This window comes from Jaculus jaculus, chromosome 2 (genome assembly GCF_020740685.1).
Source record: "Jaculus jaculus isolate mJacJac1 chromosome 2, mJacJac1.mat.Y.cur, whole genome shotgun sequence".
In the NCBI taxonomy this organism is placed as follows: domain Eukaryota; kingdom Metazoa; phylum Chordata; class Mammalia; order Rodentia; family Dipodidae; genus Jaculus; species Jaculus jaculus.
This window is the reverse complement of record NC_059103.1, coordinates 142,228,950-142,365,938: the sequence shown is the minus strand read 5'-3', so window position 1 is coordinate 142,365,938 and position 136,989 is coordinate 142,228,950. Positions and strand designations below refer to the sequence as shown.

The window sequence follows — 136,989 nt, the reverse complement described above, 5'->3', positions numbered from 1 at the left end:
ATATATAAATAAATAAATCTTTTCTGTTAGTTACTATGTATTGAAAATATCCTAGCTGATATGTTTAAGTTATACAGTAATATGGGATAATATATTTGCTACACCATACAATACATTAGGAAGGATTAGAAGTAATAAGGCTTAATAATTATATAGCATGATGGGCTGGAGTTATGGCTTAGTGAATGAGGCACTTGATTGCAGAGCCTAATGACCCAGGTTCAATTGCCCAGTCCCACATAAAGCCAGATGTACAAAGTGATAGATGCATTTGGAGTTTGTTTGCAGCAGCTGGAGGACCTGAAATGCCTATTCTCTCTGTCTCTGTTGGAAAATAAATAAATATAAAAAATAATTATATAGCATGAGGTGCCATAGACAATAGTCCTAATTATCATGTGGAAAGCTTTCCTGTGTCAGAAGAAGCTGTGGGTAGGAGTCAGTGCGCTCTGTCTCCACTGCGATAAACAATCACATCCGTTTTGCTGGTCCCAGTACATCTGATGTCACTTTGAGGCATATAACTGAAGTACTCATGGATAGATTTATGATACATATGAATTTTACAGCAGGTAATGCATGTTACCTCTGTATTTTTGCTTGTCAATAATCAATAAATATACATCTACAGAGTGACTCCTCAGCAACTGTGGTGTGTGAACTGAGAACTTCTTGTTACATTTAGCATTTTGAGATTTGCAAACATGCCTATGTCATATCTTTCGTATTTTCGCATGATATCTAATAAAAGTATGAATGTGTCATATATCTCATCATTGATCTTCAGAGGCCTTGCTTGTGCTTTATTTTATTCTTCATCATGTCTCATGTCTCATGTCTCATGTTTATTCCCTCCCCCACTCCAGAAGACATTTACTGCAAAGACTATATCTTTTCTATGGGCATGTCTTTGTGTTATGTGGTCATAGTATAGTTTTATTAAATATATACATATTTTTTAATTGACAACTTCTATACTTACAGGCAACAAACCATGCTATTTCCCTCCCCTCCCCCACTTTCAGCTTCATAAGTCTACTTTCCATCATATCCCCTCCCTCTCTCCATTAGTCTCTCTTTTAATTTGATAATCATCTTTTTCTCCTATTATGAGAGTTTTGGTAGGCACTGAGAGGTCTTGGATATTGAGGCCAAGTTCTGTCCAGACAGTTGTATGTAAGAAGTACTACCCTTCCTTTGGCTCTTACATTCTTTCCACCACCTCTTCCGCAATGGACCCTGAGCCTTGGAGGGTGTGAGATGTTTCAGTGACGGACACTCCTCTGTTCCTTCTTCTCAGCACTATGTTGCCTTTTGGATGATCCCAGTGGTCACCACTATCTGAAAAGAGAAGCTTTCTCTAACCAGAAGTGAGATTAGCATTAATATATGAATATGAACATTAAGTGTAGTACATTCAGGGCAATTTGGTGAGAGTAGTTTATGCATTTATCTAGACAAGAGCAGACTTTATACCCCTAAGGCTCATGACTGGCCCTGCCATAATCTTTTGATTAGGTTTTTAGTACCAGGCATGTATTCCCTCCCATACAGTGGGCCTTCGGTCCAATTAGAGAGCAGTTGGTTTCCCCCAGAGCAGATGTGCCACGATTGTACTAGTTCTGTCATTTGACCTGACAGGCCAAACTTGTCCACTGTTTTTACTGCTGATGACTTCGGTCTACCATAAGACTTCATACAGTGCAGCTTTTTCCAGCTTTCAGTTGGCTGGGCTATAGGGAGAAGGTTTCTTGCTTAGGGTCAGCTTGATTTCTCAGTCACTGAGCCACTTAGGCATATGAAGTCTTCAGCAATAGGGTTTTATATAGCTCATCAGTTGGAGGGGGTCCTTGTCTACAAAGCCTGGTGACTTGGTTTAATTACCCAGTGCCCATGTGCAGACATATGCACAAAGTGGTACATGTACCTGCAGTTTGTTTGCAGTGGCTAGAGGTCCTGGTGCACCCATACTCTCTGTCAATCTCATTTCTCTCTGATTGTAAATAAAGATCTCTGAAGTTTCCTATGTCTTAGGCAGTGCTATAAAAGCAATGTATTAACTCCTATGATCCTCAGAACTATGTGGTAGTTGCTAAGATGATCATTCTCATGTTTGAAAGGAATCGTCACATACTAGGCTGAATGCCATGTTCAACGTCACATTACTGAGATAACACAGCCAATCTACTTCTAGATTTTGTGTCCTTATCATGAACCTATATTCTCTCTTTAAAATAAAGATAAAACATAGAAAATGGCATTATTTCATTAGTTGTTTTCTATATAGGTTGTTCAGTGGATGTCTGCAATTGATCACTCGTAAGTGTTGGTGTTTGGCAGATAAAAGATAAAGGAATGTACAGAAGTGAAAGCATGTGTGCAGGATGTCCAGCCACAGAGAGCCTAACTCATTTGGCTCTGAAGTATAATAATAGCATACATCTCAAAGAGGTATTCAGGTTATTAAATGAGTTAATATAGGTACCATGTTTGTAATAGCTCCTTGGCTTACAGCACACACTTGAAACTACCCAACAATGAAGACAATATCACTTGCAAATGTCTGGAAGAAACAAAATTTATGTAAAGTGTTTTCTCCCTTTTTGTTCCAGATTTGAAAAAAAAAAAAAAAGAACCATGAAAGCCTGTCTTAAAAATTTAAAGATCATATCATAGTTCACATTTTTCCTAGTTTGGTTTCAAAATTTCTGATACATAATTTGATTTATGTACTAGCATAACTTCACTATCCTACTAGACCATAAGTGAGACATTGTAAGTTTTAAAAACTCATGTAACAGGCAAGTGGCTTCTTTTAATATACCTAAAATAGGCTCTATAATCCTAGATATCTGAATTCAAATGAGCATGATTTATAAGGAAGTAGTAACAATTACCCATGGCTCTGCTCATCCTTATATTATGCCTCTGGAACCTGTCAACTCAAAAGAAAATAGTGGTCTGGCTTCAATGTCCACAGGAGCAAAACAATACAAAGACTAACCATGAATAAGGTTGGATAGATAAACTGCTTGTCATGCCCATGTGAGGACCACATACAATATCATAAGCCTCAGTAATCTTAGTGGTTTTATGGCAGCATGGACAAGAATCCTTGGCCAGCCTGATGAACACAGTACAAACAACAAAAGTGTCTGTTTTATTTACTTTTAAAATATTTATGTACAAGGGGCCACAAGGCAGTTATTTTTTCTGTCTACATGTCACCTCAGCAATGCCAAAGACTCCATATCTGTGTAGATACAAGAGCATTACTATACAGACCACAGGGGACCAAAGCTGCCACAGTCACCGTGGGAACAAGCTAGCGGTTGGGGGTGAAGACTGAAGATATCTTTCCATTCAGAATAGCATAGCCAGATACAAAATCTGTAATCACGCAACATTGCTATGTCCAGTTTTTGGTAATGCTATATATGGGGGGGGGGCAAGCTCTTGAGGCAGGTCCTGTGAAGGTATGAAACCAAGTAAGCCAAACTGGCGTCTCTCACAAGCAATTCAACAGCTCTTACAGTCCTGCAAGAAACCTGCTGACTCATGCTTACCGTTCACATGCTGGGTGTGATTCCTGAAACAGAACATTTCTAGAAAGGTTTAATTCTGAATTGTAGATGTGTGTTCACTTTACCACCATCCTGTACCACTAAGAAAACTTTCCCACTTATAATTTTGCTAAAGGACATTTCATCCTTATTTAAATAGGATGGAAAAATTAGCCCGAGAGCTCTTTATTCTCAGAATGAGAATCCCACTTTGCCTCTAAACCATCAGACAGAGAATCACAGTGTGTAATGGGATCTGCTTTCCATCTCAGTTTGAAAGGGAAGACAATGGCCCTTCTGCCATCCATACACTTAATGCTCAGGGTGCAGGATCTGACCTTATGCTGTTTCAATATCCCAGAATCACCATACTATTCACACCATGCCTTCAAATGGGTTTGAATTCACCAAGGTAGTCAGTGGTATTACCTACAATGAGCCAACAGATCAAGATTTTGTAAGATCACATGGACAGGTTGTTAATTTGAAAAGTATTCTAATATAGTGAAAATATAGGCAAGCCTTGATGCTTGGGTAAAGTGCTGATTCAGGTCCTTGTTTGCATAGGTGAGGGAAAATCAGACCTGGAAGAGGTGTTTTCATTTAAGTGTTTAGAATAACAACTGCAAAAATAAGTACAATTTATAACAGTCATTTATTATTGATATTTAATTTTAACACAAAATAAGAATCAGTTGCTAAATGAAAGCTTACAGAATTTATATGTCAAATTTCACATTCCAAACAATATAGTAGAAATTATTTACAAGTGAACATAGTGAAAACTACTACTGAAAATAATTTGTAAGTTAAAAAAATCTGATTTAAACAGTGCACTCCAAATGACAGAATGTCTGAACTATAGATGAGTTACAAACTCGAACCATTGTTAACTTACAGAGCTTTATGTTTGCATTTAAAAACTTTGATTAAGATGGGAACTGGCAAATCCTTTCAAATTGAACAAAGGTTGTATCATTCATAAAATACAACTGCTTAGACTCTAAGTAGCTACCAGTCTTCTATGGTGACTGAGGCACTTCTATCAGAAACATACTACCAACTTAACCTTTCTTATAAATATTTTCCTGCAGACAGGGGTTTTGGAGATGCTTGGCTAATAACCCTGCTGGTCAAAGAATTCCCATCTGGGCTTAGTCTGCCTTTAACTGCACTTAGAAAATGGCGAGCACCATGTTCCCTGTGGTGACTTGTGTATTTATTTTGGCTATTTCAGGATATAAAGCAATGGATAAATATACCTTTTGTTTCATTTTCACCTTAGTGAGAAGAAGCGTTTGACACACGTGACAATCACATTAGATAAGAAAGAGCAATGGAACACAGGACCAAAACATGAAGAAAGGAATCTGCTCTGTGTTCTACTGGGCACCAGGGAGCTTTTTGGCTTTTTGAGGTAGGGTCTCATTCTAGTTCAGGCTGACCTGGAATTCAAATTCACTATGTAGTCCTCAAACTCACAGTGATCCTCCTACCTCTGGCTCCTGAGTACACCACAATGCCCAGCTCAGTCAATTGTTTTACATATTTTTTAATTTTTTTTGTTTATTTGTATTTATTTATTTGAGAGTGACAGAGAAAGAGGCAGAGAGAGAGAGAGAGGAGAGTGGGCGCACCAGGACCTCGAGCTACTGCAAACGAACTCCAGACACGTGTGCCCCCTTGTGCATCTGGCCCACGTAGGTCCTGGGGAATCAAGGCATGAACCGGGGTCCTTAGGCTTCATAGGCAAGCGTTTAACCACTAAGCCATCTCTCCAGCCCAGTTGTTTTATGTTTGAAACCTATGTTTAACTGACCATGCCTAAATCTGAACTCTGGATCAGGAAGCATTTATGAAGATTTACTAATGAGCACATTTGTCAAAGGTCAAATATGCATTTATATTTAACTGTGGTATGACATAAAACAAGGGTAAGTATTTAAGGAAAATGACTCATCTATCCACAAATTACCATCATTTAAGCTCAAATTTCAAAGACCAAGGCAGAACTATAGATTACATCATCCAAACTGATTACTAGTGACTATTTCAGTCAAACTGTTTGCATTTTACAGTTATAGGTGATGAACAAAGGAAAGTAATGACTACAATATCCATTTTTCTTACCAAAGGAATCAATTTCACTAAAATCAAAGTTAAGTACATAAAGAAATACCAAGTAAAGAAGTTATTTCAAAAATTATTAGAAAACAATAAATATAATTTACACATGCACACACAATAAAAACAAAAGGCAATAATAATAAAAACTGAAAAATAAATAATAAATAAACCAATGCCCACAAAAGTTCAAAAACATAAAAAGACTGCAGTGTTGATTAATTCTCAACAACAAATCTAAATTTCTATAAAAAGCAAAATATCCTCTAATTTCTAGAAGATAATTTAAATAATTATAGCAAGATAAGTAAATAGGCTTCTTTATCCTCTAATATAAACTGCTATCTATATCATTATAGAAAGATCACAGTACCCAGTTTTAATGTAGAGGTTTCAATGTCTGATCAATAGATGAATATCAATGTATGCTGAAAGCTTTAAAGAATACCAAGAAATAGCTAGCATCTCTGTATTGATGGTGTGCCAATGAGGAGGAGTCATTATTTGGCCTTTCAACTTGATTATACATAACAGTTTTAAAGTACTATGGACTTTTGAAATAATAGCAACATTAAAACTCACCATAAGAAAAAAAAAATCATTGTTGGTACATGCCATACTGCCCAGGATAGAGACAGTTTCCACATATCAGGTAACAAGGCCATGTAAGAAAGCATCAAGTGAAAGCCTTCCCAACATGTAGAGAAAGATGGAATTATCTCCAGATTGGATCTTGTCCCAAGGTTATACCCTGTAAGAGCAATTTCTGAAATAGAATAAAAATATTTACTATAGATAGAAAAGTTTGATACTCTATTTTTTTAATGTTTTATTTATTTTAGAGAGAGAAAGAGTCAGATATATATAGAAAGAGAATGGGCATGCCAGGGCCTCCAGCCACTGAAAGCAAACTCCAGACACGTGAGCCACCTTGTGTATCTACTTTACGTGGGTACTTGGGGAATTGAACTTGGTTCCTTAGGCTTTTCAGAAAAGTGCCTTAACTACTAAGCCATTTCTACAGCCCTGATACTCTAAATCTTACCATTTTTAATTTGCAAATAACTCTTAGTAATTAGATCACTCCAGATTGTCTCCTTCCTTCAAATTCTTCAAAATTAATAGGGATGATTAAGATGAAATGAATTAATGAAACAAAAGCAAAAAAAAAAAAAAAACAAGAGTCAGGACAAAGCAGACATTACATTCTAACTGTAAACTCTTTCTTTCATGCTATATTCTCCCTGAAGTAACCACATGGCCTTGGTAAGAGGAGAAAAACAGGCAAAGTATTGATTCAGATTTGTTATTTTCTCGTTCTACTAGCAAACCCAAATTCTGTGGATTATGAATTTTAAAAGTTCTTCATTCTAAATGGGAAACAAATGATAAATATGTAAGGGCAGAATGTAGACAGAGATAAAAAGCAGGGTTAGATGAGTAGGTGATATTTACCTAGGAATGGAAGCAGTTTATTGAGGCTCTATAAACTCTCCTATCTTATAGAGATCCATCTTCCTGGCCAGGCCTGTTATACTTTGGAACTTCATTTTTGTACCTGTGTCACTTTAGCAGCTGGCATCCTCTACTGATTCCCTGGGCTCAGCAAGCTCTTCTGGTTGCTTGACAACTGTGTTTTAATAACCTTTGTGGGTTGTATGGTTTGTAAGCATAGAGCTGGTGTTAGACTAATGGTGATGTGATAAGACCCGCAGTACTCTACCAATGATTCACCTCTACCCAGGATAACTTGATGTTTGTTTGATGATTTATTTAAAATAAAAAGGCTAATAACATGATGCCCTTGTGGAGAAAACCTTCATCATTGTAAACAATAAGTTTGCCATACTTTTCATTTTTTTCTGTCATTCTTATTGTTCATATTTTCTTAAAGGTCTACAAACTGAGTTTGCACACCAATTAATATGTGGTGGTGTTTTAGCACCTAGTAAAACCGGATTAACTCATTCCTATAACTAAGTTTCAGCATTTGTTCCCTTTCCATGGTTTGGCTAGTTGCATAGAACAGGAAAATGTCTCCTTCTTGTCTTCCAGACTTCCATGTAATTACTGAGTAACACAGGGTAGAAAGAAGATATTATGACTAAGTGTTGAATAAAGCACTGGCTGTGATCTTGTCCCATGATCTTGAATAATGCATTTTAAGTTTTTGCTTTTAAATGCTAGAGATTAAAGTTTTAGATTATTTTGATGCAAAATGTAATACTTAAAAGATATTATAGCTTGGATCATTCCACAAAGTAAACTAAACCAGTTTTCAGATTCTTCAAAATCCTTGCTTCCTTTAGAACATTTAATTTCATATAGTGAGTAGCATAAAATTAACTATTTTAAAATGAACATTGTCACTGGTAGTTAATATATTTACAATGTCAATCAGGTGTTTTAAAACAGAAACAGTTGCCAGGAATAATAACTCATGCCTGTAATTATAGTCTCCAAGAGACAGGAAGCCAGATTTTAAAATCCTATCAACTCTGGAAGTTAGCAGAATACATGGATGGCCATGTACTTTGCTAGGATTGGGAAAAGTACATTTCCATGTTTAATGCAAAAAAAAATTGTAAAAACAATTTGCTTTCAGTAGTTGCTTTTCAGCAACTATGGTTGGGCTATTATTGCCCAGCCACACCGCTTCCACCGGCAGAGCTAAGGCAGTAGAAAGAAGTAGATGCATGAGCTGCTTTCTCAGCGAACCTGGTATCAGCACAAGGGTAAAGAAGATAAACACAGAGAACACTCAACTCCTACCAAATCAGACATCCAGAGACCCAGAGACTCCCAAGACCTTGTCACTGAAATAGACCTAAAATGAACCCAGCATGGCTCACAGAAATTCATGGAAGAGGGGGCAGAAAGATTGTTAGAGCCATAAGTTGGGTCATTATGCACAGAGACATTGTCTCTCCCCTATAACTGATGGCCACCCCCACAATGCAACACCCACAATCCTCATGGAGGGATGACAGGGAGAAGACTAACAACGGTACTGTCATGGCTGTGTACACACTATATACATGACTAATAAAAAAGAGAAATAATAAAAAAAAATGAAGAGGATGACTCAAATGGAGAACAGCCAGTATGAAAAGCATAAAATCATGATTGTTTTTTTTTTTCAGTGTGAAAAGGACAATTTAACTAAAATTCTATCCATCTGGCTATACAATTTTATATACTATGGTAATGTAAAACTCTGGTATGATGAAGAGATCCTAGCTCCTTTGACAATCTTAAAACATCTGTATATCTCTCTCCTGGTTTGGGCATAATTTTCTGGGTTATTCAGATTCTCTTATGCTCTCATTGTCTCTACTTTTAGAACAGCTGCATACAAAAGCATTAAGTAAATCACCTGTGTTTGAGAAAAGGACTAAATGAATTAAATATGGCCTTAATGTAATGTGCTATAATTAATGTTCATGGAGAATGTGAAAGTTTTTCAGCCTATAAAACACTTGTGTTGGCAGGGTGGGAGAAAGAGCTCAGTGGGTAAAGTGCTTGGGTTGCATGCAGAAGACCTGAGTTTGTCCTTAGCACCCACCTAATAATATAAGGTGTGGTGGCGCATGTCGTAATCCCTGCAATGGGAACACAGACTCACGAGTATCCCTGGGCTCTCTGGCCAGCCAGTATTGCCTAATTGATGAATAGAAGACCAATGAGAGACCCTGACTCATAAAAGATAGATCATGTGCTTGAAGAATGACACTTGAAGTCCCCTAAACTATAGACAGATATGCACACATATGCATGTGCATCTACAAACACACATGGACATGCACAGGTACACACACACACGGATCTCTGCAGACTATGTATTTTTCTGATCAGTTTGAATAGCACTTTTCATCTGCGACCTAAGTGTAGAAGATTTCATTATTTTAGTTTTAAGATGAAAAGAACAGCATACATGGAAAGATTTTAAAGAAATATATTTGGTTCATGGCCTTCCTGATAGGCTAGTTTCACTGACTTCCTAGCTGACTTCTTTTCTTCATAGTTTTATGTGAGGAGTCAAATAAAAATTCAGGCCAAGGTATTGATTTTACCAGCACCAGTACTAAAATCAATTTATACAGCTGGGTGTGGTGGCACATGCCTTTAATCCCAGCACTTGGGAGGCAGAAGTAGGAGGATCTCTGAGTTTGACGCCACCCTGAGACTATGTAGTGAATTCCAGGTCAGCCAGGGCTAGAGCAAAACCCTACCTTGAAAAAAAAAAAAAAATCAACTTATATCTAATTGATATGGTCTTTCAGTTCAATGAGAGTAAGTGGGCAATTTGTTAAAAGCAAGAAGTGAAGGTACTTGTCAATCCATTACTATTTTAATTAATTCCTTTGATATTTACTCCCAAGTAGGAGGATTGCTTTTCACTAAGGATAAATTATAAATCGTGTTTACTAGTTACCTCTTGGCCCTCTAGAGTCTTCTAGACTCAGTTTTCTGTGTTTTTTAAATTTTTATTTATTTATTTATTTGAAAGTGACAGACAGAGAGAGAAAGAGGCAGAGAGAGAAAGAGGGAGAGGGAGAGGGAGAGGGAGAGGGAGAGAGAGAGAGAGAGAGAGAGAGAGAGAGAGAGAGAGAGAGAGAGAGAGAGAGAGAGAGAGAGAGATTAAGAGAATGGGTGCACCAGGGCCTTCAGCCACTGCAAATGAACTCCAGACATGTGCACCCCCTTGTGCATCTGGCTAATGTGATTTCTGAAGAATTGAGCCTCAAATCAGGGTCCTTAGGCCTCACAGGCAAGCACTTAACTGCTAAGCCATCTCTCCAGCCCATGTTCTGTGATTTAGTAAGGAAGGAAAAAGCACATAAAGCAGGAAAAAGTTAGACACAGTTTTACTTATCATCCTGTGCTGTTACCTTTATGTTTGTAAAGGATATTGCTTTAATGTAAACATTTATGCTCATAAAAATTTACATTCAAGTTGTTTACCTAGGAAAGAAGGTTATCTTATGCCTTGACTACCATTCTAGGAAGGTACAAGAGGAAAGAAATAAACACACCCAGGCTACGGGAGAAATTTACATTGGACTTGGGTTGTTATGTTGACTGTGTAGGACAATGTATCTTCAATATTCTCACAGGTTTGTTGCGATGTCAAGAAATCTATGAGAGCAAATCAATAGGAGAAAATATGTGACTTGCTTGAAAAAGAAAGCATAAACACTTGAATTTGACCATCACAAGTTTTTAATCCATTCATTTTAGTATTATTTTGTTTGCTGAGGAAAAGTTAGTTTAACACAATGAAAGGTATTCATTCATTCATTCTCTCAGTCAATAATATGAAATTCCTTATATGTGCTAGTTAATTCCATACAAGATAAAGGCAGTAGTGATAAGCCAACATATATGAGTTTTTGCAAATCAATCTAAAATGTGCTTTAGGGAAAGAGTGGGGTATAATCACTCCAATTAATATATGTAGTATATGGTAAAAGCATATGACTGATGAGAAGATGAGAAGATTAGAGAATGTACTGAGGAAATGTTTGGACATATATGTTTAGAAGCTAACTGAGCCATTAATTTCTCATTTAAAATTGGCTTCCTTATCTGTAAACTGGGAATAAGAGTATATAACCTCATAGCAATCTTATAGGTTTCTAAACAGTATATGCATATAAATTATAGAAAAACTATTTTATTTTGAAATTGATAGTTTGAGGAAAAAGTTTAATGTAACTGTGTATTAGTCAGGGATCTCTAGAGGAACAGAACTGCTAGAATGAATTATATTAAAAAGGGAATTTATTGGATTATCTTACAGTAGTCTAATAGCAGTTACAGGCCTGAGAATCAAGGGACCTTGTAACTATTCAGTCCACGTGGCCAGATGTCTCAGCAGTCCTGATCTGCCACTGAAGGCCTGGAGGCTTCCTGAGGAGCCACTGGTTTTTGATCCATGAGGGTCTTCAGTTGACTCTGGTCTTCAGTCTGTGATGGTCTTCAGTCCAAGATGGAAGGCAGCAAGCAGCTCCGGCAGCCAAGTGGAAGGAACTAAGGGGCTCTTTTCACCCAGAGATTCGTTATATAAAGTCCCTCTCTGAGAGGGGCCACCAGCTCTGGGGCTCATTCTGTGGGAAGGACTTCCTCCTTCAGTTAATCCTTCCTGGAAGCAACCTCAGAGTCCTACCCAGAAAAGGATTTCTGTGGATTACTAAACAGATCAAAGTGACAACATCTTAACTGTCCCAAACTGTGTTACATCATTTATTGTGTTACTACTTGGTCAGTCTTTTTGATTTCTCATTCAGTGAACTCATCCATATTAAGCTCTTGTGTTCCTTTGCATGAAGTTCATTCTGTTGAAAGTACATTCATTGGGAACCTACTATGCATGCTAGTTTTTATGTTTGTGGCTTCTTAACAGTAGTTTATTCCAAGATATATCAAAGTATAGCTAAAAAAACCCCTGATTTTATAAGATGTTATGTTTATTATGATTTATTATGATTCCCTAAAAGAATTTCAAATGGCAACCAAAAATTGTTTCTGACTTCTTGGTCTTTTTATCTTTTGTTATTTTTACATGAAGCTATTCTTTTCATGAACAACTATTATGTGGTTGAAATAGGTGGCATTTGGTTGAAGAGATAAGTTCATGTTATAAATTGAAATCAGTGTGTATACTGGATATTGGGTATGTTGTAATGCTAAGCAACTACATTTTTAAAATAGTTTATTATTAATTAATTAATTAATTTATTTATTTATTTATCTGATAGAGAAGGAGAGGAAGAGGCAGAAAGAATGGGTATGCCAGGGCCTCCAGCCACTGCAATGAACTCCAGAGGGATGTGTCCCCATGGACATCTAGCATATATGGGTCCTGAGGAATCAAACCGGGGTCCTGAAGCTTCACAGGCAAATGCTTTAACCACTAAGCCATTTCCGCAGCCCTGCAACTACATTTTGATGACCACATTGTAGCTTAGATTACAACTAGATTTTAGCTTATTAATGTTTTTAATGTTTATGTGTGCATGTGCTTGTGTGTGTGTGTGTGTGTGTGTGTGTGTGTATGTGTGTATACACATGTATGTGGAAGCCAAAGGTTGACACTGTGTATTTTCTTGAATTATTCTCCACCTTATTTTTTAATTTAAAAAATATATTTATAGAGAGGGAGAATCGGCACGCCAGGGCCTCTAGCCACTGCAATCAAATTTCAGACACATGTGCCATCTTGTGCATATGTGAGACCTTGTGCACAAGAGTCATCTTGTCCATCTAGCTTACTTGGGTTCCTGGGAGCTTATCCTGGGTCCTTAGGCTTTGCAGGAAAGCATTTTAACCACTAAGTCATCTCTCCAGTCCTCTCCACCTTATTTTTGAGACAGTGTCTCTCACTGAACCTTGAGTATATAAATTCTGTTAGAATAGCTAGCCAGTAAGCTCTTGCAATCACTTGTCTCCATTTCCCCAGCACTGGGGTCACAGGTGTCTGCCACTATGCCTGGCTTCTGCATGGATGCTGGAGATGTGAATTTAGGTCTGGAAAGCATTTTACAGGCTGAGCAATATCTCAGCCCCCAACTTGTGGATACGTTCAGCACTTAAAATATTTCAGAAAACTCTCTGTGTTCTAAAATAACAAAGGTGGGCTGGAGAGATGGCGTAGCGGTTAAGCGCTTGCCTGTGAAGCCTAAGGACCCCAGTTCGAGGCTCAATTCCCCAGGACCCACGTTAGCCAGATGCACAAGGGGGCGCACGCGTCTGGAGTTCGTTTGCAGTGGCTGGAAGCCCTGGCGCGCCCATTCTCTCTCTCACTCTATATCTGCTTCTTTCTCTCTGTCACTCTCAAATAAAAATAAATAAAAATCTTTTAAAAAATAAATAAAATAAAATAACAAAGGCTCTGATGGTCAGTGGTAAGCCAGATATGATTCTAATTTTCTTTCCAGTGTGTTTGTTTCTAGCCTACCTTACATGTTCCTCCCAGAAGCTTCCCATCCCCCACTCTTCCTGTCCCAGTTCTCATCCCTTTGTGTCTGTTTTCATATCAGTGAAAGGCTCAGGGTGAGCCTGCAGTATCTCACTGAGAAATAATTAGTGGTGGGAAAGTACTTTGTAAAAACTGAGTGAATGCAGTCCTTCTGAATGAAAATGACTTAGTTCCTTGTTCCATATAACTAAGATCCAAATCCCAATTTTTCAGTTTGAGCACTATGGGGAGTGATCCATTAGAGTGTTTTATGATCCTTGTCTTTCAATTAAGTGGAATACTGGGTGGATGTAAAGGTTCTTCTGTTATTTCCATTGTTAGTCACCTCTCCTCCCTTTTCCCAGGCTATCTTGTTTTCTCTTTCTTCCTGTGTTCTGCCAACTCTGTTCTTATTCCAGTTATGAGTGAAAACCTGAGTTCATTTCCTCTACTAGCTCTTCTGTGCTGGTCTGAATGTAAAATGCCCCACCATAGGCTGGTATGTTTGAATACTTGATCCCTAACAGGTGGCACAGGTAGGAAACATGGAACCTTCAGGAAAGTAGAACCTTGCTGGAGAAAGTGGGTTACTTAACTAATATATAATTATGATATTGATTTGAATTCCCATCCTCATTAATGATGCTGAATATTACATTTTTGATGTTTACAGAATGTATTTGCAGGTTCCAGCAGAGCAGTGCAGGAGAGAGAACTGGACACCTGTTTAACCCACCTATTCAGTAGAATTAACCCTCATGATCAGTGGAGTCAGAGGCGTTGTAGCCTAGCAGTCCTTACATGACACGTCCTTTCCCCGGCCACCTCCCGCCTATCTTTGTTTCATTTGCTTTTCCTGTGTATCCTAGTTTAGACTGGTGCTGTATATCATCTTGGATTACCCTGCCAAGTCCTGGGATTATAGGTTACAGAACCACAACCACTGTTGAACATTTTTGTCCTTTGAGACTTGGTGGACCTATATTAGCCAGGCTAGTATGGAACTTGACATGTGTCCCCACCTGACCTAAACTTATTATTGTCCTGCTCCTGCCTCTTGAATGATATGGGTGTAAGGTTCAGGAGTGACCAAGGACCACAGAAAGCACTCTGAGGCAAAGATGGAAGTTTTATTCGGGGAAAAAACCCTAGCTGCCAGGACTGACTTTCAAATGTAGGAGCAGGGGCTGGAGAGATGGTTTAGCAGCTAAGGACTCCTGTTAGCCAGATGCACAAGAGGGCGCTTGTGTCTGGAATTCGTTTGCAGTGGCTAGAAGCCCTGGCGTGCCCACTCTCCTCTATCTCTCTCTGCCTCTTTATTTCTCTGTCTGTTGATCTCAAATAAATAAACAAAAATAAACAAAAAACAATTTAAAAAAAAAGTAGGAGCAGTCAGCTTGGGGTTACTTTATAGGCCACAATTGCGGGAAGGTGAGAAAGGGAAGGAATTTCTTTGTTGGGGTAGTTAAATTTTACATTAGCCATAGGGTGAGACCAGAAGTGACAGAGTGAGAGATAAGGGGACAGTAAATCTAGACCTTGTTAGGCAGGAGGGGGATAATGGCTGGGCAATTTCTTGAGGAAGGTGGACGATTCACTTTGCCCTTCAGCTGTAACTCCACCTTGTCCTGACCTAACAATGGGCACTAGTGAATCAATTTCTGTATTTTGTTTGTTGTGTCCCCCTTTTCAATTTTATTTTATTTTACTTTCATGGCAGATGGTCCTATTTTGCATCCTGTCAACAAAATTACGGTAGTGTGTGGGGGCTGTCTGACCTTGCACGAGTGCTGAGTCTTCAAGAGCTCAGCCTCTCCCATCTTTGGACTACAAATATGTGTCACCACATTAGAAATGGAAAACTCTTTTTCCTATATTTTTCTTTTTCTTCTTTCCTTCCCAACTATTTAGAATTGTGTCTGTGGAAAACATATTGGCATCCCTGTCTTTATTTAACAAAGATTAGGTTCAGTGGGCTAGTTATGTGTTTGCTTTGTCAGATGTGATATGATCTTATCTCACTATGACACCCAATCAATCAGGCCTCAAGGGCTGGATTTAGAGCCTCTTTCCTTGCTCTATGGTCTTCATTTATGTCTTGATTTTTAGGTTGCAGTACTTGCTTTCATTGGGGGAGAGTAAGACCTGGAATCACTCAAGTACCTTTTAGACAGTTTCCTGAGGATATCTGAAAATAGTTCAGCCAGACCAATGAGGGGCTCAATTTCTGAGGGCAAATTTCTACTGAGTCAGAAACAGAAACAGAAACTAGATTGCAGATTCTTGATAGGAGAGCCAGATGCTGAAACAGTCACAGAGAAGTTGTGGTTTTGAAGTGTAGCTATGAAACTGGACAACTATGAAATATGGATATAGTCGGGATCTGATATTAGATTAACACATTTCATTTTATACATGCTTACTACAAAAATTAGGAGGGAAGTTCCACTTCTAGTGCTTCGGAACTTCCTTCTGCATCTCCTACCTTACTGCCCATTTTTGCTAAATTCTAGAAAATAAATTCTTCTGATGTCTACTGTAGCCAAAAAGTCGAAGTTCATGTGTGGCTTCCAAACTCGCCCTTTCTCTTTGGAATAGTGCAGCTTGCCTCTGGAAACACTCCTTTTCTCCTTGAGTAGTTGGTTGTGTACCCCTTCTGCACCAATAAGGGGTGCAGAAGATTTATTTTTTTTCTTTCAGGATAATAACTAATAAGCTTCACTGAATTGTTATTGACGTCAGTGCCCTGGAGTTCTTGAAGTGTTCATGGCATTACCAGCTTTCGTGCACAGTGCTTATTTGAGTGTTGTTTCATTATTAGCCATCTTTATTCATCTTGCTTGGTGTGGTGGTTTGAGTTAGGTGCCCCCCCCCCATAAACTTAGGTGTTCTGAATGCTAGCTCCCCAGCTGATGGATATTTGGGAATTAATGCCTCCTAGAGGGAGTGTATTGTTGGGGGTGGGCTTATGGGCTTTATAGCTAGTTTCCCCATGCCAGTGTTGGGTGCACCCTCCTGTTGCTGTGGTCCATCTTATGTTGGCCAGGGGGTGATGTCCACTCTCTGCTCATGCCATCATTTTCCCCTGCCATCGTGGAATTTCCCCTTGAGCTAGTAAGCCAAAATAAATCTCTTTTTCCCAGAAGCTGCTCTTGGTTGGGTAATTTCTACCAGTAATGTGAACTGGACTGCAACAGTAAAGTGGTACCGAGGAGTGGGATTGCTGCTAGACACCAGACTGTGTGGCTTTGGCCTTTTGGAGCTCATTTTCAAGAGGACTGTGGGAGGATTTGAAACCTTGGCCTAAGAGATGCCTTGCAGTCCTGTAAGTACAGCTTGATGGACTATTATGGTCAGAGCTGCAAGACCTGAATGCAGTAAGAACTATGGACTGTGAGGTTTGGCTTATGAGGGTGAGAAAGAGCTTTGCTTGGACTGGGCTAGCAGTCTTTGTGAGAAGCTTGCTCTTGTGCCCATGTCCTGAGAAGTTGTGCAGGGTTGCTTTGCGTAGAAATTAACTGGTGTGAGCAGAGGAATATGGCACAGAAAGAAAAATCTTTGGGTGAACTGCTGCCCGTTCAGCTGCAACTGAGAGATTACAACCTTTGAGACTGGGCTAGCTGACCTGTGCTGGGGCAATAGAAAGAATGTGGACTCTTTTGAAGGGGCCTGAGTGGTCAAGGAGTGTCCTGTTATTCAAAGTCTGCTTTATTCCCCCCTGGATTAACAAATTGGCACCCTACCTGGTATTGTGGAGTATAAGAAATGCTGGAAAGCGGGTCATTTTGTTTGCAACACGGTCTTGTGTTTTGGAAATGGCCATGGGCAATGTGAAGCGGGTTTGCTGGTTGCCTGCATAGAGACCCCATGGGACCATGAGGATGAACCGTGGCTTGCAGTGGAGACCCAGTGGAGATGCTGGGACCATGAGATGGCTGCCAAGGAGCTGCCAGCATGGATGAAGTTTCCCAGGACTGTGAGTAGCCTAGCTGGAGGGGCGGAATTGGAATGCCAGAGACTTGTTGCTAGTTAGAATTATCAGACTTGAAGATTTGTCATTGGTTAGAGTTGCCAGACTTGAAGCTACAGAGTTTGATATTTGCCCTGCTTGTTTTAAATCTGGTATTGGTTGAATGTTTCTTTGCTATGCCCAATGCCATCTTTTCCAGTGTGAATATTTATTTTGTGCCATTATGGGTTTTTTGAGGTTGTTTTGGTATTATGGCTCAGTTAAAAGATCTTGGACTATGGGGATGTATGAACATCATTGGGATTGATAAAAACTATGGAGACTTTTAAAATGAGATGAATGTATTGCATTTTACATCATGTATGATTATCAGTTTATGGGGGCCAGGGGCGGAATGTGGTGGTTTGAGTCAGGTGTCCCCCATAATCTTAGGTGTTGTGAATGCTAGCTCCCCAGCTGATGGATATTTGGGAATTAATGCCTCCTGGAGGGAGTGTATTGTTGGGGGTGGGCTTATGGGCTTTATAGCCAGTTTCCCCATGCCAGTGTTTGGCACACCCTCCTGTTGCTGTGGTCCACCTTATGTTGGTCAGGGGGTGATGTCCACCCTCTGCTCATGCCATTGTTTTCCCCTGCCATCGTGGAGCTTCCCCTCGAGCCTGTAAGCCAAAATAAATCTCTTTTTCCCAGAAGCTGCTCTTGGTTGGGTGATTTTAACAGCAATGCGAACCGGACTGCAACACTTGGCTAGCAGAATCCTGGGAGTTAAAGAACAAGACAACGTAGTACCATGCCCACCAGAGATCTCCAGCTACCGTAATAAGTATTTGGAAAATTTGTTCCTATACTGGCCATCTTTCAAAAGGGAAAGTCTTCATTTAATTTTGATCTAATTTGCATGCAGTTTTGAGCCTGCTTGACTTAAAACAATCATAGTATCTCCCGTTTCTAGCTGTCCCAGGAGTGCATTCGTAACATCTTTCGGTTGGCTCCCTTGATTACCCTACTCAAACTCCTGGTGTTTGTGTTTTCTCTTTGTTTCCTCCATCCTCCACCCACTTCTCCATCTGCTCTGCAAACAACAACAGGATGTAGGCGTGGGGCCTTCTGCTAACCACTTTCCTTACCCTGCATCATTTTATCCTGCTGCAGCCCACTGCGGAAGCCAGGTTTAGCCACCTATCTTCATTGTCCATAAGAGACCAAGAAGTGTTACCAGATTTGGTCAAGTAAGCAGGTTTATCCATTACTGTCCCCATGAGGGGACAGGAAACCACAGAGCTATTTCAACAGGGAAAGTTTAAAGAATTGATAATCATAATAGGATTGTCAGTGAAGAGGTTAAAAGTGCTCAAGTGAATACCTTGCCCCATTGCTGAGGGAAAACACTCCAAAAATATACAAATTGAGAACCAAGACCCCTCCATAGAGTGAGGAGAGACATGGGCTCTGGCTGAGAGCCATTGCAGCAATTCTCGCCAAGCAGTCATAGTCTCTGCTGGCCAAATAGAAACAGCTGTTGTGTCTGAAAAGACAAAAACACTTCCATGAGCTGTTACCGGGCTCCTGTTAAAAATCAGACCGATGAGGTACCTGCATATGTCACTGGGAATCTGGACTTCCTGGGATGAATGCTAGGTCAAAACCAGGACTATCCACGGAGAAAACCAGGAAGAAATGCCTGTACTGTGTTCCTCAGGCGCCCTCTCCTGACAACAGTTCACACCAATTCAATACACCTCTTCTATTGGAATGCAGGCAGGACAGCACACCCAGCGGTGGACAGTAAACTTGCCCTCCTCAGAACCCCAGCCTGTGTTTCGAACCGAACCATTAAGCTACTCTGCAAGGGTGGAATCAGCCGCATCCATAAACCAAGGAAAAGAATGATATGGGGGTAGGGTAGGCTGCATGCAGGAACAGCAGAGAACCCAGCTGAAGCGAGTGGGAAGTCCACGTACTGAGTGGTGGAGTGCTGGAGCCACCCACACAGACCCAGGCGCGGTCTGTGGAGGGAGACAGTGTCAGCTTGGTAAAAGTTGCACTTGGCATGAGGTTTGGGGGCTTACTGAACCCGGTGTGTATGGTAGTGAATCTCCTCAGAGGCAGAGGAGGCCACAAGCGGCAGAAAAGAGTGGGCACATTCTGGGGTCCAGTGAGCAGGTCTCTGAGGGCAGGGACTAAGGGTATTGGGTAGGACGTAAGGCATGCCATGGAGAACAAGAGGCCCCTTTCTGGGGAGAGAGGGAGAGGATGCTACGTGCTGGCTGGGAGAGCGGGTGGGCGCGCGCGGGCTGCAGAGAAGGGCGTGAGCTGGTTGGGGCCCAGGATGGGGCTGGCCCGCTGCCCTCGTGGGAGCCCCTACCGGCTCCTCACCGTCTTCTGCAGGCTCGTGCCTGTGCGTCTGACTCTCTTCTCTGGCCTCCAGGGTTGTTCACCCGTGAGTATTAGGGAACCTGCGCAGGAAAAAACGCTTGGTGAGCTCACCCCAGCCAGTACTCCTGCCCCCTCTTCCACCTGCTCCGCTTGCTGTCCCCCCACTCAGCCTGTCCCTTATGATCCCCCCAGCAGGAGCCTCCGCGCCACTCCAGCTCAGGCAGCGGGCTCCCTGCCCTGCTCACAGCCCTGGGTTGTCCGTGAGGAGTCTTTAGTTGGCTGCCACCTGACCCAGGCACAGTCTTGCCAGGGTCGGTTGGCTGGGGCGTTGGGAGGAGGTGGAGGCACGGAGCTGGGTGGCACGCGGCATTCCGTGGCAAAGACAGTAGCGGTTGCGAGGCCTGGAGGCCTGAGCAGTGAGAGTCCAGGGACTTCCTTGGCTCTCCCTCGCCCTACTGCCCACGTCCCCTGCTCTGAAGCTGCTCCGGATGGATGCCCCACAAGCCCAGTCTAAGACATGCACAGCACCCTCCACAGCTTTCAGCACCCTCCCTTTCAAAGCTAAAACTATGGGAGGTATGAATTACATTCACAGTTGTGGCTACATTTCAATGAGAGAAAGGGGAGTTTTGGTGAAGCTTAGTAAACATTGGTGTTGTTCCTATTTCTGATGAACAGTGTGGGGATAAGGATGGCACCCATCTTATAGGGTCTAATGTTGCAGTTACGCAAGATTAAAGGTAAAATAACAAAATGCTCCACTAATTAGTACTCAGCCTGAAAGATGAAAACTGTTTCTTAGGATTGGGGGGGGGGGGAACAGAACTGTACACACCTTCAAATGTCTCAGCTTCAAGGGATTTAATTAGTATGGGCTATGTGCTTTATCCCAAAGTCTTCAGAAACCTAAAGACACACAGCTCTAGGGACACTAGAGACTTACCCTTAACAGTCCCTCAACCCCTCATATACAGAGGATATCAAAGCAGACTCTAGAATTTGAATGGGGTGCCTTTCTCCTCCCTTCTGCTAACCTTGGAGCTTTGTTTCCCTCTTGTCACTCTAGCTCCATCAGCAAGCAATGTTAGATTGCTTATTTTAGATCTCTTCTGCCACAAACTTTCCTGTTAGAGTGCTTCTTCTTCTCCTTCTTCTCCTTCTTCTCCTTCTTCTTCTCCTCTTCCTCCTCCTCCTTCTTTTTTTCCTGCATCTTGTCCTTATTGTGGTATTGTTTCTACTTTCATTTGAAGAAATTGGTGATAGCTGAGCGTAGTGGTACAAGCCTTTAATCTCAGTGCTCGGAAAGCAGAGGTAGGAGAATTGCTGTGAGTTCGAGGACACCGTGAGACTACATAGTGCATTACAGGTCAGCCTGGGCTAGAGCAAGACCCTGGCTTGGTAGGGTGGGGGGAAGAAAGAAAGAAAGAAGTTGGTCATGTTTTTCTTTGAATGACTTTATCGATCCAATTTTTCATAGTGTGTTATTTAATTTCCATGTTTATGAATTTTCCAGAACCCTTCCTATTGTCAGTGTTTTATAACATAGTGGCCAGAAAAGGTATGTGATAAGATTTCAGTTTTCTTGAATTTGTTATGACTTGTTTTGTGGCAAATATTTCTGTCCTTGAAAATGACAGCATGAGCTTGAGGAGAACATACATTCCTCCGTTGTGGGATAGAATAATTTTCTATATTTGTCATCTCTTTTTAGTCTAACTAATATTTTAGTCCAAAATATTTTTCTTATTGCTAGTTCTCCCCTTAGATTTCTCAGTATTTGTTCTGTATTCTTGATGCCCCATGATATCAGGCATAAATATGAACATGTGTATATACACACACATATACATATACAGATAACAATATATTTTGAACCTTAAGTGTACAGCAAATGTCAGTGTATTTTTAAGGCTTGGTCCCAGCCTGTGATGCAAACGGAAGATCATGGAACTTGTAGGTAAGGTCTAAGGGAAGAAGGATTAGGTCATTAGGGATATTTCTTTTAAGGGCATTTTGGGACTATAGTCCTCTCCTATCTCTCTTTTGCTTCCTGGCTCTCTAAGTTAAGAAACTTCTCTGCCACGTGCTTCCAGTATGATCACCATGTTGGCCCAGGCCCAAGGTGGTGACACCAACCAACCATGGACTGAAACCATGGGAAAAAATAAACTTTTCCTTCTTAGGGTTGTTTACATTAGATTTTAACTCAACAGTGAATAGATCACACATGGGGGGAGGGGTTGGGAAGAAAGAGTTTTGTCCTCTTGGATGAGTTAACCCTTCTTCACTTTAAACCCTGTCTTATTTTTCAGTTTTTGTCTTAGACCTTCTCTGTACCCTCTTTTACTTAGTGTCAGAGATTTAACCCAGGGCCTCCCACATGCTAGGCAAGTGGTTTCCAACACACTTTTTGCTTTCTTGTTGTGAGATGAAGTCTCATGCGAAAACCTAGGATGGCTTTGACTACCCAGGCAGGCCTTGATCCTCCTGCCTCAGCTTCCTGAGTAGCCGCAATTATAAGCCTGTTCCACTAGAAAAGCCTGATTTTAAAATCAGTTTATAGTAATGAAAGTCTTCTTGTGTTCTTTTGGTTTCCATTTGCCTAGGATATCTTTTTTCATCTCTTCATTTCTTTGGATCCCTTTACAACACTTAGTTATGCGTACCTCTGTAGGCAAATTTAGTCTCTTGTAAGCAGAATGCTGTTAGCATGTGTTCTTAATCTATTTGGTCACTCGATGTTGTAATATTGTCATCTGTTTGATAGTGAGATCTTTTGTTCCTTTCGTTGCTGTCTGCATTTTTGAATTCCTATAGTAGTGTTCATTTAATTTATCTTTTATCTACTATAGGATGTTGTTTTGTGGTTACCATGAAATGTCCAAAATGTGCCTTTTTCAGATACTGTGTCTCAGTGATGCAAAGCTGGCTAACCCAGACTCTAATGATGCCATATCATAAACTATATATGCTATATATGCTACCTCATTGCATTTTCTCTTAATTTTTTTCCTACATTGAATTGTAGTTATCAGCCTATCTTTGGGTTCCCAGATCCTTTTGTTTGGTCAATTGATTCCTCGTTGGGTTCTTTTCCATCTTCGATTTTATTCATCACATGTTCCAACTCTAGAATTTCTTCTTCTTTAAAATGTAATTTCAACCCTTTTGCTAAAGTTTTCATTTTAGACATTTATTGTCTTCCTTGATGTTATTGAATTATTTTCTTACTGGTGTTTTGAACATTTGTCATACTATTATTTTGAATTCCTTGTCAGGAAGTTCTTTTACTTTTACCTCTGTGGGGATCAACAGAGTATGTTGTTCCTTTGGTGATATCTCTTTTTTTTTTTGCATGTATATGTATGTATGCATGTTGTATTTGTGCATGTATGTTTGCATGTCTGTATGTATGTGCAAATAAACAAGCATGTGTATGTGTGAGTGCATATATACATGTGCACATGTGTGTGGAGATGAAAGGACAATCTCATAAATAGCATCCACCTGTTTTTGAGTTTTTGAGATACAGCCTCTCATTGGTTTATATTTCACTGATTAGGTTAAGTTAGGCCAATATGATCTAAGAATCTACCATTTTGTGCCTCCTAGGATTATTGACATGTGCCATCATGCCCAAATTCTCGTTTTATTATTTTTTTTTTTGGTGATAGTGTTTGTTTTGTTTTTTAAGAGAGAGAGTGTGTGTACCGGGGCTTCAGCCACTGCATTCAAACTCCAAACGTTTGAGCCACCTAATGAGCATGTGCAACCTTGCACTTCCCTCATCTTTGTGCATCTGGCTTCTGTGGGATCTAGAGAGAGATTGAACATGGGTCCTTAGGCTTCACAGGCAAGTGCAGTCTGGTAATTATATCAGTGGAGTTTGGCTTGAAGCAGAAATCAAGGAGTTTGAGGCTGAAAACTATATTCTATGGTTTCATCTTGAAGCTTAGTTTCACAGTGTTGACCTTCTGCCAGGATGGGCTTCTAGCACGAGATAATGGGTGCACTAGAGTATACAGGATGAATCTGGACCCTGTGTTTTAGATCATGCCTTGACCATCTTTGTCCTGGGGTGATAGGAAGTGTCTTGAAGGCTGAAGCTGCCTGGTCATGGGGCTTATTTGGAACATGGAGATAAAGTGACTAATTCAAGCCTATGTCTAGAGACAGTTCCTTGGTACGTGAAGCCACTGGAGATTATCTGTTGTCTGGAGCTGTGGGAATCACCTTGACGTCTACATTGGTTGCTTTAAGGTTATATTGCAGTTTCTGGCCTGTATGTAGGGTCAGTGAAGACGGATCTGGACTCTGGGGTGTCATAAGCCAGCCTGGCCCCTGGGCAGAAGATGATTACAATATTTTGTGCATTCTGTAGGTCATCTCTTCACTTTGCTGATTATTCCTTTTGCAGTGTAGATTTAACATGTGATGCAGTCCTGCTTGTCTATTGAGGATTTTGTTGCCTGTGTTTTAGGTTCTTGTTCTAAATTATATTTGCCTATTTCAATGTCCAAAAGCATTTTCTGTATCTTTTCTTCTAGTACTTTCAGGTATTAGATTTAAGTCTTTAATCTACTTTGAGTCAATCTTTGTAACTTGCAAGGGATTGGGAATTTAGTCTTTTTAAATTTTTTTTATTAATTAGTTTTGTATTCAGCAAATACAGTCAGTTTGGTACCATTATTAGACTTCTCTGTGACCTACCCCCTCCCTATTGGCCCCTCCTTGTTGAGGTATATGGGTCGTGCATTGTGGAGTTAGCCCACATTTATGGGTAAGATAAATGTCTTTGCATATCATGACCCAACATGTGGCTCTGACATTCTTTCCACTCCCTCTTCTGCAAAATTTCCCTGAGCCATGTTAGGTTCATTTTTTTGTCTGCTTCAGTGATGAGGTGTTGGGGGCCTCTGAGGCTCTGGTTCTCTGATTGCGTAGGAGTTGATATTTCTCTGAATATGAATATCCAACTTAACACTATTGAAATGACCATGCCTTTCCCTAGGTTTTGTTCATGGTTATTGATGCATGAATTTATTTCTTAATTCTTTATTATGCTACATTGGGCTATTTATCTGTGATTATGCTAATTTCACATTATTTTAGTTACTATAACTTTGTAATATATATGCTTTTAGATTAGGTGATATAATGCCTGCTTGGTTTATTCCTTCTGCTCAAGGTGTCTTTGACTCATTAGGATTTCTGTGGTTCTATATATATAAATTTTGGAATTGATTTTATAGTTCTTTAAAGATTGCCATTGGTGTTTTTCTAGAGATTTCATTGAATCTGTATATCACTGTGTGGGAGCCATATTTGCTTTCTCTTTTCTTTGCATGAGTGTGTAGCTAATATGTATTGTGTGGTATATGAGTATTGTATGCATGTGTGTGTGTAGATGTGCATGTACTCTGTACATGTATGCAGCAGACAGAAGAGTATGTCAGGTATCCTTCCTCTGTCACTGAATCTACATATTTCCATGAAAGAGGGTTGGTTTCTGAACCTGGTTTCTCTCTAAACATGAAACTGCTACTTTCAATTAGACTGGCTGAGCCCCAAGCCCCAGAGATTCCCTGGATTCCTGTTCTCATAGGGTTGGGATTACAGGTTCATGTGGTCATACCCATCTGTTTATGTGAGTGCTGATGAGTTGAAATCAGGCAGTCTCACGCTGTCTCAAGCCCTCCTACTTGAATAGCAAGTACTCTTATCTACTGAGCTATCTTCTCAGCCCCTACATAATATATTAGTTTTAGATTTTAATGGGTAGAAATTTTATATTTTGGTAAACCTATTTTATGATGTATGCCCCAAGTATATAATATTAGAAGGTGAGCATGGTACCATATATCTGCAATCCCATCCCTCAGGAGACTGAGGCAAGAAGATTGTCATGAGTTCAAGGCCAGCCTAACTACATAGTGAGTATCAGGCCAATAAGAGTTATAAAGCAAGACCCTGTCTCAAAACCAAAACTTTCTAGTAATTTATGGTTATGTTATCATATCATGTCATATGAAAGATTACAGGAATAGTTTATTCCAGCATCAATTTATTTTTGTTCAGAGAACATGCATTTCTTATATAGCTAGGTGCATTAAGACTTAATTTTTGTGTCTGTAGGTAAATTGACATCTCTGTAAGGGCCAGGTTCACTGACTTATAAAGTCTTATCTGGCTATCTCTCTGTCCTGGTCCCAAACACTAGCGTTCCTCTTCATAGTCCCAAGAATTTAAGGGTAAATGTCCAATGTCATAGTGTTGGGCACAGATATGGTATTTTCACTTAGGAATTCTGACTTCAGTGTGGGATAATTAATAAATCTATAATGTCATATACACCATGAGGATTTATTTATTTCATTTACCTTAAAAGAACTATGCCCAGTATATGCATGTAGAAGGTTTAATCTCCATTAAATGCAAGAAGCAATCTCATCTTCATTTATTTTGGATGTTATAATAAAATACCATCGGCAACATGGCTTAGATATAGCAGGGATTTTTTTTTTTTTTCTGTGTTGAAGGTATAAGAAGGCCTAGTTTAAAGTGCTAACAGATTCAGTGTCTAGTGAGGTTTTTTCCTGACTCACAAATGGCCATATTTTCTCATATGATGGGAGGGATGGGATGAGAGACTCTGGGGTCACTGATAATGGTACTAATTGTATTCATATCACCACCCACCCAAAGTCTCCACTTCCAAATAACATCAACTAGTTAGGATTTAACTATGAGTTTGGTAGGGAAATAAACATTATAAATCTGTTCTTCTTAGCACAGTTGTTTGTGGAAGTTACTACTGTATTTGGACACTTGTAAAAGACCAATTATTCTTTGTTCATATTAGGATGTCCACAGATACATTAAGTGAACTAATTATACAAATAATTACAAAATTATAACTTAGCAAAAATAATTATAATTTTTAAAAATCTCAGTCTCAAATACATACTCTTGTCATCTTTTAAGTGTTATCAGAAAATTAATTGAATTAAATGAATTTCTGTATCTAAAATATGCATACTGATAGATACTATTAATATTTTTGAAACTATCTTTAATACCTTCATAGAGTTGAACTTATACTCCTCATTTCAGAAGAATGGCTTTTTTGGGACTCAGTAAACTTTGGTATCTCCTATGGAAGAACTTTACTTTAAAGGTAAATTGAACTTGTTGTGTTATTGTTACACAGCTCCAAAGTCACCAGGATGAGATTTTTATAACATGATCACAGCCTTTTAAGTTATATTGTTTTATTTCTTTCAGTCCCAAGGCTGGGACTATCTGTACCAAACATAGAATCTTCACAGATTGCAATAATAGCAGAATATTAAATAAGAGAGAAGAATAAGTCTATGAAACTGCTATTGTCCCAGAGTGAAGCTGTGCTTGCTAATCATCTATGTATACTTTGTGAAGTTTCTTACTAATGTCATGCATAAGAATTAGCCATTTGCTATGTTAAGGTTATCTTACAACAATTAACATGATCTTGTTTTCTGTTGCTCTCCTAGAAGCGGCAGTTTTATACTTTACTTATAGAAATAGCCCTGACAATTTTATGTGGCATTACACTTTTGGAAGCACGCCACTTCATCGTCAAACAGAAGATCAAAAATTTGACTTTTTCTTCTTATTCGGTCAGTGATGTGCCTATGTTCATCCAGTACCCCATGATGTTCACTTATCCTTTGGAACTGGCTTATGTGCCTTCCAATGTTGATGTGGTGAAGAGTATTGTTGAACATGTGAAAGATGATTTATCTTCCTATATAAATGGTAAGTGACATCACAATGAAGGCATGTTTGATGGACAGAGCTCACAAGGAGGAGCAGGTTCAAGCTTGCACTTTCCATAACAACCCTTTCTCACAGGAATTAAATGAGGTCCTGCAACCCCCAGTGACTTGAGAAGTGTATGTATTTTGCAGTGTTTGGAGGGATATTTGTATGAAATGCCTTTTAGGTCCATTTGATCTACAGTGTCTTTTTAAATACCTTGTTCCTCTGTTTATTTTCTGTCTAGATAACCTGTGTATTGATGGTAGTGCATATGTCTACTATGTTTGTTTTGTGATTTGAGTCTGATGTTATATCTAGTAGATGTTGTTTTATCAAGTTGGTACATACGTGTTTAATACATGTATGTTTAGAGTTGTAATCAACTCCTTGTAACTTTTTCAGTTAATTAATATGAAGTATATTTCTTTGTCTCTTCTGATTAATTTTGGTTTGAAATCTATTTTGTTAGATATTAGAAAAGCTTCTAGTTCCATATCTGCTTGTTTCCTAATTCCTTTTGTTTGAACATCCTTCTACTCTTAAGTGGTGCCTGACTTTGACTGTGATGTGAGTTTCTTAAAGACAGAAAAAGTGATAGATCCTGTTTTCTAATCCAGGCTATTGATCTCTTGGTCTTTGTTATCTTAACTAGTTTTCTAGCTTTGGAGATGATTTTTTTTTCCTGTAGATTATTGAATATGTTTATTCTTATATTTTGTATGCATTGTCTCATTTAATATCCTTCGTGAGGCTGGCTTTGTGTGCAAAATTTTCTTTAACTTATTTTTATTATGGAATATTTTTCTTTCTCCTTCTTTTATAAGAGACAATTTCTTGGTTGTAGTGATTTGAGTTTGACAGCTGTGGTTCTTTAGCACTTAAAATATAATATCCCATGCCCTTCTGGCTTTTAATATTTCCATTAAGAAAATTGCTGTCATATTGATGGGTTTGCCATTGTATTTGAATAGTTTTCAGTACCTTTTCTTTGTTCATTGTATTTTGACTATAATACGATGTGGAAAATTTCTTTCCTGGTTTAGTCTATTTAGTATTATTGATGCCTCTGATACCATGTAGGCCTCTCTTTCCCTAGGTTTGGGAAATTTTCTTCTATGACTTTATTAACAATATTTTCTATGCTACTGGACTAAAGTTCTTCTCCTTGTTGAACTCCTATAATTCAAACATTTGTTCTTTACGTGGTTTTGCATGTTTCCCTCATCCTTTATTCATGTACTCTTTTAAACTTCTATTGTATTTGAACAATTTATCTAATTCCTCTGTGTCTTCAAGGCTTGATAGTCAATCTTTCATTTGATTCAGCCTGTTGGTGAAGTTTTTCATGCAGCCTTTTGTTGACTTGTGTGTTTTGCATTTCTAGCTTTATTTCTTTTTTGGGGAGGGGGAGAAGTTCAATCTTTTTCTCAAGTTCTTTTTTTTTTTTTTTTTTTTTTGATTTTTCAAGGTAGGGTCTCACTCTAGCCCAGGCTGACCTGGAATTCACTCTGAATTTTCAGGTGGCCTGGAACTCACAGCAATTCTCCTACCTCTACTCCCAAGTGCTGAGACTAAAGGCATGCACCACCATGCATGGCTGAAGTTCTATTTTTATATCCTGGTTAGACTTTATTTTGTCTAAGCTGTTTTGTATATGTCCTCTTTAAACTAGTTCAGGATTTCATTCCTACTTCTATTTGTGTCTTCTTCAAGTTCTTTATACATATTCATATTCACTCTTTGGAGATTTTTGGACTTTTCCCTAGGCAACTCTCATGGGTGTCCTATGCTATGCCTTGATATTACTTGAGGAAGGAACATTGGCTTGGTTTTTCTGTCACTTACCCATCAAGAGTAACATTTGGTCAGGTCCTTATGGCATAGCTGTGCTAGTGAGTACTTAGAACAGTGGTTGTTCTTTTTTTTGTATTTGTTTTTCTTCTTTTCCACTTTGTTGTGCTTAGATTTCTGTCTTGGAAATACATGAAATGGATTCATGTATGAGGTGGTCATGTTTCACTTATAGTTGTGCTGGAACTCACACTTAGTTCCTAGCCCAAATGGGAGATCACTGGTGCTTCTCCCCATGCAGGAATGAAGATTTCTAAAGGGACTCTGAAGGCTGGGACTCAGGTAGAGTGCTATACCCAGTTCTGTGGAGATTATACCCATGAGGTAAAGGTAATAGGATTCCCAGTGGAATCTATCTCCACAGAATTAAGTAAACCCTGTCCCAACTAGGACTCAGTAAAGAATATAACTCCTGTGCTCTGTGCCAGGTGAAGGTAGCAGATTTGAGGTCACTTATTGAACTGGTGAAGGAGGCAAGTCCTCAGAGATAATTTTTTTTTAATTCTATAGCAAAAAAAAATCTTAACAAATGTAGAATCTGTTGATACTGAATTACCAGACATATCTAATTTCATCTTGTTTTTTTCTTAAATGCATGAAACTTTAGAATTTTTACAAATTTCTTATTAAACTTCTGCATAATTGGAGCCGTTGTTACAGCAATGTTAATGGTTTCTATTTTAATTCCCCTTTAATCAAAAGGTTTATTCTGTGATTTCAGGTGTTTGAAAGTTTGAGAATTGTTTATGATCAGTATGTAGCATATTTTAATAAACATTCCAAGGTAATTTATAAAGACTACATATTTCAAAGTTTGCTTACAATATTCCATAAATTATATATATGCTACAAAGGCTAATTGTCATGCTTTACACATATTTTGGAATTTTACTTTATTATGACCTCATTCACTCATGCTAAATGCCTCCCCAAAATTAGAGAATGAAACACATTCTTTCTCATGCAAAAGTAATGAAAACAGCATCGACACCTGAGCCTGGGTTTCAGAGAAAGGTTTGCATTGCACACTGGTGTACTCAAACACTTGTGTTTAGTATTCTATTTTTTGAGACCAAGCATATTTTCTGTTTATTGGAATGAAAAGCTTTAGATGTTATATTCTTTTACTATTTTTACTTTTAGGGGATTTTATTTTCAGGGGTGGCATTCTAGTTGCTAGTATGGAAGATAGACAAGACAAATGAATTAAATAATTTGAGGAGTGATTAACGGAATTTCAGCTGGAAAGAAATGGGGGCAAATGAAAGACTGATTTTATATTTCAAGTTACTGAAGTACAAATAGGATTTGGTCAAAAGCCTATACATTATAAAACCAGGATACCTCAGCTTGACACATTAATATCTTCCTACAGCTCTCTCTCCACGATAAACCAGGACAACAAGTATCCTTCCTCACTTGTAAAATGAAAAGAGTAGTAGTGCCTAATATGTTGGGTAGTTGTGAACAACAAAGGAACAAGGATGAAGAGCCGGTGATGGGCACTCACTATGTGATAGGTTCTATTATTACAGTAGCCCTAGACTCTCAATCCGTTACCCTCCTCCTCTGCTGAGTATCACCATAAAACTAGTGTTCTAGTGACCATTAAGAAGAGATATAGCATGCCTTCATATCTTATTGGTATTATATTTTACACTGTAGAATAATGCAAAGAGAAAGCAGAAATTAAGAATAAGAAGAAACGTGTTTGTGTGTGTGCATGTGGAGGCCAGAGGAAAACTTTAGTATCGTTCCACATGTGTCATCTACCTTTAGAGGAAATGTGGTATTTAAACGTCCTAGAACTCACCAATTAGTCCAGACTATCTTGCTGTTGAGCCCCAGGTATATACCTGTTTTCACATCTCTGACACTGGAATTACAACCATGCAACATAAACACACTTAGCTCTTTTAAAGTGCTTTAAGCACGTTATTGACTGAAATATCTACCTAGTCCCTAGGGACAACATTTTAACCTGGAGACCATGTCTATCTCCTTACAAACCCTTCATTCTGAAATTAGATCACTGTTTCTTGATATTGTTCAAGCAGCAGAAGAAACCAAACTTGTCATATTTTGCCTTTGAATTATAAGGAAATCAACTTGTTCTTTCATTCTGTTCTCATATTCTTCCCTGGATTTTGTGCCTTTAAGAGAGTAACTGATAAGTAATATAGGAAATCTGCTGATGCTTCATTGGACCCCAAGAATATTCTCAATTTGTTCTCTGTGATTTAGTACTTTTCCACACAATTTCCTTTCCACCTAGATCTCAACTTTCAATGACATATTCCATTTCTAGCAGTTACCTCTTAAATTTTGCTATTCTATTGTCAGCTGTATTTCTGTGTTTTAAATTTAGCAGTAAATTTACTTTTACTGGATTTAAACATTTAACTCTCTGAAGCCCTTGTCTCATCCTGCTCCTGATGCACTTATATAAGTACACAACAGATCCTAGTAAATTTCTTTTGAAATTTATATTCAGTTTGGCTTACACTTGAGACAGCAGGATTAGGTCAGGTACTTCAAACCTGGCATTTTTGAGCTTTGTCAAAAGCAATAATCATAAACTCTCTGCTTAATGGCATGGCCACCAACAGTGTTCTCAGTCAAATAGAGTTTAACCAACCATCAACAGACAAGACTAGATTAGGAAATTAGAATAGCTCCTCATTGTTTATGAATTCACTCACTCCATAAAATGGAAGTGTAGCCATCTGAGAAAGAACTTCTACTTGCTGATTTTCAAATCCATTTTAAGGAATGCAAAAATAGTAAAAAAGTTATTTTTCTCAGGCATATCAGAATCAGGGTCAGTTATTCAAATCTATGATATTATTCTTGCTTTCTCCCCTAGTCTAAGATATTCCTAGAGAAAGGAATGATGTATTTTTATGTACTTGTAAAGCAAGCATCCAACCCTCCACTTAAATGAAGATTTTTAGAGGATGAATCTATAAAGATAGCAGCAACAAAGGCATTTAAATTCTAGTCAAAAAGGCATAGATATTCATTTTACTCTTGGGTTATTGAAGTCTATGGCATTCTGTTTTTATAAACATGTGTTTAGTCCTCAGAAAATCTTTATTATATACAACCACACTTGCACATATATTAAATGACTAAATGATTTAGGAGGGTACAAATGGCACTATATGCTGTTCCATTCATTGTTTTAGATAGTGAAATACAACTGTTTTGCCTTATCAAAATCTTAAAGTAGTTTTTAATCCACAAATTCCAAGTATATTTGATTCACATATTGGAGATTATGAAATAACGTGCTGTTGCAGTGAAATTAACATTGGTGGCGCAAAAATCATTCAACCAAGAACAGCTTTTGGGAAAAAAGGGTTTATTTTGGCTTACAGACTTGAGGGGAAGCTCAATGATGGCAGGGGGAAATGATGGCATGAGCAGAGGTGGACATCCCCACTGAGCAATGTAAGGTGGACAGTAGAAACAGGAGAGTGTGCCAAACACTGGCATGGGTAAACTGGCTATAATACCCAACAATACTCTGCCTCCAAGAGGCATTAATTCCCAAATCTCCTTCAGCTTGGAACCTAGCATTCAGACCATCTAAGCTGATGGGCTACACCTGATTGAAACCACCACACATGGCATAATATTTTAATAGGTTACATGGATAGATCACATTCTTTTCTAATTTCTAATCAAGGTGAATATTTCAGAACACTGAGTGGACTATTCTTTATTCCTTAGCTTACCTCAATATCTTCATATTAATTTTTATTTTATATTGGTAATAAAATATACTCCAAGTACTAATTAGTTTCATATGTTAATGATTGAGCAACAGTGTTTTGATATCTATAGCACGTCAAGAGCCAGTCTTTACTCCAGGTAAAGTGGCTTCCCAAAATAAAGATAGAAGCGCTAACATGCAGGTTTTTTTTCAACTTAGAAGGCAGACATCTCTCTCTTTTTCCACAGTTGTAGGCTTTTCTACAGAAAAAAATTTTGAAGATTATGTTAAGAACCCCAAGAATTATGGACATGTTCTAGCTGCTATTGTGTTTGACCATGACTTCAAAAGCAGCCATGATCCCCTGCCACGTAAGGTGAGAAATATTTTCATGCAAACCTCATATTTGGCTTGTGGCTTCCAGAGACTCAGTGCAGTAGAAGTACCATTTCAATACCTAATAAACAAGGTAACAAACTTATGAAAGAGCTTGCTGCTTATCCGTGTTAGAAACTTGAATCCAAAGTTAGCTTACTTCAGTATCTGTGCTTTTATTTAGCCAATGTTTTGCTGTTTATTCCACCTACCATGCCTAATACATCAACTGGAAACCTAAGAAATAATCACAATCAAGGCTATTTATCTTTGCTAATGTATCTGTTATGGTAGGTGTCTCTAATTTTCAAAATTTCTAGTTTTAAATCTAGAAAATAATTTTGGCTTAGCTAAGCTGAACCAGAAGTAAGGCATCAACATATAGTGAGGCTGATTCTGAGAGCAATCCCTGTGGTAGTTTCAATCAGATGTTCCCCATAATCTCAAGTGTTCTGAATGCTTGGTCCCCAGCTGATGGATACTTAGAAGGTTAGCAGGGCTCACCTGCTAGAGGAGGTGTGTTGTTGGAGGTTGACTTTGATGTTTATTACCTCTAGTTTACTAGTGTTTGTTTGCTAATTCCCCATGGCTATTTTCCACCTGCAATAAAGAGGTGATGTCCATCCTCTATTCACACCACGCTTTTTCAAGCTATCATGAAACTTCCCCTTCTGACTGTAAGCTGAAATAAAACCTTTCCTCCTATCAACTGCTTTTTTTCCCCATGTGCTTTTCTTCCAGCAATAAGAACATAACTACAACAGAGAAAATTGATACCAGTGTAGTGTAGTCATTGCTGCTTGAAACCTTACTGTAGATTTTAGTCTTTCAGAACTGATTTGTGAAAGGAATATGGAAGGATTTGAAACCTGTAAGCAGACTTTGATGGACAATTCTGTTCAAAGTGTTATAGAACTAAATACAGAAACAATTGTGGACTGTGTAAACTTGGCTTATTAGTAGAAGAAAGAACTTTTTCTTAACTAGGTAAAGTTTATATGAGAGGCTTGCTGCATTCTGCCTGTTTTGTGAGATCTTGAGAAGGGTTGAGTTTTGAAGAGATGGTCTGGTCTGAAGTGATGGATGTGCCACAGAAATAAAAGTTGGGCAGGACACAGAAGCTCATGTTAGCTGCTTAAGAGATTTGCACCATTGGTATTGGGCTAGCTATTCTGCATTGGGACAGTGGGAAGAATTCTGACTCTTTTGAAAGTAGGGAGCCTGAAAGGAAAATGCTGAAGACATTTTCCTTCTGTTCAAGTTGGATTTATTTCCCCCTAGATTAGCAAATTTGGTGCCCTACCTAGTTGTGTGGGGGATATAACAAACGTAGGGAAGATAATGTCATTGAATTGCAGCGCAATTTGTTCTAAGGAAATGACCACTAGGTAATGTGAGGGCAGGGTTGCTGTAGTCCCTGTGTGAAGGACTGATGGAGCATGAAGATAAACCATGGGTTTCAGTGGACAGCCTAGGATTTTAGAGTTTCCAGGATTATAGAATGACCACTAAGGAGAGATGCCAACTTGAGATGAAGTTCTCTCTGGGCTGTGATCAGCCAAGCTGGGTGGGAAGAATTGAAACCCCAGAAATTTGGCCACTGTTAAGACATGGAGCTATAGAGTTTGATGCTTGTCCCTTTGGTTTTAGACTTTGTATTGGTTCAATCTTTCCTTGCTATGCCCACTGACATCTCTTTGTGTTGTGTTTTTATTGTTGTTGTTTGTTTTCTTGAGGCAACTCCAACAGACTGGCCTTTTTTATGAGACAGTGAGAGTGAGTGAGAGAGAAAGAGAGAGAGAGAGAGAATTGACACATCAGGACCTCCAGCCACTGTAATCAAACTCCAGACGTTTGTGCCACCTTGTGTTCATATGTGACCTTATACATGCATTAACTTGTGTATCTATCTTATGTGGGACCTGGAGAGTCAAACATGGGTCCTGAGGCTTCTCAGGCAAATGCCTTAACTATGGCACGATCTCTCCAGTCCCCCAGTGCCATCTTATGCAGTGTACTTACAGCACTGCAAGGTTTCTTTTTGGCCAAGATTTCAAATTTATCCACACTCCTCCTACAAATCAGTTCCAAAAGGCATCAACAATCCCACTTCTTGGTTCAGTTATTATTGTTGCAATCAGTTTCACATTGCTGACAGGAAACACCGACCAAGAGCTGCTTGTGGGAGGAAAGGGCTTACACACTCTAGGGGAATTCTGTGATGGCAGGAGAAAATGAGGGCATGAGCATGAGGGTGGACATCACCTCCTGGCCAACATCAGGTAGACCACAGGAGCAGGAGAGAGAACCAAACACTGCAAAAGGGAAGCAGGCTATGACACCCATAAGCCCAACCTAACAATATACTTCCTCCAGGAGGTGTCAATTCCTGAAATGCCACCAGTTGGGGATATAATTTTCAGAACATATAAGTTTATGGAGACAGTTAAATCAAACCACCACACCAGGTTATAAAAACTTAGGGTTGGAGGCTTGCATGAAAAGGTTTTTTTCTGGGGGTGGACCTTGAGGTTTATTAGCCCCTGGCTTGTTAACATTAGCTGGCTCACTCCCTTACTGATATTTTCCACCTGCTGTGTCAAAATAGTGATGGCCAGCCTCTGCTCATGCAGTGCTTTCCCCTACCACTATGGAACTTTTTACCTTTGAGACTATAAGCAGAAATAAAAACTTTCCTTCAAGCATCTGGTTTCTGTCAGGTGTTTTGTTTCTGCAATGAGAAGGTAACTACAACAGTCTGCAAGCAGAGAGATAGAGTCTGCTCTTAACTTGCATTAAAGAAAATGACCTAGGTCCAGCATATAGCAATATATAGAAGCAAAACTGGGAGTTCCTTGCATGGACAGAATGTGGGTGGATGCAAAGTTTGAGAGTGAGTAGGCTAGATGTATATCTGTGTAAATAAGTCAACATAATACACCACATAAATAAAATGAACAAGAACCACATGATCATCTCAATTGATACAGAAAAGGCCTTTTACAAAATACAACACCACTTCTTGATCAAAACACTGGAAAGAATAGGCATGGAGAGTTTATATGTCAACACAATAAAGGCTATATATAAAGTTCTTAAAGCCCAAATAGTACTTAATGGGGGAAAAACTCAAGGAGTTCCCACTGAGATCAGGAACAAGACATCCTCACACTCTCACCAATGCTCTTCAACATAGTACTAGAAGTACTATCCCAAACAATAAGACAGGAGATAGAAATAAAAGGAATTTGAGTAGGTGTGGTGGCACAGGCTTTTAACCCGGCACTCAAAAGGCAGAGGTAAGAGAATCACCATGAGTTGGAGGCCACCCTGAAACTACATAGTGAATTCCAGGTCAGCTTGAGCTAGAGTGAGCTTCTACTTCTAAAAACCAAAATAAATAAATGAATAAAATAAAAGGGATTCAAATTGGAAAGGAAGAAGTCAAATTAGCTCTATTTGCAGATGACATGATCCAATATACAAGTGATCTGAAAGTCTCCATCTCAAAACCTTTAAAAATGATAAATTCCTTCAGCAAAGTGTCAGTATATAAAAATCAATGCACAAAAAATCAGTAGTTTTTCTATATGCAAAAGACCAATATACAGAGAAGGAAATTAGTGAGTGTGTCCCATTTTCAATAGCAACAATGACAACAAAAAATACTTTGGAATAACACTAACCAAGGATGTGAAAGAACTACATAATGAAAACATAAAATCACTCAACAAAGAAATAGAGGAGAACTTTAGAAGATGGGAAAACCTCCTATGCTCCTGGATAGGTACAATTAATATTGTGAAAATGGCAATTCTACCAAATCAATATGAAGACTTAACACAATACCAATAAAAATGACAGCATCATTCTTCAGGGACTGGAAAAATGATCTCCAAATTCATATGGAGTGGTAAAATTCCTGGGATATCCAAAATATCCTCAGTTAAAAAGTAAGAGTGAAAGAAGAAAGAAACACTTCCAGTGGTTTCACCATACCTGATCTAAAGGCATATTACAAAGCCATTCTGTCAAAAACTGCATAGAACTGGCATAAAAACAGAAACATATACCAATGGAACAGAATTGAAGACCCAGACCTTAGGGTAAGCAACTACAGCTGCTTGCTGTTTGACACAGGTGCCAATAATGTAGACTAGAGAAAAGCCAGCATCTTCAGCAAATGATGTTGGACAAATTGGATTACCATATGTAGAAGACTGAAATTAGACCCACTCATTTCACCATACACAAAAATCAAGTCCAAATGGATTAAGGACCTTAATATAAGAACTAAAACTCTTCAACTACTGAAAGAAAAAAAAATAGGAAGGACTCTTCACTCTGTAGGACTTGGAAAAGACTTCCTGAACTAAACCCCAGTAGCCTGGAAAATTAAATAAGTACTCAACCAATGGGATCTCATGAAGCTAAAAAGCTTTTGCATATGCAAACATACCATAAGCATAAGAGCCAATAGATTACCCACTGAATGGGAGAAAATCTTTGCCAGCTATACCACTGGCAGAAACCTAATATCTAGAATCTACAAAGAACTCCAAAACCTAAACAATAAAACATCAAACAATCCACTCCAAAAGTGGGGCAGAGAACTAAATAGGGAGTTCTAAGAGGAAGAATTACAAATGGCTAACACACACTTAAGAAAATGTTCAACATACCTAAACATTAGGGAAATGCAAATTAAAATAACTATGAGATTCCACCTTACCCCAGTAAGGATAGCAAGCATACAAAAAATCAAATATCAAATAAAAACAAATGTTGGTGAAGCTGTGGAGAAATAGGAATACTCATTCCTTGTTGGTGGGAATGTAAGCTGGTACAACCCCTGTGGAAATCAATATGGAGACTCCTGAAAAGGATGAATATACAGTTACCAACTGACCCTCTTTTTCCCTTACTGGGCATTTGCCCTAAAAGCTCCATGCTTCAGTTCGGAGATATTTTCTCAACCCTGTTTATATCTGCTCAATTCATACTAGCTAAATACTAGATTCAACCCAGGTGCTCACCATTGGATAAATGGATAACCAAAAAGTGGTATATCTACATGATGGAAATCTCCTCAGTAGTAAGAAAAAATGACTCATTGAAAGTTGAGGAAAAATGGTCAACCTTGGAACAGATCATTCTAAGTGAAATTATTCAATCACAGAAAGACAACCGTTGCATTATTTCACTCATCTGTAGTTCCTAACCTGGATCAGCCTGAGTTACTGACATAAATGAATAGTATCTTGAGGCTTGGAGGGTATGGCTTGGGGAAGGGGAAGGGTGGGGGATGAATACAAAACTGAACCCAATTTGAACTGGTACCATAGAATCCTATATCTTGAAAATTAAACTAAGTGGTGGAATCCTCAAGAGGACCTTAGGGGGAGCACCTGAATCGAAGGGCCCTTGAGAGAGTGAGACAAAGCCTAACCTCAAATTTCTCCTCCTTCTCTTTTTTCTGCTCTTGCATTTTCTTTTTAAATTTCCCTTGGAGATATCCTGTAATTCCCTGTACCAGGATGTGGTCTACATCCACAATTAGCTCTTGATCAGAGAGATCTACTAGATTTCTTAAAACAAACAAGTCAGGTTCAGCCAAAGCACTTGATTACCCACCAGAGGTTAATGGTAAAATCCTACTACTGAAGACATCAAACTTTGCACACCCCAAAGACAGGCCTATTTGAAAACTGGAGGAGAGCCAGTCCCCAGACAATTAGCCCATCTAGTGTTGGAAGGTGCTACAGGAGCTACCAAGGGAAAGTGGCCACCATCTGTCCAAGCAATTCAAAGTCTAAGTGACTCAGAAGCAAACAACCTGACTTGATGCTCACACAAGTGCAATAGTGGGACAGAGCCATGGTGGGTAAAGAATTGCTCTTGGATTGGCTAACAGATCCACTCAGTGGAAAGGAAAACATATCTGGAATTAGGAAACAAGTCATAATCATACTGAAATAATGATTCTGCTTTCCATTGTCAAGGTCCCACTAACTTTAGACACTAAGAGGGTCTATACCCTTTAAATTCTCCCTAAATTATAATGGTTTTCCCATTTAACTGTTGCTGGCTTCATTCTTCCTTGGAGAATCTGCTTCTCTGCCTCAGATGGGAGCTGGACCTGAGGAAATAAATGACCCAGTTCACTCTTCCCCAGCCCCACCTGAAACCACAGAGGAATTGGGGAAATGAGCAAGAGTGCTGCTTTCTTAGTGACTCTGATATCAGCAAAAAGGTGATGGACAAAGATACTGAGGACACTCAACACATACCAAACCATAGATATAGAGGCTCGTAAGTGCCCATCACTGAAGTAGACTTAAAATGCTCTCAGCATGGCTTAAGGAATTTTGCAGAAGTGGGGACAAAAGATTGTTAGGACCACAAGTTGGCACATTTTGCACAGACACATTGCCCCCTCCCATAATGCATGAACCACATTCTCCATGAGGTTGACCTGCATCCCCAATGAGGAAGGCTACTTCAGAAAAGAGGCAGAGAAAAGGGAAAGGATGTGTTGTTTACATACTGAATATGTCCGTATCTAATAAAAATTACACAAGAGACAACAGGCAAGATGAAAAATGATTTCAATGGCAGAAACTCACCTTAACTTTATGATTTAAAAAGCTTTTGATTGTAAAACAAACTCAGCATTCCAAATTGCAATATATAACTTAAACTCCCCAAGTCAGAGTTATGTGATTTGCTCAAAAATGGAAGACAGAAGACTTTAATTAGACCTTTGCAATAGTTAATGAGACAAGGCTATAGCAAAAATGCAAAGTAAGGAGAGTTGGAATTGAACTAAAATTCTGAAATATTTAAAGATGCCCCTGATAGAGTCACCTTATATAGCAGGATTTGATAAACATTAGGAAACGTAGTAGAAGGAAATTTTTAATAAGTCAGTGATTGAGAAAATTGGTCGTTCCATGAATTAGTCAGTAGTGAAATTAGACTTTGGTGAGCTGATATGAGAAGCAATTTCTGGAGAAGTAACAATTCAAGGAATTGGACTTTCAGAAAATTGTTTTTTGGTGAGTTGACCTGCTTGTGACCACTAATTGGTAAATGAATGCAAAAATCATATCCCATCCTCCACAGTCTTTCTGGATAACCACCTCACCACAGGATATGCAGAACAGAGAAATGTTTTGTTTGTTTGTTTTTAAGTACTAAAAAGTGTGATTTGAAATTTTTATTCCATTGAAAGAGTTTCCTTTAAGCATATTTTAAAAAGTGCAATGAATAAAATCTTACAGCAAGTTCAAAACAATAAACTATGATTAGGATATAGGTACTTGTTAATGGAACCAAAAATAAGGGCACAAGTAAGGATGTAAGTTTCTTTTTACTGTTGCATCACCTTCTCGCTGGTTGTGCCTGTGTTATCGGTCCTCAGATTATGACTTTGTGTGCTGATGCTTATGTAGGGCCATCAGTGTGCAGAGAGCTTGGTCAGAATCTGCTGCATTTGGTACAATTTTGTGCTTAACCTTTCCTACCTTTGTATTGTTGGCTCCTTGACACTAGCCCTCCTCTCTGCTTCACTTGTTCCCTTTCTGAATGTGCTTGGACTCTACATGGTGTCTTCTCTCCACACACACCTTCATTCTTCCACCCTTCCATAATACTCTAACCATATCTCTCTATCACTGAATTAATAGTCAGTGTGTATCTATATTTCTCCTCAACTATGATTTGAGTTCTGTGTACAACCAGGGCTTTCCTTGGGTGTGTAATACATCCCTGAAAGTTTTGTCTGAAAACCAACATATGAATATGTATTTCTATAAATCTGCCCATCCCTACTGATCTTAACTAGTCTCACTTGTCTACATTTTGGCAACAATAAATTCATTAGTTGTGTCAGAAAGCTCTTTATCTCTGGTATAATAGACATTGAAGTTTACTAGGCTCTCCAGAATTAGTCATCTTTTCATTCCTTAAATTATACAACTTTTCAGAGTTATAACTTATTTCATGCCTCCTCTGTCCTCATATAAAATTTCTTCTTATGTTGTCATACCTATCCTTTTAGGATCTTTAGCTGACATAGTTGGTAGAGAAAATAATCTTTTTAAAAATATTTTATTTTAGTCAACTGTTAGCTCTCTGTCTAGGTAAAAGTACATTTATAATAATTAGTAAGTTGTTACTGAGTTTGCAGCCCATAACATATATTAAGGAATTGTTAACACTTTAAAATTCGTCCCATATGAAGAGAGGATTGATTGAACAGAAGTAGTCTTACATGCATTTAAAGTCTGAGTATGTCATATGCTTTCAGATATGTTTGTTCTTGCTTCCAAAATCTACTGAGATGCTTATGAACATATCCTAAGGAAAAAAATATCCCAAATATACTTTAACTTCTTTTTGTTTCTGATTCTTGCCTCCTTTTGCATTATGAATATTGTTTTAAATTCTGCCTCTTTTAGGTAAAATATTATTTGCGTTTTGCTACACATTTGATTTACCATGAAGAAAGCTTTATGGGTGAAGAAAGCTGGTTTATAGATTCTCTCTTTCCAACCATCCCTTCTTTAGGACCTAGAAACGTAATGCATGATGATGGGGGTAGCCCTGGTGAGTAGACCTTTAACCTAACTTTTCTTATTTTCCTTTGCATTTTATGATTGATGAGCTTATATTTCTTTAACCTTGTGGTAAATGCTATCTTTTAAACTGACCATTGGTGGATTTTTAAAAACACTTAAATACAAGGAAGCCTTATTCCTTTTCCCAGCTATGTGAGTGTATAACAAACTTAGTTTGTATTATTCTAGTGAAAAACTTAGACATCTGGACAATTCTAAAAATTTGCCAAAAGTGAAGTAGAAACCAAAATGCATATTAGAAGGAGAGTGCCTAACCCCACTGTGGTGGTTTGAATTGATGGCCCCCAATATGTTCATTATTTTTTTTATTGTTTATAGTTTGCATCTGCAGCCGCCTGACTGGAGGCAATGTCACTGGGTGTATCTTAAGGTGTTAGGTGTTAGGTCTTAGGTTTCAGATTTCAATCTAAAGATATGTAAAGTGTGCCTAGCAGGAGTTCCTAAAGTGTGCTGTGGCTTTTGACCTTTAGGCTTGTGCTCCTCTCTCTCTGCTTGGGTCTGTGAAGGCAGGCCTGCTTCTTCTGCCATTTATGAAACTTCCCCTGGAACTGTAAGTTTCAATAAATATCCCTACCTCCATAACTGTGACTGGTGTGGAAGTTCATCTCAGTGAACCTGAAGCCGGCTACTACAGAACTTGGTACCGGGAGTGGGGTGAGATGAACCTGACCATGTGGATGTTGATCACTTGGAACCTTTGTTTTGGAGGAATAGGCATGGACTTGGTGCTTGCAACTGAAGATGTCTTCTGGAGTGGTAAGCCAAGTTTTATGGACTATTCTGATAAGAGTCTGAGAATGCTGAGTGCAGATAGCATTGAACTTCAAGGCTTGGCTTATGAGCTTTCTAAGGGGAAGGAAAGACTGCAGAGGACTTTGTTGAAACTGGGATACTGACATAAGGGCTGGCTGCATCCTACTGCCCATGCCCAGAGAGTTTAATCAAGGTTAAATTTGTAATGGACTGATTTACTTGGCTAGAGATATTGGACTGAGAGATTTAAGATTTTAAGCTGGAAAACCTCAAACAAGTTAAAATTACAGGCACTGAGACTGGTTTTAGGTTACTGAATCTGCTATTGTCAAACACATTAGCAATATTAAAGGAAGATGGTCCAATTGCTTTACCATGGAAAGGATGCCTGAGGAAAGACTATCATAGAAATGCCCACACTTTTGAAAAGAGTTGACTGGAGAAGGAACCTGCTTTTCAAGGTTATGATTTGTTTTGTCTGTGATCTTAAGAATATGGCTGTGTCCTGCACACCAGGTATTGGTTTTAGAATACTGACAAATGTGAGCAGTGGTGATGAATTGGACATGGTTCTAGGAGCTGCTGCTGAGATGCAGCATGAGGCAGGGCATAATGCCCTGATAGGCTGAAAGAGCCTTTGGAAGATGGACCTTGGTTTGCATGAAGACCTCAAGATTTTTTGGATATACCAGGACTATGCAAGCACTACCATAGAGAATACTGTTGGCCTTAGATGGAAGTGTTCCCTGGTTACTCTGCTTAGCTGGAGGGGAAGAATTAGAAAATATGGAGACTGTCAGTCTTTGGTTGTATTGGACTTAAACTGCAGAAATTTGATGTTTCTTTGATGGTGGTTGAGTTTTCACTGTTTTAGTCTCTCCTTATGCTATGCCTTATACCAGTTGAAAATGTTTACTCTGTGCCTTTATATGTTAGAAATGTTTAACTTGTTTAATTTTACAGGTCTTAATATATTAAATTGGTCAAGACTGTGGGGTCCTTTGAAATTGAACTGAGTACAATTTACAATGTGTGATAGTTAAAAATGTATTGGGGGGACAGGGGCAGAATGTGGTAGTTTGAATGGATGGCCCTCAATATATTCATTTTCTATTGTTTGTAGTTTGTATCTACAGCTATCTGGCTGGAGGCAATGTCACTGGGCGGATCTTAAAGAGTGGTTGTAGGTTTCAGATTTCAATCTAAAGATATGTAACATGTGCCTAGCAGGAGTTCCTGAAGTGTGCTATGGTTTTTGACCTTTAGGCTTGTACTTCTCTCTCTCTGCTTGGACCTGTGAAGGCAGGTCAGCTTCTCCTGCCATATATGGAACTTCCCCTGGAACTGTAAGCTTCAATAAATATCCCTTCCTCCATAACTGTGTCTGGTTTGAAAGTTCATCTCAATGAACCTGAAGCTGTCTGCTACATCCATTAACTAGTCTTATTGTGTTAGCCAAGTAAAGACTGTAATCCTAGATGGAAATCCTTTAAAATTGGGGGAGTAGGGGGTGTTAATAGAAAGAATATAAATGGAAGTGCTATTTTTAAAATCAAGGGGTAGGAAACAATTTAATTCCCAGTTGATGGGACTATATAAAAATTCCTTAGAGTAGAATGCCAGATAAAATTTGTAAAATATCCCCTCCTATTGAGTATGTCTGCTCTTAGCACCTTGTTTTCAAAGACTATTTGGATGGTTTAAAAAAAAAATAGCAACTTAGTAATAGAGAAAGCTGGCAGATACTATCTTAGCATAGTGGCATTATGTTGATGTCAAATATTTGTGGTAAAGCTGGGTGTGGTGGCACATGCCTTTAATCCCAGCACTCAGGAGGCAGAGGTAGGAGGATCACCATGAGTTCGAGGCCACCCTGAGACTACTGTGAATTCCGGGTCAGCCTGAGCTAGAGTGAGACCCTACCTAAAAAAAAATTAAAAAAAAAATGTGGTATAATTAAATAAAGAGGGTGATTCACTAAACTAGTTTCCTTTCCTAAAATGTATCCCTAAATTATTAATGAACAAGCACTGAAAAACCCAAACTGGGGAAACAAGTGATGAAAATAAGGAAAGAATGAGAAACTTCCACAGAATAGAGATGATAGAGGCCATGAGTAACCACAACAAACAGCGAGATCCTGGAACAGAAAAAGAGTATTGGGGAAAAGTGGTAGGAATGCAAATAAAACTTATGTAAATTATAAATAGCATTGCATCATTGTTAACTCATTAGCTTTCAGAAATGTATAATGGTAAGGTAGGACATGATGTCAAGTAAGCTTGGCATAGGACACAAAGCAGTATTTCTCAGTCTTATTATTATTGTTCTTTTAAGAGCCTCATGGGATGTTTTTTAAAGCTAGTCCTTCCCCATCAGGAAACTTAAGATCACAGATTTATGTCTGTTAATACTGTGGCTCCCTTGGAGTGATATAACCTCCAACTGAGAATGTGTGAGATGTGGTCATTCTCTGTACTGCCTGTGCAACATTTCTTTCTCATTAATTCTATTCAGCAAATTACTAAGTGTTCTAGTGTGAATCAGAAAAAAAGAATATGCAACTCATTAGGCAAAACAGAGTGAAATTATCTTTATTTCATAGATAACAGACAAGTTCATTGTGAATTGATATGGACAAACTTGTAGCCACTCTGAATTTTAGATGATGATAAGAGCCTAGTTATAATTAACTATTTCTTCCTTTTTACATGCAGTCATGCATCACTCCACAAGGGAATAAGATCATAGAAGAACATTAGTAAGCATTGCCCATTATTACTGATTACTATCATGACTATGTAGACTAAGGTGGCTATATCACTTGTTCATAGATTTATATATGCTGTTTTATAATACATAACTGTACACTCACCGAGTTTTCTCTTTGTTTGGCTCAGCTGTTTTTGGCCCATGTTACTTATCAATCTTTGGTTTTTCACTTAGGGTACATCAGTGAAGGGTTCCTGGCTGTGCAACATGCTTTGGATAAAGCTATCATGCTACATCATGGCGGCCCTGCTGCAAAGTCACTCTTTGATGAAGTTTCAGTTCTTGTTGAGAGATTTCCATATCCTCTACATCAATTTGATCTCTTCTCTATACTTGCTAATATTTTCATCCCTCTAGCAATGGTCTGTATCTTCTGTATAAACCATCTTACCTTAGTTCAGTCCATTGTGTCGGAAAAGGAAAAACAATTGAAGGTAACCCTCCTTTCCTTGTGGGAGACAGAGATTCCATAGAAATTTTTGAATCTATGGGGAAATTTTATGTAGAGTGTTGGGTTATTTCTACGGTCAAATCTGGTAGATGGTTATATATCAGTAGCATGCACTTTTGTTCTTGGAAATTCTTTATACTTTTGTATTTATCAGAATCCTTTGTATGTTTTAAGTTTTACCTCATAGAAAAAATACTCAATAATATTACACATAAAATTTACATATCAAATACCTTAAAATTCACTGAGGTAACCTCAGACATCCAGATAAATTTAAATACAATCCCAGCATCATATGATTCCCTAATTTATGTTTTTTTATAATCAAGTTCTGGTCTCTTTCCTTTTTGTTAAACTTTGTTTTATTTTTATTTATTTATTTGAGAGCAACAGACAGAGAGAGAAAGAGGTAGAGAGAGAGAGAGAGAGAGAAAGAAAGAAAATGGGTGCACCAGGGCCTCCAGCCACTGCAAAGGAACTCCAAATGCGTGCACTCCTTTGTGCATCTGGCTAACGTGGGTCCTGGGTAATTGAGCCTCAAACGGGGGTCCTTAGGCTTCATAGGCAAGCACTTAATTGCTAAGACATCTCTCCAACCCTGGCCTCTTTCTTCACATGTGTGGGTGCTATATGCCTTAATGTGTGTATGAAAATGTTCCTCTACCATGCAGAGGCGATAAGAAAATGTCCTACTCTTCATTCATGTTTCCATAAGATGGATTCTCTCAATGTCATTTTTTTTTTAAAACGACTAGGTTAATAGGTGTGTGAGATCATACTCAATTATTGAAGTAGGTAAACAGCTGCAGGATTGGAATCAGAGCTAATGAGGCTCACTTAAGTTTTCGTGCTTATGTGCAAATGTTCTTACTCTCTGAGCCATCTCTTCATTCTCAGTTTCTATCATCTGAGTGTGTGTGTGTATAGGTATGTGTCTGTCTGTCTTTGTATAATTTTTTTCATTTAGGCATCTTGGTCCAGAGAATGTGATGTCTAGCCAGAGACAATCTACACATCATCTATTTAATCAATGATTGATTTAATGATTGTTTGTTTATAATAGATTTATAAAGTGCCTCTTTTATTTCAGGAAAGCAGATAAACCATAGGTTAGAATTCAGACTTTATCACTCATTAATTTTTATCACGTGACATAAGCTTCTTATGTAAATTGAGATTAATACCTATCATTTTGGGTTTACATGATTCTAAATACTATGTTGTGCAAAAGTTTTTAATTTCCAAATGATCCAAACCTACTATTGGGTAGCATAAACAAGGAAACATGTGTACAATGTTACAGTGCCTAGCATTTTCTGAGTGCTCAGTAATAGACAAGTATCTGCTAAGGCCATGAATTTCTCCATTTCATGTGTCTCTGTATATTGTGGGCCATACCAGTTTTTGCCACTTCTTTCTTCATGGAAGCACCACCTAAAACATCAGATTCACATTTTTTATGATCTAGCTCACTCACTCCAAACCTTCTCACATAAACCTTATCTGTCATCTTGTCTCCTAATTTACCTTAAACATGGTTGCAAGGGTATTGTTCTGTCAGACAATTTGGACCATTTCAGAGATGGGTTTATGTTGTCCTGTTGAAAAGAATACATTGAAGGATCAAGGTTTGGAGCTTACTACTTCCTACTTTATGGATGCGCAGGAATTCCATTTTCTTTTAGACAACGTTAATGGATTATTTTAAAGTTAGGCTTATGTTTCCATCATTAAATTTTCCTTCATTTTCTGTTTAATGAGCACACAGTTATCATTTTGCTTCCCCTTTTGTAACTGCTATCTTCTTTATGTTTCTCTTTAATTATCCACTATAAATTAACAATTTTTCCCTGTGATCCTAGATCATGCCATACAAACAAACTTCAGGAAAGCAAAAGAAACATGAATGTGGTTAAATGGACTTTATTGTTAAGAAAGTGTCATGACCTGTAAAGAAATAAGTCACTTTCAGCATTCTTGGATTCCCTTCTATATGTTCCAACATACTATCTCAATTGGGTACATTCACTTGAGTTCTGAAATCATGAATTTGTTATTTTTTAACTTGATATAAATGCAAACATGTGCTGTGTTATTTTGTGCCTGTTGACACAAAAGACACAGCTCTCACCACAAGGGGGGTAAAAGATAGTTTATTCTGGAGCCAATATGAATGGCCATGGCCTGGGAACACAGATTCAGGTTATCCCAAATTCCATGTTCCAACATGTTAAGATTTCATGAATGTTTTACAGTTATAGAACAAAAGAAAGTCATAAATCAATGCACTTTTCAAATACATTGGCTGACCATCAGGTATGTGGGTTATGGCAAAGGGGAGAACTCTCTAACACAGGCCTCAGATGCTATCTGATGATGTGCTTAGCCCTTGGGCTGGTGGAAGCTAATAGTCTGTTCTTACATTCCAAAAGTATTACTCCTGATCCATAGTCACCAGGATTTTAGGTCTGACACAGAAGTGGATAAAAAAAGGCTATTAAGGGGTTAAAGTAGCACAAAGTAATCTGACTCTGACTTGCAAAATTCCATCTCTTCGTGATCACAGGAGTTGTATCAGACCACTCAGCCTTGCTTGAAGTAAGTGTAACTGATGCAGGGCTTTTCTGGGAACTTTAGTTTACATATCTGTGTGGCCTAAATGGTTCATTATTGAAGCTAGTCAAATGTGAAGTGGCATGGGGTTTAGGAGGATGGAATACAATCGAAAGACAAGATTGTCCTTAGCTCCTTAGCTAGAAACAAAGACAGGTTTAGAGCTACAGGTGCATTAAGTTCTATCCTCACTTATAGGTACTGTGTCCAACTTCCCATTGTACTATAGCTTGAATTTGTACTCCCCTATTTTTGTGTGAAGTTTTTTTTTTTTTTTTTTTTTACAGATTTTTGGGCCATTTATATATTCTGCTTAGTGGAGTATCTTTTCAGATAGACCTCCTATCCCATTTATTATCTGTTTTGATTAGGCATCCATTGACTAGTGTGATTGGAGTATGTTACTTTGCTGTTTAAGATATATTGCAGATGTCTTTTCCTATTTGCTTTTGCAGTCATACTGGGACCCTTTTATAAAAACATTTTCTGTTTTAATCTGAGACATATGCTGATCCTTCCATCTATTTTAGAGTTTTTTTTATTCACCTCTGATATGTAGCATTTATTTCTCCTAACTGAAAAATTGTATATATTTAACCCATATTTTTACACTGCTATCACCTGGCAGCTACCATATTACTCTTCTGTGTGTAAGAGCTTAGCTATTTTGCATTACATATATAATTTGATATTGTGGGGTACTTTTCATCAAGATTGAGGGTGAACATATTAAATTTAATGTAGAGGTATTGCTTAAGTAGCTATAAAACATACTAATAACTGGGGGCTAACTCCACAATGCACGACCCATTTTCATTAACAAGGAGGGTCTAATGGGAGGGGGTAGATCACAGATGAGCCTAAATAATGGTACCAAACTGCCTGTATTCACTGAAATGAAAACTAATAAATTAAATTAAAAAAAAGTAGCTATAAAATGAATATCAATGTCAATGGAAGAAAGAAAAGGGGTGAGAATAAGTAAAGGGGGTGTGAAAAAGGGATATTAAAAGAAAATACAGGCCAGAGAAGATGGCTTAGCAGTTAAGGCTTTTACCTGAAAAGCCAAAGAACCCTGGTTTGATTCCCCAGGACTCATGTAAGCCAGATGCACAAGGTGGTGCATGCATCTGGAGTTCACTTGCAGTGGGTAAAGGCCCTGGTGCACCCATTTTCTTTCTTTCTTTCTCCCCCCCCCATCTCTCTCTCTCTGTACCTCTACCTCTTTATCTCTCAATTTCCTTGCAAGAGTGACAAAGAGAACACATGCAACACATGTTAGGACAGACATGACCATTATTACAGAGTCTACAAAATATTAAGATGATACCTTGCCCATAAGTTTGAAAAGCTTAGATGAAATGGGTAAAATTGTTTAAAGACAAACTTACCTAAAAGATGGGTAAATTTTACATCATTATGCCAGTTAAGGAAATCCATACATAAAATTCTTTACATGAAGATCATTATAGATCCCTATGTCTCCACTAGGAATAATTCCAAACATTTGGGAAAAAATAGTACTCACTCTACACTAAGTAGTTAACAAAATAGAATGAGATGCTACCTAACTCTATGAGGCTAATAGTACACTGGAAATAAAATAATAATATGTAAGTTAAAAGAATTCATAACTTAGTATCACTCATGAACATAGAACTAAACCTGATAATTAGCAAGTCAAATTCATGTCTGTATAAACTAGTCAATAACATAGCAATGCATCAAGACTTGGTGGACCTTTATCCCTCTTTAGCAAGGTTAGATTAACTTTAGGAAAGGAGTCAATGTCATTCATATTGCTGACATATAGAGAAAAAAATCCAGGTGATAACTGAAATGCTAATCTAAGATCACAAATATCCCATTAGGTTTTTTTATCCTCCCTAAAAGAAATAAAAGTTTTATGACTTTAAATTTTCTTTTTTTAATTTTTAAAGTTTTTATTAGCATTTTCCATGATTATAAAAAAAAATCCCATGGTAATTCCCTCCCTCCCCACCACCCACACTTTCCCCTTTGAAATTCCATTCTCCATCATATTACCTCCCTATCACAATCATTGTACTTACATATATACAATATCAACCTAGTAAGTACCCTCCTCCCTTCCTTTCTCTTCTCTTTATGTCTTCTTTTTAACTTACTGGCCTCTGCTACTAAGTATTTTCATTCTCACACAGAAGCCCAGTCATCTGTAGCTAGGATCCACATATGAGAGAGAACATGTGGCGCTTGGCTTTCTGGGCCTGGGTTACCTCACTTAGTGTAATCCTTTCCAGGTCCATCCATTTTTCTGCAAATTTCATAACTTCATTTTTCTTTACCACTGAGTAGAACTCCATTGTATAAATGTGCCACATCTTCATTATCCACTCATCAGATGAGGGACATTTAGGCTGGTTCCATTTCCCAGCTATTATAAATTGAGCAGCAATAAACATGGTTGAGCACGTATTTCTAAGGAAATGAGATGGATATATGCCTAGGAGTGCTATAGCTGGGTCATATGGTAGATCAATCTTTAGCTGTTTTAGGAACCTCCACACTGATTTCCACGATGGCTGGATCAGATTGCATTCCCACCAGCAATGTAGAAGGGTTCCTGTTTTTCCACATCCCCGCCAACATTTATGATCATTTGTATTCCTGATGGTAGCCAATCTGACAGGAGTGAGATGGTATCTCAATGTAGTTTTAATCTGCATTTCCCTGATGGCTAGTGACAGAACATTTTTTTAGATGCTTATGTGCCATTCGTATTTCTTCCTTTGAGAACTCTCTCTTTAGCTCCATAGCCCATTTTTTTATTGGCTTGTTTGATTCCTTATTATTTAACTTTTTGAGTTCTTTGTATATCCTAGATATTAATCCTCTATCAGATATATAGCTGGCGAAGAATTTTTCCCATTCTGTAGGTTGCCTCTTTGCTTTTTTCACTGTGTCCTTTGCAGAGCAAAATCTTTGTAATTTCATGAGGTCCCAGTAATTAATCTGTGGTTTTATTGCCTGAGCAATTGGGGTTGTATTCAGAAAGTCTTTGCCAAGACCAACATGTTGAAGGGTTTCCCCTACTTTTTCCTCTAGCAGTTTCAGAGTTTCTGCTCTGATGTTAAGGTCTTTAATCCATTTGGACTTAATTCTTGTGCATGGAGAGAGAGAAGAATCTATTTTCATCCTTCTACAGATATTTATCCAGTTTTCCCAACACCATTTGCTGAAGAGGCTGTCTTTTCTCCAATGAGTATTTTGGGCATTTTTATCGAATATCAGGTGGCTGTAGCTACTTGGGCTTACATCTGGGTCCTCTATTCTGTTCCACTGATCTACATGTCTATTTTTGTGCCAGTGCCATGCTGTTTTTGTTACTATGGCTCTATAGTATAGGTTAAAATCAGGTATGGTGATACCACCAGCCTTATTTTTGTTGCTCAGTAATATTTTAGATATTCGAGGTTTTTTGTGATTCCAAATGAATTTTTGGATTGTTTTTTTCTATTTCCATGAAGAATGCTTTTGGAATTTTGATAGGGATTGCATTAAATGTGTAGATTGCTTTCGGTAAGATTGCCATTTTCACAATATTGATTCTTCCAATCCAGGAACAGGGGATGTTTTTCCACTTTCTAGTGTCTTCTGCAATTTCTCGCTTGAGTGTTTTAAAGTTCTCATTGTAGAGATTCTTTACTTCATTTTGTTCTATGATGATTACTGAGTTAATTATATTCACTATGTAAGATAAGTTCCCATATTTTTTTCTAATTTTTGTTTGATTTATTTGTTGTTGTTGTTTTGAGATAAGGTCTCACATTACAAGGCTAGTTTTGTACTTGTAGTAAACCTCTTGCCTATGCCTCTCAGGAACTGGGATCAATGGCATGCATCACTATACATAGTCTAAGTTTTATTTTTTTTCATCATTTTTGCACGTTAATATCCCACACCACTTCTTAAAAAGGCCTTTCTCATTGAGTTTTCTGAGTGTCTTGATAGGTCATTAGGCAAACTAGGGAGAGTGTATAAATAAAGTGTATTATCTCCTTATGCCAGTACAACATTGTGCTTCTATTAGGGACTTTGATATATGAATATTTAATAATACTCTTGTATTGTTGTCCTCTTTTGTCCCCTCTCTCCCATCCTCATTCAACGGAGGACCGTCTACTTTCTAGGTAGTCCTTTCTCTATTTTGCTGTCTTATTCCTATACTTTAAGGGTTTGTGTTTTGTTCTACTTTGAACAATCTAAATGAACATCTAGATGTAGGATAATTTCTAGACTCTCTATTTTATCCCCTTTTTCAACTGATCTAGTTGCCTAACCATATGCAAAAACCACAGAACCCTTGTTATAGGTTTGTAGTATTTCTTTTTTTAACTGGCAAATGTGGAATTTGTTGTAACTCTCAAAATCATAATAGCAGTGATGCAAAAATGATCACAAGAAATTGGCATGAAGGAATTTTAGATGAAAGGTATTACAAACTTTCAGTAAGAAAGACTACATTCTGGTGATTTATGACACAGAAAGCTACCTGTACAATATTTTGAAATTGCATAGAGTTAAGCCCTCCAATTTTGTTATTTTTTTAAAAGATTATTTTGGCTTTTCTGTGCCTGTGTAAATTTTGGTATGTGTTTGTTACTGATAAGCAAAAAATTTGGAAAGGGGGCTGGAGAGATGGCTTATCAGTTAAGCGCTTGCCTATGAAGGTTAAGGACCCCGGTTCAAGGCTCGATTCCCCAGGACCAACGTTAGCCTGATGCACAAGGGGGTGCACATGTCTGGACTTTGTTTGCAGTGGCTGGAGGTCCTGGCATGCCCTTTCTCTTTGCCTTTTCCTGTCTCTCTCTCTCTCTCTCTCTCTTTCTCTCTCTCTGTTGCTCTCAAATAAATAAATAAAAATAAACATTTTTTTTTTTAAATTTTGGTAGGGATTATTTAACCTGTGGATCAGTTTGAAGGATCCACCATCTTAATACTATTAGCTGTTATGAGTCATGTGAATGAGTTATCTTTGCATTTACTTAGGCTTTCTTTCATTACATTCAGCCATGTCTTTTAGTTTTATATGTACAAGACTTATATTTCTTAGTTAATTGCTCATTAAAATTACTTAAGTCTGATTTAACATTGAGCTCATGAGAAGCTCAACAGAACCCTGTGTTAGTTTGTGCTCTATGAAACTGTATCTGTTTGTAAGAACTTTAGAAAGCATGCAAACATTCATAGATTTTCACATTCATTCAGTCACCTACAGACCTTTTATGAATACCTTAACTATCTGACCTATCAAGCCTTCAAATTTTAATATTGGCATGCCAGTAAAATTCAAAGCAAGGGCTGGAGAGATGGCTTAGCAGTTAAGCGCTCGCCTGTGAAGCCTAAGGACCCCGGTTCGAGGCTCGGTTCCCCAGGTCCCACGTTAGCCAGATGCACAAGGGGGCGCACGCGTCTGGAGTTCGTTTGCAGAGGCTGGAAGCCCTGGCGCACCCATTCTCTCTCTCTCTCCCTCTATCTAGCTTTCTCTCTGTCTCTGTCGCTCTCAAATAAATAAATAAAATATTAAAAAAAGATTCAAAGCAAATATTTATAATAGTATCTGACAACTCTACCCTGTCAACTGTCTTTTTATATTAACCTATAGTAGCATTATATTCTTTGTCATATCCTTTTAATATCTATTTTTTAAAATGAAGAAATAAGGACATTTCTATTAATAACTATTTCTGAAGCATATACATTGTTCATAAAGCTTATTGTTAAAAACACTGTTCCCTTCCTCTTTCACATAAGTTTTAATGCTTGCTTTTACTTTTTATAACTGTATTAAAATATGTTATTTTACCACTTCCTAGAAGATATGGTAAGAAGATATTAACCTAATTGGCTTATAGATTTCTTAAGATGCAATTCAGATCTAATCTGTGTCATAAAATTACTTGGGAAATGATCTCTGGGCTAATTAAAACATACTAGCTATAAATTTTCAATAGCTAAATAAAATTAATCAAGGTACTTTAATCCTGAATGCTTGCATTATCCTCTATAATTTTGGAAAGTTTGGTTATAAATATGAAATTAGGTAAACAGTATTTGTGAATGCATTTTGAGAACTCTAAGGCACTGTGTGGTTGTAATTTTAGTGATATTTGATTTGTGTTAATTCTCCCACAGGAATACCAGCTCATTTTAGGACTAAGTAACTGGATGCTCTGGACTGCCTATTTCCTTACATTTCTCTGTTTGTATTGTATTCACATCATTTTTATGTGCATCATTTTATTTTTCAAGGCAAGTGTCTACTACATTCCAGTATGTTGCAGTGAAATGTTAAGAGGGAAAACAGGAGTGTAGGACTAGCCTGGTGGCTCTTGGGTTGCTAAAGGATGAAAATGTGGCTTGTGTTGACTTCGCTTTAGAAACACAGGCTTCCTTGTCTCTCAACAGACTATACTTTAAACCTAATGAGCTGAATCTTCCAATGAATGCTTTATCTCAATGAGTAGTCTCATAGTGCCTACCAAGACTTATGAAATCTTTAAAGAAATTTCATTATCTTCTGCTCTGTCATATCACTGATACCATGACTAAACTGGCTTCCTAATTATTTTACCAGGTTAAACCTGAACCAATCTTACAATACAGTGACCCAACACTTGTGTTCACCTTTCTGCTGTTTTATGCCATCTCCTCCATACTTTTCAGTATTATGATTAGCACATTCTTTAATAGTGGTGAGTACTACAGTCCTCCTGTGGAAGAGCCTTAGACACTAACAAAGATTGTATGTGAAAATTCCTCATTCCACCACAGCTACAGTTCCTATGTAAGTTCTAAATGAAAGTAGCAGGAAATTTTACATTAGGCATGCAAGCTCACATGTGTAATTAAGGCACTAATGAGGTGGAAGCACATTATCAGAAGTTTATGGTCATTCCTAACTATAGTTTGAAGGCTAGGTACGATGGCCTACATCTTTAATTCTAGCACTCTGGAGGAAATGGTAGAAATAATACCATGAGTTCAAGGCCATCCTGAGACTACATAGTAAATTCCATTTAGCCTGGGCTAGACAAGGATGCTATCTTAAAAAAAATTCAAAATAAATAAATAGATAAATAAATAAGTAAAATGAATTTGAAGCAATCCTAAGCTACATGTGACCCTGTTTCAAATAGAAAGGGAAAGGAATGAAAAGTATCATGAAAATCAGAATAGTATTCATTTGTCAATGGGATGAGCATTGTGTGTTCTGACCCATAGCTACTACCTTGTGTATAGTGTCTCTCTAGCCCTTCTACCAGGAAAGCTGGGGATGAAGGGTGGCTTCTGCACATTGTACTGGGAGGGATGAATGCCCATGAGATGTGATGATAAGATTGGCACATGACATGGATGAGATAACAGAACTGCTTCTTATTTTCAATTAACTGACACTTACTGTTGCCCTGCCACATTTGAAATATAGTATTTGCCCTATAGAACTGACACTAACCTTGGAGACATGTACAGTTATTTTAAATTTTAAAAATTATTTTAGTCAAGGTTTTTCAGAGAAGCAGAAACAATGGGAGGTAAAAGATTTATGTTGCATTAGTTCATGTGATTATGGAAGCTTAGAAGTCCAACCATCTGCCTTCTATAAGTAAAGGACTCTGGAAAGCAGTAGTTTAATTACAGAATCTTTTTAAAGGCCTGAAAATGAGAGGAGCCAACAGTGTCCATATTCTGTAGGTGAGACTAATGTCCTGGCTAAGCACCGGCAGTCAGGAAAGAAAGGGGAGAATTACCCCTTCCTCTACAATTTTGTTTCTTCTCTCAGTGGGTTGGATGATGCCTGCTCACAGTAGAACATTTACTTAACTGAGTCAAGATTCAAATGCTGATCTCATCTGGAAACACTCTCAGACACAACCAGAAATAATCTTAATCTGTAAACAGTACAGTCGCAGCATAACAGGAGATGCAGTGATCAATGAAAAGGACTTGGATTAAGATATTCAAGGATAAGGTGGATTTAAGAATTCTTTCAATGGAAGTAGGTAACTTTTGAGAAATTTTTGAAGAATTCTAAGATGGGAATAGGAAGTTGGGTCAATAGATGTATATATTGACTCACACCATTAGGTTACATAATTTGTGTCAGCCATGTCTGATAAGAAAGACTAAAAATTCCATCTTCAGCATTTGAGGGCCCACATGCAAAGGAGTTATATGAATTTACAGTCCCATTGAATGAAGGTGGGAATTTTTATTTTTTCATGTCCCTGTCAGTGTTTTTAATATTATAAGATCCATGCCAAATTAAGAATAGAAAATGTTTTATAAAAGCAAATTAAATTTGCAGTTTTGGTTAAACTGTCTTCTTTCATTTACATTTGCAGTACATTTTGCTGTTGGTTTGGGAGGTCTTCTTTACTTTACTGCCTACATCCCATCTATTAAAGTATCTCTTGGCTTTGCAACTATGTCATTCAAGCAGAAGTTGGCTTCCTGCCTCAGCTTTAATGTTGTGATGTCCCTGGGATTTAAATTCATACTCACTGCAGAAGCAAAAAGTGAGTATTGATCTTGTTTGTTCCATCTTTGCTGTCTAATTAGATTTCGTGGCTTAAATTTTATTGGTATAGCTAAACCATCCTTCCAAACATTGTTCTACTTTTAAGCAATGCTACAGTATATGAGTGCTTTTGCATTCTCAAAAAAAAAAATTACTGCAAGTCTGGTAGGAACTCTTCTTACTCCTTTTAAATGGGAACCTATCACTAACCTTCAATGGTTTTCCCCAAATTATGTATTTCAATGAGCATCTAGCATAAAAAAGAGTGGAGACAGGAGCTGAGCTTCCATTTTAATATATATGTCTGATTATTTTATTTTTAAAATTTATTTATTTTTATTTATTTGAGAGTGACAGACAGAGGGAGAAAGAGGCAGAGTGAGAGAGAATGGGCGGGCCAGGGCCTCCAGCCACTGCAAACAAACCCCAGACACGTGTGCCCCCTTGTGCATCTGGCTACCGTGGGTCCTGGGGAATGGAGCCTTGAACCAGGGTCCTTAGGCTTCACAGGCAAGCGCTTATCCACTAAGCCATCTCTCCAGCCCATGTCTGCTTATTTTAATTGGAGCTTATTTTTCTGATTTTTAGTATATTTTATTTTGATTTTGATTGTTTCTAATAATTTGCTTCCCTGCTTCTCCTCTTCTTATTTGAATATAAAGAACACTATATGACTATTAATAAGTTATGCTTTTGTAAGAAGCTAGCTGACTCTAGTTGTAGAAGGCACCAACACATTCTTTTCTTTACCATGTAAATATGATATAGATGAATAATATTATTTTAGTCCCATATGTTACTCAATTCAATGTCTCCTCCTATGCCACAGAAACTGGAATTAAATGGAGAGATGTGCTTGCACCAAAAAGCATGGACAATTTGTTGTTTACCTATTTTCTGGGAATGTTTTTATTAGATGCTTTCTTATATGGCCTTGTGGCCTGGTATATAGAAATGGTCTTTCCAGGAAAGTATGGTGTGCCCAAGCCATGGAACTTCTTCATGATGGTGAGTTCTAATGCTCATTGTTCAAGTCCTTATGGATTTAATTAAAATCATCTATAACAGATGTGAGTTAATTTCTCTTTTCCTATAATGTAAGTCCTAGTAGATATAAATAATATAGATTAAGTCTATAGATATAGGTGGTATCTACACAAATTGTGTGATGATTTAAATTAGGTGTCCCCTATGAACTCATGTGTTTTGAATGCTTGAACCCCAGCTGCTGGTAACTTGTGAATTGAATCCTTACTGGAGGAAGTGTGTTGGTGGTGATAAGTTTATGGCAAGGTTATAGTCACCTTCACATTGCCAGTGTTTGGCACATTCTTTTCTTTTGCGGCTGTCACCTACCTGATGTTGACCAGGAGGTGATGTCCAGCCTCTGTTCATGTCACATTTTCTCCTGCCCTCACAGTTTCCCCTCAAGTCTATAAGCCAAAATAAACCCTTTCTTCATTCATGCTGCTTTTGGTTGGGTGCTTTGTTCTAGAAATGATAAGGTAACTATTATGGATTGTGAGCAATCCATAACTTTTAGCGGAAAGTATCTTATAAAAGACTTAAATTATGGCTTAAAGAAATCAATCAGGGTGTGTCTTTGCATGCTGATAAGGAGAGCTTTCATATCTGGGCACCCTCATATGTTTTATGTCCTTGCTTAGTCTAGATTTCTTATGCTCAGAACCATAGGGAAATAGAGTGAATATTTTACCCACTCTTCTGTTTCCTCACATTACCTTTGGTCTGCATATTTCTCAGAGAAAATCTGATAGGGAAAAACATGCTTTCTCTTAGACCTCATTTTGGAGCAATTTCCTTTGGTCTCTCCTGAATATTTATAATTTTAATAGTTTGCTTTTATGCCCTGGAAATTAAAATTATAGTCAGCTTGCTCCAAAATAAATCCCAGTAGATTTTAGGCAGTCTATATTAATACAAATTCTATCAGACCAAACAAATTTATAGTGTTTATGTTTTCAATGCTACCACAGTTATTACATTTCTGTTTCCTCATAGCGCTCTTATTGGTTTGGAGAAACACCTAAAAAGGGCCTTGGAATACCACCATATTATAAGTCAATCCAGAGCAAATATTTTGAGGTGGAACCTACTAATATGGTCACAGGTATTCAGATCCAACATTTAAGCAAGGTATTGCTTGTCATATCTATTTTCTTTGTTTTTCATGTGTATGTATGTGCATGTGTATGTGAATGTTTGCATGTGTGTAAACATAAATGTGTGCAGGTGGATGCACATGTGTGTATGTGTAGGCCAGAGGTGGACCTTGGATGTTTTCCTCAATTGCTGTCCACCTCACTTAGTGAGACAGACCCTCTCACTTAAACCAGAGCTTGCCAGTTCTTGCAGACTTGCCTAGGCAGCTGACTCATGGAGAGAACCCCTGTCTCCACTTCCTTTGCCCTGGAATTACCAGTGGGCTTTCATACCAGTCTAGCATTTACATAAGTTTTAGAGATCAGAAATCAAGTTCTCATGCTTTCATGGTCAGACCACATATCTGCTTTTTTTAAGAAAAAAAAATGAGACTGAAGTTTTGTCTACATTCACTATAAATCTTCAATACTAGACATATTCAAAAATGAGGGAGTCTGATATTAGTAACAAATGAAACCCATTATATTTACTTATTTTATAAAGATAAAAATGAAATTTATATAGTATATAATAAAAGTCACACCCATATGCTTCCAGAATATAATCAGATTCCTTATGAGCCATATGGTGTATTCTAGAAATGTATTCATTATAAATGTAGTGTCTAGTGGAGCTTAATGATTTGAGCATGAGTATTGATTTCTGGTCTCAAATGTGTTGCATTAATTCATTTGCAATCTTCTTTGCCTGAGTAATTGGCAGAGTGTTGTATATGTGGGTGACAGTACTTAGCCCTCTCAGTTTAATGGGATCATCTAAAGTTATGTAGTGTTCAGGTAATTCATGTTTTCTGACATTTATAAACATGGAAATGAATTATGTTCTGTAGAAGAGACACCCATATCTATCTATACCTAACAAAAATGTCATCTTTGTGCCATGTCTGCCTTCCCTTAAGTTCTTTTAAATTTCTGCATCTCTGATTTCTGCTTTGAGCTGTTTGTTTCCACATTTAATTAGTAGGAAATATTTTTAACATGTACATATCAGCTTGCTAAAACAGGTGTAAACATTACTACACAGTGGATGTTTTAAGACATGCACATTTATTTCCATGATTCTGGAAGAAAGAAGCCTATGTTGAAGCATAGAATCAAGACCATGCTGTCCTTAATTTCAGTGAGGATGACCTTTCCTTGCTATGGCTACCAGGTCCATGGAGCTCACTGTTTCTTGATAGCTGTTGGTTTCATCTGGGACCAAATCTTTTATGGGTTGATAAGGTGTTTTCCAGGATGGGGAGCAACAACAGAGCTACAACAAAAAGTTTGTGATTCTCCTTAGCCACCCACAGCCTCCAGAAATAGTGTCACCAGTTTGGGTAAATAAGTGTTCAACGCATGAACTGGTAGGAGACATTTCTGATCCATAACATTGACACACCTCATTGGAAAAGACACACTTACCAGTTTTTGGAAATCCTACTTTGATGCTTGGCCTCTGGGAAGGAGCTAAACTACCAGGAAAGGTTTAGTGAAATCCTTTGAGACCTACTAGATGGTAAACCAGAGATAATGTTGCTAGGAGAATTAACAGACATTAGAGCTGCATTTAAAGTACATATAGGGAGGTCCCCTTGTAGTATCTCTAACATACCACCCAACTCCTTGTGAAAATTCATTTATATACGTTCTGATGGATGAGAACTAATGCTTCACAAACTTAAACAGTCAACCTGATAGCAGCTGCTCTGTCAGATGTTATATATTTCATATTTTGTAGGATATAAATGTAGTCTAAGGTGTACTGGATTATTTTTTGATTCCTTTTTATGTCATTATCAGAAATGAGAATCAAAGAATTTTGTATTTATTTGAAATGAATGAGAACATACATTTACTCACTTATCCAAGTCCATAAAAACAAGTTGGTGGTCTTTCCTAATATAATGGGAAGGGACCTCAACCTTGCAGGGACCTAACAGTGATCTGACACATTAATGACAACATTTAAAGTCATGGCAAGTATATAGGAAAGCTTAGGAAGACACATGCATTCTTAGGTAGGAGTAGCTAACACCGTAAAGACTCATGGACTCATCACACAACAGTAAACATTTTGGGAGTTTGTATCAGCCTTGTCAGGGCTTTCTTTCAAAGTAAAAACAAATTATTGTGTTTCACACCTCTCACCATGAAAAAAAAAAAAGAGTAATAATGCCAGGTAGTGTGTGTGTGTGTGTGTGTGTGTGTGTGTGTGTGTGTGTGGTGTTGGTGCTGGGGGTTCTGAAAGTTATTTTCCTAGACCTGAGAACATTGATTTGACAGGAAGGCTGCCAACAATGTGAATGTATTGAATATGGAACAGACTCTGTGGCAGGTCCAAGTGGTGCTCAAAGTTCTGCTACTCAAGTATTACAATTTAGTCAGGGTTATGGTATTAGAGGTTCATGCTGAGAAAGCATAGCATGTTGACTTTATGATTAATCTCAGTGAAAGAATAACAATGATTGCCATTAGAGTATTGGATTAAGACTAGGCAACCAGCAACTGAAACAGAGACTCATATTCAAAATAGCTGTCAATATGGTCTTGTCCCTTAGTAGAGATGAAGCAACTAATGGTTCACCAGGAACCCAAGTGTCCAGACCTTCCCATGATGACTTGCATCCCCCAGGCTCACCAAATTTGTAAAGATAGGCAAAACCAGCAGTAATTGGTCATGGAAGTAGAACCTTAGGAAATGAGCATGAGCAGAATCTAGAGGAATTAATAAGTTGCATAACCAAGTAGTCTGAATCCTCATGCTGTCCACCGGAATTCCACCATTGCTCCTCCCTCTGCTCAAAGACACACTTACATTGGTGACATATTTTAGCCAACTCATAACAGAGGGAAAAGCTAAAGCTTTGTCCACAGCTTTCTCTCTTTGAAACATGCATGAATTTCCAAAAATGGTATGCAGCTGCACTGGTACCCCAAATCTAGATAGTCTGGAAAGATGAAGACAGAGGAACTCCTCACAAAGGCTATTCCCCTGGCCAGCCACTTTGGTAGAGTGACACAAGACCATTAGACAGTGGTGAATGTTCTAGGCTATTAATTCTGGGGTATAGAAGGAGAATGCAGGGGGACTGGGAACAAAATATAGGATACAGTTATATAATGAAACAAAAATAGTGAAAACTGAGTATGAAATTCTTTGTAAAGCATGTTGACTGTCCAGGCACTTTCATCCTCTACTCCAAGATCAGCAACCGCCTAGGGTTAATAATCAGTCAAAGAACACTTGATTCAGATCACTGGGGAAATATATAAGAAGGGTACAACAAAATGCACACAGGGAAGGACACATTTGTCTGTCACATCATCCACCTGTGCTTGCACAACTCAGATGCCACCTTCTAGATGGAAAGATTGCTCATTTATGGAGAAGTGTCATATCATAACTTCTAGTAGCATCCCTCAGCTAGTATTTCCTTTGTCATATCAGAGACAAGTAGAGCAACATCAGATGAACTCCTGCTACAACCTGAATCCAGTGAATACTCATCATGGGGCCATTAACACCCTAACCCTTATGATATATCTGCGGCCCTGCTAGGGCTTGAGAACTAGTTGCCACGGTCTCCTGAAAGCTTGGAGTAAATACACTATACCTCATCTTCACTCTTCCCATCCACCCTTCCTTGGTTCTGATTGTGAGGGCACTTCTTTAAAAACCCTTTTGCAAGGATTCCATGGACCAGGGGATGGTAGTGTGAGAAGATTATTAACAAAATGCATTCTGTACATGTATGAACATTGTCAAAAATGTCTGCCTATGGCAAATCATTTGGCCACCATGTCTCAACAGCCACATAGTCTCAGGAACTTGATCAGCAATGAGTCTTTCCATTAGCAACTACTGCCAACTTCAGGAATTTCCCCTCCATGACCAAGGCAGACAGTAGCAGTAATAGTAGCAATGCTCTATGGGCATAAGTATAGATGCTTAGCAAACATCTTCACAGGACCATCCAATGAAGCAATAGTAGTGATTTCTTCCACTAGCACCTGTGATCTTCACAGTCACAGGCTTTTCACCAGGTTTGCAGTGCCAGACATAAACTCCCTCCTGTGGAATTGGCCTCAAATCCAGTCAAAAAAGTTGGATATAACCACAACAGTCATATCTCTATCACACAGGCAGGGACATCTTGACTCACATATTGGTACTGTAATATACAAGGTCCATAGCTGAGTCGGATTGTTGATAACCATTCTTCCCCAGCAGCCTACACACCTTCGAGCACTGTGAAAGGCAACCAGCAGGAAGGGTGATTCTAGCTCAGCCCAAGACTGATTTTTCCACATCCTATAACCAAGGCATGCCATGTCTTCAGCAATAGGGTCTCACCATTTAATTCTGGAATACAACCAACAATAATGGCAATAGTCTTTTAAATTTGGGGACCTGATAAACCCCCCTGGCCAACAACTCTTTTTTTAACTTTTTAAAATATTTGACCTATTTGAGAGAGTGAAAAAGGCAGATCTATAGAGAGAATGGGCACAGCAGGACTTGTAGCCACTGCAAACAAACTCCAAATGAATGTGCCACCATGTGCATGTGGCTTACATGGGGCACTAGGGAATCAAACCCGGATTCCTGGACTTCACATGCAAGTGCATTAGCCACTAAGCCATCTCTCCAGCCTGCTGGCCAGTAAATTTTGGTAGCCTATCTCTTACACTGTGATCTTCATTCAACAAGCTCATGATCTTTCCATGCATGGAGGACATCTTCCTTTAAACTTTTTACCTGTGATCTTTACTGACTTCTCAACTTTCTTAACATGCAAGACACCTGGAGGTTAGCACTGTAACATTTATTAACATTATGTAACTCTATTACAAAACTTTTGTACAGAGGGTAGATGAGATCTCTGAAAGGCAACAGCTATCTGTTCCACGCAGGCCTTAGTTGGTCTCAGGAGTTAGCAGCTGAGCATATAATAGCCAGGACTACCACAGCATGAAGAGAGTCTACTGCCTGTATCATATGCTTCCTCAAAAGCGCAATACTGGGAACAGCACCATGGTTGAGAGGCACTATCCCATCTAGCCTTCCATAACACCCAGACATATTCCATTAGAAATCCCACTTCCTTATCCTGTGGTATTTCCATGGGGCTTCTTGGCACAACCCAAGGCCAACAGGAGTGATGCTGCTCTCCAGCCTACTGTGGGGCCTGCCATTTGGGTTGGCCTCCACCACCCCCTGGGTTTCACAGGCTCCAGGGGGCTGGCACTGAAGCACAGTTTGGCTATTTTCTCTCCCTCAGCCATACCTGGCTGCCATGGTGGCCTAGGGCCAGGTGAGATATTTCTACTTCTTTTTGCAGGAAAGAAAGGTAAAGGACTCACTCTGGAGGCATACTTGCCCACTGCTGGGACTAAAGTGCCTTATCATTCATATTCTCTGAGAAGTCTTCTTCAGGCCACAAATCATTCCAGAGGCTCATTAGCACCACATTTGGCATTCTGTCAATTTTATCCATAAGGACTCCCACTCTACACAAATCTTCCCACATCTGCCTTTTAGTGATACCATCAGACCCCTTTGTCTCTTTGGCCCATCTTTTATCTCTTCTTGACTCAATTTATCACCTTTACCTCATTGTCCCTCACCTTACTCTCTGATTCCTCCTATGGGTTCCAAGTTTGTGCATCCCATGAAGGGCTCTTCAACACTGATCTAGTTTGTAATCTGCTACCCTGTTTTCCTGCTAGCTGTGAGAGATGATAAATGAGCACATCTGTCTCATCTTCTCTTTTATACAATTTACCTTCCAAAACAGAGGCTGGCACTGATGGCTTCAGCTGTATGTCACTCTCCCTCTGCAGTTCCCGTTTTACACAACGAAGTTCTTTCTGTGCAGCCATCTTGGCTTTAGCTACGTCTCTTACTACATGTAACAGCACCCAGGTAGCCTCTGCGGCAGCTTACCATCATCCCCATCCCTTAGGTACCACACTGCAGGACTTCAACACATTCTAATCCTTCAATCATTTTCAGGGCACCCTCATATTTCTCAGCAGACCCCACTCATCAGGCATGCATGCCACTCCATACCACATACAGGAAGATGGCCACCCTGGGATTCCTGCCAGAGATGTTCTTCTTCTTCATGGTGCAGACTTAGTTATGAGTCTTACTACATGTAGCAAGATCCATACATTTACCACTACTGCCAGAAGGCACATCACCACACAGCACGCAGGGAGAGATGGCCTTTTCAGGATTTCCCCTAGGGATGCTACACCCTCAGCCTCAGTTGCATACCTTGCTACCCATAGCCAGGACCATGCATTTGCTCCTCCCAAACTTACCTTTGTTCTTTGTTCTGTCTTGTCCCATGTTAGGCACTATGGTATGTAGACCGTTTTCCTCTAGTGATGTAAACACATGTCTTCTCCCAAGATAGGGCATAGATGACAGACCAAAGGACAATTAAACCCAAACCAGTTCAGTGAACCAGTTTATTGCAATTACTTACAGAGCAGGGTGGGGTTTGCTTACAGGAGCAATAGATAACTCAATGGCAGCCGCACCACACCATGAGAAGTCTTATCTCACTCTGGCTTTGCCCAGATCCTGGCAGCTGTATCACCGGAAAGCCTACTGCAGCATAGTTGAGGACTCATGGAAGCCGAGTCTCTGGAGCACACTGCACAACTTGGAGACAGCGCAGCTGGTCAGAGTCTTGAGCACACCATATGAATCATAGACAACTCAATCAGAGTCCCTAGCACACTGCACCACTAGATCAGAGCAGTTGTTTCCCCTTTACATAGCCTTTGGGTAGGGTCTTATAACTCTCCCAGACTTGATGACTACCTGAGTCTCTGGTACTTTATTCTTTCTCACCCAGTCCCAGGGAGTAATGTTTCAGTTACTAATTAACATAACATTAGGAAGAGGTTGTGTGACATTTAAGTTTCAGATCTCCCAGACCTGAATTTATTCCAGTCTTTAGGAGAGAATATTTCAATTGGGAGGAATCTAGTACACAACATTTAGTAATCAATGTAGGCTTTTGTTGAAGGACAGGAATATATTTGTAACTTTATATGCTGCTGTGACAATATACCTGACAAAATCAGAGTAAGGAATACAAGACTTATTTTGGCTCAGGGTTTGATGGTGCAACCTGTCATGACCAGGAAGGAGTAATGTAGTGGAAGTTGGAGGCAGCTGGTCAGGCACATTGCACCAGTAAGCAGTTAGGAAGCAGAGAGGTGAATGTTGAGGCTCAGCTTGCATTTTCTTTTTCATTCTTTTGGGCATCCTAGTCCACAGGCCTGCTCACATTAAGGGTGAATCTTATAGACACAGCCAGAGATATTTGCTCTATTCTTATACCATCTTTCATTTAGTGTGTTGATCTTTCTTTAAATCTCAAGCTAATTGTGCCTGAAAAAATCTCACCTATCTGATGAATTTTTTAAAAGATAGAACTTTGGAAATTAGTTAGCTTCTTATTGTTGCTAGAATGGAAGCGATGTTCTTTCTAGCAAAACAGAGTCACTATTAGACTAGAAGTAAGAAACCTCAGATGAGCATCCATGCATAGATTTTCCATTTTCATTTTTCCAAATGAAAGACATTAATTGATGAAGATTGTGGCATTAACAGCTTGAAGATGGTAATTTATGCAAAACAGGGAGAGATGAAATTGCTCAAAGGAGGTTTCTAGACGTACTGTGAAATTCTGAAATTTGTGCTGTTCCTTCAAATATTTTCCCTTATCATAGTTTCTCCCTGTTATACTTTATTTTCTCTTAAGATTGATGACATGGTCTTATTTCCTCTGGAGATAGTTTAATAAAAGCTTAAGTTTAATAAAAGTGATTGTGATAGAAATACAGTTAATGTTTGTGGGCTCCCCAACAGGTATTCAAAAAGGGTTATAATACCAAGATAGCCATAAAGGACCTGACTTTGAATGTATATGAAGGGCAGATCACTGTTCTTCTAGGACACAATGGGGCGGGAAAATCCACTACTCTATCTATTCTCTCAGGTAGGTGTTTGGCTTTCTTCAGAAGTTGTCTCACCTTGAAACTGTAAATAGAGCAATGCTACCATTGTGTTTCTGAATAGCAAATTTTTGTCATTCCAGTGACATACAGTTTAATAATAACTTTGTTTTTAAGATTGTTAGCAATTATAGATATTAAGAATAAGTATTTGGGGCACAGAATATAATGATAAAAATGTCAATCTGCTATGAATATCTATTTCTTAATATGCAGGAATGAGAGTACAGAGTACCATAATACTCAAAGAAAAACTGACAGACTTGAAAAAGGCAGCAGAAACATTTGCAGTAATAGTTGGAGACCTCAACACCCATTGTTTCAGTAATTGATAAATCCAGTAGATGGGAAACCAATAATGATACTGAGGAACTTATCAATACTGTTAATGAGCAGAATCTAATGCACACTTATAGAAAACTCTAGTCTATCAATAGCAGAGTACACATTCTTTTCAGCCACCTTTGAACATCTTAGTAGACCTATAGTATCCTAGGCTGCTTGTGAAAAGGAGTGGAGAGAACCAAAAAAAAGTACTTTTTTTGTTGCTGTTATGTTTGTTTTTCAGGCAGAAGGAAAATGATTCTCAAATGAAACTTATATTGGTAAGAAGAAATAAAATTTATCAGAAATGATAAAACTGTGAATAAATATAAGAAAAATCTAAAATTTAACATATATACATATAAATAACATTTTCTTTAGAATTTATTACTAAAATAATTAAATAAAAACAATACCCAACTTTTGACTCACTTATCCTTTCCTCCATTCACCAGTAAAAGAAAGCTAGCAAAATAACAAAGCATGTAACCATCATCTAGATATATGGAAGTTTCTGGAAATTGTGTTAAGGACATACAACAGATAAAGAAATCCATTCAAGGAAATGTACTAAATTGGTATTTGAGCCACAGTCTGCTCTCTCTCCATCCACTCACCCCTCCAGCTGGGTGTAAACGTCCAAAGTACCAGCATGCTGCCACCACTCAGCTCCTAGTCAGAGGTGACCTTAATTTACTGGGAGTGGCAGACTGGCCAAATCTCCTACCATTCCTCTTTTCACTGGACAAAAAGGTTAACCAATTATCACAGTTATCGATTATAATCACGTTGAAATTTATTCAAGAATAGCAGTTTCTATGCTGATTTTTCAGTTTGTGGGAGAATTATGTATGGTATATAGTGTGTATGTGTGTGTGTGTGTGTGTGTGTGTGTGTGTGTGTGTGTGCACGCGCGTGTGATAGAGAGAGAGAGGGAGGTATGGTATGCACATGTGGTATATGCATGTATGTATACAGGTGTATATGCCTCATGTACATACATTCATAGGGCAAAATAAGAATGTGGGGTGTCCTTCTCTGCCACTTTCCTGTCCTTTTCTTTGTGGAAGGCACTGAAGGCACTTTCACTATGCGTGGGGATCATGTCATTTCATTTTTTTAAATATGTTATTGATTTGAGAGAGGGGGAGGAGACAGAATGGGCTTACCAAGTCGTCTCGCCACTGCAAACAAACTCCAGACATGGATACCACTTTATGCATCTGTGTGCCACTTCATGCATCTGATTTACATGAGTACTGGGTAATCAAACCTGTGTCCTTAGTCTTCTCAAGGAAGTGCCTTAACTACTAAGCCATCTCTCTAGTCCCATGCTATTCTTTTGATTAGATAGGTGATCAGTGAGCTGAGTTACTCTGTTCTTTACCTAATTCTTCCTGTGTGCTGAGGTTACAGGCATGTGAATCCAGCTCCAGCTTTTCACATTAGTGCTGAGGATCAAACTCAAACCCTTATGCTTACACAGTGAGCACTCTTACCCAGCCATTTCCTTAGCCCTGGATTTCCAGGTTTTAATGGAGTTTATCATAGTCCGAGGCATAGCTTGAAATGTAAATATAAATGTGAAGGTAATACTAGTATGTTCCCACATAAAACTTTCATGTTTTCATTATTCTATGTGATTCAACTTCATCTATGGATAATTGAGAAATTAGGGCAAACCATTAAGCAAAGAGAAAAATATGTTAATCAATTCCAAGATTATTTCTCTGAAAACTAGCACCAGATATTTTCTGGAAGTGTGTGTGTGTGTGTGTGTGTGTGTGTGTGTGTGTGTGTATAATGGCAATGCTAACAAGTAGTGATATGTAAATTTTAAAGCCATTTTTATTTTATCTTCTGCTTTACTCTAGGTCTCTTTCCTCCTACCAGTGGAGAAGCCTATATTTGTAATTATGATATCTCCCAGAATATGACTGAAATAAGGAAATTTTCTGGCTTGTGTCCCCAGCAAAATCTGTTGTTTGATTACTTGACAGTATCAGAACACCTTTATTTCTATTGTATGGTGAGCCAAAGATATAATTTTTCTCCATATTATATTCATATACTCTAGGTACAGTACCTGCTATCATTATCTTTATTCTTACAACATTAAAAAAATTATGTTGTTGAATTTTTCTTTAAAGAATGGGAAAATGGATAAATCACTACAGAGAATGACATAGGAAAAGAACTGGTATAAAATATTTCTAAGAATGAAATTGGAAGCACCATATAAACTCTGGTTCCTCTTTCTAGATGAAAGGAGCATCTCACCAAACGTATCTTCAGGAAGTTGATGCTATGCTAGCCTCTTTTAACTTACTGGAAAAGCGTCATGAATTTTCCAAGTCACTGAGTGGAGGAATGAAGCGCAAGCTCTCCATTATCATAGCTTTTATTGGGGGCTCCAAGGTAAAAATGGACCTCAATCCCAGCCAGCCTGAAATGACCAATGACACAACACAGAGAGCTGTCATGTATGGAGACTCTAAAAGTAACCTCCTAAATGGAAATCAGATGGAGTCGACAGTATTCATCTTATTGGCATAAGATAGCAATAGGTTTGGAATTTATCCAGCTTCCTTGATACAGCTTTGTCAAAATTTGCTATCTTCACTTAGTTGGACAAGTGGATGAAAGGGCACAACAAGCTAAGCCCTGTAACCGAAGTAGCACCAGGGAACCAATACGTGTTCACATAGTCATCTCATTGTTCTTCTTGCTTTAGGTGGTGATACTTGATGAGCCAACATCTGGCATGGACCCAGCTTCAAGGAGATCAACATGGGACCTCCTTCAAAGCTATAAACAGAGTCGCACCATCCTGCTGACCACTCACCACATGGACGAAGCTGACGCCCTGGGCGACCGCATCGCCATCATGGTTGAGGGATCCCTCCTGTGCTGTGGCTCATCAATCTTCCTAAAACGACTTTATGGTCTCTCCTTTTGATCATTCATAGGATATTGTTATTTTAATAAGAGTCTCTTACCATCCTTTTCTCCATTTTGAAATGTAGCCATAATTTCAGTGATTCCATCTGTTTTAATGACTAGTATTCATCTATAAAAACAAAGTTCCACTTTTCTTCAAAATTGTTTCCTACTTTTATGTTTGTTACAGGACCCAGTGTTGCCATTTATTTCTCTCATATGTATTCTCATTAAATTTGATCAAATTGAATTGTTCCTTTATTGGGATAGTTTGGAGAAGAATGAGAGATAGATAGATGATAGACAGAAAGACAGTTTTCTTCTTTGCCACATTTGTTTTTTAAGTATCTGTGGCTGAATTTACACATAGACATGAATTTTCCAGCTGTTTTCTTCATTTCAATTTTTATTTATTTACTTGAGAGAGAAATGAGATACAGGGGAGTGAGGCAGAGAGATAGAGAGTAGGCATGCCAGGGCCTCTAGCCACTCCAAACAAACTCCGGATGTATGTGCCACCATGTGCATCTGGTTTACTTGGGTAACTGGAGAACTGAACCTGGGTCCTTAGGATTCACAGGCAAGTGCTAAGCCATCTCTCCAGCCCACAGCTTTTCTTCTGGTATGGATTTATAACTTCATCCTGTTGTGCTCTGAGAAGACACCGTTTATCTTTTAAAGTCTATTGAGACTTGATTTTTGTAGTATTTTGTAGTACTACTCACACAGGAGAAAAGAAATAAACATTCTGTTGTTGTTTTTGTTGGTTTGAGTGATATCTATGAGACTTGTTTCTTTCTATTATTGTGTAAAGTATAACAAATCTTTTTAAATGTATGACTTTTTGTTTTTCTTCAGTTATGGCAGACATGCTCCACACAACTGAGGTCTGTTGTTAAAGGTGTGAATAATTGTGACTATTATCTCTTGCTGGGTTGAACCTTTTATTAACACATGGTGTTTCTCTTTGTCTCTTGAAGAGTTTCTGATGTATGCCTTATTCATGCTGGTATTGTTAAAGCTATGCCAGCTCTATTTTGGTTAGAGAATATGCAGAATAGCTTTGACCATCCTTTCAGTTTTAACCAATATGTGTCTTTGAATCTAATCTGACTCTCTTGTAGATGTTATAGTTGGGTCCACAGTTCTCAAAAATGCTTTTACTGATTCTGCCAATATCTTCCATTTGATTGGAGATTATAATCCATTTTAATTTAAAGTTTACTAATAGGAAAACATTTGCTTCTAGTATTTTATACTTTTTATAGAAATTATAGCCTTTACATGCATACATCTTTTATTACTATATTTTTTTCTGTTTAGTTTTGTGTCAGGGGTGGGGATTGTCTTGTTGTTTGCCACCACAGATGCCAGACTAGCTGGCCAGAAAGCTTTGGGATTCTGTGTTTTAAATTTATTTTTATTTTCAGTTATTTGAGACAGAAAGAGGCAGATAGAGTGAGTGAGTATGTGTGTGCTGTGGCTTCCTGCCATTGAACTCCAACTCCAGATGCATGTACCACTTTGTGCCTCTGGCTTTACTTGGGGACTAGGGAGTTGTACCCTGGCCATTAGGCCTCGCAAGGAAATGTATTTACCCACTGAGCCATCTCCCCAGCCCTGTCCTTGGGATTCTTGTGATTCTGCCTTCCATTGCTCTAAGCACAATGGATTCCAGAAGTATATGTCCTGTGTACCTGGCTTTATATGGGTTGTGGCTTACCACTTGCATCCAGCTTTATGTGAGTTTTTGAGATCTGAACATAGGTTGTCAGGCATGGACAACTACCATTTTTAATGACTAAGCCATCTCTCTAGCCCAGGTTTATGGTGATTTTATTTGGAATGAAGCATTTTAATTTCCTTTTGAATATATTCAATAGATGTTTTTACTGGATTACATGGTGATTACATTTTATCATAAACTTAGAACAATCTAAATAGATGAACATTCTTATATACAACTCTGCCCAAGCTTTTCTGTGTGTGTGTTCACATGAACAAATGGGCATGTGGTATATGCACATGTATCTGCCCTTGTACTACCTAGTCCATGTAGTTACATGGTTCACAGGGGTCCTTTCTGTGGGGACTGGAGCAGAAACCCAGATGTCCTGCTCCATCACCCTTCTACATGTTCTTATTTGAGCCAGAGTATCACTGATAGCAGATGATTGCCAGGTTTTTGCTCCTCTTTTTGGGACTAGGGTCATAGGTTCATATGGCCATGCCCAGATGTTTATGTAGGTTCTGAAGATTTGAACTTGGTTTCAGGACTTATAGGCCCTCATACTTGTACAGGAAACGTATTTAGCCACTGAACCATTATCTCTTTCTTTCATGCTCAAGGTTTTCAATTTCAGCAAGGATTGTAATATTATTTCTATGATATGCCTAGTATTTTGAAATGATCAGATTTTATTTACCAGACATATCTTAAGTTCTGGGTTTATTTCTTTCAACTCCCCCCCCCCACACTGCACCACACACACTAAGCGTTATAATCTCCTGCTGCATAGGACATCTAGTACCATTTGAGTAGTTGCTGTAAATTGAGTACTTTACATCGTTGAATATCTACAGTTTTTTTTTCTTTTTGTTTTTTTTTTTAAATTCAGGAGGTATTTTCTAAGCATTTTGGGCTCTATCCTGACATTCTATTGAACTTCTTACAGATATTTCAGGCCCATTATAACCTTTACTAAAGTGGATCTATAATGCCCTCCATACAGTGATAGTTTAGTTATTATTGAATATGAGACCTCTAGAGGCCTCTAAAATTACTGACCATCCATGATTTTCCACTCTAACTTGAGTATATGGTACCTGGTTTTATGTAAGCAGCTGGAGTGGGAACAGAGGGGAAAAAAAAAAAAAAAAAGATAAACAGAGTTTCTTCTGGTATACAGCCTACCGCCAGAGAAGACTAATGGAGATCTGCATGGAAGTTTCTGTAGTTATTTTTCTACAGTGCTCCCCACTCAAATTGTCTTCTAAGCATGTAGCTAATTCAGTCTCCTTATGCTTTGACCTCTATCTTCTGAATTCAGTGGGGTCTATTAGAATCTATTGGCATTCCCCTCTGCTGTATCTCCACCCCAAAATTACCTTCAATGAGACTATGGAGATTAGGTCAGTCAGTAAAGCACTTGTCATGTAAAGATGAAGACCTGTGTTAGATCCCTGTAGCTCACATTAAAACAAAAGTCCAGTCATGGTAGTTTCCACTTGCAGTCCTAGTGCTTGGGAGGTAGAGACAGGTGGATCACTGCAGCTCACTGGCCAATCAATGTACCCAATGAGAGAAGCTGTCACATAAGAAGGTCTATGGTACCTGATGAGTGACACCTAAGGTCTTTGTCTATACTTCACACATACATTGGCATGCGCCCATGCACAGGAACATCTATACACATGGGTGCAAGTGTGTGTGCATGCATGCACACACACACACCACTTCTGAACAAAACGATGGAGTGATCATGCATTTCCTCTTTTTTTCCTCTTACAGGGGTCAGTGTGTTTGTTGCTTCTTGTAGTATCTGAATCTGTGATTTCTTTATTTTATTTTTTTTCTTGAGGTAAGGTTTCACTTTAGCCTAGGCTGACCTGAAATTCATTATGTAGTCTCAGGGTGACCTCATACTCATAACAATCCTCCTCTCTCTGCCTCTCAAAAGCTGGGATTAAAGTCATGCACCACCACACCTGGATTGTGATTTCTTTTGTTTTCAGTTTTTTTATATCTTTATGATAGGAGTTTAGTTCAGTCTACTAACATCAGAACCATAAGCTCGGTTTTCTTTATTATGAATGTTTCTAATGGATATATAATTTTTGCTTGACAGATGGTTAACATAATTTTTAAGATGTCGTTTTCCAACATGAGAACCTAGTCTCAACTGTTTCTACTGAGAAATTCAATCTGTCACGTATGTCATCAGTCACCTATCCCCAAGCTGTTCTTAAGATTTCTCTTGTGCTTGTGTTTAGTTTCCTTGTTATTTAAAGAACTTGGTGTTTGGGGTGTTTTCATCCTCCTGAACACAAAAAATGGTATTTTCCATAACTTTTGACAAAATTAATACATCCAAATGATTTTTTTCCTTCTAGAACATGCTTCACATGTTAAACTTATTGATTTTGTTATATGTAAATAGAAAACCCTTGAAGGAGCTGAACTAGTCCCAGAAAGACATATTTCCTGCAGTGTGTGAGGCCAGCAGTAACGATTTGGGTGCCTTTTAAAACCTCTATTGCAAGTAATTAGCTTTAAGGACTCATAACATTTAGTTTTCCAGAGTATGTCCATTCTTTTCTCTCTCTTTTAATATTTTCTACTTTATAAGTGGTAGTGGCTTTCCTTGTATTAGTCTGTGTAATATCATACTCACTCAACTTTCTGTTTGTGTTTCAGCTTGGGTCACTTTTGGTGCCTTTCTTACAGGGTTATTGATTCTTTCTTTATTCTCCTCTGTGTAATCTGCTACTAAGACCATTTAAATGACTTCTTCATTTATGATGTATTTTTACATTATTTTCCAATTTTTCTCTTTCATAGTTTTTACTAGTTTGAAAAAATTGATCATGGGTGAATTAATATATTTGTCAGCATTATTGTACAGTTTTCATCTCTATGTTTTATTCTGATAATTTTTACACCATATAGTATGCTTATTTTATATGTTTACTTATTTCTTTGCATTTATATTTTTGATGAGTGACAGTGTGAATAAAATAACAGTAGAAATTGAAAGAAAGGGATATGCCCTCATCTCTTTCAGGAGTCTGCATTTGACCCAATCATAGACTGTTAAGGATTTGTTGCGAGTCTCTCACTGTCATTACATATTTTAGGAGCAAGATCCTAAATTTCACTGTTAACAGAGCATACATGAGACCTGCGTTCATGGATGGACTGTAGAGCTGCCTTTCATTTGCAGTCCAGGGGCCAGCTTTCTGGCTCTAACACTACCTGTGTGATCTCCATTCCTGTGGTTTATTTTCCATACCTGAAAAGATTTCTCTGCACCACGTTGCATCCTCCCATGCTCTCAAAGACCATTATCATGTGGGGGCTAATGTATGCCAGAGGTATTTCCCTCAGTTCTGCTCTTCTGCAATGAGTTACCAAAACACCATTGCATAATTTGTAACAAACTCTAGAGTACTTGTGACAGAAATCCCTTCATTCATAGAAAGGGCTAGAAACATGATCTTAGTAGCCACGGAGTATTTTGCAAAGATTTCTCAGATGTATATTGGGAATGATTTTTTTATTTGATCTATGTAATTAGTTGGAATGCAACATGCACCCAGTAAATATCAATTAAATGGATAAGATTCTTGTTCTCATACTTCAGCATCAATATAAAGTGATGTCAGATCACAGAGGCTTTTCATCTTGTCTCTGCTTTATCTGGGTAGATGATCAAAATCCATATGAACCACTAAGAAAATTAGTTAAATTATAAAGAAGTATTTATTGGTTTCTTTTGGTTGTAGTCAAAGAACTTGTGGCATTCTCTATCTTTGTCTAACTTAACCAAATAAAATACAAAAATGTTTTATTTGTCCCTATAAATTAATTTTCTCAGGTGTGGGGTACCACATAGTTATGGTGAAGGAACCACACTGTCATGTTGAAGAAATCTCCAAGTTGATTCATCACTATGTACCAACAGCCACTTTAGAAACTAATGTTGGTGCTGAGCTGTCATTTATTCTTCCACAAAATTACACTCACAGGTAAAGAACTAGATAATGCTAAATGGCTGGTGTAACATAGCCAGAAATCATTGTCGGTTATCCAGGTTTCTTTGATTTTATAAAGTGTAGGCAAAACTCCTATCATGGTTGTCACTCACACTAAAGAGAAAAATGAGATATGGGAAAATAGCTTAGTGGTAAAATGTTTGCCTTGCACACTAAAATCCCTTGGGTTTGATCACAGTGTACATGTGCACATGCACACATACCTAAAAGCCAGGCATAGTAGTACATGCCTATAATCACATCATGAAAGAGAAGTATCATGAGTTCAAGACTGTGCAAGTGCACATAGTGAGACCTTGTTTAAAAATTATGGAAAATATAGGATGACTTAAATTGTGGTTCTTGGAGATAGGATGACCAAAGTCCACAGCACTAGGCTGCTGAAATGTGTTAATTAGTCATGTTAGTCATCATGGAGTCACAAAAGTATAATAACTCTATCTGGGAAATCCAACTGCAATGTAAGAAACGAACATGTAGAATGCCCACTGTGACTTTTCACAAGCAGATGTTTTTATCCTCTTGCTGTGTTCAAGTGAATACATACTTTGATATTCCCTAGATTTCAAGGCAGCCATATTTGTAAAAAATGTGATATATTTTAGCTTCTCATTTACTAGAATGTGTTAGATTAGATGAATGGGGTCATGAAGAAGAGATAAGAAATGAAATGCAGCATTTGAATTTTATTTACTCAGTAAACCAACTGTTCTTGAGAAGTAGCTGTGCAGAAAGTAGGATCTGGTAATGCTATAGCACGGAAGCTTTGATTGGAAGCAAAGATTGGAGCCAGGGTTGATAATACATAATACCTGAGCTGAGTTATGATCCCTTTGGAATTCTAAAACTTGCCCAAAAGTAACATATGAAACACTTGTTAAAACATGTCAGCACACCAGGTGTGGTGGCACACACCTTTCATCCCAGCTCTCAGGAGGCAGAGTAGGAGAATCGCCATGAATCTGAGGCCACCTTGAGATTACATAGTGAATTCCAGGTCAGCCTGGGCTAGAGTGGGACCCTACCTTGAAAAAAAAAAACACTCAGAGGGCCAGAGAGATGGCTTAGCAGTTAAGGCACTTGCCTGCAAAGAGTAAGGAGTCTGGCACACCAATTTTCTCCTCTCTCTCTCTCTCTCTCTCTCTCTCTCTCTCTCTCTCTCTCTCTCTCATGCATTAAGAAAGGCAGTCTGTTGGTTTTGCCTCAAAAAAGAAAAACTTATCACAGCACTTGCTGTCTTGCTATGCTAAGTCATGCACACAGTGGCATCGCAAAAGACGGCAAAAGCACCATGGTACTAAAGTTACGTCTGAAAAAGGAAATGGAAGGATTTTCAGGGTGGTGGTGATGTATTATGCAGTCTTGTTAAAAGTTTGTATTTACAAGGGAGAAATAAGAACTCTAAAATGGGAACAATTTGTAGATTTCTGAGCCATAAATTTAGATGATAGGCACAGAATTAAATGAACATGATGAACTTGTAGTAGAACTTTTTGCCTCATAATGAATTTTTCTCTGGGAGTGTTTTAAACAAAAAACTGGAAGGAACAATTATAATAAAATAAATGTGAATTATGGCATTTCAGAATATTGTATGAGCAGAGTGAAGTGGTGGTGAAAAATCTTGGTAATTTCCATTACAACTAAGATTTTGATAGCTAATGGTCCCTGAGTACATTCTTTCTGCCAGATATTGCTGTGTTATCTATTAGCCTAAGTAAATAATATGGAAGAGAAAAAATAATCTTAATCCAAATACCTTTAATTCAGTTCCCTTGAATGTATTTTACAAGAAGAATGATCTTGACTGTTTAAAACTATTTTCCAGCTAAGACTTGTTAGAATGAAAATAATTTATAATGTGGCTGTGGAATGACATGTAACACTTCAATGTGTAAGAGAGGTTTAAGAATTACTCTACATGTCAGAATATTTATATGCTTAAAATTTTTTAAGCCTTTATTTATTTATTTATGAGAGTGAAAGAGGCAGAGAGAAAGAGAGAGAGAGAGAGAGAATGGGTACACCAGGGTCTCCAGCCACTGCAAATGACATCCAGATTCATGTGTCCCCTTTTGCATCTGGTTTACTTAGGTCATGGAGAATTGAACCAGGGTCCTTTAGCTTTACATGCTAATGTCTTAACAGCTAAGCCATCTCTCTAGCCCTGTATGCTTAAAATTCTTGAACTGGAATGTCTTAATGTGCATGAAAAACAGTGGGTGGCAATGGGAAGGGAAACAATTTTGTGAAAGTCTTGCAAGCTGAAAGAAATGCACAATACATCCCTGATGCAAGGCTTAAGTATTATGACACAGTAAATGAAATAATTCAAAATATCCTCATAACGCATTCATACCTTAACTCAAAGTAGGTCTTCCTACATGTTCCTGATCTTTCTCCCATCAAAGTCTTAACGGGTCAATTTTACTTAACTTCCAATATCAGACAAGAACTATAACATATATGTGTGTGAAAAGTTAATTCATGTCAGGTATGTAAAGTTATCAATGTATCAGAATTAGCCTCATCCAAAACCAAAGTAGCATGGGCAAAGCAACTTGAATAGCATTTTGCAAAGTTTTATCTTTCTATTTTTCTCACCTATCTGATTTCATAGAGGCATGAAATGATAATCAGCTCCAAAATGCTATCAAAAGTAAATGAGTTTAGAATCAAAAAGAATAAATGTGAGAATCATCTACTTTAGTCCAAGACCTTTCTCTCCTGCTTGTAGGTTTGAAGCTCTGTTCAATGCTCTGGAAGAGGATCAACAAGCTCTGGGAATTGCCAACTTTGGTACCTCTATCACCACTATGGAAGAAGTATTCCTTAAGTGAGCATTCTTTGAAAGGGAAAAGGAATCCCTTGGAGAAAGGACCATGTAATAGTTCCCTTTGTACACATCTCCAGACTGAGATTTGCACATCAGAAATTTTAGGGAGGCAAGGCTTAGGTGGGTTGTGCTTGGGAGCTAACACTCTTTACTTCCGACCTGGTCTCCACCAATGCTCCTCCATGCAATGTGCCAACCAAGAACCTTCTGAGTTGGGTGAGATAACTCCCATGCTCCCCGTAAGGTATCCTGGGATAAAGTTGAAATGGAAAATGTTGTTTTTCTTTTTTTTTTTTTTTTAATATAGGGTTTGTCAGATGGGAACTTCAAGAACAGAGAACCAAGATCTGCAGCCTCTTTCAATAAACAGCAAAGCCTCTAACATACAACAGGATAAGAATACACCAAGTAATATGAGAGAATGTTCACCCACCCAGGATGAAACCCCTTCTATTGCATTTAATACTGGGGTAAGACCCTTTACTAAGAATTGTAGCATATATTTGATTGGGATGTAGGGGGCACATTTTGTTTTCATTCTTGAACAAAACGGATGTTGTAAGAAGTTTTCTATCATTTAAGAACTAACAAAATGTGGATCATCTATAACTGCCATAACTTAGCTAATACTTAAGAGCAAAAAGAAAAGTTCTAAAAATTTACATCTGATGTTTGCTTTCACTCATTATTTTTTTTAATTTTCTTATTTTAGATAATTATTTGTTCATATTAAAACCCCAGAAATGTATTAGTTTAATAAAAGCTGGGATGAAGGTCCTAAGCAAGCCTGTTATTTAAATTTAAAAAGCTGTATATATTTTAAATTTTTACAAGGGGAATTATTATTGCAAATAATCTATTTAATCCTTGGGATGAGAAGCTGCCAAGCACTTCTCCTCTTGGCCTTCTAAACATTTGTTGCTTCCATAAAGCCTCTTCGTTTTTGTAGCTGCTGGAATTGTAAGAAAAATCAACTTTTTGTGATCTTAATTATCATATCAAGACATTTAGCCATAATCTTTTTTCTAATATTTTATAGCAGAAGTCAGCAAACTCAATGAAAAAGATAAAGAAGATTGAAGGCTCTACATGCCACACGATCTCTTCCAAGATTATTCAACTCCATCAAAGTAGCTCAAAAGCAGAAATTAATGGTCTTAGCTGCAGCCCCCCCAAAAATTTATTGTCCCCTGCCTTATTTTAGCAAAGGCTGGGGTTGTAACTCCTGGTATTTATTTTGAAACACTGACTTGATTTTGTTGTTTTTTGTTAGAAATCATTTTTTATATTTTTAATATTTTTTTAGAAATCAATTTTTTAATATTTATTTTCTATTTGAACAAATCAGAGAGGGAAAGGAAAAAAAAAAGAATGGGCCTCTAGCCACTGGAAACAAACTCCAGATGCATGTACCACTGCGCATCTGGCTTACATGGGTCCTGGATAATTGAACCTGGGTCCTTTGGCTTTGCAGGCAAACCCCTTAACCACTAAGCCATTTCTCTAGCCCCCAGTATTTACTTGTGTTTACATATAATTGCTATAATCTTTTATACCACAAAATGTCAGAATGTTTTCCCTCAATGAATGTCACCTTGGATGTCCTCTGAGCTCTAGGAGTGTTGTAATGCTGTGTTCTCTCTTTATTTAGTGCTCCCTCTACCGTCAGCAGTTCCATGCCATGTTCGTAAAGAAACTGTTGTACAGTTGGCGTAACTGGAAACCAATTTTGGTGCAGATACTAGGACTTGTAATATCTAGTCTTGTTCTCTTAAAGCCTGATACCTCTGTGGATACAGAAGGGGCACGCAGGCAAATGAATTTGGATGACTATGGTCAGACCATTGTGCCTTATTCTATTTCTGGAAATTCTAATTTGACAATGAATCTCATAACACAACTAAAAAATATGATAAATCCTAAGTACCACAAACTCACGAAAGTAGAAGGTAAGTCTTTCTGAATTATTTTAAAGTCATCTATTTTAACAACATAGAAAAAATGGGTTTCATTATGGTATTTTTGAACAAATGTTTGTTTCCCTTCCCTCCTCTTTTCCCCCATCACCCTCACTCCTTGTGCCTTCCCTCACCATGGGCTCTTTTTTCCACTTTCCTGATACATGCCTCTCCTTTGTTCTGCCTGGACTTTCTCACCAACCCTTACTCCCATTTGGTGGTCTCCTATCTTGATTCATAACCTGTAAACTCTCACATTCCCTTATTTGCATACATATAAACATTAAAAGTGTAGGATCCACCTATGAGTTGGAATGTGTGATTTTGGTTTTTTGGTCTTAAGTTAACCTCACTCACTTAGTAAAATTTACAAGTATATCCATTTTCTTACAAATTTTATAAGTTCATTTTTATTTATAAAATTAAAAAAATGCTCTTAGGTAGTTTGCTTATTTTTCAAGAAGGATGTTAACTATTATAGTTGTCCACTTGTTTTGTTCCTTTCTTGATATTCACTAATATCATAGAGTCTATTCAACTCTAGAATTATATGAGTACTTTCTGAATGTAGGGTACTGCATTCATTAAAAACATCATGGGGATTTTTTAGATGTTATATCACTAGCAAATGTAGAAATACAGCAGCATAATAGGTCTACCACTGATATCCACCTTCAATTAAAAGCTATTCTTCTGATCATTAACTGAAAGTAATCTAAGCACAGAGAGATTATTGAAGCTCACCCAGTCCACTGTTTTTTTCAGTAACTTTCATGTTTGTGTTTTGTTTTTTTTTTTTTTCTTTTTTGAGGTAGTGTCTCACTCTAGCTGCAGCTGACCTGGAATTCACTATATGTAGTCTCAGGGTGGCCTCAAACTCATAGCAATCCACCTACCTCTGCCTCCTGAGTGCTGGGATTAAAGGCATGCACCACCGCACCCAGCTTTTCATGTAAATTTTTAAGCTTCATTCTTATTGTCATAAACATCGAACTTTTCATAACTACATCTTGTTAATTTTATAGGGTTTCCCTCTATTCCCATATGCATGTCTTTAAAAGCACTTATTAATTAGGGTAATGGTCCTTTAGAGCTTTCCTTCTCTTTATCCTAGATCATAGGAACATCTTTTCCAAAAAGAAAATAAATTTTTAGATAATTTCTCATGTCTGATTTCCTTCTAAAGTGTGAAGTCAGGAAGGAAGTCACAGTTAACTTTTAAGGAAAGATTAATGAAGCTGACATGAAGGTCCAAGTAGGCTGATACTTAAATTAAAATCTCTATGTACTATTTTAAGATTTTTAAAAATTAATTTTATATAAAAAGATTGTACTCTTATGCCTCCTCACCCCACCCCAATTCTGTTGAGGGCCTTCTTTGGTGGGGTGATTGGTATTCATTGTGGGGACCAAGAGACCTCAGTGCTGGGATTAAAGGGATGTGCCACCATGTCTGGCTATTTGTTCTTCTTTCTTGGCTTATACTATAAGTGGTCTGTGTTACAGACATGCTAACTGCTATGTTTCGTCATCCTAGGTAACATACTGAATTACTTGTTGCATATTGAAGAAAGTAATGATTGGTGTATTGTTGCATTTTCCTTTGACACGACAGAAAGTGAAACAGAAATCACTGCATTGTTCAACAATGAAGCATACCATTCACCATCTCTGACCCTGGCGATTTTAGACAACATTCTTTTCATGTCACTTTCTGGGGCTGATGCTTCCATAACAGTCTCCAATAAACCTCAGCCAACCAGTGAAACTGCAGAATATATAACACAGTATGCTATTTGTTATGCTTTAAAACATCTTGCCACCCTATTTGATTATATTTATTATGAGGAAAGTGGCCATTTATGGAAATATATGCTTCTCCCTTGGCAAGGGTTCTGATGCATCTTTTTGTTGTTGTTGTAGTTCCCTCTATAGCTTGACAAGTGGATCGGTGGTGACCTTAAAACTACAGCTGGGCATGGCTCTTTTGATCAGTGGATTTTGCTTCCTGGTAGTTACTGAGAGAGCGACTAAAGCAAAACACATGCAGTTTTTGAGTGGGCTCTCCATGTTTGTGTATTGGTCCTCTGCTCTCATTTATGATTTCATCATCTTCTTTATTTCCTGCTGTCTACTACTGGTGAGTATCAAATAATATTCCTTTAGGGTTTATTTTCCTTCTATTCCTCATGAAAAGTCCTTATTCTGGAATATTTAAATATAATTCTGCCAATCAACTATATTTGTTTACATTATAAAACAGACTTCAACTCCAGCGATGTGATGCACACTTATAATCTCAATACTTGGGAGGTTTAAGCAGGAGGAAAAGGAATTCAGTGTCCTCCTCAGCTACATGGCAAGTCCAGAACCAATCTGGGCTATATGTAAGATGGTCTTAAAATATCAAAATAAATATTTCAGAAGCCTTATGGTAATTTTTTAAAGAAAATAGCTCTAATACCCTTTATTTGAAGAAATTAACTATACTTTGGGACAACATAAAGATGTCTCCAGACTGTTTCTCATATTTTTCTTCAATTTTTACTGACCTGCAAAATTAAACTCCTTTACCTATAATCTCTCTTCTATCCAGGCTTATCCAGCAACTCAATTTGATCAAATTAGGAACCATGGATGAGTAAGAACATGAGACCTTTGTCTTTCTGTGATTGTGTTTGTTTGCTGACTATGATCTGTTCCAAGTCTATCCATTTTCCTACAAATATCATTGTATTGTTTTTAATACTGCTGAGAATTATATGGTGTAAATGTACAACAAATATGTTACCCATACATCCAATAATGAGTATCTGGGTTGATTCCAGTTCTTAGCTATTATGAATTGAGCAGCTATAAACTGGTTGAGCAAATACCTCTCTAGTGAAGTATGGTGTATTTAGGGTAAATGACCAGTAAGGGAATAACGGGGTCTGTGGGTAGTTCTATAGTCATCATTTCCCGGAATCTCCATATTGATTTCCATAGTTTATATTACTATCAACAGTTAGTGATGGTTTCTCTTTTCCCACATCCTCACCAACATTTGTTGTCATTTGATTTTTTAAAACAGTTTATTTTTATTTTATTTATTTGATAGAGAGTAAGAGGGAGAGAGAGAGACTGGGTGCATCAAAGCCTCCAGCTGCTATAGACAAACTCCAGTTGCATGTTCCCCCTTGTGCATTTGGCTAATGTGGGTTGTGGAGAATCTAACCTGGGAACTTTGGCTTTGCAGGCAAACGCCTTACTGCTAAGGCATCACTCCAGCCGTCTTTTTTTTTTTTAATGTTTATTTATTTATTTGAAAGTGACAGACAGAGAAAGAGAGAGAGAAAGAATGGGCACACCAGGGCCTCTAGCCACTGCAAACGAACTGCAGATGCATGTGCCCCCTTGTGCATCTGGCTAATGTGGGTCCTGGGGAATTGAACCTTGAACCAGGGTCCTTAGGCTTCACAGGCAAGCGCTTAACCACTAAGCCATCGCTCCAGCCCCGTCATTTGGTTTTTTAATGATTGTCATCCTTACTCAAGTAAGGTGGAATCTCATAGTTGTAATTTTCAATTCTCTAATGGTTAAGGATATTGAATAGTTCTTAAGTGTGAGTTTGCCAGTTTTATTTCTTCCTCTGAAAACTCCCTCTTCAGTTCTCTGCCCCATTTTTTGAGTGGGTTGTTTGATTTTTATTTTTTGTTTAGTTTATTGTGGTTTTTATAGATTCTAGATAATAAGTCTCTCTCAGTGGTATATCCTGTAAAAAAAGTTTCTCCCACTCTGTGGATAATCTATTGGCTGCGATTATGGCATATTTGTGCAAAAGTTTTGCATGTTCATGAGAAGTCAATGGTTGACTGATTGTTTAATTTCCCGAATACTGGGGGTCTGTTCAGGAAGTCTTTACCCATGCCTTTATCATGGAGACTTTCTATGTTTTCTTCCAGTCATAGGGGAGATTCAGGTCTTATATTGAGGTCTTTAATCCATTTGAAATTGATTTTTATGTATGATGAGATGAGTGGGTCTAGTTTTATTTTTCTACATACGGTTATCCAAGTTGTCCAGCACTGTTTGTTGAAGATGCAATCTTTTCTACAGCCTATGTTATTAGCACCTTTGTCAAAGATGAAGAAGCTATAGTTACTTGACCTAAGGACTAGATTTTCAATACTGCTCCATTGGTCTATATTTCTGTATTTTTGCCAGTACCATGCTGTTTTTGTTACTATGGCCTTGTAATATAGCTGTAGATCATGTATGATGTTACCTCCAGAGGTGTTTCTTTTGCTAAGGATATGTGTGGATATCTGAGGCCTGCTGTCATTTGATATGAATTTTGAGATCATTTTTCTTCTTCTGTGAAGAATGATACTGGAATTATATCCCAAGCAAATGGAAACTAGAAACAAGTGGGTGTTTCTATATTAATAGTTGATAAAATAGACTTCAAACCAAAATTAATCAGAAAGGATAAAGAAGGACATTTGTTACACATCAAGGGAACAATGAGGATATCACAATCATAAATCTGTATGTCCCAAACACAGGTGCACCCCAGTTTAGAAAACAAAACCTACTTGACAACAAAACAGAATTAAACACCAGCACTATTATTGTCAGAGACTTTAATATTCCACTACCGTTAATAGGCAGATCACCCAAGCAGAAAATCAACAAGAAAATAATATAGCTCAACAACATCATAAATTAATTAGACCTGACAGACATCTAAAGAACACTCCATTGCAATTCTATAGAACACACAATCTTCTCAGCAGCACATGGCATTTTCTCCAAGATAGATCATGTTAGGCCATAAAGCATGCCTCCATAAATTCAGGCAAATTGACATATGTTCCTGCATCATCTCAGATCACAATGCTTTTTTTTAGAAATTAACAAGAAAATCATCAGGAATTCCACCAGCTCCTGGAGACTGAGCAACACACTTTTAAACAATGAATGGGTTGTGGAAGAAATCAAAAAGGAAATTGCAAAACTTCTACAACTGACAATCATAACACAACTTACCAAAACTTATGGGACACAATGAAGGGAATTCTTAGGAGAATATTCATAGCACTAAATGCCTTCATAACAAAGACAGAGATATCTCAAATTAATAAACTAACCATGCACCTAAAGGCATTGGGAAAACAAGAATTCAGCCCTAAAAGCTCCATATGGAAAGAAATAATCAAGATCAGAATAGAAATTAATTAATTGGAAAAGAAGAAAACTTCAAAACCGATGAAACAAAGACCTGGTTCCTTGAAAAAGTAAACAAGATTGAGAAACCCCTGGCCAATCTTATCAAGGAAAAAAAATGAGAAGTCTCAAATTAATAAAATCAGAAATTAAAAGGGAGAGGTCATAAGAGACATCAATAAAGTTTGGAAGAATCATTAGGACATACTTCCAAAATGTCTGCTCTGCAAAACTGGATAATCTGTAAGAAGTGGATGAATTCCTAGCCACATACTACCTACCAAAACTAAACTCACAGCAGACTAATCTCCTAAACAAGCTTATTACATTCATCAAGATTGAAAAGTTAACCAAAAACCTCCTCAAAATAAAAGTCTAGCACCAGATGGCTTCCCAACCAAATTCTATCAAAAGTTCATTGAAGTACTGAAACCATTTTTTCTCAAAGTATTTCACAGATCATAGAATAGGGAATGCTCCCTAGCTCCTTCTATGAAGCTAGCATCACCTTAATACCAAAAGCAGGGAGTGATGCAATAAGAAAAGAAAACTATAGGCCTATATCCCTGATAAACTTAGATGCAAAAATCCTGAAAAAAGCCCTCACAAACCAGATTCAAAAACCCATCAAAAGCATTATCCACCTTGATCAAGTGTGCTTTATTCTAGGGATACAGGGATTGTTTAACATACAGAAATTGGTCAATGCAATACACCACATAGATAAACTTAATTATAAGAACTACATGATCATTTCATAGATGCAGAGAAGGCCTGTGTATGTGAGAAGTATATTACAACCAAGAGTCCTAACTTAAAAGCCACAGTTAGCAATGATGGGTAAATATATGAAATCAGAAACAAATCTTCAGAGAAATAGTGTCTACTTAGGGAAATAAAATGTTCTCTGGATGCAGAACCTGAGGAGAGATTCAGACCATCACACCTCCCCTGGTCCCCAGCTGAAACCATGGAGTAATTGGGGGAATGAGCAAGAGTGTTGCTTTCTTGGCAAACCTAGTACCAGCACAAGGGTTTAGTAGATTGACACAGAGAACACTCAACTCCTACCAAACCAGATATCCAGAGGCACAGAAGCTCCCAAGACCTCATCACTGAAGTAGATCTAAAACAAACCCAACATGGCTCAGGAAAATTCATGGAAGGGGGGGTGGAAAGATTGTTAGAGCCAAAAGTTGGGACATTATGCACAGAAACATTGCCTCTTCCCCATAACTAATGGCTACCCCCACAATGCAAGACCCACAATCCCTAAAGAGGAGGTTCCCTTGGAGGGGAAGGACAGTGAGGAGGTTAACAATGCTACCAAAATGGCTGTTTACACACTGAGTATGTACATAACTAATAAAGAAAAAAAGTTGATAGTTATGAATATTTACAGAAGATATATGATCTTTGTGGATTTGTAGAGCTGTTTTAAGGAGAAAAGGATAAGCAATGGTTCTGCTCACTAGAATATCCTCTTTTGAACAAGAGATGAAAGTAACTTAATTCATAATCTAAAGGCTTTCATTTCCTTTGAAAATCAAGTCAGGCAGACTGACTTAATTTATAATTCTAAATGAGATGTAATGGCTTGCTCTATTGCTATACTCACCTGTTGTCTTGCCCACCATACCCTCTGTTTCAGGTAGTCTTCAAATACCACAAAATGAATATTTATGTCATGGATCACCATGTTCTAGAAACCTTGCTGATTCTTACACTGTATGGCTGGAGTTCCATTCCCTTCATATACCTGCTGAGCTTCCTGTTTTCTGAAAGTACTTCTGCTTATATTAAACTTGTCATATTCAATTACATTTCCGGCGTTCTCTGTGCTGTTGCAGACAGCATACTAGAAGACAGTAAGTATAAGGACTTCACAACAATTTCTCCTTCTCCAGAGATAGCAGGAAATAAATAAGGAACAGTGGACATATGACTGCTCATAGACAAGTACTTTCTAGGATTTGGAGAAATTTTATACTGGATGGAACTCAGTAACCTTGTTTGAGTGCTATGATAGTCTAGACATTGTGCTCCACCCAGATTCCTCTCAATGAGGTGACAAGACACCCTGAGTTACAGACCCTTAGACATGCTTCCCCTTTACTGTCCCCTCTTCCTGTAGCTCCTGACCTGAGGAATTCGTCTTGAACCCAATTTCAGAAAATTTAAGACTACTTATTCTGTATAGATACAGGACAGTAATGTCATTTAAGAAGTTATATTAGCATGTCAATGTTGAGACACATTAGTGTTCTGAAACTTTAGTGAATATGTGAGCCACCAAAAATATTGGCCTGATGATTTAAATAATTTCAGTTGTCTGTGCTCATATGTGTGTGAGTCACAGAAACAAACATAATTCTCTAGTTTACAGTTAGTCACACAATTAAATTTTGGAGAACATTAGGTCAATATAAAAGAAAAACAACATAAGAAGGAAAGCAAAGTAAATGAGAGGAAAGGGAAAAAAAAGCCCACTTATGTGTGGGTAGTAACAGAAACCATAAACTGTAGTATCAGAATAAATCCTGAAAATATTTCAAATGTAGAAATCTTTAGAATAGAATGCATATATTTTGAAAGTAGAAAAAGTAGCAAAGTCTCAAAAGGATTAACAAAAAGTAAAACACATTCAACATAGCACAGATTTGGAAACTTTACAAATTAAACGTCTGGAAATGAAAGAAAAACTGAATTCAGAATTCACAGATATAGAGTTATATCCAATAAATGGAACAACCTCAGTTACCTACACAGCAAGGAAGCTGAAGTTCATAATAAAATGTCATTAATAGATTATTTTCATGTTCTGACCACAATGATTAAATGTTTGAGATGATGGTTATGGTAATTATTATTTTGATAATATATACACATGTCAAAAGATTATATTGTATTCCATACATATGTGCAATCATTGTGTGTCCATTACAAACAAACACAGGCTGAGATGATGGCTTAGTGGTTTAAGGCACTTGCTTATAAAGCTTTCTGCCCTTGGTTCAATTCCTGAGTCGCCCAAGGAGCTAGATGCAAACAGTGACATAAGAATCTAGTGTTCATTTGCAGAAGCAAGAGGTCCTGGCTTGCCTGTATATCGCACACGTGTGATTTTTGTTTTGATAAGATTGGAGTGGCCACAGTGTCTGTCATTTTCTCCCTGGAACTGGTTCAGGACAGCAGTGAGCAATACTCGTGTTATGGTTTCCTCTGTAATGACTGCTGGGCCCAGCAGATGTGGTAGAGGTGACTCATCTTGTCTTCGGCAGTCAGTTACCTTTTCTTGTTGTATTGATGTATCCTGGACTTCCGCAGCATCCTCTGCCATTTGTAACATAAAGCATATTCTCCAACCAAAGCCATAATGGCTCTACCCTACCAAAAAGACTATTGAATTACATAATTATCAGCCCAAACTGCTCATCTATACTATGCTGAAACCTAAAGGAAATAATTACTGCTCTTCAAATACAATCATCTGAACTTTGGAAATAGCTCAGTGAGTAAAGTACTTATCTCACAAGCATGAGGACCTACGTTAAATCCCTGGTGTCCATAGAAATTCTGGGTATGGTGTCATGTGCTTGTGACCCCAGCAATAGGGAAGCAGAGAGGGAGACCCCTGGAATTCTCTGGCTAGCTCGTCTAGCCTAATCCATGAGATCAAGCCCAATGAGAGACCCTGTCTCAAAAGAGTTGGATTGCATAACAGAGGATAACACATGATGTTGCCCTCTGACTTCCACACACAAACAAAAAAGGTAATAGAAAGTGAACACTTGAACAAAATAGAAAATTGATGCAACAGCATATGGATGTACCCCTCACACATATGTCTACCCACACACATAAGAGTTTGCATGTACCCACATGCACACCATACATACAACAACAAAACAATAATCATCTGGTTTTTAACTCTATGAGCTTGGTTTAATCATTTTTGGTGAGATTTTTTGTCCTGGGAATGGTCATTTTCTGTAATGTAACCCACTTTTATAATCCATGTAGGAATATATAATGAGATGTCTAATACCACCAGAGCCTTCCTGAGAAAAGCATTACTGGTCCTTCCTACCTACAACTTTGGGAAGTGCATCAGTGAGTACACTGTTATCTACCACAATAAAATCATCTGCACCCAGCAAAAGAAAATTCCCTCATACTTAAATTGTAGTAAAGCAGGTAAGTATTTTGAGGATTTCTGAGTGCCTTAGCAAACAGGCTCAGAGCATGGAACACACAATGAATGGGCCCTTCTTTCAAAGGGGAGGACTTGGTACATAAGTCATTTTTGTAAGACAGGCTTCCATTTAATGTGTTCATAAGTCAGATACAGGAGATTGGCATCCTTGCTATCTCAAGTTCAACCCTGCCTGCCCTACAGAGTAAATTAAGGCTAGTCTGGGCAACTTAGAATGGCTGTGTCTCAAAATGAAAAGTGCTGGTTCTGTCGTGCAGTGGTTTTCCTGGCATGCTCAAGATCCTCAGGGTTCTGGGAGGAGTTGGGAGTGTATATGTACATGTGTCTCAAAAATCAAATACAAAGTAAGGTTAAAGTAGGTAGAGAAAATAAGCTATCTACCAGCTTTATAGGTATTATTTCAAATCTTCACAGAAACTTTGTGTACACACACACATACACATACACACAGTGTGGTAGTTTGAATGTAAAATGTCCCCCATAGCCTGATGTGTTTGTGATTAAGCTTCACACTTAATCCCCAGCTGAAGGATCCTTTAGCAGGTGGAACCTTGATGGAGGAGGTATATCACTGGGGGCAGCTTTGGAATTTTATAGTCTAGTCCAGCTTGCCAGGGTTAGCTCAACTTACTGACTTTACTATCTCCATACTGATATGTAACAATGCAAGCCAGCTCACATACCTTTCCTGCTGCAATAAAGCTTCCCCCTTGAAACAGTAAGCCAAAACAAAACCTTTCTTCCCATAAAAGCTGCTTCTGTTTGGGTGTTTGATCCCAGAAATGAAAAGGTAACTACTATACTTATTTTGAGGAAATTGACTTTACTCTCTTTGTCACAAAGTTTTATCAGCCAGATCTCCCATATGTTACAGAACTTCGGAGAAAAGATTAATTATATTATACTTGCTTTTGTTACATCAACACCACACATAATTAAACACACTCACCTACCCACAGTTGATTTGAAGGAATACACACAATCCATACCATATATACTAGACTACCTCACACATAGAGAGCTTCCCCTGCATTATTAATAAATAAAGCATGGAGAAGTGCTCTGGGTGAGAGATATCAGTACTATGGAGAAAAGGGCCAGAGCTGAAAGAAAGAAAAGCAACCTGGGGACTTTTGGAGAAGGAAAGAATAAAATGAATTTTTCACATTATCCTTTATGAGAAAATGGTCTCACTTAGGTAGTCTTGAAAATATACAGTAATTTTATATTTTTTACTATTTATTGACAACTTCCATAATTATAGACAATAACCCATGTTTTTTGGCAAAAGAATGTACAGTTTACACATAGTATATATTGTATATTGAACTAGCTATTTTAAAGTTAATTTTAATGATTTGAGTATAGGTAATTTTATTGCAATAAATATATTGAAAGTAATGAGTAGTAGTTGATTTCATTTCCAAATTTACATACACTTACTTCTTAGCTTGCTGCTTTCCCAGACAAATAGTTGAAATTGAATTAGATTAGTGATAGCAGACCTATTTCTTCATTCAATTTTCAGGGTGAGTTTTGTAATGTTTTGCTATTACGTTGATGTTTATGACAGAAACCTTTATCAGACTAATGCAGTTACTTTTTATTTATTCTATGTTTGATTTTTAAGATTATGAATTAATATTCACTTTTATCAGCAGCATTGCACTGTTTCTGCTAAAGAAGTAAATGACTGCATTTTTGCTGTATTAAATATTTATTATGTTGAATTATATAGTGAAGTACATAGGATGAATTTGTCATGGCAAATAATTATAAATTAAATAATCAATAATCAATGTTCAGTACTCTACTCTTTATTGTCTATAAAAAGTATTGGCATAAGATTTTTGGTTTTATTTATGATTTTAAATTAATATAATTATTGGGGTATTAGTATATTAAGAAAGATATTACTACAATTTTGTGGAATCATTTCATTCCTTCTAATTTTTTTTAAATTTACTGGTGTAAATTTGTTCAGTCTTTAGAATTTTTTAGAATTTGCAATATTTATTACAGTATCATAATTTATATTCATGACAATGCTAACTTTAGCTCCTTGTATTTTCTTTCTTGAGTAATCCTTAAAAAAGATTTAACCAATTTTATTACTTTTCAAACAAGAAGAATTTGACTTTGTTGAATTGGTTTATTCAGTCTGTACTTATTTTCTGATTAACATAAGATATTTTCTTCTATATTCTATATTGTTAGATTAGCTTTCTAATATCATTACTTTTTTCTGTATTATACATTAGATATTTAATTTTCTAATGTATGAAATTGATTATTTTATTACTTATTGTCAACATCTTTTCATGACTAAGATTATCACAGTATGAGTTAGGATAACATTTTTCCTGGTTAAATAATTTTTTGAAATTCTAGGGTTTATAATTTGTTACCTTATTAATTCTGGAAAAATATCATATGTGGGAAGTAAAAATATCTAAGAAAAAAAAACAAAACTTGGGAGGTACAACTAGCCCTTGGATACTTGAGGTTGTGTCAAAAGCAGCAAAGTAATAGCATATCTTAAAAGTACTGCAGAATAAAACACATGTCAGTAATTAAAAAACTGCACCAAGTCCATCTCCACCTTCCCATTCCTCACTCCAGAAAATGACAGTTGTTTAAAAAAATAAAAATCTTTACTTCACACTACCAACAAAATACTTTTGATAAACCCAGCCTCCAAGTAATCATAAGCCATTTCATTTAACTGCTCTTTTTGATGGTCTGAAAATTTCAGTGATTTATTGCAGAAAGGGATAGCCACTATTCATACAAAACTAGTATAAGAAGGCCACAAAAAATCAAAAATGGAACAGACAACAAAATATCCTCCTAAAACCCACAGAGGCTTCTGAATTCTCTTACAGAATTATCATAGCCAAGAAAATCTAATGACATGACTTAGTGGTATCTGGAATTAATACATGAACAATAAAAAGGTTATTACATTGAACATTAGGAATTAGAATAAAGAGATATTTTAGGTAATAATAATGTACTAATACTTTTTTATTCATAGTAGCATGCATCATACTAATATGTTAATAATAAGGGAAGCCTGAGGCAAGATGTATGGAACACCCCATGTTCTCCTTGAAATTATTTTATGAATATAAAACTTCAGTAATTTTAAAGGAAGGATCATGATTTTCTTATAATAAGAATACTGTGTCTTTGATTTTTGAACTTTATTTTTAAGAAAATTGAAAGTGTCAGCTAATAATTTTCCTTGTTTAAAGCATGCTGCATTCTCTTTCTCGAGAGCATATTACTTTAAATTTCCAATTATCAACTTCATACTTCACTCCTCTAAAAAGATTTGGGGGGATCTGTTGTCACTAGACATAATAATACCCTTATAAAGATTTATAGGCTTATTTTATTATCATTCAATATGTTAATGAGAGTCAGTCTCCAAAATTTAACACATATAAATAGTATTTTATAAGAAGTTAATGACATCTCACATTTCAAGTACTTTTTCAGCTGAGTTTCATTTTTATCCTAGATTTCTTATTTAGTATTTTTTAGTCATTGCTCATGATGTCAGTATTGTATAATAAGATCAAGTTCTATGTGTGTACTGACCTATATATGTATCTTTCCACTCTCAGGTATTGAGAATAATATTTATTCATTTAATGACAAAATGATTGGAAAGAATTTAATGGCTATGAGTATTGCAGGCTTTTTTTTCCTTCTCTTCATCTTATTTTGGGAGACTTATTTATGGAAAATAAATGCATTTCTCAATCAGCATATTCTCTTTGGCATCTACAAGAGATGGGATAAGGTGAGTACTTGAGTGCAACAACGTCAGAACTCTAGCAATGTGATAATTAGGTTTACAAAGTACAGTTCCGTACATGACTACCTCAGTTATTGGATAAAAGAAATGTTTGGTGTACACAGGAATGAACAGTTGACAACATGATGTTTGCTCAGGTATCATTACTTCTAGTAAACCTCATTATTTCTTGATCATTTCAAAGGGTCAACATTTGGCTATGTATTTTATCTAACTGCTGACAACTTTCTCTTATATTATGCTTTTCACTTTTACTTTTATAATTTTCTTCCTCTAACTTACTTTTGCTTTTTTATTTATATTTTGCTCATTTTCTAATTTTTGTAAGGCAGAATCTTACCCTAGCCCAGGCTGACCTAGAACTCATTAGGATCCTGTTCAGTTAGCTCCCCAGTGCTAGAGTTAGAATTAGCCAACATACCTGGCAAATTTCCTAATTTTTTAAAGAGAAGCTTAAAGCCATGACCTTTAGGTATGTCTTTGTTTCTAATGTGATCATTTAATTCTAAACACACTATGGTAGTTTGAATGTGAATTTATGGCCACTATGGTAGTTTGATTCAGGTGTCCCCCATGAACTTAGGTGTTCTGAATACTAGGTTCCTAGCTGATGGAGACTGGGAGTTAATGCCTCCTGGAGGCAGTGTGTTGTTGGGGGCTTATGGGTGTTATAGGTAGTGTCCCCTTGCCAGTGTTGGGAACACTGTCCGGTTGGTATTGTCTGCCTTATGTTATCCAGAGGGTGATGTCCCCCCTATGCTCATGCCATCATTTTTCCCTGCCATCATGAAGCTTCCACTCAAATCTGAAAGCCCAAATAAACTCTTTTTCCCAAAAGCTACTCTTGGTTTGATGATTTCTGCCAGCAATGTGAACCTGACTGCAACAATAATGTTGGTACCAAGAGTGGGGTCATTTACTACTAGACACCTGAATGTGTGGCTTTGGCCTTCTGGTGTAGATTTTCAAGAGGAATGTAGAAGACTTTGAAACCTTAAACTAAGAAATGCCTTGTAGAGGTGTAAGTACAGCTTGATGGACTACTCTGGTCTGAGTCAAAAGACCTGAATACAGTAAGAACTATGGACTGTGAGGTTTGGCTTGTGAAGGTGAGAAAGGGCTTTGCCTGGACTGGGCTAGAGGCGTTTGTGTGAGAGGCTTGCTGGCATGCCCATGTCCTGAGAACTTGTGCAGGGTTGCTTTGTGTAGAAACATACTGATATGAACAGAGGGATATGGCACAGAAAAAAAATGAAATCTTTGGGCCCAATCTGCTGCCTGTTCATCTGCAATTGTTTGAGAGGTTACAAGTATTGAGATTGGACCAGTTGACCTACATTGGGACAACAGAAAGAATGCAGTCTTTTGAAGGAGCCTGAATGTCGAAGGAGTATTCTGCTCTTTAAGTCTGCTTTATTGCCCCCTGTATTAACACACTGGCATCCTACTTGGTTGTAGAGCACAAGACATGCAGGAAAGAGAGGGTCATTGGATTTGTAACATGGTCTTGTGTTTTGGAAATGGCCATGGGCAGTGTGAAGCAGGATTGCTGACTGCATGGAGACCCCATGGAACCCTGAGGATGCACCATGGGTTGCAGTGGAGACACACTGGAGATGCCAGACCATGAGATAGCTGCTGGGGAGAGCTGATGGCCCCAGATGAATTTTTCCAGGGCTGTGAGTAGCCTAGCTGGAGGGGCAGAATTGGAAGTCCAGAGATTTATAGCTGCTTAGAATTATTGGTCTTGGAGATTTGTCACTGATTAGAGTTGTTGGACTTGGAGCTACAGAGTTTGATGTGTGCCCTGTTTAAATCTTGTATTGTATGAATATTTCTTTGCTATGCCCAATGTCATCTTTTGCAGTGTGCCATTCTGTGTTTTGGGGGATTGGGGGTGGGTAATATGGCTCAGTTAAAAGACCTTGGAGTATGGGGATGTTTGAACATCATTAGGATTGATTAAAAAAAATATGAGGACTTTTAAAGTTGGACTGAATGCATTGCATTTTACATCATGGATGGTTATCAGTTTATGGGGGCCAGGGGCAGAATGTGATGATTTGACTCAAGTGTCCCAAATAAACTTACATGTTCTGAATGCCATGTTCCCAGCTGATGGAGATTTAGGAGTTGAGGCCTCCTGGAGGAAGTGTATTGTTGGAGGCGGGGGGGGGGTGTATTATATCTGGTTTCCCCTTGCCAGTATTTGGCCCACTCTCATGTTGCTATTGTCCACCTTATGTTGGCCAGGGGGTGATGTTCACCCTTTGCTCATGCCATCATTTCCTCCTGTTATCACGGAGTTTCCCCTCAAGTCTATAATCTAAAATAAACCACTCTCCCCCCGCCCCCACCAAAGCTGCTCTTGTTAGGGTGATTTCTGCCATCAGTGCAAACCTGACTGCAACAATCCCTCCACTCACAGCCTAAGGTGTTTTTATTAAGGTTGAGCTTGCAACTTAAGCCTCCAGCAGCCTGCTAAATGGTGTGTGATGATCTTAAGCCCAGCCCTAGGTATGTAAAGTTTGGGCTCTGACTGCTCCGATTTGCTGGCTGTTGATTTTCTCTTTCTGCTGTGGATACTGAAACGAACTAGCTTCTTCCACCATTGCTGGTGTTTCCCTGGATTCTGTAAGTCTGGAATAAACTCCTTTCCTCATGTAAGCTGCTTCTGGTTGGATGGTTGTCCCAGGAAGGAAAAAGTAATTGAAATATAGGTGGGTTTATAATCTCTAACTACTCAGGGGCTTAAGCAGGATGATTGAAAGTCAAGACCTGCCTGGAATACAGAAAGAGTTGTTGGCCAACCTGGACATCATAGTGAGATACTGCCTGATAAATAAAAAGAGAGGTGATATTCAGGCTGGAAGTTGATGCTAAGACCCATATGAGAAGACAGTCTGTTGCAAAGACAAAGGATGAGTAGAAATATACAAGGTAATGACAGAACAGCTGAAGGGTGCTAATAAACAAACAGGAGAGGGCTGGAGAAATGGCTCAGCAGTTAAGGTACCACCCTGCAATGCCAAAGAACCAAGGTTCAATTCCCCAGGACCCATGTAAGCCAGATGTATGTGGTGGTACATGCTTCTGGAGTTCATTTGCAGTGGCTGAAAGTCCTTGTGTGCCCATTCTCTCTGTGTGTCTGCCTCTCTCTCTCTCTCTCCTCTCTCACACACACACACACATACGCACACACACATATTCTCTCTCTCTCTCTCTCTCTCTCTCTCTCTCTCTCTCTCTCTCTCTCTCTCTTTCCTCTCTCTTTCAAATAAATAAAATAAAATAATTTTTTTAAAATATTTAAAAAAAAGAAACAGGTGAGCTTGGAAAACTTGCCAAGCCAAACAGCACCAGCAGTGTGGTTCCCTGTTAAGGAAGGAGAAGCAAAACCCTCATACAAAAGGTAAGTCCAGTGGACCTAGTAAAGAGACTTGCAATCAGTCTCACAGCCCTCATTATAGATTTTGGTGATGTGGTGACTCCTGGTCTAGGTGGGTCAACAGTAGAAAGGAATCTCATTTTGTCACTATATTATTCAGAGGAAAGTACCTGGACACCATCTTGAAAAGGGACCTGTTATTTAAAACTGAGCTACCATTGGGGCCTGAGTACAGGAAACAGCCACAAGTCATGGAGCCTAAATTTAACTTGCCATTGTCTGGGAATGAGGCACAGCCTTGGGGAACATCTGTGAAGAGAGGTCTGGACACTGAGAAGCATAGACTGCAGGTGGCCAATGCAGGCAGAAGCATGTGAATATTGAATTTATTTAAGGGAGAAACAGAAGAAGGGAGAGAGAGAGGTTAAGAGAGAGAAGGAGAAAAAAATTGGCATGCCAGGGCCTCTAGCCACTGCAAGCAAACTCCAGATGTATGTGCCACTTTGTGCATCTGGCTTTTACTTAGGTACTGGAAATCAAATTTGGGTCCCTTGGTTTTGTAGGCATACACCTTAATCACTAAGCCAACTCTCCAGGCCCAATTCTTCCATTTTGGTTTATGAACATATTCTTAAAAAGTACCCTGCCTATATATAATTTTCATATTTAAAATACAGGATATAGTGTCCAAAGAATTATCTGGAAAATCTGAAGATGAAGATATAAATGACGAGAGAAAGAGAATTCTGGAGCAGCCTGAAGAGTTTCTGAGTTATCCAGTGCTTATTAAGGAACTTATAAAGGTAACACCTTTCCAAGAGTCACTTATGTATCAGGGGTTCATTGATTCTTCAGTATCTGTGTATTCTCCAAGGATAATTTTTAGGAAACTTTTTGAATTAGTGGTCTCCATGTCTAAGATATTGATTGTAAATGACCTGTATTCTTTACTGAATTGTGTCTTTTGGATTTGCTTTTAGATCTACTTTAAGTGCCCAATAACTCTGGCTGTGAAAAATATTACACTTGCCATTCAAAAGAGGGAGTGCTTTGGATTGCTTGGATTTAATGGAGCAGGGAAAACCACCACCTTCAAAATTCTGACTGGAGAAAAGCCTCCTAACTTTGGGGATGTATTCATTGATGGCACCAGCATCACCCACAATAACCTAAATGTAAGATGCCTTTCCAAGATACGATGAGAAAAGTCTGATGATAATAGGGGTGTGAGCGGTAGACCTTGCCAACCTCCCTAGAATCCATGGAAAGTACCAACAGGGTCAACCTCAGTATCTACCATACTAAGCATTTTACTCTTTACACCTTTTGGCTAATACAAATAATGATGCTATGAACACTGGTATAAAAACCTGCTGCTCAGCCTTCTGTCACTGTAACAAAATATCTTATATGACCACTTACAAAGAAGAAACACTGTGAAGTCTTTCTTCAAAGCAATGCTGCTATGCAGATTCCACATTGCTCAGTGACTCTCCTGTAAGCTTGTGAGCCCAGGAAACATTTCAGTAGCTAGGTTTGAAAGCCTTCCTGCAGATAAACACATTTGGGAATTCTCACATTTCTTACTCTCATTGTCCTGAGACAGGATGTAAGAACAGTCTGTTAATTAAATATCATCTCTGGTGTTTTCTTCATGCCTTCATCAGTCAGTATATTTTATGAGTGTGTGTGTGTGTGTGTGTGTGTGTGTGTGTGTGTGTGTGCATGTGTGTGTATACTCACTTTTCAATTTTATTTTTCTACTAAGGAAATTGTTAATGTTTTTAGTATTTAGATCCTGAAGAGAAAACAATGAAAAAAAAAATGAAAGTTGTTTGGAAAGGATGATAGCCTAGCCCTTTACATCCACAGATAACAGAGGAGAGAAGGCCTTGGAATATGTCAAGTCTATTAATTTATTATATATATATATATATATATATACATATATATATATAAAGTATAAAATAAATAAATTATATAAATTAAATATAAATTATATACAACTTTATATATATATATAAATTAGAAGTGTTTGGCTAAGTTTTAAAGCACTAGTCAGGTCATCTAGTATTTGTGAAGGTGGGGAGAAAGCTTTGCTTTTAGTTCAACCTTACCATGTCTCAAGAAGTATGCATGGCAAGGTGTACATGTCAGTGAAAAAGCATTCTTATGGTCATACTTGGAACTCCTGGTTAAGAGGAATACCATCTCAGAATCTAAACCCTCCTACAGGCTGGGAGAACTCAAGGATTTTGTTTCTCACTTCATCTTCAAGATCATAAGAACCAAATAGGTACTGATGATTCAAATGTACTGGAATAAGTCTGCCAGCCACAATTTTGTAGCCATTCAGAAAAGAAAACTTCTTGGAAGGATTCTTAAAAGTATGGCATGGGAAATGCAGGCCTTTTACCTCAGCTGCAAATGTTAGATGAGTTTTTGATGGCTTGTGTTTTCACTGAGGTGATTCTTATAACTAGGTGAGATCAAGGATTGGCTACTGTCCTCAGTTTGATGCTTTGCTGGAGTACATGACTGCTTGGGAAATGATGAGCATGTATGCAAGAGTGTGGGGAGTCTCTGAGTCCCAGATTCATCATTTTGTGAAGAAATACTTGAACATGTTTGAGCTGGATTCTTATGCCAACAAGCTTATCAGCACCTACAGGTGAGCTATTATACTATTGCTTTTTAACTATCTTGTTCATGCTAACAATGTCCACGGTGCTTCCCTATGCCCCTGATCCACATTATCATCTCCAACTCAGCTCCTCTGTTACTCAGTCACCTAATTGTGAAACCGCCTAATACCCTACTAGGTTTCAGATGAAATTTAGAACACTGTCGCATTGTTCTGTTGACTATGGCCTCTGACTTGAAGAGTGAACATGCTCTTCTTCCCAGTGTTATACGTATTCCTAATCCTCTAAGCAAAGAGAAATGGAGGCCCTTCAGTTAGAGTAAGGCTTATGCAGTAATGACACACTAGGAATATATAAACACATGGGCCCAAAATCAGACACATTACCATTATGCTATGTCATAGCTATATCATATAGGTATATACACACATGTACTTGGACCTGCTGTCTTGTTAAAGTAACATCTAATCATCATGGTTGGTGTCTGTTTGGAGTTTGTTGGAACACTCAAGAGCAGGAATATTTGTGCTACATCTTCTCTGTAAATAACTGATATGTAAGGCCACCTCTTCTCCCACTTTCTCCTTCTCTGGTCATGAAGTGGAGGAAACAAACGCAAGCTGAGTACTGCTATCGCCTTAATGGGAAAAACCTCTGCCGTGTTCCTTGATGAACCATCAACTGGCATGGACCCCAAAGCTAGACGCCTCCTCTGGGATGCAGTGATAGAGACACGTGAGAGTGGAAAAGCTATCATCTTAACGTCCCACAGGTGTGGCTTGTTGGAAGGCCGAGTTAAGGTTTGCAAGACAAGATGGTAGCTATCCAGAGCTATTGAATAATCAACTTGAGTTAGTTTTTTTTAATCAGATGGAATAGCCAAGAATCGCAAGTTTAAAAGAAAGTGAAAGACAGGGAGAGTATGAGAGATTTAAGAAGTGTATTTGAGGGATGAGGGTTCTGTGATTCATCCTTTCATTTTATTTTATTTTATTTTATATTATTTGGTGTGTTTTTCAAGGTAGGGTCTCACTCTGGTCCATGCTGACCTGGAATTCACTATGTAGTCTCAGGGTGGCCTCGAACTCATGGCAATCCTCCTACCTCTGCCTCCCGAGTGCTGGGACTAAAGGCGTGCGCCACCATGCCCGGCATTATTTTATATTTTTGAGGTATGGTTTCACTCTAGCCCAGGTTGACCTGGAATTCACTATGTATGTAGTCTCAGGGTGGCTTCAAACTCACAGCAATCCTCCTACCTCTGCCTCCTGAGTGCTGGGATTAAAGGCTTGCATCACCAGCTTTTTTTTTTTTTTTTTTTGCACCAGCTTTGTTTGTTTGTTTGTTTTTGAGGTAGGGTCTTGCTCTTGCCCAGGCTGACCTGGAACTCACTCTGTAGTCCCACGCTGGCCTGGAACTCAAAGTGCTCCTCCTACTTATGCCTCCTGAGTGCTGGGAATAAATGTGTGCACTATGACACCTGGCTGATTCATACTTTTGAAAACTTGCCCCTGCCAAATGTGAACATGATGAGTGTCCATGCATCTTTAAAGAACAGCTAGCTGAATGTCGCTCTGTTCCCTCTGTCTGCAAGCATGGAGGAATGTGAGGCCCTCTGCACCAGGCTAGCCATCATGGTGAAGGGGAAGCTCGTGTGCTTGGGCAGCCCTCAGTACCTCAAAAACAAGTTTGGCAACATTTATATTCTGAAGACCAAGGTCCTGAGTGAAGAAACATTAACAGATTTTAAAAATTTCATCACAGAGACATTTCCAGGTAAAGTAAGCTGTTCCAATTTTATTAGAGATATGTTAAAAAAAAAAAAAATATATATATATATATATATATATATATTTATTTATTTATTCACCACCCACATGACTTGTGTCTTTAATGCCAGTTTCTTTGTGTTGTGGACATTTAATGATCTTCCATACTGTATCTTTGGATTTTTTTGTTTGTTTGATACAAATGCCTTGTGTGAGATTATACTGAGAAGTTTCACAAAAGCAGTGGTTGACTATATTATTGTATATGTCATAATCCAATGCAGTTGCATATGTATTCTATTTATATAAATTATATCTTTAAAGTCATATTTTAGCATAATTCTATTTATTTTCATATATTATCCAAGCAAGGTTGTTTAACTTTTTTTCCCTCTCACTAAGGATATTACTATAGCTTTTTTTTTTTTTCTCTCTATCTATGTGGCTATGGTTTTGTAATGTCAACAAGCTGTAATATGTGTTGCCACACAAGGGTTCCCTTGCTTTTGAGTGACAAACTCACTAGGGCTTCTCTCTGTACAGTACAGTGCAAGACACAGTAACTGTATTTCCTATCATATCTCTCTTTCCTAATCCTAATGTGTAGTCATGACATGAATTTTAGTACTTAAGGTTTTTCTTCATTTTAATTTGTATCTTGCTAGTCTTAGCAAAATTGGAATTCCTGATGTATGACACGACTTTCACTTGTGTTTTTCTTTTTGACAACAAATACTATTATTAATTATACAGTAGTAATATATTGAAGAATAAATTTTAAAAATTGATGGTTGATCAGACATGGAAAACAGGAGAGAAAATAATCATTTTGATGTTAGTCATAGTGATTGATGTTTTCATGAAAAATACAAGTGGATGTATCTATCAAGAAGTCAAATATGAACCAGGCATGGTGGTGCATGCCTTTAATCCCAGCACTCGGGAGGCAGAGGTAGGAGGATTGCTGTGAGTCTGAGGCTACCCTGAGACTCCATAGTGAATTCCAGGTCAGCCTGGGTTAGAGTGAGTCCCAACCTTGAGAAACCAAAATAATAATAATAATAAGAAGAAGAAGAAGTCAAATATGCACTTATGTGCTCAGTAAACAAACATTTTTAATATATGATTCTTTTTTTTTAATTATTTATTTATTTATTTGAGGGCGACAGACACAGAGAGAAAGACAGAGGGAGAGAGAGAGAATGGGCGCGCCAGGGCCTCCAGCCTCTGCAAACGAACTCCAGACGCATGCACCCCCTTGTGCATCTGGCTAACGTGGGACCTGGGGAACCGAGCCTCGAACCGGGGTCCTTAGGCTTCACAGGCAAGCGCTTAACCGCTAAGCCACCTCTCCAGCCCTAATATATGATTCTTTAATTTAGAGAAAGAGACAGAGGGAGAGAGAGAAATGATGTACCAGGTCCTCCGTCACTGAAATAGAACTGACATTTGTACCACCTATTAGGCATATGTGACCTTGTACTTGCCTCACCTTTGTGCATCTGGCTTACGTGGGATCTGGAAAGTTTAACATAGGTCCTGAGACCTTGCAGGAAAGCACCTCAACCACTAAGCCATCTCTCCAGCCCAGCAAACATTTTTAATATTTTTATTTATTTGAGAGACAGAGAGAAAGAGGACAGAAGGAGTGAATATAGGCATGTCAGGGCCTCTTGCCACTGCAAACAAACCACAGATGCATGTGCCACTTTGTGTATCCCATTTTAACTAGATACCAAAGAATCAAAAGGCAAGCAAATGCCTTTAACCAATGAGCCATCTCTATAGCCAGCATTTTTTGAGTATTCATGTATAAGAGTTCACAAAGAGAAATTGTGACCAGAAAACCTCATTTACTATGACTTGATTTATCAACTTGCTCTAATTAATGCAGAAATAAACACTGTATTGTATAAAGGTGTTTGCTTATTAGCCCTTCTCTAATGGTATTGTTAAGGGAATAAGTACTGAATATGATAGAATGTTTTACATGAACTGACATGTAATCTGTTCATTTTAATATTTCAAAAGAGGGAACAGATAATGCCTATTTTATATAATGGAGTAGAGTGCTTTCTCAAAATATAGCCAATTTGAGATCTTTATTTTTACTTTTTGGAGTATATGAGTGTATTATGTGCATGTCAATGTGATATGTATATGATCCAAGTGCATGTCTTTGGAGGCTGGAGTACATTTGGTGTCCTTCTCTGTCACTCTTCCACCTTTATTCCTTGAGACAGAATCTCTCACTGAGTCTAAATCTCACTGGTTTCAGGATAGACTGGATGGCCAACAAGCTCCAGCTACCACCCTATCTCTTCCTTTCCCTAGCACTTGGGTTATAAATGCGTATAGCCACATGAGGTTTTTATTTTATTATTTTTTTAATATCAGGGCTGGGGGATCAAACTGAGGTACTTAGACTTGTGCAGAAAGTGATCTTACCCACTGAGCCATCTCTCCAACTGCACTAATTAAGAGCTAAAAGGGAAATAGAAATGAGTATTATAGGCAGAAGTTAGCCAGAATGTGCTTTCCTAAACAAGAGCTTAATATGGCAACTATAATATTCAGAATAAAAAGCACACACAATCAAAATGAAATTTAAGTGACTATTACATAAAAAACACACCCTCAAAATGGGCAAAGTAGTCTCTAAGAAGAAGCAAACACAGACCTTCCCTGGAGTAAAACTTCCTTTACATGAGCTTGGAATATAGAGAGAACCATAGAAATCAGTAATCAGATAAACGTAGAAGAGGGTTTAAACTGAAAGACCAGTTTAATATATCCCAGAAGACTCCTGAAAGCAACCAACTACAAAGCTAAGAAAGTTATTTTGTCCCATTCCGCTTCATAAATAGGAAATGCCTTTTAACACTATTTAAAATTTTATTTTATTTAAATCTTAACTGAAAAATTATAATTATACCTCATAAAAATGTTTCATGAGGAAAAGAGAAAAATCTAACAGACAATGAGCATAAGACATATATAATACCACAGCATAGTCTCTTCTAACATGTGCTAAACAGATTACAAATGAGATATAGATAATATGAAGTAAAATATTGCATTATAGTTGGGAGGCTAAGAAATTAGATAAATAAACAACCAATAACACTGGAAAATACTATTTTATGTTTTTGTGATATGGTCTTATAGAACCAAGACTGGCCTCAAAATCACTAGGGTGACAATGAACTATAGTTCCTCCTTCCTCTTCCTCTCAAATTCTGGGATTACTGATGTATACTACTATGCCTGGATGAGTAAGGTTTTACAAAGCAAACATTTCAGAAATACTAATCAGGAATGAGTATCATAGAAAGCACAAAGGAAGTACAAATTGGAAAGGAGGACACTAGAAACATAAAACAAAAATGTCAATGAACACTTGAGGGAAAATATTAGAATCAAAGCACAACGACAGTGTGATAAAACTGAGAACAGTGAACAAAGAAGGATTGAATAGAATAAATATTAAAAAGATATCATTCAAGAAAATTTCCTGAATTAAGGGGGGAAAACAATATTGAAAAAAAAAACTCAGAGACTAAGAAATTGATGTGGTATCATCAATACCAGAAAATATTCCATTATACCTTATATTTAATAATAAAATGGAAGAGAGAAAACCTTTTGGTCTAAATAAAAACATGAAAGAAAGAAAGATAATTTAGATGCATCACTAGATGATTTTATGTTAGGAAGGAAAACTGCAAGCCAATATTTTTATCTACCATTGAAATTACATTCAAGAACAGATCCTCAAACTAGGCCCAACTCAATAAAACTCAGCACCAGGCAGAACGCAGTCTCACAGAAGCAATCACAAGCACCAGGCTAGTTAATATCCTTGGAATGAATCTCTAGGCCCACCATTGTACCTCAATAACTCCAAGTATTAGATCACTATTAGCAGCAGACCAGTCCCAGCACATTCAGACCTTGACTATCTCCAGCGAAGACTTCTTTACTATTCCCAGTTCCAAGCTAATCCCTACAGTCTTAGTTATCAGGCAACACCTACAGACACATCCTTTAGAATGACCTTCAGAGATAAAGGCTCCAGACTAATATTAACTCACTGAGCCTGCTAGTTTACTCTGCTAATGACAGATTCCCATATATCCAAGTTCCAGGCTTGCTCAGTAGACCTAGTCTCTGGATCTATCCTAGAACCACATTGACACAGGCAGACCCAGGAACTAGATCAACACCAGTGTCAGCAAAGCTTCTTTTGGACTTTTTCTGGACAGACTCGGGGTGCTTAGTACCAGGCTGGTTCTCATGCTACCATTCCAAGGCAGCCTCTGTGATTTCACTCTCCAGCTGACAAACAGACTGGACCTGTACCTGTAGTGATGAAGCAGTCCTCATGAACCCAAGTTTCTGTGCCATCTCTTTATATCAAGAACTCAGACTAGATCCCAAAATCCCATCACCTAGTGGACCTGAGGTTCCAAGCCAGACCTTTTAGCTCTAGGCACCAGACCCACTACCTATGATCCTAGCTGCCAGACTAACCCCATGATGAGGCTAGCTTTGGGCTCCAGGTCAGTATTAATTAATCCAGAGATCAAAGCATCTACAGACTAGGCACACTCCAGCAGACATGGGGTCTAAGTCCACAGCAACAAACTCTTGATGCTCCAAGACCACCACTATAGACTCAGGATCTAGCACTCTACCATGGATTAAGGCTTGTTGGTCCATCTTAGTGGACCCAGGCACTAAAATCATCCAGCATCTGGGCAGAACTAGAAAATGCAGAATCAACTCCAGCCCTGTGCAAGGTCAACCTCTCCTGACCAGGCTTCAGGTGTGGTGCCTTGAAATCAGGCCAGAGGCCCATTCAGAACACTCAATTAGTCTTGCCTATGACAAGTTTACTTCTTCCATCAGTATAAGCCTAGAGTGAAAGTGAAAAGATATAAATGATAAATATGTAAATGGGAGTCAAAAGAGAATATGAGGACTGGAGAGGTGGCTCAGCAGTTAAGGCATTTGCCTGAAAAGCCTAAAAGGACCAGAGTTCAATTCCCTAGTACCCATATAAAGCCACATGCACAAAGAGGTGCATGCATTTGGAGTTTGTTTACAGTGGCTGGACTCCCTGGCGCACCCATTTTCTCCCCCACTGTGTCTTTCAGTTTCTCTTCTGTATACTCTCAGCGCTTAAAAATAAATATATTTTGTTTAAAAAGGAAAAAGAACATGAGTAGCTATACAGAGATAAAATAGACTTTAAATCAAAAGCTGTAAAATGAGACAAACATATAATAAGCATGAATATATGTACCCAACATTGAAGTCCATAAGCAAATAAATCAAATAGTAATATATCTGAGGAACTAGGGAGAAAACTATAGCACAACACAAAGAGGGAGCTTTAATACCTCACTTTCCACAATGGTCAGTTTATACACAGAACATCACTACAGAAGTATCAGGCTTAAACTACCATTTAGAGCAAAGGAACCTAACAAACGTATGGTACAAATCATTCAACACCAGTAGGACAAAACTTCCTACTAAGCCCATATGAAACATTCTCCCTGAAAGTTCATATGTTAGGCCATGCTACAAGACTTGACAAATTTTAAGAATGAAATTTAAAATTTTGAGCTATCTATATCAGTCACATGAGGTGACAATTTATTGTGTCTAAAAGCCTCAATGTAATCTCCACAAACTCAACATAAGAAGACTATTTAGTCATGACTAAATATTTTAGTAAAATTTGTATATGAAAGAGAGAAGGCTTGGGGAATATGCAACTCCTTTGTATTAACCCAAATATTCCCACCGTCCACTATGAATGACATTAAGTAGATGTAGCATTGGTTTTGACCATTTTAAAAGCAATCTTTTTGTATATTACTCACCTGTCTTCTTTTCCTGTCTTAGGTAGTGAATTGAAGCAAGAGAATCAAAAGATCCTTAACTACTACATTCCACGCCAGGACATTAGCTGGGGAAAGGTGATGGTAGAAACCATGCCCTTCTGACATTCCGTGTTGTGAGAATACTGCTCATGAAGTATTTGGAATTCAGTCTTGTGCAGTGGAAGCTGGGATCTTGGGAACAGCAGAGCCTTTAGGTCACATGCAAACACTTCTGCAGTTCAACTGCTTTAATTTCTGCCTCCATGTCCATAGAGAACAGGGAGAGAAAAGCGCCTTGTGACAGCTGCTCAGTGACTTATTTCCTCTGCTTTCTCATCTTTCCCTTCAGTGTCTGTTGTCCTCCAACTTTAATAAAGTTGACAGGAGTTGGGAAAGGGAAAGAGAAGCTCCTGTGGGCTGGGAATGGGGAGATTGTGACAGAAACTGCTAACTCATGTTGTTTTTGTAGGTATTTGGCATTTTGGAGAAAGCAAAGGAGCAATTCAATCTGGAAGACTATTCCATCAGTCAGATCACCTTGGAGCAGGTCTTCCTGAACTTTGCTTACACAGATGATGCAGAAGCTGATACTTCAGAGGTGCCATGAGGAGATTCATTTACAACCAGTGGCTGATATGGTTTGGGGCTATACCTTGATACATAGAAGGGCATCCCTGTGTTTGTATATCTTTGTGTAAATGTGTTTGTATAATAAAGTTTTACCTGGAGAAGAGTTGTCCCCTTCACTGCATACTTACCTAGTGTTTCCAACATGTATAAATACCAAAACACTTAGTCAAACCTGTTTCATCTTTAAGAAACAATGGAAGGGAAGCATTTCTTTTTTCTAACACAGACCTGTTTTTTTTTTGTTTTTTTTTTTTTTTAATAATGTATTTGAAAGAGAAAGAGGCAGATAGAGAATGGGCATGCTAGGGCCTCTAGCCACTGCAAATAAACTGGAGATGCATGTGCCACCTTGTGCATCTGGCTGGCTTACATGGATACTGGGGCATTGAACCAAAGTCTTTTTTTTTAAATTTTTATCAACATTTTCCATGATTATAAAATATATCCCATGGTAATTCCCTCCCTCCCCACCCCCACACTTTCCCATTTGAAATTCCATTCTCCATCATATTACCTCCCCATTACAATCATTGTAATTACATATATACAATATCAACCTATTAAGTATCCTCCTCCCTTCCTTTCTGCACCCTTTATGTCTCCTTTTCAACTTACTGGCCTCTGCTACTAAGTATTTTCATTCTCACACAGAAGCCCAGTCATCTGTAGCTAGGATCCACATATGAGAGAGAACATGTGGCACTTGGCTTTCTGGGCCTGGGTTACCTGACTTAGTATAATACTTTCCAGGTCCATCCATTTTTCTGCAAATTTCACAACTTCATTTTTCTTTACCACTGAGTAGAACTCCATTGTATAAATGTACCACATCTTCATTATCCACTCATCTGTTGAGGGACATCTAGGCTGTGAACCACAGTCTTTAGGCTTCACTAAGCCAGCTTTCTAGCCCAAGGACATATTTCTTAATAATGTGAACCCTTGAAGAGAAGCATTCAGGAATGATGGTGCTATTTGATGTGATAGTCCAAAGAGAATGGGAATAAGTTTTAGTAGCTGACTATGGGTAAGAGGAGCATAGGGATAAGCCTAAAACAAGTTAAATTTTCCATAAACATGCACACACAGATATGAACAAGCACATCTACACATAAGCATATCCAACTTAATTCCTCAGTAGGTCTAACTTAAATTAGCATCAATATTTGATGCCACTATTCCAAAATCCAACATAATGTTCTTATACTTCAATTATATTTTTTTTAAAAAGCTTTGTATCAAAACATTTGGCATACATGGGCAGAAAAATGTCTTTAAAAATAATGTGTGTTTTTTTCTATTTTTGCCTCATCTCTAGTTGTATTAGTCAGGGTTCTATAGAGGAACAGAACTGCTAGAATGAACTATTTTATGAAGGGAATTTACTGGATTAGCTTAGGGTAGTCCAATAGCAGTTGCAGGCCCAAGAATCACAGAACCTGGTATCTGCTCAGTCCATGTGGCCAGATGCCTCAGCAGTCCCGACCCAGCACTGCAGATGACACCAGAAAGCCTGGAGACTTACTGAGGAGCCGCTGGGTTTCAATCCACGTGGGTCTTCAGTTGATGCTGGTCTTCAGTCTGTGCTGGTCTTCAATCCATCTGGAAGACAGCGAGCAGCTCTGGCAGCCAAGTGGAAGGAAGGAAGTAAGTTGCTCTTTTCACCCAGAGGTGCCGCCCACTCTGGGGTGAAGGGCTCACTCTGGGGGAAGGACTTCCTCCTTTAGTTGATCCTTCCTGGAAGCAACCTCCGAAACCCACCCGAAAGGGATTTCTCTGTGTTACTAAACAGATCAAGTTGACAACACCTTAACTATCACAAGTCCACCCCTTGTCAACTTGGCACCAAATCATATATCCTTACATCATACTTAATTTCCAAATGAAAACAGTAACAAGCTCATAATTCCACCTAACATGGCATAACTATCCCACGTACAACCAGAACCACAAAATCTTCCCCCCAACACAAAGCTTAGTCTCTAATATAATATGTCTAACATAAATTCAACAGTTAGCTAGTGATATAATCTTAATACTGATGTAGACATGTACAAACACTCTGTTATCAAGGTAGGTCAGAAACATTGCAATTACAGTCCTCATTTCTGTAACTGGTCATGTGGCCTTAGCTGGTATTTGTAACTGCCTTCTTTACTACCCATTCTGTACTTCTTCCACCTTCAGCAAGCACTTCAGCATGTCTTGGTTATTTACCTGGAGGGGTGACCCATACCTTCATTCCTGAAGGATCTGTTCCATTTATCACACTACTTCTATTGGATTGTTGTAGTCATCCATTGACTTTGATAACAGGACATGGTAACACTTAAGAGACTCCCAAAGTATCTCCTGCACTCCAGACATACTCTTCCTTCTCTCTATTGTGGAGGAGCAGTCCAATTTCCTCCTGGTAAGCTGGATCAATCACCCCTGCTATCACTATAACTCCTTTCTCAGCCTGTTCATTCAAGGGCATTAGGAGACCAAAGTGATCAGTTGGGAAGTCTTAGCTTCCAGTTCAATGGAATGTTCTTTGTGTCTCTTGGCAAAGGCACTCCCCTCTCTGGGACCAAGACTTGTAGTCCAGCAGAACATAATGTTGTGGGAACAGTAAGCAAAAGTTTAGCTAATGGGTCACATGGGGTGATGGTAAGTAGGACCATTCCCATTTCCACCCCTTGATTCCTGGACCTGTGAATCCAGGCTATAGGAGAGACTACCATATAGAGGATGCTAATTCAGAGTACAAACAGCCTGCTAGAGGATACACCCCCAGCCCTCCAAGCTATTGCCACCTAGTTGGTGCTGTAGCTATTTCTTCAAAAGGTCATTCCACCATTCTAATCAAGCCAGCTGCTTCAGGATGGTGGGGCACATGGTAAGACCAGTGAATTCTATGATCATGAGCCCATTGCCGTACTTCCTTGGTGGAGATGTGAGTTCCTTGGTCAGAAGCAATGCTATGTGGAATGCAATGACGGTGAATATGGCATTCTGTAAGTGCACAGATGGTAGTTTTGGCAGAAGCACTACGTGCAGGAAAGGCAAATGCATACCCAGAATAAGTGTCTATTCCAATAAGGACAAAACACTGCCCTTTCCATGATGGAAGAGGTCCATTGTAATCAACCTACCACCAGGTTGCTGGTTGGTCACCCTGAGGAATACTACCATATGGGGTGTGGGGGTCTCAGAGTTGGTCTCTGCTGCTGGAAAATTTGGCACTCAGCAGTAACCATAGTCAGGTCAGCCTTAGTTAGTGGAAGTCCATGTTGTTGGGCCCATGCATAGCCTGCATCTCTGCCACCATGGCCACTTTGTTTGTGGGCACACTGGGCAATGATTAAAGAGGTTGAGCACTATCCACAGAATGGATCAGCTTATGTATTTGATTATTAAAGTCATCTTCCAATGAGGTCACCTTCTGATGAGCATTAACATGGGACAAAAATATCTTTATATCCTTTGCCCATTCCAAATCCATTAGAGATCTATCCACATACACCTTCCCCAAATATACTTCTCACCAATTTTCCAATTGTGCCAATTGTGCTCCTTCTAAGTCCCAGACCATCCAGCCAAACCATTGGCCACAGCCCATGAATCAGTGTATAACTGCAAATCTGGCCATTTTTACTTCCAAGCAAAATGCACAACCATATGCACTGCCCGAAGTTCTGCCCATTGTGAAGACTTCCCTTCACCACAGTCCTTCAGTGTTGTCCCACAACAGGGCTGTAATGCTGCAGCTGTCCACTTCTGGGTGGTGCCTGCATAATGTGCTGAACCATCTGTAAGCCATGCCCTAGTCCTATCCTCCTCAGTCAATTGATCATAGGGCACACCACATGATTCCATAGGTGCATGCTTGGGGACAGAAGGCATTGCAACATGAGTAGCAACCATAGGCATTTGGGCAACTTCCTCATGTAACTTACTTGTACCTTGAGGGCCTGCTTGAGCCTGATCATGTATACACCACTTCCATTTAATGAAGGACTGCTGCTGTGCATGTCCAACATTGTGGCCTGGTGGATCAGATAACACCCAGATCATAATGGGCAGCTCAGGTCCCAGAGTAACTTGATTGCCTATTGTCAAATGATCCGTTTCCACTAAGGCCCAATAGCAAGCCAAGAGCTGTCTCTCAAATGGAGAATAATTGTCTGCAGATGATGGCAGGGCCTTGCTCCAAAATCCCAAGGGCCTCTGCTGTGATTCACCTATGGGGGCCTGCCAAAGGCTGCAGATAGCAACCCTGTCTGCCACTGAAACCTCACGTACCATCAGATCTGCAGGATCATACAGCCCAAGCAGCAGAGCAGCCTACACAGCAGCCTGGACCTGTTGAAAAGCCTTCTCTTGTTATGAACCCCACTGAAAACTAGTAGCTTTCTGAGTCACTTGCTGTTGCAGTCCAGTTCACATTGCTGGTAGAAATCACCCAACCAAGAGCAGCTTCTGGGAAAAAGAGATTTATTTTGGCTTAAAGGCTCGAGGGGAAGCTCCACGATGGCAGGGGAAAACGATGGCATGAGCAGAGGGTGGACATCACCCCCTGACCAACATAAGGTGGACCACAGCAACAGGAGGGTGTGCCAAACACTGGCATGGGGAAATTGGCTATATAGCCCATAAGCCCGCCCCCAACAATACACTCCCTCCAGGAGGCATTAATTCCCAAATATCCATCAGCTGGGAGCCTAGCATTCAGAACACCTAAGTTTATGGGGGACACCTGAATCAAACTACCACACTTGGTATATGGGATGGATAAGACACCCAAGTGAGGAATGTGCAATTTCCAAAATCCAAGTAGGCCCACTAGATGTTGTGCTTCCTTCTTAGTGGTAGGAGGGGCCAAATGCAACAATTTATCCCTCACCTTAGAAGGAATATCCCTGCATGCCCTACACCACTGAACTAGAAATTTCACTGAGGTGGAAGAGACAGGCAATCAAGTTCGCTATGAACTAAACTATGACACAGGGCAGTAGAGTTAATATAATCTTGAGGTAAAACAGTAAATGTGTACTGCTGACCTTGCCAGCTGAAAACAAATTGCTTCTGGTGGTCCTTATGGCCAGGTATGGAGAAGAAAGCATTTGCAAGATCAATAGCTGCATACCAAGTACCAGGAGATGTGTTAATCTGCTCAAGTAAAGAAACCACATCTGGTACAGCAGTTGCAATTGGAGTCACCACCTGATTAAGTTTCTGATAACCCACTGTCCTTCTCCAGGATCCATCTGTCTTCTGAACAGGCCAAATAGGAGAGTTAAAGGGAGTTAAAGGGAGATGTGGTAGGAACCACCACCCCTGCATCCTTCAAATCCTTTATGGTGACACTAATTTCTGAAATCCACTCAGGGATGCGATACTGTTTCAGATTCACTATTTTCCCTGGTGGTGGGAGCCTCAATGGCTTCCCTTTGGTCTTTCCAACCATAATAGCCCTCACTCCACAAGTCAGGGAACCAATGTGGGGATTCTGCCAACTCCTAAGTATATCTATCCCAATTATGCATTCTGGGACTGGGGGAATAACCACAGGGTAAGTTCAAGGACCTATTGGACCCACAGTAAGTCCAACATTTGCCAAAACTCCATTGATCACCTGACTTCCATAAGCACCTACTTTAACTGGAGGGCCATGGTACTTTTTGGGGCCTCTAGGAATCAATGTCAATTCAGAGCCAGTGTCCAGTAGGCCCCAAAAAGTCTGATTATTTCCTTTCCCCCAGTGTACAGTTACCCTAGCAAAAGGCCATAGGTCCCTCTGAGGAAGGATAGGTGTAAGCTTAATATTGAAACTTTTGGTGGTTGTAGGAGGGTCTTTCCTCGAGGGGACCTGGCCACACCTTCAATCAAGGGGCTCAGGATCTGTAAACTGGCTCAAGTCTGGAAACTGATTAAGAGGTGTTGATTCTCTGTTGCTATAATTCAAAGTGGCTTTATGTTCCCTTGCTCTGGAACTTTTCTGCTTATACAGATCAAGAAGAAAGTTAGGGAGCACACTCTCTTGTTTCTATTGTCCACCTGGTGTTGGCCAGGGAGGTGATGTCCACCTGCTGCTCATGGCATCGTTTTACTCTGTCATCATGGATCTTCTCCCTCGAGCCTGTAAGTCAAAATTAGCCTCTTTTTTTTGTCCTACAAAAAAAGAGGAAGAAACTCAGTAGGCTTCTTATCTATTTGACTTCTGGGAACACCATGATTAATCAGCCAATTCCCAAGGTCCATATGACTCATACCTTTATGTGCATAATTTTGCCTACACTGTCTATTACAAAAAACATGTTCACCCCACCTTTGGCAATTCAGCACTGCCACTTGGCCCTTGTTACCCTGAGATCCAGTTATACCCATTGTATCAAAATCACCTAATGCAGCAACTGAAGCTCCTGCTGTGAGGTCTTTTTTACATAAAAGACCTATGATAGGAGACTTTAAGTATGCTGGTGTTGCCCTCACAAATCTGCTTCTTATAGTCTTAGTGAAGGGCACATCTTCTGTACAATCGCATCGTGGAGGCAAAGATGAGTTTACATGGCAAATCTACCCCAGCATTCCAAGTTCTCTGAGATTTTTAATCACTTCATCAACATTAAGCCAAAGGATATCAGTCAACTTGAGCTTACTCGCAGCAGGCCATCTTTGGATCCATACTTCAGCCAATCAATCAAATAAACTCTTGGCACCCCTTCCAACTGCACAAGCAGCAGTGTTAAATCTAAAATTTCTGCTCAATGGGCCTATTTCAGTAACTTCAGCCTGGTCTAATTTTATGTTCCTTCCTCCATCATCCCTCACCCTTGAAATCTATTCCCATACATATTCCCCATGCTTCTGCCTGTACAAGTTAGAAAACTCCTGAAGTTCTTTAGGGGTGTACCTTACCTCCTCTTGTGTCACAGTTTCTATCTCACCTCTCTGGGCCTGCCTAGCCTTCCCTTTGGTTATAGGCCAGAGGCAAAGATGGGTGGGAAGTAAGAAGCACCAGCACTTCCTACTGATTCCTCAGACAAAGAGGGATTAATTTCCTCATGCAAAGGTGGGGCAGATAATACTTCAGGATGTGGAGGTGAGGATACAACTGCTGCTAAAGGAGGGCAGGTCATATTTTCATCCAAAATATCTTCTTCAGAATCTGACACTTCAATGACCCCAGGTTCTTCAGGGTCTTTCCACACATCACCATCCCAAGTCACAGGATCCCACTCTTTTCCAATTGGTGCCTTCACTTTAACTTCTGATAGATGGTGAGGCTGGGACATGAGTTTACTTTCCAAGTGAGCCAATCTCATGATGTGAGCTTGGGTTTTGTTTTCTGTAATCTGAACCCTGTTCTGGCTAGAGAGGAGACTCTCCTCCAGGACTCCCTTAGAAACATTAAGAACATGTACATGGGTCTTAAGCTTGGGATTTTCCTTTTTGAGCTTCTGTTGTTCCCTCACTAGTTTGTCCAGAAATGCTAAAAGCAACCAACCAGCCTCATCATTGGTCTTACTTTTCCACAAATATTCAAATGTTTTAAATACAGAGTCACTAAATTCCTCACTCTTCACAAGACATAACTCAGGATCACCAAATACCTCTATCTCACGGAGTTCTTTAAATAGTGCACACCATGGATTGTTAGTGCCCTCCTTTTTCCAGTAAAATCGCTCTCCTTATCACCAATAGGGCCTTTAGTAGCATTGAAGTTGGAGAGCCAACCCCAGATAGCACCAAGCCCACTAGAGAAATCCATCCTTACAATTCTGTTTCTCTAGAACCACTTCATGTACCAAAATATGTATTAGTCAAGGTTTTCTACAGGAACAGAACTGCTTGATAGTCCAATAGCAGTTTCAGGCCCAAGAAGCACGGAACCTGGTAGCTGCTCAGCCCACATGGCCAGATGCCTCAGCAGTCCCGACCCGGCACTACAGATGGCACCAGAAAGCCTGGAGACTTCCTGAGGAGCCGCTGGATTTCAATCCACATGGGTCTTCAGTTGATGCTGGTCTTCAGTCTGCACTGGTCTTCAATCCACACTGGCAGGGAGCAAACAGCTGTGGCAGCCAAGCAGAAAGAAGGAAGGAAAGAAGGGGCTCTTTTCACCCCAAGCTTCCTTATATAAAGTTCCCCTCTGAGAGGGGCCACCCACACTGGGGTGAAGGGCTCATTCTGGGGGAAGGACTTTCTCCTTTAGTTGATCCTTCCTGGAAGAAACCTTGGAGATCCACCTGAAAGGAATTTCTGTGTATTACTAAACAGATCAAGTTTACAACACCTTAACTATCACACTAGTAAAGAGTAAGAAGATGTGAAGTGTAGATGATTTTTCTTCTTCTTTTCTAGGAAGTAGGAACATTATTTCTCTAAAATTCAGGGACAAATGTGCAGACAATCTGGATGGTTGTTTAGATTTTCAAGGTCAAGTGCATGCAGTTGTTACCAGAACTTTCAAGGCCAAAGCCTGTCTCCTTCTGTCAGTCTGAACAAGCTAGGCTTGGCCACATAATCCCAATATGCCTAGTTAAGAAGCAAGTAAGAAAGCCAAGCAGAGAAAGGAGATTTACTCTATGTGGTTACAATGGGAAGAAGGATAAATAAAGGAGCCCAGTGACCACTAAGTCTATATTTTGGGGTACTACCATGAGTGTTTAGGATTAAGTAAGGGGTAAGAAGCATTGGTTTCCAATTTTTGCCTGCAAATCCCCATAAGAATCCCAGAAGTTCTGATCAATACAATGGCTCGATCCTCTGTTGTTCTTATTTACAAGTATATATCAATTGTACAAAATACTGGTTTTCATGATGACATTTCCATACATGTATGCAAGTTACTTTTGTAAATTTATGCCCTTTTATTATCCAGAAATCCTCTTTCCCAACTCCTCTTGGCTCCTCTCCTGTTTCCTAGTAGTGCCTTACTGCTTTCATGCCTTCTTTGTGCTTTGTAGATTCCACATAGGAGTGATACTTGTCGATCCAAGTCATGCTTATTTGCCTTAAATAATGAGCTCTAGTTCCATCTTGTTTCCTACAAATAGCATTCGAGTTTCTTCATAAAGGATGAATGATATTCTACTGTGTGTCATATTTTCTTCAGGAAGTTATATGTTGATGGGCACACAGACTGATTCTCTAATTGGCTAGTGTGAATAGGGGAACAGTCTACATGGGTATATATATTTTGCATGATTTAGTTGTTTTCCTTTTATATATAACATTCCTTTCAGGAACTCCTATTCTCTTTAAGGTGGGAGGATTTCTCAATTTATGTGAAATTTCCAGGTCCATTGGCCTTCTCTTTTCTTTACTGTATTTTCTGGCTTATTGAGCACTACCTCACAAAATGGCTTTCACTTTAATAATAATTTTTTTTTGTTCCACCAAATATGTTTTCTGAGATTATCACCTTTCTTTTCAAAGGTACAAGGCTCATGGCTTTTCTTCTCAAGGTCATATTTGGATAGCAGTTCTGGTGCTTCCATGTGTGTATGCAGTTTCTGCCATCCAAATGGTGGCAATATCATGGAGAGTAAGCTCACGTGATTCCAGAAAGGCATTAATTGGGCAGATAGTGGGTAATCTTTCCAGGACTGCTGAAGTAAACCATAAACAGAATGTTTTATAATGGGTTGCTAGAGGTTTAGGAAAGTTCTTGAACCCTAAACCCAAGGTCCAGATCTGTTGCACTCAGGTCCACATTGCTGGTAGAAATCACCCAATCAAGAGCAGATTGTAGGAAAAAGAGGTTTATTTTGCCTTACAGGCTTGAGGAAGAAGCTCCACGATGGCAGGGGAAAATGATAGCATGAGCAGAGAATGGACATCACCCCCTGGCCCACATAAAGTGGACAACAGGAGAGTATGCAAACACTGACAAGGGGATGCTGGCTATAACACCCCTAAGCCTGCCCCCAACATTACACTCCTTCAAGGAGGCACTAATTCCCAAATCTCCATCAGCTGGGAATGTAGCATTCAGAACACCTAAGTTTATGGGGGACACCTGAATCAAACCACCACATTCTGCCCCTGGCCCCCATAAACTGATAACAATACATGATGTAAAATGCAATGCATTCATTTAACTTTAAAAGTCCCCATAGTTTTTATCAATTCCAATGATGTTCATACATCTCCATAGTCCAAGATCTTTTAACTGAGCCATAATACCAAAAAATATGCCCCAAATTCCATAATGGCATAGAATAAACATTCACACTGCAAAATATGGCATGGGCATAGCAAAGAAATACGTGATTTAAGCAGGGCAAATACCAAACTCTATAGCTCCAAGTCCCAACAACTCTAGTTAGTGACAAATCTCCCAGTTCGATAACTTTAACTAGCAACAAGTCTCTGGACATGCAATTCTGCCTCTCCAGCTAGGCTACTCACAGTCCTGGAAAACTTCTTCGGGGCCTGGCAATTTTCTTTGGCAGCCATATCACGGTCCTGGCATCTCCCCTGGATCTCCACTGCAATCCATGGTTCATCCTCATGGCCCCATCAGGTCTCTATGCAGGCATCCAACAAACCTGCTTCACACTGCCTATGGCCATTTCTAAAACACAAGACCTTATTGCAAACTCAATGACCCTCTCTTTCCTGCATTTCTTATACTCCACAATACCAGGTAGGGTGCCAGTTTGTTAAATCAGCGGGGAATAAAGCAGACTTTAAAGAACAGTGCACTCCTCGGAGCACTTAGGTCCCTTTAAAAGAGCCTACATTCTTCCTGTTGCCCCAGGGCAGGTCAGCTAGCCCAGTCTCAAAGGTTGTAATCTCTCAATTGCAGCTGAATAAGAAGCAGTTAACCCAAAGATTTTTCTTTCTGTGCCATATCCCTCTGCTCACTCCAGTTTGTTTCTATGAAAAGCAACCCTGCACAACTTCTAAGGGCATGGGCATAAGAGCAAGCTTCTCATACAAACTGCCAGCCCAGTCCAAGCAAAGCTCTTACCTTCACAAACCAAACCTCCCAGTCCATAGTTCTTACTGCATTCAGGTCTTGCAGCCTAGACCAGAATAGTCCATAAAGCTTACAGCACTGCAAGGTATCTATTAGGCCAAGGTTTCAATTCCTTCCAGATTCCTTTTGAAAATCAGTATGAAGCCTAAGGACCCTGGTTCAAGGCTCGGTTCCCCAGGTCCCACATTATCCAGATGCACAAGGGGGCGCATGCATCTGGAGTTCGCTTGCAGAGGCTGGAAGCCCTGGCGCACCCATCCTCTCTCTCTCTTTATCTATCTTTCTCTCTGTGTCTGTCGCTAACAAATAAATAGATACATAATTTAAAAAAAAGAAAAAGAAAGAAAATCAGCTCCAAAAGGCCAAATCCACACACTCAGGTGTCTAGCAGCAATCCCACTCCTCAATACCACTTTACTGTTGCAGTCAGGTCCACATTGCTGGTAGAAATCACCCAACCAAGAGCAGTTTGTGGGAAAAAAGAGGTTTATTTTGGTTTATAAGATTAAGGGGAAGCTCCATGATGGCAAGGGAAAACAATGGCATGAGCAGAGGGTAGACATCACCTCCTGGCCAACATAAGGTAGACAATAGCAACAGGAGAGTGTGCCAAACACTGGGAAGGGGAAACTGGCTATAACACTCCTAAGCCCACCCCCAACAATACACTGCCTCTAGGAGACATTAATTCTCAAATCTCCATCAGCTGGGAACCTAGCATTCAGAACACCTAAGTTTATGGGAGACACCTGAATCAAACCACCACAAGGTCTTTACGTTTAATCAGAGAATTGAATAAAATAAGACTGAGAAGGACAATTATTAGATTTTATATTTATTGAGGGAGGTACAGTTAGGGAAGTAAAGGACCAAGGAAACACACCCACATGGCTTGAGAGCCCATGTGGAGGGCCTGGAAAAACTGATAAGGACAGGAATAAAAAGTTCAAAGAGCTCCTGCCATGTGAAGGATTTGGACTGAATAAAGAGCCCATGTGGAGAGTAAGGGCTAGGGAGCTCTCAACTTGGCTTGGACAGCCTGGGCCTTGACTGAGCTGAGGGGAAACTCATCAGCACTTGGAAGTTCCCAAGTGGTCAGACAGCATCGAAGGGTGGAAAACAGTAATCTGGACCCAAACGGCATTGGTACCATAAAATTCTACTTCCTAAAAGTCAGACGAAATGGCTGAACCTTCACTAGACCTTTACAGGAAACACATGAACCACAAGACACTGGAGAGGGTAGGATCAAGACTAACCTAAATCTTCTACATCTTCCCTCCCTCCCTCTCCCCTCTATCTCTCTCCTCTCTAACTCTTGTACATTAGTTATATTTTTCCTCAATTTAATAGTGGACACTGGCCTGTAACCCCCACTTACAGCTTGGGGCTACCATCCACAATGAGCTTTTGATCAGAGAAACCTACAAGGTTTCCCAAAACAATGACAGACTTCTGTCAGAGTACTTGATGACCCACCAAAGGCCAGTGGTAAGACCCTATTGCTGAAGACTCCATATGCAGCTGTTACGCAAAATCCAATGGCATGGCTGGAAGCCAGGAGAGAGTCAGTCCCCAGACAGTCAGCGTGTCTAGTGCCAGAAGGCGCTACATGGGTGACAGGGGGAAACGACCAATATCTGTCCAAGCAACTCATTGTCTAATCTAATTAGCAACAAATAACCTGATGTGATGCCCACACAAGTGCAATAGTGGCACACAGCCATGGTGAGGAACCAACTACTCTTGATTTGGCTAACTGATCCCCTCAGTGGTACTAGACCCATAGCTGGAGCTGGGAAACAAGTCAGAACCATACCCAAATACAAGCCCACTCTACAATATCAAGCTACCATCAATCATGGGGAACCAAAGGGCCTACACCTATCAATCTGTCTATCAAAAAAGTAAGTGTTATTTCAATTTTCTGGGTGCTAACTTACTCTCCGTTGGAGAATCTGCTTCTCTTTTTCAGATAGATGCAGATCCTAAGGAGAGAGCTGCCCCAACATACCTCAAAAGGGGCCCAACTGAAACTAAGGACAAATGGTGAAACAAGCAAGGGTGATGTTTTCCTGTGAACCAGATACCAGCACAAAGGGGAAGGAGACCAACGCAGAGAAAAATCAACTCCTACCAAGTCAGAGAGCCAGAGCCTCAGATGCCCCCAACACCTCAGCACTGAAGCAGAACAAAAATGAACCCAACATGGCTCAGGGAAATTTTGCGGAAGAGGGGGCAGAAAGAATGTCAGAGTCACATGTTGGGTCATGATTTGCAGAGACATTTAGCATACCAATAACTGGGGACTAACTCCACAATGCACGACCCATTTACATCAACAAGCAGGGTCTAATGGGAGGGGGTAGATCATAGATGAGCCTAAACAATGGTACCAAACTGCCTGTATTTGATGAAAAGAAAACTAATAAATCAAATTAATAAAAAAAAAGAGTAGAGTTAGCACCCGACAAATGAGATAGTCTTACTTTTTTATAGAGAATTGAATAGGTATAGGCCCTTGTAGCCCACGATTGGTGGTAGTTTGATAATAGAGAGTGGGCTTATGTTTGGATATGGTTCTAACTGTTTCCCAGTTCCAGGTATGGGTCCCACACCACTGAGGGGATCAGTTAGCCAAATCAAGAACAGTTGGTTTCCCACCATGGCTGTTTAGCACTATTGCAGTTGTGTGAGCATTACGGCAGGTTATTTGCTGCTAAGTAGGTGAAACCATGAGTTGCTTGGACAGATATTGGTCATTTTCCCCCAGTCGCCCATGTAGCACCTTCTGGCACTAGATGCTCTGACTGTCTGGGGACTGATTCTCTTCCGGCTTCCAGCCATGCCATTCAATTTTACATGTCAACTGCATATGGTGTCTTCAGCAGTAGGGTATTACCACTAACCTTTGGTGGGTCATCAAGTACTCTGACAGAAATCTGTCTTTCTTTTAGGAAACCTTGTAGGTCTCTCTGATCAAAAGCTCATTGTGGATGATAGCCACATGCTGGTACTGGGAGTTACAGGTCTGTTCCCACTAAGAAAAGGAAGAACAAGATAACTAATATAAACGAGTTAGGGAGAAAAGAGAGAGAGACAGAGAAGCGGTAGGAGATTAAGGTCAGTCTTCATCATAACCTCTCCAATGGCTGATGGCTCAGGTGTTCCCTCTAAGGGCCTGGTGAAGTTCCAGCCATTTGGTCTGCCTTTTAGGATGTAGAATTTTATGGTACCATTGCCGTTTGAGTCTAGATTTGTGTTTCCCACCTCCCCACTACCCTGCCCTCCCCTCCCTGCCCACCCATCCTATTGTCTAGTCCTTGAGATGCTTGCTGGGTATGTAAGGCATCTTGGGTAGACTCATGTTAGGTGCTATAGATGAGTGAGACTATGTGGCGATTTTCTTTCTGTGATTGGGTAAGTTCACTGAGAATGATCTATTCCATATCCCCCTATTTCTAAGCCATGTCCCATTCTGGAGTAGTTATTCTTTTTTTAATTCTTTATATTATATTTATAATTAGTTAATTAGTTATTTGCATGGTGGGGGTGAGGAGGAGAGAGAAAGAATGGTTGTACCAGGGCCTCTTGCCACTACAGATGAACTCCAGACACTTGTGCCAATCTGGCTTTACTTTGATAGTGGGGAATTGAACTTGGAGCCATCAGGCTTTGCAAACACTTTAACTGCTAAGCTATCTCTACAACCCCTCTGAGGTAATTCTTCTCAAATTGTCCTATTTATATTTTGATGTCTTTTTTTTGTTTGTTTTAATGTTTATGGGCTCAGTCTTAGCAGGAAACCATAGTTGCTGTAAATACATGCCTGGAATGGCCTTGTCATTTCAAAGAGAGAATACTGGCTCCCACATTCTTTCTACTGTATCTCCTGTTATAGTTCCATTAGCCTTTCAGCGACTGATATAGTAGTCCTTTTTAGGGCTGAGAGGTCAGTTAAGCATGTTCTTAGACAGAAAGTACAACCATTTTTGCAAGCAACTTACCTTTAAGGCACTCTATTGTCAGCATACAACGTCAGAAGCATAGTCAAATACTCTTGAATTATTCTACAATGTCAGAACTTATTGACTAATAATAGATTCATAAGGTATGGCTGTGTCAATGCCAGCAATTTGCCAGATACTCCAACTAGCTTTGATAACTCTGGCAGAGGCAAATGGTATTTTTTTTTAAATTCCTAATTACTAATGTTAACTCTCAAATCACATAGTAAATCTATCTCTATTTTTCATTCATCTCTCATCTATGCATATGTGTAGTTTTTAGTATAACTACAAAGGGTTTAAAAGACAAAGAGTTTCAAAGACAGCTGAGAGGCCAGAGGTATGAAACTGATATAATTGCAGAACTCTACAGGGCCAGCTACAGGGTCAGAGGTGAATTGATAGAGCCAGGTGAAGTGAAGGGCAGGACCTGGTCTAGAAAGACAGACAAATAGGCTGACAGATGGACAACAGGCTCAGGTGGGCAAACACGCAGATAAGGGCAGACAGCTGCTGCTCCTAAACATTGTAGAAGTTCCTTAATGCACCTACCAGGTGGTTTAGATAACAGGTCAATGGGGGTCACTGTCACCCAGGGCTAGTAATCCACTTCTTCACTGGGTCCTGGTGAGGGGGTTCCACCTTTTGCTAGGTCTTCTGTGTCTGACAAGTTCTTGAGTCCAGTTTTCCTATGAAGATTTCAATACGTGCCTGTGCCTCTACAGTCCCAGTTCTCCTGATAAATTTGCAGGGTGGTACTGGGAGGTAATCAGGTAGCTCTTTTAGACAGTTAGGGTGACCCCTTAAAGTAAAAAGGCAGGACATCTGTACTTGCTAGAATTCCTCTCTCTTACCTAGATCTGCTTTTCCATAAACAACCTGGGGCCTTCCTGGGACTGAGGTCTTTCCTAGAATTTAAACACAGTGGCTGGTCAAGTTCAGCCCCTGGAACTTGGTGTCAGGGCTAGCCTCTTCCTAAGACAACTCCTAACCCCAACCAACCAGCTGTCCCTCTGGTTCACCTGAGCCAGGAGGTAGGGCCAACCACCATAAGGTTATAAATACCTTTGTGAGGGGAGGGCATGCTCTCTGAACTCCCTGGTCATTGCAGAATTCCAAGTGCTGGTGAGTTTTCCCTCCTCTTGACCCAGGCCCAGTGGGGCCAAGCTGAGAGGAGAGCCACTTAGCCCTTACTCTCCTCATGGTCTCTTTCTCTCCTTCAGTGCCCCACATGCAGGAGCTCTTTAAACTTCCTTTTTTTCTCTTTCCTTTCCATGGTTTTCCTAGGCTGTCCACATGGGATCTTTCACCACATGGGTGCCTTTTCTTTGCTCTGTACTTTCCTCAATAAATAATAATAATTTAATAATTGTGCTTCTCAGTCTAATTTTATCCCATTAAAATTAGAAATGAACCTAGGGTTTGGGGTTAGAGAACTTTCCTGAACCCCTAACATCTTGTTACTGGGCTCTTTCTACTCCCAGGAGTAAGTCATATATCAGTTTGTGCCACAGAAGTGGTATGAATAGATGATACTGTTGTTCAAATGTTCAACCAGCTGCACAGTTATCCCTTACCCTCAAAAATGGGATCAAAAACTGCTTATAAAATGGAGTCCCTCAGGTCAGGGCACAACAAAAATTTGCTGATTTATTTTGGGACATTTTTTCTTATTTTACCTATAAGGTGGGAATTATATCAGAATGCAAACATTCAATGAGAATATTTGGATGATGAAGCAGAGACCATCTAAGGTCATCTTGGTGGAAGTGGTAGTAATTACTCTAATTCGATTCTGGATGGATGGTCCACCATCACCTCCTTCCTTGCTAGCACTGTATTTTCCAGAGCAAACTTTGGAAGTGTGAACTATTTGTATTTGAGGAGAGAAGACTACCTTACATGGTTGTGAGCTAGTAGCCTGTACCCTATGGCAGATAATTCATTCCCAGAACATTATCCCCCTTTCCCCCCCTAACCTTTTGTTCAGTTCTGAACATAATAGCCGCTGTTCTTGACCACCACATATTAAATCAAAAATGAACTACTTACCTTTCTCCTCAGTCAATGTCCTCAAAAGTCAAATTTAAGAAGACGACACAAGGGGTAAGGGGTGAGAAAGATATGATACAAATACTTGCAAAGTGCCTGGAAATGTAGCACTCACCTCTCAAGCTTGAAAGGAAGATCCTGGGACACCAATACCTGAAGTTGATATTACAGCCAGCCAAACCAGTAAGACAAATTATTTTGGAAGGATGAGAGCCTAGCTTAAAAGAACTCTGGGGCTGGAGAGATGGTTCAACACATAAGGAGCTTGCCTGTGAAGCCTAGTGATCTGGGTTTGAGTCATAAAGCCAGATGCACAAAGTGACACATGCATCTGGAGTTCATTTGAAGGGTATAGAGGCACTGGGATACCCATTATTCATTCTCATTCCCCCCCCCACACTTTCTCTTCTGCTTGCAAACAATTAAATAATTTTTTTTTAAATAAGAACTTTGGTGACTAATTTTATTGTCAATTTCATTGGCCTAAGGGATGCCCAAAGAGATAATAAAACTCTATTTCTGGGTCCATGTGTGAGGGTGTATCCCAGAAGAGATCAACATTTGAATTAGGAGACTGAATAACTATCTCCTTTGCCAAGGTGTATGGGTTTCACCCAATCCACTTAAGACCTGCATAAAGAAAACATAGAGCAAGGGGGAGTTTGCTCTCTGCTTATTGCAATTCCCTTCTCCTGGCTTGACAAAACACCTAACCAAAACACAGCTAACGGGGGCAAGGGATTTATTTTGACATCTGGTCTAGAGGGCAAGATTCATGACGACAGGGGAAAGAATGGCATGAGCAGAGTCTAGACATCGATGCTGTCTCAGCAGGTGGAAAACTGCAAGAAAGTGAGCCAAATTCTGGCAAGGGGGAGCTGACTATCATACCTAAAAGCCTACCCCCAATGACACACCCCCTTCTGCAAGGTGCCACCTCCCAAATTGCCACCAGCCAGGGAGCAAACATTCACAACACATGAGTTACAGCGGCACAGACTTCACACTGTCACACTTCTTGTGTTGGGACATTCATCTTTTCCTGCCCTCAAACACTACAACACTGTCCCCACTCCACACAGTAGTTAGGCCTTCATACTCAGACCACAACTTTCCCCATCAGTTTCCTCATTGTCAGGCTTTTGGGTTTGGAGTAGAACTACTCTATCAGTTCTCCTAGGCCTCCCGCTTGCAGACAACAGATCATGGAGTATTTCAAACTCCATCATTACATGAGCCAATACCACATAAGGCATCTGCTGAGATCCAACATATGTTCTCTAGTTTCTGTTTCTCTAATACAGGAAACTACAAAAATATCTAAATGATGCCCTCATCCATTTTGTGCTTTTATAGCAATATCACTAATGGGATGCCTTGTAAAAAAGAAAGATATATTATAGCCTTGGAGGGTTAGGAGTCCAATGCCAAGGTGTTCATTATCCCATGGTGAGAAAAGACCAGTTGAGAGGGTAAGAGACCACCAATTTCACTCCCTACAGCAGCACTAATCTCACTCATGAGGGTGGAGGCCCCATGGCCTGATATCTTTAGTGTCAGCTCAATGCTCCTACAGTGGCAATTAATTTTAAACGAGTTTTAAAGTGGACAAATCTTCAAATCATAGCAGAAAATTTAAGCTGCAGCATGAAAATTTAATCTTTAAAAACCATAAAGCTGTTTTCTTAGACTAAAATGTGATGAAAGTGTGAATCAATTGATTGACCAAAAAGGGGAAATTCCTGTTCTAATAAATACTCCAATAACAATCTGGGCATGGTGGTGCATGCTTTTGACCCCAGAACTTGGTAGGCAGTGGTAGGAGGATTATTGTGAGTTCAAGGCCACCCTGAAACTACATAGTGAATTCCAGGTCAGCCTGAGCTAGAGTGAGATCCTATCTAAAAAAAAAAAAAAAAAAAATCCAATAACACCAAGACCTGGAATTGGAATTGTTATCGTGTCTCTATATCCAGAAAGTGGAAACTGATCTGATCTTCAAGTGCACTTCTAAAGATCCAGAAACATGGAGATAATTATTTTGTAATCTTTTATATGACATGATTTGAAGTTCAGTTGTTCAGAGTAGTGCTAGATATTGCTTAGAATATTTTTGGCAAATGCAAACTACTTAAATTTAAGTATGATGAGCAAATTATTTCCCTATTTTGCATTTCTATGTATATTGTTAGTGTTGTTTAATAAGTTCACTAAAACAAATCTTAAGGAAGTGTCTTGGGTTGGAAAGATAGGTTAGCAGTTAAGTACTTCCCTGTGAAGCCTAAAGACCTAGGTTTAATTCTCCAGGTCCCACATAAGCCAGATGCACAAGGTGGCACATGTGTCTTGAGTTTGTTTGCAGTGGCTAGAGGCCCTGGTGCACACATTCATTCTCTCTCTCTATCTCTCTCTCCCTTTCTCTCTGTCTCAAATAAATAAAGAAGTATTTTTTTTTTTTAATAAGGAAGTGCCACTCAGTAAAGAGAAAGATTTGAAACAAAGTTTCACATTGCTACAGTTAAACATGAAAAGCCTGTATTAGGTAAGCTTGTATCTCCCAAATACCTTTCAATTTTAAAAAACTATGTGGATGTCTTTGGACTTCAAATATTTCTACCAGCATATTAAGAGACTGCTCTTAGATGTGGAATTTTATCAAAGTGAATGTTTAAGCTTACTTCAAATATTGACTGATACATTTCTTAATCATAGCTTTAATTTGTTTTTAGACTTTTTCTTTCTATAAACTTTCTGTTCAGCATTTGATGCATTTCAATCCTATGAAACTATTGTCTGAAAGCAAAAAGGGCCAGGACCAATGACTGCAGTCCAGGAAACACAGAGAAAAAATGCATACTCTGAGCCACCCGCTGTACCTGGATAGGGCAGGATATGTATATCATCAAGGGTAAAAGGTGAGAAGAAATGGTTTATGTGCTCCATTTCAATGAGTGTGGAGGTCTGGGAAAGGAGTGGAGGAAAAGAAAATATTTGAGAAATCCATACATCTTCTTAACACTAGATGGCAGTGATTGATAATAATTATTTGGAAATAAGCCTTGAGCATCATTAATAGTGGCATCATGGATGTATCTGGGTTGTCTTAACTTGACATAGAAAAAGTACAATATCACCTATTCTGCTCTTGCCTCTCCTCACTGTTTTAGCTCTTATCTTTGTCTATGCTCCCAGACTGTTCCCGATGAGACCCATTGTTGACTGAGTACCTCCCCATCCCCTACCGCCACTCCCCCCTCCCCCCCCCCCGCATATACTGTCAGTACAGAAACATTCATGACATTTACATCCACAGTTTTCACTTTGACCCAACTCAACCCCTTAGCATTTTTGTTAAAATATGACCATTTCTATTGCTTGGATTGAATCTCCCTCAAATTCCATGCATTGAAAGTTTGGTTCCCCAGACACTGACGCCATTGTGAGATAGTGTAACTTTTATAAAAGTGGGGTCAAGTGAAAGGAAGTTGGGTCATTGAGAGTGTGGCTCAGCCTTTTTCTGTCTTGTTGGCTTCCTTCCTGTCTACCTGAGGAGAGCAGCTTCCAATGGCAAACACTCCTTCCATGCTGGTCTGCCTTTCTCCAATTCCCAAATAACAGAACCAGCCAATGGAGGACAGAATTCTCTGAAACTCTGAGCAAAATAATCCTTTCCTCTTTTAAAGTTTTTTTGTTTAGGTATTTTCATAGCAATAGAAAACTAACTAACACAGACATGTAGTCAACTTCACATACAAAGTCTCAGGATAATACCTTCCTATACCTGTTTCTTATAAACCCTGCTCTAGGGTTGGCCTCCTTGGTGAGTTCCAATTTTTTCTTCTTTATTATTCCTCTTTATTTTATAAATTGAGACTTTATTAGTGTATGTTCTTCATTTTGTTTCGCCCCCTTCATGAGATACATACCTATTTCCTTTAATAGTTAAATGAAACATTCTATGTAGAACTCACTGAACACTGGACACCTTACTCTAAATCATCAAGCACCATCTATCTATGGAGGCTTTAAAAAACACAGACAGCAGGGGCTGAAGAGATGGCTTAGTGGTTAAGGCATTTACCTGCAAAGCCAAAGGATCCCAGTTCCATTCTCCAGGATCCAGGTAAGCCAGATGCACAAGGGGGCGCATGCACCTGGAGTACCTTTACATTGGCTGGAGGCCCTGCCATGCTCATTCTCTCCTTCTCTCTCTCCCTCTTTCTCTCTCTCAAATCTCTCAAATAAATAAATAAACAATAAAATATATTTAGGGCTGGAGAGATAGCTTAGCAGTTAAGCGCTTGCCTGTGAAGCCTAAGGACCCAGGCTTGAGGCTCAATTCCCCAGGACCTGTGTAAGCTGAAGTTAGATGCACAAGGTAGCACACATGCATCTGAAGTTCATTTTCAGTGACTGGAGGCCCTGGCATGCCCATTGTCTCTCCATTTATCTGCCTCTTTCTCTCCCTATCTGTCTGTCACCCTCAAATAAATAAATAAAAATTATATATATATATATATATATATATATATATATATATATATATATATATATATATATATATATATGTATGATGAAAGACAGACAACAACCCATGAGTTTTGTGCCTATGTCCTTAATAACAAAGGGAAGAAGCAGGATGTCTCATCATTATAAAATACAGGATAAAGTAATAAAAAGCAATAACATATAAAATATAGTACCCAAGTAGAAATCATTATTTAGAGAGGAAGCCAAGATAGTACGGAGCTGAGACAATCTTGGGTCTATCTCTACATAGAAGTTGATACTTTCCTACTATGTTTTTCCATTAAGAGTCTGGTTTATTTCATAATGGCAATTTAAAGTAGAGTGTGCTGTCATTTTTACTTAAAGATTTCAAAACTTTTGCATTTTTTAGCTTTCTATTACTGTGACAAAATTATTGAGATAATGCACATACAAAAGGGGTAAATTTATTTTGGCTAATGGTTTCAGGGAGTTTGGTCCAGGTTCCCATGGCCCTGTTGCTTTAGCCTTGTGGCAGGACAGCACACTATGGCATGCTTCTATGCACATGGCAGCAATGAAGACAAAAGAGAACAGGAAGAGGAGCTAGCCAGAGAACCAGAATCCTTTCAAGACTATACTGTAGACCTTCTTACTTCCTTATATCCGATCCCATCTGCTGAAGATTTCACTGCTTCTCAATATTGCCACTTTAAGGACCAAGCTGTCAACACATGAACCTTTGGGTGATGACTACATGATCCAAATTGGAATAGTGTTGAATACTTTCTAAAGTATACATAGAAAAAATGTTGCTATTTTTAAAGTCTAATCCTAAAGACTTATTTATTTTCTTGTGATATGGGTAATACATAATTCAATATGAACACTAAAGATCTAACTCTAAAGATAATTTAACATGCCCTGCCCATACCCAGACTTGTTTGCCTTGTGCACAGAAGATAAGCTTTTCTTTGCCCCTTTCTTATTTCCCATCAAGACCTACTACCCCTCACACTTGGGCCAAGCCCCAACTGAAACCACAGAGGAATTTGGGAGATGAGGGAGAATGCAGCTTTAATAGTGAGCCTGACAGTCAATGCCAGGGTGAAGGAGACAGATGCTGAGGATACTCAATACTTACCAAAGCAGAGATCCAGAGACCCCTTAGAGCTCATCACTGGAGTACACTTAAAACACACCCAACGTGGCTTAAGGAACTTTGTGAAAGAGAGGGCGGAAAGATGGTAAGAACCACAGGTAGGAACATCATGCCCAGAGGCATTGCCTTCCCCCAACAACTGACTGTTGCTCCCCAAATGCATAACCCACAACCACTTGGGGAATTCCTGCATCTCCACTAGAAGGCACCCCAGCACAAGAGGGGCAGAGATGAGGTAAGGATGGTACCAACTCATGATGTATCCATACTAAGTATGTCTTTAATTAATAAAGAACAAATGGAAGAGAAAAAAAGAAAAGGGAAAGATAAAAGACCTCCCTTTTCACTCAGTCTCCTGTCCCTGGCTCTCATGGGGAGGAAAAGGAAGTCTTACTTGAGCAGGTGACATTGGAAGTACTTGGATATGGTAGACATTCAAAGATGTTTCTCCTGGGGTACTGCTGTGGGGTTTGCTAAGGACCTTGAAACACAGTCCCCTGGTATGAACTGTCTCTTTTGCTGATGATGTTTGATTCTCTGATATCCTTTATGTTCAGTATTCTATATTCAGCCTCTTTAGATATAATGTGTTTCAGCCTCAGCTAAAAGGCCTCTTGGGAGGAACTTTAGAGAGATGGGAAGTTGCTGACTTTCCTCTGACTTCATGTGGCCATAGAAATGTGGGCCCTTGACCTTCTGAGTGGATATGCAACTTGCTTCCTACTCTGACCCTATGACTTCGCAAGTATAATGCAAAACAGCAGTACCCAATGGGAGCATAAAATGGAGGGTGTTTTGATTGCTACAAAAGGGATGTGGACAATGCTACTTTTCCCTAATGTGTCTGTAGCTAAATATCCCATGATGTTCAGGAAAGCCTCTCACATTAATGAACTATTCAGTCAAAATGTCAATAGCCCCACAGCTGACACACATTGGATCACAGGGAAAGATGAAGGGCTCTATCCAAGTCTAAAGTTCCCTACAAGGATTAAAATGAGACTACGGAAATAGAAACTGAACAGTTATCACTTAACTGTGCTTTAAAATTTCCACTCAATCTGGCCTATTTACCTCCTACCTCTGAACGCAGGCTTCTTCATCCATCTTGCTATAAGATTGTAAGGTACTGTCAAAATGTGTTTTAGCTGCCCACATCAACATCCTCCAGGCCAGGTCATATCCTCCTTTGCTCATTCTTAAACTGCCTCCTTACTTAGAATTTCTGAAAGTCCACTCAGTACGACATCTGAAAGTAGAAAGTTTACTTTGCATCATGTCACAATTAGGCAGGTTAGTCATAAATGAAAAATAAGCACCCATAGGTGCTTGCTTTGAAGGCAAAACGTTCAGTCCCAATCATAAGGGCATTTTGGAAAAATTACAGTAAGAAGGAGGGCGCATGGCTACTTTTAAGTGACAATTAGCAACCCAGGGCCTCCTGTGCTGATGGCGGGGAGGGCACAAAGGAGTAGTAAATCTCAGTCCCATTTGACAAATCTCTCAGAAACCAAGGAGATTGACATTTCTTTAATTTTAACTAAGCAGGTTCAGTGGCATGACTCACACAATAAACAAGAATGCAGAGAACATCTTTTTTTTTATTTTATGCATTCAGAAATTGTCAACTTCATGCTTATTTCAGGTGTGACTGGGTAACCAACAGAATGCATGGCAGGAAAAGATGGATTCGTTATTGTTATAAGGGAGCATATGCACAACGGGATGGGCAAGAGAAGGTGTTATACCATAGTGGGAAGAAACAACATAAGCACTGCCATCAGAGGTTCGGTGTATTAGAAGAAATATGTAAATAAAATAATAGAGTGTAAATGTAATGCAGGAACTAGGCAAGGTCAAACCCACAGAGTAAACACAGCTTGTTTAAAGCAGAGGTGGTCGCTTAACTTCAGCTCTCTTGGATGCAAACAGCTTACATCTGATTCCAGTCTGTAGTAGCAAGACTCTTACCTTGGATAAACAGGAAGTCACAATCATGAAATGCACTAGAGGACAGAGTAACCCTGCTCAGTGGCACACTGTGGATTGCAATGCTCCCTGGATTTACATGTGAATGCCTCAGAGCTTTAAACAGTAAACTGGTAGAGCTGTTTATCTCAGTATTGTTTACTTGAGAATTAAGATGAAATGGAGGAAATAGGTTGCTATGATTGCAAAGACCCGGAGTATAATATTTGTAATGTCAAATTCCTTAGAAATGGTGGGAATCTATGTTGTGTGGACATTTAAGACAGCATAACAACAGTCAAGAGTATTTTGTCCTCTGCCACATTTCTGGCTCTATATGACAGCATCATGTCCAGCAAGCCAGTGTGAGTGAAAGGCAAGAACTTTCTCTAAGGCTGTCATTACCCATAGGATTCTATCAGGGTTTCACTTTTTCCCCATGTTAAGACTTTATTTTTTGGGTTTTTTTTTGTTTGTTTGTTTTGTTTTTGTAGTGGACTCATCAAATATCATCCATGGACCTCTGTTCTGTCTGGGAGGGGGAAGCTGTCATTAAATAATGCTTAGGAGGAAAAAAAAAAAAAAACTACTAGAAATGGCCCCAAGGTGGTCCTGGGATGTGCTCAGGATTGAGCAGGTAAGAAGAGGCAAGGATGGCCCACCCTAGGCAACTAAACCCTCTGATTTAATAAAGAACATATAGATGGATTCAGCTTCCTTCCCACTCTAATTTCATGCTTTTGACACTTAAAACACTTGACTATGTCATATGTGGAAGGCATAAAAGCAACACCTCCCTGCCAGGCATCAAGAACCTAAGAATCTGGGTCCCCCTTAGAGACTGAGCAGGTTAGGATAGAACTTAGAAACTTTTCTTTTTAGGGCTAGAGAGATGGCTTAAACACAGATACTTCCTCAGGGTGACAGGGTGGAAAATGATATTCCAACCAAAGGAAGTAAGAAACAAGCAGGTGTTGCTATACTAATATTGGACAAAATAGACTTAAAACCAAAAGCAATCAAAAAAAGATGAAGCAGTCCACTTCTTTTTAAAATCTTTTTTTTTGTTCATTCTTATTTATTTATTTGAGAATGGCAGAGAGAGAAAGAGGCAGAGAGAGAGCAAGAGAGAGAGAGAGAGAGAGAGAGAGAGAGAGAGAGAGAGAGAGAATGGGTGTGCCAGGGCTTCTAGCCACTGCAAATGAACTCCAGACACGTGTGCCCCCTTCCACATCAGGCTAACGTGGGTCCTGGGGAACAAAGCCTCAAACCGGGGTCCTTAGGCTTCACAGGCAAGTGCTTAACCGCTAAGCTATCTTTTCAACCTGAAGGCCACTTATTGATCATCAAGTGAATGATCCAACAAGAGGATATCACAATCATCAATCTTTCTGCACCAAACACAGGCATACTACAATTCATAAAACAACACCTACTTGACAACAAAACAGAAATAAACATCAACATCATCATAGTTGGGGATTTCAGTACTCCATTATCTTCAATAGATAGATCATCCAAACAGAAAATCAACAGGGAAATAATAGAGCTCAATAACACCATAGATCAACCCCACCTAATAGACATCTACAGATCATTCTACCCCAAATCTATAGAATACATATTCTTCTCACAGCCCATGGAAACTTTACCAAAACAGATCATAGAATGGGCCATAAAGCCTGCCTCCATATGTTAGAAAAACCAACATAATTTTCTGCATGGTATCAGACCACAATGATGTAAAGCTAGAAATTAACAAGAGATGTGCCAGGAACTCCATCAGCTGCTGGAGACTGAACAACACACTTTTAACAAGATGGCTCAATTCATAATAGCTAAAAGCTGGAATCAACCCAGATGTCCATCATTAGAAGAATGGATAACAAAGATGTGGTATATCTACACAATGGAATTCTATACAGCAGTAAGAAAAAAAACGACACAAAGAAATTTGAGGAAAAATGGTTGAACCTGGAACAGATCATTCTCAGTGAACTTACCCAATCACAGAAAAAAAATCAACACATAGTCTTACTCATCTACAACACCTAACCTGAATCTACCCAAGATACCTTACATACCCAGCAAGCACCTCATGGACTAGACAATAGGATGGATGGGGAGGGCGGGGAGGGCATCGAGGGGTGGAAAACAGTAATCTGGACCCAAACGGCAATGGTACCATAAAATTCTACTTCCTAAAAGACAGACCAAATGGCTGAACCTTCACTAGACCCTTATAGGAAACTCCTGAACCACAAGACACTGGAGAGGGTAAGATCAAGACTCACCTAAATCTTCTACATCTTCCCTCCCTTCCTCTCCCCCTCTCCCTTCTATCTCTCTCCTCTCTAACTATTGTATATTAGTTATGTTTTTCCTCAATTTCTTAGTGGGCACTGACCTGTAACCCCCACTTCCAGCTTGGGGCTACCATCCACAATGAGCTTTTGATCAGAGAAACCTACAAGGTTTCCCAAAACAATGACAGACTTCTGTCAGAGTACTTGATGACCCACCAAAGGCCAGTGGTTAAGACCCTATTGCTAAAGACTCCATACGCAGCTGACACGTAAAATGGAATGGCATGGCTGGAAGCCAGGAGAGAGTCAGTCCCCAGACAGTCAGCGTGTCTAGTGCCAGAAGGTGCTACATGGGCAACTGGGGGAAATGACCAATATCTGTCCAAGCAACTCATTGTCTAATCTAATTAGCAACAAATAACCTGATGTGATGCCCACACAAGTGCAATAGTGGCACACAGCCATGGTGAGGAACCAACTGCTCTTGATTTGGCTAACTGATCCCCTCAGTGGTACTAGACCCATAGCTGGAGCTGGGAAACAAGTCAGAACCATACCCAAACACAAGCCCACTCTACAATATCAAGCTACCATCAATCATGGGGTACAAGAGGGCCTACACCTATCAAACTCTCTATCAAAAAAGTAAGTGTTATCTCAATTTTCTGGGTACTAACTTACTCTCCGTTGGAGAATCTGCTTCTCTTTTTCAGATAGATGCAGATCCTAAGGAGAGAGCTGCCCAAACATACCTCAAAAGGGGCCCAACAGAAACTAAGGACAATTGGCGAAACAAGCAAGGGTGATGTTTTCCTGTGAACTGGATACCAGCACAAAGGGAAAGGAGACCAACACAGAGAAAAATCAACTCCTACCAAGTCAG

General features: G+C 38.9%; 1 protein-coding gene across 1 annotated transcript; it reads left to right on the top strand.

The window, feature by feature from the left end:
• The first annotated feature begins 27,110 nt into the window (after positions 1 to 27,110).
• On the top strand, positions 27,111 to 109,125 carry LOC101617186 (phospholipid-transporting ATPase ABCA3-like). The gene is made up of 30 exons (XM_004653447.2): positions 27,111 to 27,170; positions 27,526 to 27,790; positions 33,611 to 33,738; positions 42,200 to 42,347; positions 46,079 to 46,338; positions 55,146 to 55,262; positions 55,588 to 55,705; positions 57,356 to 57,529; positions 58,361 to 58,539; positions 59,554 to 59,688; positions 67,594 to 67,723; positions 69,938 to 70,092; positions 70,326 to 70,481; positions 70,798 to 71,008; positions 76,601 to 76,751; positions 79,516 to 79,614; positions 79,922 to 80,084; positions 81,266 to 81,563; positions 83,110 to 83,359; positions 83,517 to 83,712; positions 88,432 to 88,648; positions 90,804 to 90,977; positions 94,629 to 94,807; positions 98,888 to 99,013; positions 99,191 to 99,385; positions 100,694 to 100,881; positions 101,457 to 101,627; positions 102,450 to 102,631; positions 108,541 to 108,614; positions 108,988 to 109,125. The coding sequence occupies exons 1-30, from the start codon at positions 27,111 to 27,113 to the stop codon at positions 109,123 to 109,125; spliced, it is 5,037 nt and encodes a 1,678-aa protein (XP_004653504.2).
• The last annotated feature ends 27,864 nt before the right edge of the window (positions 109,126 to 136,989 follow it).

Coding starts and splice junctions, on each gene's coding strand:
- LOC101617186 (XM_004653447.2), top strand. CDS start 27,111: ATGGCTTTTTTGGGACTCAGTAAACTTTGGTATCTCCTATGGAAGAAC. Junction 88,649..90,803: donor AGACAGCATACTAGAAGACA/GTAAGTATAAGG, acceptor TAATCCATGTAG/GAATATATAATGAGATGTCT. Junction 99,386..100,693: donor TCACCCACAATAACCTAAAT/GTAAGATGCCTT, acceptor TCTTATAACTAG/GTGAGATCAAGGATTGGCTA.